The 116,279-nt window shown below is 42.9% G+C and overlaps 8 protein-coding genes and 2 long non-coding RNA genes across 13 annotated transcripts; 7 read left to right on the top strand and 3 right to left on the bottom strand.

The window, feature by feature from the left end:
- Positions 1 to 439: 439 nt before the first annotated feature.
- On the top strand, positions 440 to 7,371 carry fkbp8 (FKBP prolyl isomerase 8). 2 transcript variants are annotated; one of them, XM_076087700.1, is made up of 9 exons: positions 440 to 542; positions 1,127 to 1,398; positions 1,611 to 1,780; positions 1,938 to 2,026; positions 2,242 to 2,462; positions 2,611 to 2,783; positions 2,861 to 2,938; positions 5,396 to 5,535; positions 5,815 to 7,371. In XM_076087700.1, the coding sequence occupies exons 2-9, from the start codon at positions 1,137 to 1,139 to the stop codon at positions 5,852 to 5,854; spliced, it is 1,173 nt and encodes a 390-aa protein (XP_075943815.1). In that variant the 5' UTR covers positions 440 to 542; positions 1,127 to 1,136; the 3' UTR covers positions 5,855 to 7,371. The 2 variants fall into 2 exon arrangements, with proteins under 2 accessions (XP_075943815.1, XP_075943814.1); XM_076087699.1 differs by having other exon boundaries at positions 5,396 to 5,539.
- Positions 7,372 to 8,126: 755 nt separating this feature from the next.
- On the top strand, positions 8,127 to 38,814 carry ell (elongation factor RNA polymerase II). 2 transcript variants are annotated; one of them, XM_076087696.1, is made up of 12 exons: positions 8,127 to 8,309; positions 19,314 to 19,358; positions 26,747 to 26,868; positions 28,038 to 28,201; positions 29,355 to 29,605; positions 29,707 to 29,831; positions 32,264 to 32,345; positions 34,079 to 34,682; positions 34,962 to 35,028; positions 35,610 to 35,781; positions 35,896 to 35,940; positions 36,031 to 38,814. In XM_076087696.1, exons 1-12 carry the CDS (start codon positions 8,175 to 8,177, stop codon positions 36,133 to 36,135), a joined length of 1,917 nt encoding a protein of 638 aa, XP_075943811.1. In that variant the 5' UTR covers positions 8,127 to 8,174; the 3' UTR covers positions 36,136 to 38,814. The 2 variants fall into 2 exon arrangements, with proteins under 2 accessions (XP_075943811.1, XP_075943812.1); XM_076087697.1 differs by lacking the exons at positions 8,127 to 8,309; positions 19,314 to 19,358; positions 26,747 to 26,868 and adding an exon at positions 27,524 to 27,664.
- On the bottom strand, positions 37,814 to 45,428 carry LOC142946431 (uncharacterized). The gene is made up of 2 exons (XR_012953076.1): positions 42,924 to 45,428; positions 37,814 to 39,531 (listed from the first exon to the last, which is right to left on the bottom strand). It is a non-coding gene; the product is annotated as an uncharacterized LOC142946431 (long non-coding RNA).
- Positions 44,078 to 66,881, top strand: dot1l (DOT1-like histone H3K79 methyltransferase). Of its 2 annotated transcripts, none has more exons than XM_076087695.1 (28): positions 44,078 to 44,456; positions 48,623 to 48,666; positions 48,762 to 48,836; positions 49,038 to 49,101; positions 49,507 to 49,735; positions 50,299 to 50,393; positions 50,720 to 50,782; positions 50,878 to 50,933; positions 51,288 to 51,367; positions 51,819 to 51,887; positions 51,984 to 52,090; positions 53,930 to 53,971; positions 54,069 to 54,164; positions 54,479 to 54,698; positions 54,795 to 54,905; positions 55,166 to 55,257; positions 55,394 to 55,495; positions 56,122 to 56,259; positions 56,468 to 56,593; positions 56,811 to 57,250; positions 57,360 to 57,450; positions 57,572 to 57,721; positions 58,294 to 58,336; positions 58,468 to 59,078; positions 59,223 to 59,428; positions 59,623 to 59,696; positions 59,784 to 60,491; positions 62,753 to 66,881. In XM_076087695.1, exons 1-28 carry the CDS (start codon positions 44,376 to 44,378, stop codon positions 62,761 to 62,763), a joined length of 4,224 nt encoding a protein of 1,407 aa, XP_075943810.1. In that variant the 5' UTR covers positions 44,078 to 44,375; the 3' UTR covers positions 62,764 to 66,881. The 2 variants fall into 2 exon arrangements, with proteins under 2 accessions (XP_075943810.1, XP_075943808.1); XM_076087693.1 differs by having other exon boundaries at positions 44,079 to 44,456; positions 54,476 to 54,698.
- On the top strand, positions 60,618 to 62,492 carry LOC142946894 (uncharacterized). Its single transcript, XM_076088517.1, has 2 exons — positions 60,618 to 60,639; positions 61,850 to 62,492. The coding sequence occupies exons 1-2, from the start codon at positions 60,618 to 60,620 to the stop codon at positions 62,470 to 62,472; spliced, it is 645 nt and encodes a 214-aa protein (XP_075944632.1). The 3' UTR covers positions 62,473 to 62,492.
- Positions 66,882 to 67,021: 140 nt separating the features above from the next.
- amh (anti-Mullerian hormone) lies at positions 67,022 to 73,296 on the top strand. The gene is given in 8 exon segments (XM_076087698.1): positions 67,022 to 69,571; positions 69,775 to 70,026; positions 70,113 to 70,282; positions 70,393 to 70,504; positions 70,684 to 70,783; positions 70,874 to 71,264; positions 71,267 to 71,295; positions 72,267 to 73,296. Coding segments are annotated over 8 exon segments (1,587 nt in total). The 5' UTR covers positions 67,022 to 69,450; the 3' UTR covers positions 72,679 to 73,296.
- A 5-nt stretch (positions 73,297 to 73,301) lies between these two features.
- On the bottom strand, positions 73,302 to 75,374 carry LOC142946430 (uncharacterized). The gene is made up of 5 exons (XR_012953075.1): positions 75,267 to 75,374; positions 74,952 to 75,035; positions 74,743 to 74,877; positions 74,554 to 74,630; positions 73,302 to 73,488 (listed from the first exon to the last, which is right to left on the bottom strand). It is a non-coding gene; the product is annotated as an uncharacterized LOC142946430 (long non-coding RNA).
- Positions 75,375 to 76,051: 677 nt separating this feature from the next.
- On the top strand, positions 76,052 to 82,502 carry oaz1a (ornithine decarboxylase antizyme 1a). The gene is given in 6 exon segments (XM_076087692.1): positions 76,052 to 76,237; positions 80,575 to 80,641; positions 80,643 to 80,729; positions 80,968 to 81,143; positions 81,530 to 81,615; positions 81,863 to 82,502. Coding segments are annotated over 6 exon segments (672 nt in total). The 5' UTR covers positions 76,052 to 76,118; the 3' UTR covers positions 82,000 to 82,502.
- A 1,259-nt stretch (positions 82,503 to 83,761) lies between these two features.
- LOC142946424 (inactive tyrosine-protein kinase PEAK1) lies at positions 83,762 to 87,023 on the bottom strand. The gene is made up of 4 exons (XM_076087691.1): positions 86,623 to 87,023; positions 86,255 to 86,403; positions 85,272 to 85,816; positions 83,762 to 84,930 (listed from the first exon to the last, which is right to left on the bottom strand). The coding sequence occupies exons 1-4, from the start codon at positions 86,685 to 86,687 to the stop codon at positions 83,842 to 83,844; spliced, it is 1,848 nt and encodes a 615-aa protein (XP_075943806.1). The 5' UTR covers positions 86,688 to 87,023; the 3' UTR covers positions 83,762 to 83,841.
- A 4,776-nt stretch (positions 87,024 to 91,799) lies between these two features.
- Positions 91,800 to 97,817, top strand: org (oogenesis-related gene). Its single transcript, XM_076087420.1, has 7 exons — positions 91,800 to 91,880; positions 91,984 to 92,058; positions 92,161 to 92,380; positions 92,899 to 93,056; positions 93,338 to 93,457; positions 97,601 to 97,717; positions 97,803 to 97,817. Exons 1-7 carry the CDS (start codon positions 91,800 to 91,802, stop codon positions 97,815 to 97,817), a joined length of 786 nt encoding a protein of 261 aa, XP_075943535.1.
- The last annotated feature ends 18,462 nt before the right edge of the window (positions 97,818 to 116,279 follow it).

Below are 116,279 nucleotides of genomic sequence, written 5' to 3'. Positions count from 1 at the left end.
ATATCACGGCTCCAATTAAGCAAGAAACCAGAGAATTATAAAGTCCTGCTGAGTACATCCAGGAGCTACAATAATGCCATTGTTAGTGGGATAACAGCAATTGAATGCTTCTTAAAATAATTTGACTAATGGTTCTACTTACATACTTATTAGAAATATACACCTTGTGAAATATATGTTTGTACTATTTCTGAATTATAAATAGCACTCATGAATCGGCAGCGGATATAGTCACACTCAGTCAAATAAGCCTACATTTTCAATTGTGTGCTTTTGATATAAGATTAGTACAAAAGTGGACATATTTTCGTTTTTATGCATGAAAAGGCCCAATATAAGTACAGCAGCTCAAGGTTAACAGGAAGCAGTTTGTTGGGATGAGCTCGAGACTTCATCGAAGTCAGTTTCATGTTGTATTCAGCAGCACATAAGGGTGCCACGGGTCTCGGGTTACCCAACAGCAAACTGACTTCATCATTATAAAGTGGAGGAGAGATATTGACCAGGACCAAAACAAGGCTCTGCATAGACAGTGCTTGAAGGTAAGGTGTAGTTTACTATGTTAAAAAGGTTTATCGCATATGACGTAAGCAGTGGTTCCTTGCAAGACAAGATACAACCAGTCACTTAATGTCTACCAACATTAGCTAGCTATGCTACATAGCAATAGCAAACTAGCATTAGCTGTAATCTCGCTATGCTACATAGCTAGCGAGATTACAGCTAATGCTAGTTTGCTATTGTCAACTTCCTCGGCTACTGTAGGTTAGCATTAGCCTGCTAGCCGCTTGAAGAGATAGCTGAAGGATATAAATTATTTAGAAACTTCTGGAAGCGTGTGGCTAGCTTGGCTACTGCTAATCAAAATATAACGTTACTGTTGTAGCAAATCAGTAAACAGGTGAGTTTAAATTGTGACTTTGTTGAAAATGAGTTATTAATTGTTAGCTAGCGACTCATTACTGGATGATTTTGGCAGTCGTTTTATTTTAAACCTTAACCTTAAATGCTGCGGCTCACTGATGTAGCTAATATACCAGCAGTTGAATCTTTTACGGTTTTGGGGACAAACGGTTAAGAAGTCAATAAAGTTGTTTTTTTTAATTGTTAACCTCCTTCCTCATAGTATTCTACGAATGACTGAAAAAGAAGAGATCATGGACGCCTGTGACAGCCACGCCAGTGCGCCGTCAGTGAAGAAGAATGGACGAACCTCGTTGCTGGACAGCGGAGAGGACTTTGAAGTTTTAGATGAAGAAGACATTGACGACGACCCTCCTCCTCCTCTGGAAGATGCCGGCGGTGGGAAGGGGAAAACCACGGACGAGTCCGAAAAGAAAAATGCAGACTCAGATTCAGACCCTCCAGGTCCGGTGGAAGAATGGATGGATGTATTAGGTATGTAACAAAAAGCCCCATTGTAACATGTCAGATTGTAGCAGAATATAATCCCGTAGAAGGTGTTTTAGTAGGTTATAAATTAACATTGATGGCCAGCCCCATCCTCTGCAACACAGAGCCCAAGGTGTTGTGGTTGCTCCACAATGGCAGCGATACTGCCAATGAATACTGTAGCTGACCGGAATTAACGTGACTGTGTTTGTCTCCAGGTAATGACCAGCTGAAGAAAAAAGTCCTGGAGGCAGGGGAAGGGCGAGACAGTCGGCCACAGAAAGGACAAAATGTAAAGATCAATCTTAAAACGTACTTGAAGGACGGGACACTCATGGAGGAGCAGCCTGGCCTCTCTTTCACTCTCGGAGATGGAGATGTCATCCAGGTAATAACTGACAATTTGACATACTTTTCAAAAGGCAAAATAGAGTGATTTCACAGTCTCACAACAGGTTATGTATCATTTGCTTCATCCTACTGACAGCAGTTGGTGTTGCATTGTACATGTCATATCTCACTGGATGAGATTTTTTTCCTTTCAGGCTCTGGATCTAACAGTGCAACTCATGGAGATGGGAGAGAAGGCCCTCGTCCAGGTCGATGCAAAATATGCATATGGTGTCCGGGGGAGGTAGGGACATGCTTGAATCTAACTGCTAAAGGCTTTATAAACTTAATACAACCAAAGCTTCTGTATATTCACTTTCGTTTAATTTGACACAAAACAGCGCAACTTTACTTATTCTACAAGCTCTGTTCGTAGATGTTCTGAACCCTACTGTGACGCACACTTGCATTGGGACTCTTATTTCCTTAACTCCTGACTGTGTTTCTTCATAATTCCAGTCTTGAGCCTGAGGTTCCCCCCAACTCTGAACTATCCCTAGAAGTGGAACTGCTGAAAGCTACTGATGCTCCAGACGTGGAGCTGCTGCCCCCTCCAGAAAAGATCGCCCTGGCCAGCCATAAGAGAGAGAGGGGCAACGTTCATTATCAGCGTGGGGACTACGCGTTTGCAGTGAATTCGTACAGCATTGCCCTGCAGATAACAGAGTCGAGTTCTAAAGGTGAGATGCAGGCCAGTGAGTTGGGACTCTGTGGCCCGCCTTAGAGGATGATAGGGAATAAAGTTAACCAATGTTCAGTCATTTTAATGATGCACAGGATACTTTTTTACTATGTTTTAAGTCTTTTTTTATGTTTCTTTTGGTGCAGTTGACATTAGTCCTGAGGAGGAAAATGAGCTGATGGGTGTAAGAGTGAAGTGTTTAAACAACATGGCTGCTTCTCAGCTGAAACTGGACCACTATGACGCCGCACTCAAATCTTGTGTCTCAGCACTGGAACACCAGCCAGACAACATAAAGGCACTTTTCCGCATGGGCAAGGTACACACTCTTTTTCTTTACTTTCTCTGTTTGTCCGTGATGGATTGTTTACTGAAAGTTGTGTGTTTTCACTCAAGGTACTAGCCTTGCAAGGGGAATATACAGAAGCCATTCAAACTTTGAGGAAGGCGCTGAAGTTGGAACCAAGCAACAAGGTACTTTTGGCTTCTTCATTTTATCTTTTAGTACGAAGAAATTGCAGTTTCTTCTTATGACCAGTAGATGGCGTCATTGGGTAGCTTATCAAATCACTTAATTTGTAGTGCAAGGTCAGATAGACTGCTGATTCATCATTTCAGAGGATCTGTTTTCATGGTGATGCTGTAAATAGGGTTACCCTTCACCCGAGCCGTGTCTAATACCTAGCCACTGGTCCTGTTCTTCTGCTTGTACAGTCGGGTATATGTGGATCCTTGGCTACACAAGGCCATTGACAGAACTCTGCTCAGTGCGTGGGCTTCTTGGATTCGCTGTGAGATGCAGCAGCATGGTAGTCGTGCCCAGAATCCCCCACTTGAGTCCTACACCAATCTGTCAAACAGCACATGGCCTAGCCCCCACTAAAGCTTTTCCTCCGGCATGTGCAGTTTAAATGTAATGTACGATAACGTTTTGCTACAGTTCACCTTAGGTGGATCGCTCTTTTAATGGGCCTTTGTGTAGAAGGCAAGCTTTTTATATCTGAAATAATAATCATGCATGCTGTAGATTGGATGCACTTTCAGGCCCTTTTGCGTATGTGTCAATACATAGCTGTTGACAGCGTCTATGTTGACAATGATGTCTTTGTGTCAACACACACTTTTATACTGGTGAGAGATTAGCTGTTTGAATGTCAACATAGACTTCCCTCTTAGTGCTTTAATAATGAAAGACTCCCTAAATAGCCTCATGTTCTAACAGCAAGAACAGTGGGTGTGCTTCAGTGACAATACCAGAACGCTCCCATTATAATCAATGAGGCGGTCTTAAAGAGAAGCAGGCGTCATGGAGTGAGAGGATGACGCTCTTTCTCTCTCTTCTTCAAGCTTTGACCAACATGCTGTCTGCATTTTTACACTGGTTTCTTGCTGTTCACGCCCTCCTTCAACTCAAATTTGATGTGAAGAGATTTTTTTTTTTGTCGTTTACTTTTTGACGTGACAAACGGGCTCGGCAGTTCCAGTTGAGACAGCCTCAGATGCTGTTAGGACAGGATGTTACATGTTTGTTCAGCCTGTTTAATCCTTGCCCTGGGGACAAGTCGGTGTCATTGTTGTCATTTTGCTGCGTAGCTGATTGCACAATAGTGTTGCCAACTGCTCAAACAATGTTCTGTAAACGTTTACTGCTCACTCTTAGATAGGAACAGACACATTGACAGGACAGACACTCAGATCGACTGCACGCTCTCCACAATTGTCTGTCAGTGTATCCCCACACAATAATGGGGGGGTGGTTCTCTATTTTTGGTCATTTGTGAATACATACAGTAAAGCAGCAGCTAAAGTAGATGTACTGTACTGTACTAGACCAACGTTTCTTGGTAATAGAGGTGCACTTCTTACCTTTTAAAACAAGGAATGTGATTGGAATACAGCATTACTCAGGCTATGAATAATACTGAGGAGAGTTTATTTTTTATTACTCAGTCAATGATAGAACACTTCTTGATCAATAAGACCAAATGTTGTAGGATGACACTTCAAGTATAATGTTGGGTGTGTATGTGTTTTTGTTTTTTTTGCCCTCATTGTTCTCTGTGAAGTGAAGTTGCTGCAAGTAATGCAATGTTGCTCCAGTGCTCCAATTTCTGTAGACTGCGCATTGCACTGAACTCTGTTTAGAAAAATTTGCCTTTTGAAAGCTACACGGTCATATGGAGGCAGTTTGGCTCCTGTGCTTCCTCACCACTGTTTTGGAAGAAGGAAATAAAGGGAGTGATGGGCTAACTGGCCATAAAAGTGTAGCAGGTTGGCAGTTGTGTCTGATATCAGGCAAAAGTAATATCAGACAGCACAGCAACCCATAGCAGTCCACTGTGGGAAGACTGTCCTCAAATATTCCTATGAAGTGAGCAGTGCTATAAACTCAGATTGTGCTCCATCAGTTTCTCTGAAACGCATTTACAAAGCACAAACCTTTGAGTTGTTTCTGAAAAGCATTGATTTTCTGAGTCACTCGCCAGCTTTAAGAGCAGTGAAGTGACTCAGATCGGAGACAATGTTGGAACAATAATTGAACTCGTATCCTGGAATTGTGTGTACATGTGGGCTAAACGGCAGGCCACGTTTGTGACGCAAGCTGGTGATTTCTTGTAAGATGATAAAGAGCGGCACAAATACATTTTTTTTCCCAGCATTTATTTATGCCACTGATTTACAATACGTTTACATCAACAGACACAAAGGGGCTTCATCCATTCATCATGATCACTGATCAATGATCGACCCTTTGTGTCTGTTGATGTAAGCGTATTGTGATCCTGACGTATTCCCAAATCAGTCTTAGGTGGTTATACAGTACTTTGTCCCCCTCGTGTGAGGATAGCTGGGTTGGTAGTAGAGTAGAGGGGGGTTTGGGTGTTAAACTGGAGCCTGCAACGCCTTATTTGTTTTGTCACTTCTGTATAGACCATCCACGCAGAGCTCTCCAAGCTGGTGAAGAAGAACTCTGAGCAGAGAGGAGCGGAGCAGGCCATGTATAAGAAGATGCTGGGTAACCCCGGTGGTGGTAGCAGCAGCGGTTCTCAGAAACACCGGGCCAAGTCTACGTGGGTGAGAGTCACTCCCCGAGGAAACGGGTTTGGGGTTTGAATACAGCTTGAATTTCTGTTCATCATCACATGATGCTCATGCACTTACATTCTTTTTTTATTTTAAGTGATATGTATGTAATCATCAAGGGAGCCTTTGTGTGATAATGAACAAGGAGCATCAGTTATACATCAATATTTTAAGTCAGATGAATGTGTGTCGTAGAGCTTTTGACGTCGTGATATTCTGCAACCTACTTAACATCCCTTCTCCTCTTCTTCTTTTTATTTCCTCAGGGCCTCAGCTGGAAATGGCTGTTCGGTGCCACTGCGGTAGCCATTGGAGGTGTAGCATTATCCGTTGTCATAGCTGCTAGAAATTGAACCAAGCCTGATGAGCTTGACCAAACCTCTGTAATGTGAGCCTGAATACAGAAGCACATCTGGCAGTGCCTTTTGACTTTTGGTCGGGGGGGTGGGGGGGTTGGTCGGTCCTTTGCGTCGTCACTGTCATTCACCTTTCTCTGCTATGTTTGAGAACTATATTTGACAAATAATAAAACATTACTATTTGCATACGGGAGCTGTATCTCCAACATTTGTAAATGTGTAGCTTTATGCATATCCGTCATGTTGCCAGACACTGCTTTCCTTTGCTGCCATTGTTTTAGTCTTTGGTAGTTAAAGTTGAAATTTATTTGAAATGTAAAATAATTTAGCATAGATTCAGATAAGAGCTATTTACGTATATTTTTCCCATTTAAGAATAGCTATTGTGATATGGTCCTTTAGTTATGCTATCGTTTTAAAGCATCAGATTGTGCAGCTTAATTAATAATTCCTATCCAAGAGAGAATGTGTGATTTCACTTTTGTTTTAATTGTGGTACAATGCTTCATGTATGTTGAATGATGTAATGCAGATGCTTTATTATTTGAGGTCCACAGGTTGGCAAAGTATCTGGCTTGTGTGCTATAGCGCTCACACCATTTCTAAAGACTCTACTCATACACTAAGTGAACATAAAAATACAAGCCCCCTGTACAGTAATGCAGTACTTCTGTTTTAGAAGTTGTCAGTTCAATGGTGCGTAGTGAGGCTGGAGTTTGTTGTGATATTATTCAGAAAGGTGTTCCTAAAATTGTATCCAGCTCATTTTTATACGTATATAGAGGAGCAAACATAAAAATAAAAAAGTACCATGTTTGTAATTAACTCCTATCTGACACCGTCAACAGCAACACACAGAAGTAGTAACATGAATCAACATAAATGCTGGGGTTTCTATATTCACTGTTCAGACTCTGTATACATATATTTAAGCAGCAGCGGAAGTGGATGTACTTTCATTTCAATATGTGTTAAATTACAAATTTCTTGTTAATAGAGGTGCACTTATTACATTTAAAACAAGAACAGAGAATGGTACGTAGTTTCTCAGTGATGTCGCTACGAATAACGCTGAAGGAGAGTTTATTTTTATTATTCAAGTTCCAGTCAATTATACCTCACTTTTTGATGATTAAGACCAAATGTTGAAGGATGACACTTCAAGTACAATGTGTGTATATGGATTTCTTTTTTCTTTTTCTTTTTTGTTCCCTGTATGTTTTGCCTGTGAAGTATTTCTGGGAAATGATGTTGCTTTAAGTGTTTATTCCACTGTTCTGCCATTCCATTGTTTTCTTACCAACAGTTAAAGACTATGTGGCTTCTTCAGAGTAGATGGGAGTCCTACAGAGCCAAAAGCTGCATAAATCAAACAGTTGGTGACAAATGAAGTGGTCGAGAAAGTCCCCGGCATTCCCTGTATTTGTTAATTTTATAATAACAATAAAATGTGTCCGACATCAAGCCACAGTTTCCTTTTATCCTTTTTGTTTTCAGGTTAAGTATCGGTGACGAGGTATCCAGTGGTTTTTGACTGTTTCCAGTTGTGGACTGACTTCATGAAGTGTTACAGGGTGGTCTGTGGCATCTCTGCTGTATAAAACTGGCTTCAGAGGATTAAGAAATATAAATGCAGATAGGTAATGGCTGTACCAGACAGATACACCTTCCAGTAAAATTCATCCAGTCCTATTTGTACAGTAAATTAAAACAATCCACTTGTTCTTGTCTTTACATTTCTCCTTTTATATCTGTTTACAGCTGGACTTTCCCACATTTTCTGGATATTCCCAAAGCTGTTTTTTTATTTATTTATTTTTAGGCATTGACGTTTCTCTGACGCAATCAGATGACCTATCGTTTCCCACTTCCTACGCACAACTGATGTCAATGCCCAATCTTAAAATACTGTGAAAAGTTACATATTTTTGTCCCCCATTAAAACATATAATTACAAAATACAGTAGCATCTTAAAAATCAATAATTAAGGCATTGTATCCGATTTAGAAGTAAAAGTCGACGACTATTACTAGAATACTATTCCACAGTAGTTTACACCTATAATATTGTATTATGATATGTACGCTGCAGTGTAAATGTAGTTTAGTTAAACTACACATGTGACTATATAGGGCTTCGTTGCTGCTCAATGACTTCATCATCTGTGACCGCTCATTTGAATATTCATTTGAAAAAGCAACGGGAGTTCTCCGGTTTACGACAGAGTGCGTTCCGTGCGCGTGGTGGTGGGAACACGGTAGCAAAGATGGCGGCGCTGAAGGAGGAGCAGTGCTACGGACTGTCCTGTGGAAGAGTGAGCAACGGTAGCAATGTCTCCGTCTTTCACGTTAAACTCACTGACAGCGCATTGCGAGCGTTCGAAGGCTACCAAGGCAGCAAGGTAAATACATTTGCCGTTTTCGTTACCGTGACATTTTTCGGTTCACGTTTTTTTTAAGTCTGTGACAGACTCTGCTGAGGTCAGTCCTGTCTGTCTTCATGCTGCGATACACATACACAGCCACAGCAGGCTGGCTGAGGTTGGCTAGTTTGCCTCTTTAAGTGGCTGGTTAGCCATCAAACTGACTGGTATTGGATGTGAAGTAGCTGTAGCCAACAGTTAACACCCAAGACCGACTGTTGAGCACCGTGAACGTTACTCTGTATCACGTCTGAAGCTACTACTGGACACTGAGCCCCAGTAGTTGTTTCATTGTATTGTTTTGTAATTGTAAACAGTTGTTTTTTTTAACTTGGCGTTGTTGTGAACTTGCCTTTTTTTTTTACCAGGATGTCTTGACGAGAAATTCAACTGAAAACACCGAGCACTTCTGCGACGTGAACAGATGTTTCCAGAAAGTTTTGTTATAAGCTGTCAAAAAAGAATCTGGCAAAACCTTTTTTTGCTAAGCTAAACTAGCCAGCAGCTGGCCACACATAGCGTTAACAGCTAACGTCACCGTTTGATATATATATATATATATATATATATATATATATACATGTGTGTGTGTGTGTGTATATATATAAGCCCTATCTTCTTAAGTACTTATTTTATTATGTTGTTAACTCAAAGTAAGCGTTGCCTTGGTTGAGTATCTAATGACAAAATGGTGAGTAATTTGGAAAAGTACCCAGTATGCACGAGAAAGATGGCCCCCTCTGCCATTAAAGGCTCATGTTCACTTGACAGCTTTTAGAAGTGCGTCAAAGTTTTTTAACTGTGGATTCGACACACTTAGTAGTTAAAAAAAAAAATGAGGGGTTGAATTCAAAGTTTGGTCTCTGCTGCTTCTTCTTGCTTTGGCTTCTTGTGTGGAGAGGTATACGTCTGATGTGTTGGCCATCTAACGTTTCAGCTTCTATAAATATTTGACAGGGAAAACCTGGCAGGCCAGGAGGATATAGGGCCTTATCTCCAGCCTCGGTGGCTGTGTACAGCAGCTGATTTTATTAAAGTCTGAACAATAAAACTGTGACAGGTAATTGGGTGACCACTAGTTGTAGGAATTTGTGTGTGTTTGAATAATGTGTGACACACAGAAGATATTCGGGTGATCCGTCTACTCCTTAAGATATTTGTAAATGTAGCTACAGTAGTTACTCCGGCAAAGATTTCAATCTTTACAATTTCTAAGGAGCCTTTGTTCTTTTCCATTGCATGTTATTGCAGATTTATTTTGCAGTAAACGGCATTTGTTTAAGTTGTAGTTTTTGCTAAATCACTGAAAAGAGTAGATTTTCTTTGTGTCTGAAACATTAAGGGATATTTGGGCTGCTGCATCCAACTTGCGCTGCTGATTATTCAGGATGTAGTCCGTTCACTTTTTGGCTAGTACCCCAAACTTAGCCTTGATTAATGTATCCTTGCACTAACTGGATATTTCTTATGCAAAGTAGGTAAACTATCAGCTCGAGGCCTGTGTCAGGTACATTTGTCCCACTGCTTTCCATGTGAAGTGTTTGTGATTCAGAATGAGTTGTTGTTTTTTACGAGGAGGGATGACGGTACATGTGTGGATGTCTCCAGCATCTTGGGGCTCTATGTGGAGTTGATTATCGGCGCGGCATTCCTTCAGAAGTAGAATGCTGCCCCGATTTCTAGCACCATTGTTCCAAATCCACAAAGTCATGTTAAATGCACATTCTCTTTCATTTATTCAAAAATATGTTAGTAATACAAGTTCTGAAGATTCTGTCTGCCGGGCTTTTTATTGGTGCAGTTGGTTTAATACGTGGATGATGAAAGAGGCAAGTTGGAATCATGGTTTACAGTTAAGATGCACCTTTATTGACAATTGCGTCTTGTACAGACTTGCAACCCACTATTGCTCACCGTATGCACCACCAGTTAAAACCCTTACTCACAGTTTGACCAGATCTAGGCTATTGAGTAATCAAATGTGTGTGTTGTATTGCTGTGAACGCTTCGTTTGTGGTGAAGGTTCGGAGCCGTATTCTCGGGAGATGGGTTCTCAAATTTGGCACTTTGGACTTGGTTCTACTTTAGGTCGCTATATGACAATACTTTTGTCTTTTATCAGACACAAATGAGGACCATACGTGAGCGCTGGTCGTGTGACTGTTGACAGCTTTTGGTGCGGCCCAGTCACGGTATCTTCACACAATCACAGATGACGAGCATAAATCATACCATCCATCTGACACACGGTATTCATGCACAGCCGTGCAGGTGTGCCACATGTGTGTTACATCTTGTTGCAAAACAAACAGGAGTGTCCTCAGTCGGCCACACATGCGACTGCTCAGAGCGCTGCATATTTAAGAAGTAGCGTATTGAAATTCAAAGATAACAGTTTAAAGGCCTACATTACGGTGCATTGAGCCGCTCAGCTAACACGGACCACATGTGCACAAACTCGGAGTGAGAAAATATGCACAGAAAAAATGTGGCCAGCTGTCTATTAGGTTTGTGACGTGACGGATTATCATCAATGCAAGCTTTGGGCCTCTTATTGCCTTGTGTTAATGTGTCTGTTTTTTCACATCAGGTCAAGAAATATCTGCATGTCCCACAGCCAAATACAAAGAAAGAAATGTTCTGTTACTCTCCAGGTTCAGACCAACTTAGATGAGCAACTCCTGTGCTTTGTGGGAGAGTTTAGTTAGCTTGTTGCTCTTATATTAACCTCTCCAAACTTGAGCTTATGTTGGGCTCAGTGTGTCTCGGGTATGTTTTAGAGGAGCTGAGCCCCTTCGGCTTCCTCCTAATTCAAACACTGGCTGGCACCCAGCATTAGCGGTGAGCTGGGAACTCGGTAAAGGAAGAGGAAGAGAGCGACAGAATGACACACCTTTTCAATGTAAAAGTTGTGGCGTAGTCAATCATGTAATCAGACAACGCTGGTGATGTTTATGACCCCAGTTTTGCTATTGTTTGACTGGAAAATGTGTCAACTCTGGCAGGCACCTGCTTTAATAAGGAAGCTAAAATCCAGGCCAGTGTACGTCAAGATCACTTTGATACATCGTAGACACTACCGAGCAACAAACGCGCATACAGCTGGAACAGTTAAACTCTTAATTGTGTCATTGTAAAGTCACTACATTCTAGGATAACACGATGCTAGGCTAGCCAAATGCTAAATGTTGTCCCAGCTAAGCTAATTCAGTTAAACTGTCCAGTAGTCAATGTTATGCTACTAAGAATCTTGTGTAATTCTGTGAGTATTTGTCATTGTATTTCTGTTGGTACATTGAGCAACAGTTCAGTTCAGTTCAGTTTGACGGCTTCCTGCATGAGGCGTGACTGTCGGCTGGTTCCTCTGTCGGTGTGTCTGAGGACAGAGTCTGGCAGCACCAGAGACTCATCTCTTTACTGGCTGTGACATAAGCAAGGAAATGAGTAAAGCATACTTGAGCGTCATCAAGCCGAATGTTGGAGGTAAAAGTTTATAATTCTGGCTCTGGGTGACTGCTGTTACAGCACAGTATTGGAGAGCGCTGTGTTTTAAGAATTACAAGCCTAAGCATTGAACTCAAATATTCAACTCTAAAATGAACATCCATAGGCAGTCCAAGAAAGCTTGCATATGGCAATAAATCCTGTGTGTTGGCACTGCACTATTACTCTAATGAGAGATGAGTCGTCTCATTTGAATGGTTTAACCTTTTTCAGTCCTGTGTTGTGGTGACGGATCAGCGATTATAAACTGGGAGTGTGAACTTTACATTCTTCAGGACATGCATCACAGTAGTGACACCTATCCTGTGGTTGGCAATGTGAAATGTAATTGGTGGTGCATTTATGTTTTGAAACCTGGAATTAAAATAGTGACGAGTTCATTTTATTCAGTACTTTTAACAATCGGCTGTCAAAATAAGACCTGATGGCCGATCCCTGATGGCCGATCCCTGCTGTCGTCGTTAGACCAGGTAAACACGATTACCATGCCATGCTGCCTGTCAAATTATGACTGGAATTATTGATTTGCTGAACATGGATTACAGGAAACCCATTTGTTTTTATGAGATGTGGAATAGGTCGTTTAGCTTTGAACTGAGTCTCCACGTTGAGGACATTCTCTGTATTGTTAAATTACAGTTGTTGGGGGAGGTTTAAGTCGAATGCAAGAGTTTTTTGTTCAGAGGAAGGTCAATTCTCAGTTAAGTACTTGTGTTGACAGGCTATATGCTTCACCATGGAGGTCCGTTTACACCAAGTCACTTTTGTTCTTGCGCTTGGCTGCAATCTACCCCCCCTGTCTCGACACCTATGGGAATGGTATGGGAAGTAATGGAGACTGGGAGGGGATTCTGTTGCCTGACGCTGGTCAGCCTGTGCCAGTGCTATGGTTATTTAAGGAATGCTGACTCCCCAGTTTCAGCAGATCACGGGACACCGCAAGAGATGACCATTGCCACTAAGGCCAAATATGACTCTAAATGTCACGGTGTTCGTATGTCCCGTGGCAGGGTTGATACAAGTGACCATGTCAACCTGGTGTCACTGCGCTCAGAACAGACTCGCTGACCTGCTCGGTCTCTTCCAATAGATCATTCAGTGCAGTGTTTGGTTCGGTTCACAAACATGCTTTGTGCCTGTGGCTTTTTGACCAGTGTTGATGCACTATGAAAACAGGTTACATGTTGACTGGAACCAGAGGAACAAGTTTATTCACATGTTGTATGCAGATAGCCTTCATCCCTTTTTTAAGAATGTTACATCACTAACAATAATAAGCAAATGCCAAGACTTGGATGTTTGAAAGGTGGCTGCATCAATTCAGAAAACTCGAATTAGGCCAAACCTTAACGGAATCTCTGCGAAGTCGATGCAGGCTGCTCTGTAGTTGTGAAGAGCGATTATGAAAGGAGATTCCTCCTTTTCATTTTCTAAAAATGCAATCTCTCCTTGTGTGCCTCTCTCTGTCATGTTTATTTTTGCTGGTGTTGTCAGACACTTCATTATACATGATAATCGCAACAAGAAAACTAAATTTCTCATGTCAAGACTATACGAGGCATCATAACATATGCCTATAAATAACAGATATACAGTTTATAACCATCTGGAGTTGCATCATTTAGTAGGAAAGTGTGATAGAAGCAAGGCAAGCTGCAAATAAGTCAAAAGTCCCGCAGCACTGAAATATTCAGGCAGCAGTACTAGTAATGAGCCAGAGATACCGTCGACTCACCGGGGGCCTAATTGCCCGTCTTCACCTGAAGCCAGTGCTCGCACCAGCAATGACATGAAGTCCTATGTGCTCGGCTTTTACGCAGCTCTTTGCCATTAAAATCGATGTACTTGAAGCACAGATGCATTATTGTGATTTTTATTTTACAATAACAAAAAAAATGTTTTCACGGTCATTAAAATGTGAAGCAGGCTTTTAGATGATTTCTTTTATTACACACAACTTTATTGATTTTTATACCAAAACATTTATTTCTTGTAGTCACTGGGAGAGGAACAGAAAACGTACAATGGCACCTTTCTGTTAACGCAACGTATTCTATCAAAACTGCAATCATGTTATTGGCTGTTTTTGTGAGATTTGTCTTGCTCCCTTCTTATTTACTAGAACAGTCTGTAATTGGGATGCACTGATACCAGACAAGCCACTTTTTGTATTTTATTTTAGATTTCTTTGAACTAATTATACATTTGTTTTTCTTTTTTTCCAATCTTTTCCTATTACTACTGTAACTATGCTCTGTTTTTATCTGGAAAACACAATGTTAAAATGTCAGCATCATGTTGTATATTTACTTTGTCAGGAACATCTAATGAAAATAAAACATGTTTTCAAAGTTATTGTTAGAACTGTAATGGTATTATTAAGTACTCCTATAGGTGCTAGGAACCGACAAGTACTCAAATGATGGTACTTCTACTTGGCCTGAAAAACAGCGGTATCGTTGCATCCCTAGTCTGTAACATAAGACGGGGCACTTCCTGAATGCTCATTTCATTTCACACTGCATGCATTAGCCTCGCGGCTAGCGGACGTTTTCCTTACTCGCAGCTCTTCTACTCTAAGTCACTGCATCTCTTGACAGAACAACACCATGGTTGACTTTCAGCCCAGCATTGCTGAAACAGAGCAGCAAATATTGCTACAAGCCCTGATTATGTTCCGTCACTGCATCGATGCAGTCGTCCACCACAATCTATGCAATAGGGTTCGTAGCATACGCTTAAATCCAGGTACCAAATGGTGACAAGAGGCACTTTTTTTCTGACTGTTTCAATCAGAACATTGCCTTCTCAGTAATTCTGTCTTAATATCGGATACCTTCATCTAGATTGTTGAGATATATATATATATATGCAATTTGTGTAACCTTTAGCCCCATAAGGTTACATTGAGCGACTATTATACAATATAATAATACACCGGTGAGTTTAAGTCAAGTTTAAGATTGTAAGAAGTTTATAACAATTTTCTGGATTTTTTTTTTAAGATTAGTGAAATTGCCGTTTCCTCCCTTTGCTGTCGGCTTTGTGATTTCTATCCTTTCAAGTCTACTTTGAATGTCTGCCAAGTCATCACTTTCACCTACATTGTGTTGGGACCCAAATTACTAGAAGAAGACAGCTTTTCTAAGAATTGTTTGTGAGATCTGAAAGGAGTTTTTTTTTTTTTTTTTTTTTTTTTTTTTAGGTTTGGGGGAAGTGATGCTCGGTTCATCTTTCTGCTAAATGTCTGTAAATGACTCACTGAAGCTAGTGCTAAAAGAGAAGTTCAGCAGTGAAAATATAATGCTATGCTCACTCTAAGTTGAGCTCTGCAGGGTGGATCCATCTGAAAATAATGGGTCTCATGTTGCAGTTTGGACAGAACAATGACGTATGCCTTGAAAAGGCATGATCCGATGTTGTGCAGCACAAATGTGAACAAGCTAAACTTAACCGAACTGGATTCTTATGCCAATTCCAAAGTTCATGTTGTGTGTGTGTGTATATAGAGAGTGTGTCAGACTCTATATGTACTGTTCATATCCCTGCGACAAAGAAATGGTGCTCCCCAATAAGACATTTGCGCACCAGATCAAAGGTAGCCCAGCATTGTTGAGATGGAACACTAAAAGCTTCAAAGACATGAAACGCCAGTTACAGTAAATACACCAATAAGTAGGTCCAATTATGCCTATGTGTTGCTTCAAACAGCTTCATCTGCTGCTCCTCTGGCAAATATATTTTAGAGGAGTAGATTATGAAGTTTTCCCCACACAGGACATACTCAGCAGTGGTGCCTGGACACTGTGTATTTAGAGCAGGAACACCTCGTACCCTTTCAGCCGACAGAGTGCGTGGCACAAAGTGCTCTCTTCACATCTGAAATCCTAGACAGGTGGAGCGTCTCATCAGCGTGACCGTGTTGCAACTTAACACCTGACAATTTGGGTGCCACAGCCATACCCATAGGGATTTAGACGTGGCTATTCCTGTGTGCATCTACTACAAAACAAAGAAATCCTTTTGGCAGTGCAACCTGAGAGACAGAGTACACTGTGTGTGTGTGTGTGATGATTTTAGTGTTCGCTTGGTCTATATAAGTCTGTAATACGACGAGGCTGGTCATTTTGCATGAATTACACCCTGGTTCTTGTAATAAACATACTCCTAGCTTGTATATTTTCCATTTTAAAAAGTGAATTCATGCCACGCTTGCACACGTATCCTTGTGGCCTTGCAATGTTTTGTTAATGAGCCAGTTGAGAGCCTCAGACTTGGTTTCTGTAGGGTTTCAGGGAGATTATAGTGTGGCTGGCAAATCTTATACCCAATAAAACTTTATGCACTTGATTAACATAAGCCAGGTTTGGTAGTAAAATACTAACATCTGTTGGGTTTACTAGCGCAATACAGTCTTTACTTGCTTACTTTCAACTGTCTGAAGAATATATTGGAACACTTTTGGCAAAACAATCTGAGCAACAGACTTCTTGTGGAAAAAATAGATTCTGCTGAGGAAATGTGAGGAAGTTACCAACTACTGTTTTCAAGATCAAAAGTCAACTTTTCTACATAAAGGAGTTGTCTGGTCTCAGACCCTGACTGCATTATTGGTGTAATGTTAGATATTATTGTTGGGCCATGAAGTGTACAAAGGAGCTTTTCATGTGAAACTGTAACTACTAATACGTTGCAGTTCAAAAGGTGAAAGCCTGGCAGACAAAGATTTTGTTGAGGTCCTTGTTGCTGTAATTTGCTGCAGTGAAATGTAGTAGGAAACCGACTTGAGCAACATTGTCATCAGTTCTGTTTCACCGCGGGCTGCTTTGGCTGCGAGTCCACGCTGATCTCCGTTCTGTTGCCGCTTGGCATCGTATGGGAACAGCCACGGCCTTGTCATCGGCGCATGGACGGTACTCTGTCCCTAAGGTTATAGCTCTGTGGAACATTCTGGGCTCGGGTCCCAGAGAATAGTGACATGTCAGCAGCCCATTCAAATGAACAGGCTGAGGGTAGCACTACGTTAGCAGTGCTGGGATGGGGGATGGGGGAGGGTGGGAGTGCTAAAACTGGTGCTGTGTTAAAACACTGCAGGGGGAGACCAGGGAGTGTGGCTCCATGAAAGGTCTGGTGCTCCTGGATAGGCTCAGTGTTCAGCGCTCAGGATACAGTGAAACTATATTATAATGTTGGTAAAGAAGGGTTATATGAGGTGAATATCTATTTCACAATACACTGTCTTCAGTCATTATCACGCGTAACATCCTTGTCAATAATGTCTATAACCACTCTAGCAGCTCTGTGAGTCTTGACTTGGGGCAGAGTAGTGCTTTTAGCAAAAAGCTGCCGTTAGCATGGCAAAATGCTATCCTGCAGGTATAAAGCCTGCCATGTTCACCTTAGTTTAGAGTGTTAACATGCTAACATTTGCGACAGTAATTAGCACTAAACACAAAGTACAGCTGAGGCCGATGGGAATGCCATTTTACAGTTTAGTCATACATTGTTAGACAAATACGTTTTGATGGTACAAGAGGTGATGTAAAAGGATCACCAAAGTTGATTGGCGTCATCCTCTGGGGACCATGAATGTCTGTGTAAAATGACATGGCAAGTGCCATCTAAATAGTCCGTTGATCTCGGCAAGGACACTATAGTAGTTGTAGTAATATTAATAGCCGTAAAATACCAAGTGAAACTTTTCGCTACTTGTAAGTGAAGGGGAGTGGATGGTGATTAGTGATTTAGTGTGGTCGGAGAGAGGGGAGTGTGTTTTTAAAAAGGCTTTAAACATGCTACAACTTTGGCCTAATCATTGCTCAGAATCCAGTATTTCCAGCTAAGCCGTGAGGCCCTAAATGTGATTAATCTTGCAACAGCCTTTGTGATGGTTTGGGATCTATTTGCAAAGCCTCTCCACATCTGACACAAACCTTTGTCACCAAAGCAGCGGTACTTAAAAGGTGTGAAAATACGTTGTGCGTTAAAGAGTACACACGGCTCATACTTTAATGTGGACCACATGGCTTCTGTTGGTTGAGTCTAAATGACACCAAACACAGATTTTAGACTTTTAAAAGTGTTTGTGTAAGTGACGCAGCACAGAGGACAGAAGTTCAACAGTCTTTGTATGCATGGTCCATATATCTAGGTCAGGATCAGGAATACAAAGCACGTTATGTATTTAACAGGAGTGACCTCCCTTGAACTTTTAGCTCTGTCACTTGATCACATTTGATCCACTAAAGCAACACCAAAGAAGAAAGTTTAAAGTCACTCCCTTACTTAAAAAAGCACCTAAAACACCATTTTACCTCTGTCATTACTGCTTAATTGTCTACTTCTATGGCGTATGTTTTTAAATAGTTCTCTCTATTTCATCCCTTTTGAAAAGTGTCTGAGTTTTTTTTTAATTTTTTTTAATTTTTTTAATTTTTTAAGCACTTATTAGATCAAATGTATTAAAGTAACTTCTTCTTTTTGATATTCATGAATTCTCCCCACGGTCCTCTCATACGTAACAATTTGTCTCTTTGTTTGGTAGCAGTTCTTAGACTGTTTTTTCTGAAAACAAGTGATCAGCGCTTTGAGTTTGACTTCCTAAGAACAGCTTCTGGTGTCACAAACACGGTTAAATATACAGGTTAGGTTGACTTTGCAAAGACAGATTGTTTTGGCTCTGTGTGAGCAACAGCTCACTGTCTCTGCTTTGTCTCTGTAGCTTCAACACATTAGCATGGCAACTTTAACTTCTGTTTAACAATACATTCTGCTGTATCTGTAGGATCTATTTTAGGGGAATGAAAGTGATTGTCTTTGATTTGAAATTGAGAGACAAAAACTGAATGTGGAGTTAAAAGAAATCAAATGATAAACCGGTAGCCTGAAAGCGTAGTCTGGAAACTCTGCTCAGCCCTTCCTCTTTTCCTGCATCTGTCGTCATAACTTGCAGGAGGTCATTATTCTGCCAATTGTAATTTATTATATTGAGATGTTTTTACAGCTTTCAGTCACACTGGATTGACTCGAAGTTTTTTTTTTTTTTTTTGTACATTGAAATGGTCCAATTTATAGGTAGAGCGATAGCAATATTAAAACGTGCGATTGTAATATCATAGCTTTGATTAGAAAATGCTATTAAAATTTTAGTTTCTCTGTGGCTAAAATCTCCTTTCATGTAAATCTTTCCCAGTCAACTTGTGTTAAAACTGGTTTCGTGTCTCGTATCGTTGGCTCATAACCTTTTATGAATTAATATTGCAGCATTTGGTGCATGCTTAATGTAATGCTCCCAGCAGTTATTTGTAGCCCTGTTGTCCTTTTTTAAAATCTTATTAAATGTTCATACTTAAACACGTGCTATGTCAGCAGGTCATTATGGGAACCTATAATGTCTTTTCTGGATATTTGCCTGAATTACCTTTTTTGTTTTTTTTACGGTGAAAATGATTTAACAAAGCTGTTATTTGTCTTTTATAGGTCCCGTCATCACGACCGTTGATCAGATTTAATGGAAACCAAGGGGTAAGAACATATTTCTCTCTCTTTCAATCCAATACATAACATTTGGTCATAAAGATAATGAAAAGAGTGATATTTGTCATGATATATCAACACTGTTAGCTGCTAACTAATATATCTGAGTCCAGGTGTCCAGAGCCAAACATTTCAACAGAAATTCAAACTTTCAACAGAGCATTTTGTGGCTCAAACACCAACTGACACGCACGCTTTCTCAAACAAGACATGCGATTACGCCAACGCTGTTGTCAGCTGCAAGTTAGCCCCGACACGACACTTCAGTGCTATGTCTGGTTGTGTCGGCCTTAGAGAGTAACAAGAAAGATGCTGGCAAAGCTGCGCTGAAATGTAATGATTTACTTTTTGCCATACGTGTCATGAGCAACGTGGCTTGACCTTAATACGCTTCTGTTCTGACACTGAGACCTGATCAGGCGAGTGTTCCCCAGCCTCCTTGTGACTGACCACAAGATTTGGTTTATTTTACTTTGGCTCCTAAGTGCCAATTGTTAACATGTCTTGCATGGCAGGAAAAATACTCCTAAACCTCTTAAAATGTCACGTTCCCTGCCTTGTTGTTCATGACTTGTTCTGTGAGTATTTCTTCATTTGTGGTGTCCCGGATCTATTGAGAGGAAAAGGAAGGATGGTGTTTGTGTATTCTTTGTAGAATTTTTTGGGTTTTTTTTGTCAGTAATTTCTGTCCATAGTAGGAACTTTTGGCAGATGATGAAACTTGACCTCCATATGTTAGTCTCTCTGAAACCTCGCTGTAGGGTTTCAAAAGTCAGGGAATAGTCGAGGTGGAAACTTCCCCATTGGAATTAATGTATTTGTACAACTGTATTAACCAAGACATTTTCAGATCATTTTTCCATATCAGACATACATAGACTTAATCAATTTGTGGCGAGTGGTGGTGATATAGCTAGCAAGTTAACTAACCGGGAAAGACGACAGTGTGGACTGTGTGCATTCTTAGTGTTTGAAGTGAACAACTAATGTTTTGTGGTGTTTGTAGCTGCTAATATTCACCCCCGCAGCAAAGCTAAAGCTACCTCTGCCTGCCTTGCCTCTTTGCTGCTACAGGGGCAAGTCGGTAAATATACACAAAGTCGGGAACAGAACAAGTAGCGATGAAACGGATTGTGCATCAGTTTTATGTCCTAGAATGCAAGGAACTGTGCCTCCTTTCTGCAACTGGTACCTGGTTGTTTATGATAATGACAAAGCTCACACTAGGGTGCCGGTACCTCTCTATATGAGCAACTGTCCCCATGAAGACAATAAACATCCTCAAGCTCACAAGCATTCTCAGCACAAGCAATGGCTTCCTGCAGGGTTTGCATGTGTGAGCCTGCCTCGTCTGACATGCAGAGAGACGGTCTGTGAGCACTTCTGCGCTGGCAAGTTTAGTTCAGTTTGACATACAAAGGGCTGTTTCATTCAGCCCAGTGATTTTGCTATGTGTCCAAAGGTTTAATAGGCTATCCGGCTTCATCCAAAACATTGTCCTGATAGGCGTGCTGCGGGCTTTACTGTCAACATGCTCACAATGCCTCTTAATAGCAGGATGTCTAGCATCTCTGTCCTATTAAATGTCATAATATCTCTTAATCCTCCCTTCCTACAGGTTCACTTTCATCCCTACTGCCTGCTCTGCACAGGTCATCAGCACCATATTGACAAAAGCAGGTTGAATGTGTGTCCTTGTGGTAGACCTGTGATTAATTATTAACCAACCCCTGCCTACTACGCTAGTCAGCATCTAAACTTCTGCAAATGTATCCATTTGCTGAGGCGGATCAGTGTGTTGTTTACCCCAAAGTGCTTCCGCGTCAAGCTAGAGTTGCCACATCGCCCAGATCTCAGCGATGACATTGGGGAAAAAATGTTATCACTGAAAAATAACATGATGGCCAAAACTGCGAAAAGAAAGAAGTTTTCTTGTGAGACTAGGCTGAACATTAAGGAAATATCGTCTTTTTTTTAAAATAATGATGCAGCAAGAACATGGAGCAGGGCCCATAATATTGGCTCCCCCTCATTCATCACTGAATACAGTGTGCAAGCTCCCAGTTGGGAATGCAGGAGACGCTAACTAGAACAGTAGCTTGTTAACATTGTGACCTACAGGTACATAAGCAATTTACTCTCATGTCTAAGGCACAACCAAGCAACAAAAAAAAAAACTGCTCACATTATAGCACATCTGACAACATCTCATTCTGTCAACGGTGCAGTGCAATACTCACACAGCTTGTTGTTAAACTGTATTTCTAAAGCTTGGGGGGAGTTCACCGATGCTTTCCAAACTCATCGATAGACCTCAGGCAGCAGCAGCTTCAACATTCATTGTTTTGTGTGCATATTGTTTCCTTGAAGAATCTCACCGTAGGCGATTATATCGTCGATGGTGTAGCTGAGGTCTACATTTAGCATAGAAAGTCATTTAAGCATCCTCTAGGAGTCCTGATAGATTTGATACCGCCGTCCCGCCATCAATATTTCTGTTTAAAATTGGGAACGGCACAGTGCAGAACACTGCAATCCTGCATAGAGCTAGACTCTTTCCATTATTGATGCCTTATCACCAAGTAAAATCATTGTTTCTTCTCTTTAGCAGGCATTGAAATGTGTAAACATGCAGTACAGGCAGCATATGCGTCATGTTTGTCAACTGCACACATCAGATAGTAGACCCGATGTGTGTGTTTTAGGCTGAAAAAGTAAAGTAAGGCACGCATTATACCGATGCAGCAGGTTCGCTGTGGAGGAGAATCTGTTACTGTTGAGATCAGAATGCGCGTCAGAAGTGTGAAAATGGCCAAATTACAGAGCAGATGGCCCGGCTGTCACGATGTGCTCCGTTATTCATTCACTCATATTCATTCATCTGCTGCAGCTCTCTCTGAGCTCTGACAAAGTGTGCACATAACAAGTTTCTTTCATCTTTCAGAAAAGAATGAATTTGAAGACTAAAAACAGACATAAGATGAGAGGTGTGTGAGAGACAGGTTTGGGTTCAGATGTGGCCAAAGAGACGTGTGTGTGTGTATACGTGGGCTGCATAAAACACGTGTGATGATACAGAAAAGCCTCGACATGGTCGGTGAGGCTTTGATTCACTCCGGCGGTGTTTTCTCCTGCACTTTTCATTCTGGCAGTTGGATTGACTTCAAGCTTTCTGTCATTACGTGCGGTTTGCGTATATCTGAGTGTGCCGGCCGTTGTTGGATGCGTGTGGCAAAAATATCTATCATAGACTGTGTGATGTATTCAGCACCATTAACTCTTGTCGACCCTCATCCACTGCTGTTTGGCCATTTAGCATCTCGGGGAGAGAGAGAGAGGGGGAGCTCTCTGAATGGCTTTTCAGTGCAGCAGTGTTGCCCATTTAGTTTGGTTTTCATCTCGCTTTTCATCTCCTTCTTTTCGTCTTCACAAGCCAAAGACCACAGACTTAATTCATTCATATTCTTGGTTAAGGCTTAAAAGGAGTATTGAGTAAAATGAGTGCTGAGTGAAAGTAAATTATATCGTTGTCATGATGTAAAATTGTGTTTTTGGTGAGAAACTTAATAAACCTGTTTAACTTCTTAACACTATCTCTAAGCAGCTTATAATACATAATTAAATTAAAGCAAATATTTGATTTTATAAAATACTATCATTCATTCTCTAATTTTAATTGTGTGTTTTTATGCAAATAACCACTTTAATAACACGTTAAATGATTGGAGGTTCAGGGACGTTGATGAAAAAAGTTAAGCTGGAGCCTTAAAACACAGAATGTGAAATGGCACTAAATGGGTTTAGTTCTTAAAGTTAATATTATTTTATACAATTAACAAGTTGCTTTTTCTGAAAAAAACAACAACCAGTTAGTAGTTCATCAGTCTTGTTTTCTCTTTTGTATGTTTACTGTTGCTCCTTAATGAAGCAAAATAATTTAAATGATTAATCGACTAATTGGTAAAATGCTCGATTACTAAAATAATTGTTATCTGCAGCCCTGTTCAGACCATATGATGATATTGTGTAAACAGATCAACAGTGGTGTAAAAATAGTACGCTAGTTGGTTTTTCTCTCCAAAAGTACATTTGGGATTGGCTACTGCTGACTAGTTTGGTCATTCAGACGCAGATCACAAATGCGTGTCAGGAGTCAGCTGGTCGTTGCAGTGCGTTCTGCTTTTTAACGGAAAACAAACGGGCGACGTGAGGTGACAAGTGCAAAGCACTTGAACAGTCAGCCTTTGTCATCATCTTTGACGTCGTCTTTGTGTGTCGGGCCTCTGTCTCCGTCTGATTCGTTTTTTCCTGTCTCTCCGCTGCTCTTGGATGAGACGAAGTGCGTGGGGGTCGGCCCTCTCCATCTACCCCAACCGTAAAAGAGGCTTTGTTTGCTCGATGCCATACAGAATGAGAAAAGGAGGCTAGCCGCAGGCTGAACAAGGAGGGGGTGGTTGGAACACCTGTTTAAAATCCACTTCCACCATTTAGAAAGGCTATATAAAGGGGATTATTACTCGTGGAGGTGGTTTGTTTCGTTGTCAGTCCCTGCCGTTCATCCAGTGTTGGAAGTAATCTCTCGATGCTCTTTAAAGTGTGCTCTGCTGCTTTCTTTTTTCTCCGTTGCTCTGTTCTGTCTAGGTTTTGTGGCAACAGCAGGCTAAAGCTCTCTAAGCTTTGTTTAATTTGCAAGTTAAACTGATTCTAACGTCGGGGTTTTTAGCTTTTCCTAAGAGGAGAAAGCAGTTAGGTTTATGAAAGCATGTTAGCAGGAAGTAACCGTACCCACAGCCCTGTTATCCCCGTTGTTTCAATTCAAACCCCTCGACACAAAAACATGGACATCAAATGTCAAGCAAAATTGAGCACGTACATGTCATGCATCACATCAGAACATAGCTTATACAGACACACATGGCTTGGTCTCAAAGTGCACAGTGAGACTGTTGTGTGGTATACATGCACAATCAAGACGCGTGAGAGAAAAGCTCGTCACTAACGACAAACAAGGGAGTGTCAGCTTTCACCCGATGACCCGTTTTCTTTAGAAACTGTACTAAGTCCATGTATGCACGTCGTGGTTACAACACTCAAGCGTGAGCCATTTGGTGTGGAGGATCCTCTTCTCACTCCTTCATCCTCTACAATATGAGTCAGCTGAGTCACTCCCCTGTACTTTGCCTTCCTATCAGTTCCTCCGCCTATTAATCATCTCTGGATCTACACACTCAACCGATCTCCTCTGTGCTTCTGCAAGAACATGCTATGTTGTGGCTTCTGCAGCAGCATATACCATCGTTTCACAAGTTCACAGCCCGTGGTAGGTCTACCGTGGATGGTTACAACATTATGGCCAATACTCTAAATCCTTTATTCAGTATATAAATGGGATTTTCATCCAGAAACTCAGTGTTGAGCTCTATTTCAAGAGGCTTAATGGTCCTGGAGTAAGTAAGTTAAAGTAAATCTTCATTGTGTGTGTGTGTGACAGGAGTTGCTTCTCTGTTTGCTGTAATTCACATTTTTAAAGCAGAGATAAAAGTGAATATGTGGGTAAATGTGTCATCAGAACTATTTCCTCTTGCGAGCATGTTAGCACGGGCTGGTTGAATTCCATAGATTCAGACGTCATAACTTGGCGAAGGATGTGGTTTATTTACAAGAACATGCAGAACTTCTAATGGTTGTGGTTGCCTGAGGCAGGTCAGCTCCTCACAGGGGTTCAGACCATCCTTTGTGATTTGGGTTTACGTCTCTGCTCTGAGTGGCGCAGTGTTTTCGGGTCGGTCATCCGTCCGTGTGTGATATCTGAGGAATGCCTTAAGGAAGTTCCTCAAATTTGGCACAAACATCCACTTCAGAGTGAACTGATTAGATTTTGGTGGTTAAAGGTTACTGTGACTGCACAGAACACAATGTCACACATATATCTAACAGGATAAAATGATGTGGTGGCAACATTTTGGACAGACATTGGTGTAAACTGCAACTTGACTGGTTGGCAGAAGCATACATATTCTACATTATTCTTCTTCTGCTGCCAAAATAGTCTCCACCTCCATCTTCTGCCGCGGCAAATGTGTACTGACCAGCATTCTGTAGCGTCCAGTCAACAACCTTGTAGTGAAGTATCGTCTTTATCCTGTGTTAACTGTCATAATGATGATAATAAAAAGTCAATTAATACTATAACGGTTGTATTTTCAAATTGTATCTCTTATTGATTAATCTGTATGAGGTGAACTGCAGCAGTGTGTGTGTGTCATGTTCTACTGCAGTGGAGCACTATGTACCACTGAGAGCACAGGTTTTCCAGCAGGGCAAATAAAGGACATTGTATGTATTTATAGCAGGCCACCTGCAGCCTTTACACGTGTTGGGACCTCTGGTAAACAGGGCTGCCTACAGTCTGAACGCATGTCAGTCCCAGCTGCACTGAAGAAGAAGCCAGTGAGTCACAAGGCTGAGCCTCTGATCTGGGTTAGGTCAGTGGCGATGAGGTGCTCCAGAGGACCTGTACCGCCAATCCAAAACTATCTCCTGTCACCGTGGCTCAGTGCGGTGCACCGTCCGGGGCTCTGACACCGCTTATAATTCGTGTTCATGAAAACGGAGCTGAGCAGGGATTCATCCTGCCCGGCCCTCCTGGGAAGAAAAAAAAAAAAAACGGCATCTGCATCCCAGCTGTCTGATTAGAGGTTTCCAGAGATTACTTAACGGTGGTTAACTCCAGTTCTTCTGTCGTCTGCTAAACGCAACACCTGTAGTGTGGGAGGAACTGGGGCTGGAATAGGATGTGGCAAACTGCGGTGAAGGCCAGAGACTGCAGAAAGACACAGTTCATAGTTCCTCTGTTACTGTAACTTACCTGCGGTTCCTCCTATCACACGTTGGGAACATCATTAGGAACACTCTGCAGTGCGCAGGCTGTCCTAGCAGAAGTAAGCTGGAGGAATATAAGGCACCAGATTTTTAGCTGCATTTCGTGAGGTTTTCGGCTTCTTTGAAGCCAGCAAGAAAATGCCTGAGGCTTACTCGCAGCTTTGCCGAGTCAGAGCCAGGTTTTCAAGCAATAGAGAACTGGCATTTGTTTATAGTACTGAATACATCAAAAAGAAAAATGAGTTTAGGTCTACAAATAGGGTGTGGAGTGCAGTTGGTCACCCTCCCTTGGTATCTTACTGATGTTGATAATATACAGCTCCAAAAGAGATCGGAGAAAACGCATGCATGTATGGCAGCGCGGTCAATAATGGAACTATTATTGAACTATAGTTTTAGTTTGTTCAAATGTGATTTATTAAGAGTAGGTTGGAACTTTGAAGTGTTGTTCTGACACCAAATAATTAAGAACCGGTGTCTTTTGTCTTCAACAGAAAATTTCAATACCACGGTCGGAAAATTCCAGTGAACTGCAATCGTTTACTTTCTACCTGTCGAATGTGGGCAGAGATAACCCCCAGGGCAGCTTCGACTGCATCCAGCAGTACATCACCAGGTGAAGGCAAACACTTGACTCTTCTCTCACTTTCATCAAATGTGCAACAGATTCACCGTCTGTAATGTCAACATTTGTACACCGTGGCGATGGATTTGAATACTTCATTTTGGCTCTGTGTAAATAATCTGTGTAAAATCTTTGCAGTTGCAAAATGAGTGTTTCCAGGCAGGCAATCTGTTTGTTTGACATGGTTAACCTGAGGGGACTCACCGACCTCTGTTGAACACACTTATTAAACAATATGGTTTTGCAAATTCTGCACAGTTGCAAAATTTTAAAAAAGCAGTGTAAATTAAAGCGAGTGTGTTCTTTAATCTTTGTAGACAAGTGTTGTCTCTTTGTGTTTATAGCAGCTGCAATGACACACAACCTGCTGATGATGTGGGTCCATCCCCTTCTAAGCATCCAACCCATTAAACTTGTTCTGCAGACTTTCTCTGGCCAAACATAGTGTGTCGATTTTGTTGCCTGAGTCACGCAAATGGGACCAGATGTCTGCGTTGAAGAGGAAGGAAGTCGAAAAACATAATAGGGATCAACAAGAAGCCTCTGCCTCTCTGACCGTCCAAGTTTCTGACCCCATTATTCAGAAAATATTTCTGAACAAGCGGGTCAGGTGGAGGTCGTCCACGTCTCTGACTGGATCCGAATCAACCTCGAGTTCCAGTCTGAAGCCCAAATGACAGAGCTCCGCTTCCACCGACTGCGCCAGCACCGTCTCGTTTTCTGCCAAATCCTCATCAAAGTGGAGGAGAATCAAAGAGAGACGGAAAGAATGGGCTTTGATGCGGCAGTGAGTCGTACTGTGGGATCCCACAGTTGGATGGAAATTGAAAAAAATTATAGTTGTGCTCTCGGGGAGTTTCATGGATCTCATCTGAGCAGGAATGCACAGTGAAGGGATGGCTTATTGCAAATAGTGAGAGATTTAAGGTTAATACTGAGAACTTGTAGTGGTGGATGTATGGTCAGTGTTTTAAAGTAGCATGCCCTAAAATATAACGTGACATCTGTTTATTTCTTGACTATCTCATATAACTGTCCAAATATTCATGGAGCACCTTTTAAAATAAGTAGCGATTCCCCTCTAATCTTTTCCATTGTCTTTCTCTGGATGCTCAATCCCGGACTTCCTCTCTCAACATCTCCCTTTTTTGTTTTGGCAGTGAAGGGAGCATTCAGCTGGATTGTTTGGGTGGGATCCAGGACAAGATTACAGTGTGTGCCACAGACGACTCCTACCAGAAGGCCAGGGAAAATATGGCCCAGGTCGAGGAGGAGACTCGCAGTCGGAGTGCCATCGTCATCAAGCCCGGGGGGAGATACGTAGGTGAGGAGACATGATGGCACAGATGCATGCAGACCACCAAACATGCTCCCGTCAGCCAGACATGAGACCAATATTTGATAATAACTCAGCTTTTGGTTGATGGAAAAGAGGAAATTCCGTTTAAACAGCACAAAGGTGTTGTGACTTGACAGGCACGTAGTGGCTGGAAGAATTTCTGTGCATTGCAAACGGCCAAATGGCCCGTGTGTTTGTGTAGCCTTCCTCGGCTGGTGAATGGGTTCACATTGCACCAGACAGGTTGTTTGGGTCTGGGGCTGAATGGCAAAGGGCCAGCACACTGCCAGCATGCCTCATCTGTAACTGGGACTATATTGAATTTGATGGTGGTTGCTTCCTCAATGTTCGCACAGCCAATGTGCCACACGCACGCTGATCTTCCTTCTCGCTAACCCTTATGAATGTAATTCAAACGCGCCGGGGCCAAAACAACCCCGGGCGTAACATGTCAACTGTCTGACTTCTTGTTTTGGTCTCCGACCTGCACTATAAAGCACATCGTGCTACAGCTACTGTAGAAAGAAAAAAAAACACAGCAGTGCAGCCTCATTGCCTGCAAAGAAAGAAATCCAGTGTAAGCCTCTTCACTGCTCAGCAGTGGGTCAAAGAATGTCTAGTCCATGTGTCCCGTGGAGCCAAACAGTGTTTTGTTCTCAGTAGGAGGCAACACAAAATTCAGGCTGAATCACCTTTAAAAGAAGGTCTCAGTGGGAGAAGGTGGTGTTGGCTGATGTTTGTAATGCGAGGTGAGTTCTGGTGGACGTGGCGGCGGTAGAGATCAGTGCATGATACATCTTTTATGAGTCATCTGCAAGATCCCTCAGCCGTTATCAGTCACTGAGATGAAAGATGTTGACTATTTCTCGCTGAGATAATAGTTATTTTCTGTTGTTAAGAAAACAAGCGAGCATTGGCTGCCAGCCAAAAAGTCATAAGAGTCCTTTTCTACCAGCATTTGTTGCTTCAGTGCTAGATTTTAGTACGAAATTCTACCTGTGGTTGAAATTCTCAGCAATGGTAAAGTGTTTTCTTTTTTTGTGTTAAAATACAACTTGACCAATCCTTATTCAACTGTTCTAATGCGAAACCCCCCCCCCCCCCCCCCCCCCCCCCCCCGTCTGTAACTCCACCTCAGGTAAGAAGGTTCAGATCCGGAAACTGGCACCTGGCCTCTCGGACGTCGCCCCGTTACGGAGGACGTCTCGGCCCGTCATCATCTCTAGCAGTACGCTGAAGAAGGGCACGCCTCAGCACCGGCCGCTCCGAGAGCGCCTCACACACCTGCTGGCCCTCAAGCCTTACAAGAAGGCTGAGCTCATCCTGAGGTTGCAGAAAGATGGTCTCTTGCCACTAGACAAGGACTCCCTGGATAGCTACCTGCAACAGGTCACACACACACACACACACACACACACGTTTTGCCTTTGTTGCCTCTCAACAGCTGCAGAGGCGAGGAGACTTACCCATGCTTCTTTCTCATTCCCTAGGTGGCGAACCTGAACGGGAAGGACAACACCTTCACATTGAAGGACGTTTTGTATAAGGAGATCCAGAAGGACTGGCCAGGCTACACAGAAGGAGACCAGCAGCTTCTCAAGAGAATCATGTTTAAGTATGTCAAAGATGTGGCTCACTCTCACCTTAAAGCCACATGTCGCACTATTCTGACCATGATTCTCCTCAGCCATAAATCACTCGTGCTTATATCAGTCTACTCTCCTCTGAAGGGTCAGTTTTAGTGTTTTTTTTTTTACTGGTTACAAATAGCTGATACTCTTGCATTTCTATAATAACATATTTTGTGTGCGTGTGTAACTTTGCTAAATCTGACATACCGCCGTTGTATTTGCTTTAACTGGGTAGACGAGTAACATTCCTGGGTGTTGAGTACGAGTGTGTGACACTGCAGAGCACCTTGTGTTGTTGTTTGTGTGGCGAGGAGGAGGCCACAGGGTGGTGACTCTGGTATTTAAGAATTTTAGAGAAACGCCCTTCTGTAGAGGAATGACATGTATGCGTTCCCTTTTAAATATCTTGTTACATAACCAATTAAGATAAGGGGTTTTTGAGACATGATAAGGATTTATAAAGCTGTCATGAATTTCATTCTGTGCACTTCTGGATGTGTAAAACCCACCTTTTTTTTTTTTTAAATATTTGTTGGACTGGCACATCGTCTGTGTCCCCAGGAACTTTCCTGTGTGCTCCACAGAGTTTCCTCTTTTGTTGACAGCATGAGCTGCTGGCCTTCTTCCCAGTGGAAAAACTTGTTTTCTCGGGATCTGGGACACTAAGGAAAAGCCAGATCCCAGCCAGCTATGAATAGACCAGGAAGCAATGCTCCGACACTCAATTTGTGTTTATGTAATGGACTCAAGAATAGCTGCTATCCTCCGTAATTAGCTTACCTGTGGTACAACGCTAAAGGCAGCTAGACACTGGAGAATCGTCACACTTTAGTGCAACTACTTAACCTGAGATGTCCAGCTTTTGTTAAGACTGCTACTAACACAGCTGCATGTTTTGTGTTGTATTGGGATTTTAAAAGGGGCCTTTGGTGTTTTATTCTCCTCATTTACATATATAGAGACTCAAACGCTTCATAGTTCATTAGTATATTAACACAAACTACAGCCTTTCTGGCACAGTGCCATTAAAGGTTCTACAAAGTACTCATTACAGTATTGCTTTATTGCATTAGTGTTGGATTTTCTGAGTGCAAGGCATGCATATCCACACATACTTGCAGCCTATTTGTGCATCTCTCTTTAATCGACACTTTGAGCTCTTTTTTTTTTTTTTCTGTGAGTTTTATCAGCTGACTAACAACCTAATACCCCCCCCCCCCCCCCCCCCCCCGCTGCTCCTCCAGACTTTTGAGCTAATACAGTAATTCACGCAGGAGAAGCACAGCAACGCGATTGGTATGCACGTGATGCAACAGTGTTCCAGCACATGCTGATCCGTGTGTGAGGTGGCACCCGTCCAAGGTTCAGCCATATCGCTCGGCCTGCCTCTCTGACTGTCCCCACCGCAGACACAAACACACCAACAACCCCACACACACACACACACATTGAACCAGGGTGGGGCGTCGACAAAACTCTGCGTACCCAACTGCCCCCTTCTGATAATGTTGTCAGCTGTGACAGCAGCATCTCCACATCTCAGATTATAATGTCGTGTTTGGAGCAGTGGATTTTTTGTTCCCGTCGGTAAACATGCTGCGTGCTGAAATACATCTTTAATAATTCATTCTTAACTGCGTTTAATGTTTTAAAACAAGCCTGGATCAGTTGGTTAAACACTATTCATCATCGCTGGATAGCTGCTGTTTGGCACAGCTGTTTTGTTTTCGACACTTGCTGTGTGATAGATTCATCTTGAGTTTGGGGGGAATCCATTGGATCAGGGATGTTCTGCACCGTGTAGTCAACTTTTTGGTGTTTGTATTGTCTGATAAACCGACAACATGCGCACACAAAGTGAGCCGCGCTACCATATTCTGTCTCTCTCGCCATGTCGCCTTCTCACTCGCCTTGAACTCGCTGCCAGAACTGTTCAAGCATTAAATAAACATGCAGCGAGCTAACACGTGACCTGTTCTGTGGAAAAGAGAAGACGGCACAATTGGATTATTAAAACTGGTATAAAACTTGTGAACAGATTTTATAATGATTTAAGTTATTCCCTGTCATGAAGTGTGTGGTTATGGTGAAGTGCTGCTTTGTCAAGTAGGCCCTCATTTCCTCTGTTGTCATAGCTACCCACTTCACAAAGCCACTCTTGTGACTTGTTCTTTAATGCCCTCATACTTTGTCACTGGAGAAATGGCAGCTACGTAGCTTTTACTTTTTTGCTCTTCAGGGCACAAATCTGGCTTTAACCTTTGATGTTCCAGAAAGCAGCACTTGAGGGAGATGCTGCGTCACCTCAACAGGTAGTTGAATAGATCCCGGTGACGCTGGTATGCAGGTTACAGTAGAGAATCTGTAGAAATAATATCAAGATTGTGTTCTTATCCGCACGTGTTCCCTCTCTTAGGAAGCAGAACCAGACCCCGAACAGCTCCGCCCCTCCGCTGGAGAGCCCGCCCAAAGAGCTGGCCGGCAGCTCGCCATCTCAGGTGAGCTTCCTGTTCCCTCCTCTAACTTTCCCACTCACTTCCATATCACTTAGCTGCCCCTCACATTGGTACAGTAACTGTTCTGGAATTGGGGACAAAGATGTCCACCGGTTTACCTACAGCCTTGTTAACTGGGTTGTCCCTGCAGTCTGGAGGTTTCTGGTATTTCCCAGAAAAGGGGTTTTCTAAATCCTCTCTCGGCCTTTTCAGTGAATTCCCTTTTGCAGTAAATGTTTTCAGAAGTTTTTACAGTTGACCTGTATTACTTACTAATGGTTGTTATGAGCTTTTAACAAACATACATTGTTTGCATGAGCACTGAAGCCTTGTTATTAAACTAAATGGGCCCCCTTGGTACACTTTAGTTTATTAAAACTCTTTTTCTCTCTCCTCATTGCATGATAAAAATTAATATTTCTTGTCCGGCTGCTCTTTTTTTTTTTTTTTTTTAAGGTGAGACCAGACTCTGGAGTCTAACCATTGTTTACACTTCCATTAGGTAGACGGGGGAGGAGCTGCTCAGTTTACATTAATAGCTCCTTCCTCTCAGGTTGTTCTCACCTCAGACACCTACTGTATGGCTGCTCCTGTCCGCTCCCTCCCTCAGTAAACACCGTACACAAACAAACGGTTCTCCGGGCTCTCTTTTTAGATTCATCGGTGTACAAAGAGAGCACCACAGCAGGTAAAGGCTGTGTGTAAACCTCAGAAAAGGTGATGGATAAATCAGGGAGAGCTTCAGGGCAAACAGAGTGAGACCGTGTCCACACACACAGACGGATAAATGACAAAATAACTTCCATCCCTGCTAGCATTTCAAAAAACGTTTCCCGTTCACACTGGTTTACAGAAACAAAAGTAAGTGGCTAATAGCAAATAATAGAACAGCTATAACAGTCAGCATATTACATCACTGTAATGCAGCCTTTAAAACTAGGAAAAGACGACACTTATGCCATATTACAATATTTAGAGATCCATAATGTAAGACGATATCTTGTCTCATATCACAATGTCGATATAGTAACAATATATGGCCCGGCCTTAATTACAGACATTATCCACTGGACTGTGGATCTCAGCCCCACTTTGTTCTGTCTCGTCATGCTCTCCACCGTCCCATACATTTGGCCTCCTGAAAATACTGATGCACAGCACAGGACGACATCCATGCAAACATACATCAGCATTAGTAAAAGCCTTGTCTACTCTACAACATTACAGTGTTGTTTTTTTCCTACTCTGCAGTGTCTTCTACTAGTTTTTGGGTGTCGTAAGAAGAAGACCAACAGTGTGGAAGTAGTCTAAAAAGCTTTGCAGGCCCAAAAGGAGCTCCTCGCTGGTTTTCGTCATTGTTACAGAACCCAAAAGTAGTCCTGTTGGCACAGCCGCCACACAGTGATCGGGTCAGCCACTCCCAACGACATAAGTGTGGGCTGGGTCAAACGGGGCCCGTCTGTAATTTAATCCCTGGTATTGTGAAAAGACTGCACAGTCATCATATGCTCAGTGCTACTAAGAACACAGATCCTCTACTTCTCTTTCTTCTGTGTTGCTTTCTCCATCTGTCTACTTGTTCTAGATCCTGTCTTCTGAACATTCCCTTGTCCCCCACAGCTCGGACCATTTTTGTCTGTACTTTTCCTTTCACTCGCTCTGAGATGAATTGAATTCATGTTGAACCCTATTTTGGGTTCCGCTACTAAAACTGCTATTTTTTTTCTTTCCGCCAGAAACGACCTGCTGCTGATTTCATCGACCCTCTAGCCAACAAAAAGCCAAGGATATCGCATCTCGCCAGCAAGGCTGCAACAGCCCCGGTTAATGGCAAGCTCAGCTCCTCCAATGGGAGAGGGGAGGCAGGTGGCGCTCAGGCCGGAGTGGCGGTTTCAATGTCGGACGGCGGCACTACGTCCAGCTCCCAGCAGCTCCCTCTGCTAGACATCCCCCGTCCTTTCGAAGCACTGTCGGATGTCAGCAATGACTCCAGCCACAACGGGAGAGATTGTGACTCTCAGGAAACCGCCGTGTCCGAGAGGCTCAGCCAACAACCGACGCTGCTCTCGGGCCCGGCGCCCAGCATCGGCACATCGTCTCCTGGACACACGGGCCCGGTCGTTCCTCGGGACAAGAGTCCTCCGTCTTTCAACAACAAGTCCAGGAAGAAGTCAAAAAAGCATAAAGACAAGGAAAAGAGCAAAGACAAGGAGAGGGTGAGGGAAAGGGCTCAGGAGAAGGAGAGGAAGAGTCGTGGGGAACGTGTGCCTGAGCCGAACCAAGCCTGCGAGCTGAGCCCAGAAAACCACAAAAGCAACAGTATTCCACACAAAAGCACAGGTGAGAGCAACACACACACACACACACACACACAGCATCCCTTTTCTTCTGCACAAAATGTCCCATTTACTAACGTCGGTTACACAGCTCTTGCATCAGATAAGAGATTTCTGAATAAAAGTAGTTCTCTATGTGGATGGACACCAGTTAGTCATCACTGTGAGAGAGTGATGTGACCAGTTTGTGACTCACTGATTAAATGGAGACCCCTGCTGTTCAGTGTTTACGCCTTCAATAACCTCCAATACACACCTGTGAACCTGTGTGACTTTGTTTCAGATCTGAATGGGATGTGCAACAGTACCAGTATTCCTACGTCGTCACCTGAGGTGGCAGGCTATTTATTGTGAGTATTAAATGCAGATTTAGACTTTACAACCCCTGGATGGACCTGTGAGGATAATAACTTATCGTACGATATATGGACATGACCTCCATCATTTTTACGTTATCGACTTATTATATGACAAAGCCGAATGAACAGAAAATCTATGATGAGACACGTTTCGCTGTCACTTCTGGTCAAGTGCAATTTTTGTTAACGAGCGTCCATTTTATTTATTGTTTTGGTTGTGTGGTTTTTATTTGTTTAATTTAGTTACTTAGGATATTTTAAAAATATTTTCAATTATATTTAATTTCAGAATTAAAAGTGAATTGCTCTTTGGAAGTTTGTACTTGCATTATTAACATTATATCAGTGGCATAAAATAGTCTTAAAATGAGAATATTGTTGATTGTAATTATTTCTTGGACAATATATCGTCCTACAAAGGTTATCGTGGCAGGCCTTCGCCTGGGATAAATACATTTCATTGGTTTGTGTTAGTACTTCCTCATAAAGTCTCCCTCTAATAACCATTGTTCCTCTGACGAGACTTTGATGTATTCTTTGTGACTTTTTTCTTCCTCTTCTTGCCCTCCTAGGAAGTACACGGTGATCGTCTCTCCGGAGCAGCGTCAGAGGTATAAAAACGATTTCAACTCCGAGTACAGTGAGTACCGAGGTCTGCATGCTCGGATAGACGGCATCACCCGGCAGTTCACCGTGCTCGACAATGAGCTCAAACAGCTCCCTCAAGGCACAGACAAGTACAAGGTAGGTTAGCTAAAGCACAAATTGTTAGAAAACATTTTGAGTAACTTAAAAAGATGCTCAATCAGTTATATTCATAACCCGTATCCTTTTTTTTTATCCGTGTTCTCTACATAGACAATCCACAATCAGATACTTCAAGAGTATCATAAAATAAAAAAGGTAAGTTTAAGTCCTGCTATAATAGACATTGATGGCTTACGGTATGTCAGTACGTTATCAGATCCTGACTCTTTTTCATGTCCCTTGCAGACTAATCCAAACTATAGCCAAGAGAAGAACCGCTGTGAATATCTACACAACAAGCTGGCATATATAAAGAGACTTATTGCCGAGTACGATCAACAGCAACTTTAAAAGTAGTTCCGACATTGTTTCCCTGTTGTCTCTGGAAACCAAGCAGATAAAGGAAAACTCTGGATTCCGCCTGTGCTAAAAAACAACAACAAAATGTTCACACGGAAGATGCCATGAAAGGAGTATTCCCCCTCATTGGGGCCAAAGGCTCGAATGAAGACTTAAGCAGGACACACGATATTTTTCTCTTTCCTTTTTTTTTTTTTCCCGTTTCTTTTTTGGAGGACGGGGTTGTGCCTCGTGTGGCACCAGGTCCGTCTGTGTAGTAACGATGCATCCGGGAAAAAAACGGCTCCGCGTGGCTTTATTTTTCTCAACAGCCCAACCCTGCTATGTGAACAGAGGTCTAAAAGAGTCAAACATGGAAAACTTTCCCACTTTCTTTGGAGATAATCCAAATAATCTTTCCTGCTTTTGAAACTAGATATTTGAGACAGAGATGTAAACTGCGGACTCTACGCCAAATGCAACTAATTTATAATGATCACTTCCCCCCCCCCCCCCATGTACTGAAACGAATGGTTATGATGTTGAAGTTATTTTTCCGTTTTTTTCTTTTTATTTATTTTTGACACTTAATTCAGGGGGATGAGTCTGTTCTACACTCCTCGGTATCAGTACTTTAAAAGCTGTCTCTTCTCTTTCTGTCCTCGCACCATGAATGTCAGCCAGTATTTTATTCAGAAGCTGCCTTGCCCGTCGAATTGTCAATCTGTTGGCGTTAATTATATATTTCTCTCTTTTAAAGAGATGCAGATATTTAGCATTGAACGAATCAAGACAATGTGTCTAAATGCACACGGTCGGATGCAGGTTTGTGTGCTCGGCTTTTCTTTTCTGGAAAACAAAAAAGCAACCTGTGCAGATGTCTTAACATGTGAGAAGGTCTGCAGTCACTCTGGAGCCGTAGATCTTCTCTAAACACGGTCCTCCTCACTCGGCTGTGACGAGCCACAGTGCTTGTTCACCTGATGTTCATCATAATGTATCGATGAAGAACTACATTCAGCTCTTAATTGGTTGTCTTTCCAGTTTAGGTCCTGATGGCTTTTTGTAGCAATAGAATAATTCAAAGTTATCGGAAGAGTAAAAAACCGCCAGCGCTGCTCTTCTTCATGCTTCAGTAAAATCCTCTTAATTGTAAGATGATGCAGATGGGGGATGCGGATCTGTCTTTTTCTTTTCATCCTTAAAAAAAAAAAAAAAAAAAAAAAAACTAGTTCTCTTCCACAGATCTGCTAATTTACTATCATTTGCACAAGTTATGTTCAAATAGTGTTCACAGCGTCTTTAAGAAAAAAAAGATCACGCTGTTAGTTTCGTCTGCTCATCGACCCACGTGATAGTCCATCGAGACGACTGTTAAGATGAAGCCATCCTCCATCATGTTACCGGGTGGAGGCCTCTCTCACCTGCGACCAGTTTTTGCCTTTTTCAAATGTGATGTCAGATATTCACCGAGGTTGACCTGAAATCTATTTCCCGGATCAGCTCTCGCGACAGATCCACTCGCCGTGTCCGAAGACTACTTAGAACTGCTGTATCCTGACTTCACCCGATGAACGAGCGAGTTCAGTCAGCGACTGCGTTTCTTAATAACGATCTTTTTATGTGAAATATGAAAAATCAGCACTTTTTTTCCTCCTGATCTTGCTGTTAACTGGGGGGGGGGGGGGGGTTTTGTCCAAATGACACTTTTCTCTTTGTCCATCAGAGTGCATGCTTTATGAATGTGTTACAATGAACAGTCTTTGTATCTTTACTTGAAGAAAAAAAAAAAAAAAAAAACTGCCCAAGGATACCGAAAGCCAAGCAAAGGCCTAGTCCAACTGAATTTAGTATGTATCGATTCGACGTGGCTCTGACCAGCATGTATACCAAAGTGCTTAACCGAGTGGGATGAAACAAAACGCTCTACCAAATGACAAAGGAACATGTCACAGTATTCTCTTCTTCCTGTTATCATTTCATTCGTCATCATTTATCACCCAGTGGAAACTTTCCCCGTGTTTTCTTGTGAGAAGTCAGAGGCGACTCCTTTTGCTCCAGATGGGGATTTGCATGACTGGGCTCGAGTGTTTTTTAAGCTAATGTCAGATTTCAGATTATGTAACCCTCCTAATGCAAACACTACATTAAGGCCAATGCTCCAGGACTCGCCGGGTCTAGGCTGAGGCTGGATCTGGGTCTGGAGGGACACGACGTTTGTAACGGTGAATATCTTGTTACCAGAATCGGCATTGCCCAGTACTGCAACCTTTTCTTTTCTTTCTTTTTTTTTTTTTTTAACAAGAAAGACACTTTTCACTCACTGTATCTTGTTTTCTAGAAACATTCTGACATAATTCCTGTATAACAACTCTTATTACGGTCAGATATCCATTGTGAATGTGCTCATCAGTGAACACGCTTTGCTCCGACGGAGAGCAAACCGTTTGACAGTAACGATATGCCAGCACAGGAGTACCGTTGTATGAGTTGATTGTGCCAAAATGACCTGTTGTATAGGTTTTTCTTTTCTTTTCTCTTGAGTATATACATGCTGCTGTATAAGCAAAGAGGGCTTTGGAGAAGAGTCATGAAATGTTGGCGCTAAAACCCAAAGCACGCTTTTTGAAAACCATGAGGGACTGGGACTGAAATTGATCTTTGTTTCAATAAAATTCTTTAAAATCCTGATTTGTGGAAATTCTGAGCCAGTTGTTGCCGTCCGATATTGTAATGAAGTAGAATTTTAGTATTAGTTGGTGCATAGAAGATTTTGCTTTATTGGAGTTTTTGGTACTTTTAGTGGGGGTTGCGATCCAGTATTAAAGATAACTGTTATTAAAAAAATGAACTATTTATGTGTTAATAATACAAATTATAATGTTTAAATATTCCAGCGCCTCTTCAATCACCACCTGCCTACACTTGTATTTTGTGTATAATTAATTTGCCAAAAAACAAAACGCACACATTTAACTGTTCTATCGATATTGCGGTAATATCGTTTTTTTTACCTCACTAATCGTGTAGTGGAAGCCTGATATTGGGTCAGCCCCGACCTACATTAATATGGAAGATGGATCGTGATGATGCCGTGAATGCAACGTAAACAGTTAGAGTTTGATTTGTGTTTTACAATTTTTATAGGATCATATCTTCTTTCTGGCGAGTCAAAAGATGTAACGTTTCTCTTCAGGAAAGCCCATAGAGCAGCTATTTTTAAAACGGGTTTTTGGAAGCACCGAGACATCAGAGGAGTCTGGATACTGACATATATGATAAATGTGTATAGGACTAACATTTGTCTACAATTACTGAGTCCTGTGGTGAAGAGGGTGTCCTGCAGATGGCAGCAGTTTCACACGGTTAGTTTCCAAAGCCGCCACACGCTGCTGGCACACCTTGTCTCTGTTCAACAAAAAGCAACAAAATCAATAAGAGACATTCAGATCCCTCTGTTCTCCCCAGTTTGCATCGTTTCTCCTGAGAGGTGAAGTGTCTCATATGGTTAATGACACCCTCGGGAATCGGTGTAATGGCAAAGGTTAGTTCAACCGCTCCGGTCAGTATTTAGGGTGTTTGGCCCGTGTCTAATCTGCATCCTCTTATTATAACCCATGACTGTTATTTACAGCCAACTCTGTGCCTTACACTGAAATGTGGATCCAGGAAAAACAAAAGGCCCTGGCATAGCAGCGAAGATGCTCCAGCAATGCAACAGAGAGGACAGGGCTCGCTGTAATCTGACACACCGAAAGATCCCAGAAATCTACATAGCGACAGTGTTCCACTTGGCCGGGCTGAGCTGTGCCTGAGCCTCGCTATGCTGCTACTGGCTCCCATCCCGAAGTGGGCCTCAGCAGCGCTGTGCAGGGAGCTGGTGGGGGGGGGGGGGGGGTGGTTAGAGAGTTCACTGTGGCAGGCTGCCATCTCTCCCTCTGCTCAACATACAGCAGCATATACATGTTTACACGCATCGTAGAGGGACTTAAAGCCCTCCTCTCACCCCTCTGTGTTTTCAAGGTTTTACTAGTCAGCCTGGATTTAATTTCTTGTGGGATTTCTGCACTAAAATGCAGAGAGAGAGGGGGGGGGGGGGGATCTACCTCTGTTTAGATGATCTGCTAACAGAGCGGGTCAGCAATTCAATGGGGAAATGTAGGCCACGGTTGAACTAAAGGTCGGTCAGTTGTGCGAGGTAATTGGCATGTGTCGGACATGAGGGCATTTCAGAATAGATTCAAATACAATAGCTTCATTTGTATGTGTAAGCAGCATATCTCTACTTCCAAAGACGAGACTAATACTGGCGTCATACATGTAGGTTGAAGTGCAGAGAGAGAGAGAGGGAGAGGGAGAGAGAGAGAAGCGTTTCTGACTGCTGGCATCTGATCTGTGGGCAGCTTGGCAACCTGTTAGGAGCGCATATAAGACCAGACTAAGGGGTGGAAACAACAGTCTATATATGGTCACTATGAAAAACAAACACGATCGGTACAAAGACCGAATAGAGTGGGAATGTGCTTTCTCCAACATGTAGAATATAATCAATGTGAGAATTAATACACAATGGTGGAAAGTATACAGATTTAATTTACTCGAGTATAGAACAAATTTGAGGACTTTAGTATGTCTATTTTATGCCAATTTACATCTACTCCACTACATTTATCTGACAACTTTAGCTACTAGTTTACAAATTTAAATGCGTATAATAAATATTATCGGTTGCCATCAATGTTTTTTAGTTGTTCAGTCAAAGAGATCTTTCTCCTTTTAACTTCTCGCATGATTTCATTTGAATAATAGTTTGAGACGGAAAGGAGGAAAATGATTTAATCATTTAACAATAAAACTAAAATGAAGACAAGTCTGTAAACTGAAAACAAATTTGTGTATCAGAACTTAGTTTCTTCTTCTCTCCTCTCTCATCTCATGACCCCTCAGATGTGTTTGGTGACCCTTTTGGAGGGGCCCGGCCCCTATGTTGGGAACCGCAGGACTAAACTAGCTCACTGTATATAGTTCCAGCTACAACAGCAACATGCTGCTCTAATGTTGATGCATTAGTATTTAGAATAAGTAGAGGGCGCTAGGCCGCCGCCCCACCTTGAGCCACAACAAATAAAATAAAATAAATAATAAACGATACAAATTGTCAATATTTGTGTTTTTGAAATATGGAATCACCCAGTAATATGTGTAAAATATGATATCTGCGGTAAATATATGCTTTTCATGCAGGTCCTCTCCACGTGTGCACGTCTCAGCAGCAATGGGGCGCTGGAGAAACTGCCCAAAAGAGGCGGGTCTATGAAGCAGTTTAGCCAATTGCTGATTAAAGATATAAATGTGTGACATACAATTTAGCCAATCAGCTTCCTCAAATAGATTCAGCTTGGGGCAGAATCGATGTCCTGACGTGTTTGTCAAAGTGTTATTTACTGCTTTTTTCATGTTGGAATAAAGGTTAAATATTTAAATGCAAAGTAGTAATACGTGTTTGATACCTTCATGTTTTTGCATTAAATCATACTGGGATGTTTGCTGAAATTGATTGGATGTGGCACAGCCCTAGCTTGAACATTTTCCACCAGCCGCCACTGTTAAGAATCATGTCGCATAGAATCAGATATCACAGGAGACATTTTACTAAACATGTACTGTTACTACATGAAGCTGATAATACTTATGTACTTTTACTGCTGATACATTAACTACATGAACCTTATAATACTTTAGTTATTTTACTGCTGATACTTAAACTACATGAAGCTGATAGCACATGTAATCAAGTAGGATTTTGTATACCTTTACTTGTACTAAATGATGTATTTGTAAAGGATGTGTACTTCTTCCACCACTGCTGATGATAGAAAGTATTTGTGTTGTGTTTGTAACTCTGCTGTCTGTATTATCTCTAAATGTGATTTTTGTGCTCATGGTGCAATGAACAGTAAGCGTGTGTTGAAAACACACAGAGCAATAAGCAGGTCTGCTGATTAACAGCCAAAGAGCTGTACTCACTTCTTGGAGAAAATTAGATTTTAGTTTGTGTTATTTTGTCTATTTGGTCATTTCCATAAGTTCAGTCAGGCAAACAAACAACAAATCCATGTTTTAATGATACATAAACGTGTTTCTTTCACATACTACCTCACTAGTTTTAATGTTAACACATAAAACATTGTTCAGCCCACATTGTGGAACATTTATAGTTTCGGATTTGAAAATTGAGGCAATGGGACAAAATGTAAGACTTTTTAAGATCAATGTTTTTTAACTCAAGTGAGACAGTTGTCCTCATTTAGGACTTTGACCACCCCAGGTCCTTTGATTCAGGCCTGTGCGTGCGTGCGTGCGTGCGTGCGTGTGTTTATCTCAAAGGTCAGCTACTGTCTGTAACACAAGGTTAATTTGTTTCTAGATGCTGATTCAACAACATTCACACTATTGTTAACTTTTTTACTTTTCGGTTACTACTTCATCATACTTCAAGCCACAGACTTTATTTTAATTATTTACAATTTTTGAATTATCACAGTTTAAGTTGTTTTTTTTCTGTTTCCGTCATTAATCATTTCAATTATAAATGAGTGTTATTAATGTATTTCGTCTTTTCCTGTGTAATGCTGTTCAGCCTTTTCTTTCTTTTCATGCAATACGTTTCAGCTCTTCGGGGCAATGCATTCTGTTTATTAATGCAGTAAATCTGTCTGATATTAATAGAAACGATTCTTCTTTCAGCATTTTAACGGCAATCAGTTTGAACTTCCAGCTTTGGCATTATTTCAGTATACCTTCCAGCTTTTCGCATCTCAGCTCTCAGCTTCTTCAGGCGATGCAGTTCAGCTTCGGCGCTTCCAGTTTTACATTTCAGCCTCCAGGTTTTTCAGCAACACACAATTTATTTCCGCTGTCAGCATTCACACGCATTTTCTAAAGCCAATGCATTTTCTAGTTTAAGAAGAAGTGCTTCGATCTGAGTTCAGTATTTATTATAAATCTGTATTTCTCAAAAAGCAAGTTCAAGTTTTTTAGTATTTAAAGAATTTCATTAAAGTCCTAATTAATATCTGAAACTGGAGCAGCGGGAGTAAAAGTTAACTGATACATGGAGCTGTATCTCACATATAATACATCAATAAGCATGTGCATTTCATGTAGACCTGCTAGTTCTAGGACCCAGGTGTTGTGAGAGAGAGAGTGTGTGAGGCGTTTAGCCACAAGATGGTGATTCTGAACCTCACCGATAGGGGCGACCATAGCTCATCGGGTAGACAGGGTCGTCCGGCGTCCGCAAGGTTGGCGGTTCGATACTTGTTTACTACATGTTCTGTGCCGCAGTGTTCCTGAGCAAGATACTAAACCCCTGACTGCTCCCCGGGCGCCTGTCATTGGCAGCCCACTGCTCCCTAATAGGGATGGGTCAAATGCAGAGAACTTTTGGATTTTTTATTTATATAATTCTTTTACTGTTTTATTACTTATTTGTAATACTTGTTTTGATTTACTATGCTGATCCTGTAATTTTCCCCACTGCAGGACTAATAAATGAGTATCTTATTTTATTTTAATGTATAGTTAAAAAGCTTGTCTCATGATGAACAATTGTATCCCTAAATTTGTTATAAAAAGTTCATGCGGGTTCACCTAAATCCAATATTTACTTAAGCCAAGTTAGTCGAAGTATTTGCTTTGATTAAACAAAGTATTTGCTTTCTTTAGGAAAACAAGCCATTTCATCATGGAACTTATAAATATAAAGTTATATTGTCCAGCTCTTCATAATTTCTTCTGTATTGAGCTGGAAAAAGTCGTGACGTGAACTATGCTGTCACGCACCGTGGCGACGGTGTGCTCGCTCGTGCTTCTGTGTGTTGCTGCCCCACGCGCTGGATATCACGGTCCCTCGGTGACGTCTGTGTCCTCTCTGCTCCCAGTGGCCCCCTGCCATATTTATTCATGCCGGGGCAAGATGGCGGCGGCACAGACGATGTGTTATTGCCAGTGGACATAAACCACGCATTTTTATTCTAAAAACGAAACTTAGTCAGATTACATTCGGGCACGTGACCGTATCGTGTGGATATTTACCGCGCGAGCGTCTACGTTTTTTTTTATTTTACGCGTTTCCACGTATTTCTTTCTTTACCAAAATGTTCACGTTGTAGCTTGCTCGCTAACCTGACCAGCTGGCTAACAGAGAGCAGCAACTAGCTAGCTAGCTAGCTACCACCGTGAAGCGGAGAATGGGAGAAAAGCTGGAGCTGAAGCTCAAATCTCCGGTCGGAGCAGAACCCGCTGGCTATCCGTGGCCGTTACCGGTATACGTAAGTGTTAAAACCTTAAAATTCACCCGTCACGGATGTAGATTTTGTCTCTTGTTTTTTGTCTTTTGTTAGCTAACGTTAGCTCTCTTGCTAGCATTGGCTAGCTGAAGGAGCAATGGCACACGCTCGTCCGGGTGATCAGGTCATACTGGTCGGGACGGTGACAGACGTCGTGACATTTAGCTTGTATAACCACACAGACCACGGTTCATGTGATCAGAGTACCGAATAACGTAACTATGTAGTGTACAACCAAGCAATAACATTGTCACCCAGTAATACGATGTTTTGAAATAGGAGTGATTAAACTGACCACTCTTCACATCCTGCACGATGTCAGTCTCACACTAACTAGTTTTTTCGGTTATAACCTGTCATGTTTTTACTGACACACATGCGTTAGTAGGTCATACACGTGTGTCTCTGCTTAGATCTAATGTTGCCATTTGTTACAAAAAATAATAATTAACGTTAACAAAGTGAGATTATTTCCAAGATGCGTTTGTGTGAACTGTGCCGCAGGCACGTGACATGTGTCGTATGGCATTTCTATGATTGAGTCCAGCTGGTTGTTTGAGTTTTTCACATGCATGTAGCCTGAGACTTGTTTTTCCTCTTACATGTACTGTAGTTGTGTTTCCACTTATCATACTGTCTGCACGTCAGTGGCTGGTTGCAGTTGACTCATTGAAGACAAACGGAAGAGGAAGTTTTTGCAAGTTATGTGGTCGTTTCAGAGTTGTATAGTTAGCTTTAAGTTGTTTCTCCTTTATGGTAATTGCGGTGAGACAGTCGGTGCTGCATTTCTCAGAATGTGTGTGTGGGGGGTCTTTCTGTACTTCCGCCCACGCTGCACCTAGCCTGGCATTCTGGTTATTTCAGTTCCAGCTATCGGTTTGTTTGTTGTTAATCAAAAAATATGTAGTGAATGGGTTTCGAGTGCCTGAGTCAGAGTTACTTGCTGATGTAATCGGCCGCTCCTCTCTGCTTTGGCTGCCAAAGTGGACTCTCCCTTTTACACCAGGCCATAATCTGATAACACCAACAGTTCCTCCCTAGTGGATTCATTGCCTCACCCATTTCCTTATATTATGGTGTGTACGGGTAAACACAAGAGCAAACATGTCAGGAATGTATACTGTTGATATCTATTTATACTGGGACTAGCTGTCCTGCATTGAATTAGAAACAGCTGATAGTCCTGCATGTGGAGGAGCTCTGCAATATGGAGCCTATTCATGTGGTGGTGCACTCCTCCTGTTTTCAAAGGGGAACGACTTCCTCTCTCCTCTCATGTCCATATGGCCAACTCTACAGGGAGGAGGATAGCAGAGACTGCTTCTCTTCAGCAATGCTTTATTAATAGAATACAAAAACACATGTCAGTGTGTGTTTTTTTTCCCCCAGTCACGTTTAATTAAACTGCTTGCTGGTAACAACAGAGCCCACTGCATCTAGATTCATTCTTCACTCCCACAGAGCATTGCGATCGCTGATCTCACCCACAAAGCATGAAGACAGTGCTGTGTGTGTTGTGATACACACGACATGGCCGTTGTACATGCTGATGCAATATCAGGCGTGCTTTTACTCTAATCCATCCCCCCGGAATGAAGCCCATAAAAATACTTTAATTCCCTCTGTGTTCCTCCCTGTCTCTCTCTCCCCATCTCTCACTAAATCCCCACATCTGTGCATCTGTAAATGCTTCCATCTGAAGAGCACTGCTGGTGGCGTGCAGCACTTTGTCCATCTGGTTCTGGGCGTGGGTGCGAACCAGGCCCACAAAGCATTTAAAAAACGTACCGCTGAACATCTTTTGGTTTGGTTCTCACCTGTGAACACCTATTATTTACAAGGCTGCAATTACTTTCAATTACTTGTCGAGACAGCTTCTCTGGATAGCAGTATGCTGGTAGTCACCCGCTAGTGTACACACGTGTTTTTCACAATTCCTCTCTGTTTAAAAGACAGAAAGCCAGCACAGGTATCTTGTTTTAGTTTGAGAGAATTAGTATTCCGTGGCGAGTGAGAGTAGTACAAGGGTGTAAGCGGCACGCCTGCCTTAGTCATTTGTTCTCGTAGGCGTCTTGAGGTACACGTAGTGGCGCAGCGCGTAGTGTAAAACCCCGACACCCACCATGGGTCACACGGGTGTAAGGAGAGATTGACTGAAGAGATGGTGAGGAAAGGAGGAGTCGTACATGCTTCAGTATACCCACAGCGGGGGGGGGGGAGAGGAGGGTCTCCTCTTTTTTTGTCTCGCTTTCAGACGGTGTTTATTTTTAGCAGCAGCCCTTTGCTGGTGTTGCTGTGTGCCGTCTTTGTGTGAGCAGGTGACACCCCCCCCCGTTCACTCACAGTCTCTTTCATATCCTCACACACCGTGTACACCTTCCATATTTAAGTGGAACACAGTGTGTTGAATCTGCCGAAGAAGATTTGTAGGTCGGGCTGCTTTATGAGCAACACAGCTAGCGGTTAGCTTGACAATGCAACCGAAACGCTGTGCCTGACAGAAATAGCAGTAGATCTCCTGTGTTGCCATGCATATTTGAGTGCGTGCGCGTGCATGTTTGAGCTTTGGCGGGTGTTTGTGTCGTAGTGGCGGGCAGTATTGAGCGGGAAGCCAGGAGCTCCAGGCTGTGAGCTGTGGTTGCTGTGCCAGGCCTCAAACAGCTGACAAACACCAGGCTTTCCCACCTCTCTCTCTCTCTCTCTCTCTTTCTCTCTCTCGCTCTCGCTCTCTCGCTCTGCCCCCTCCCTCACTTTCCCCACTTTCTAGCTCTTCTCACTTTCACTTTCTTTCCTTTTTACCCTCTGATTTTCTCCCCCCTCTCTCACGCTCTCCTTCTTTTCGTTCCCTCCACCAGAGGCTCTTCTTGGCAGTGCGCTGGAGTCTGAGACAGAAAGTGGGTCAGTGGGTCAGCTCAGGCAACAGGCTCAGGCTGGCTGCGTTCTGGGTGTAACTTGAGTCCCGTTACTCCCACAGAGCTGCTGAGCACACTCCAGCTAAGATGGCTAACTATAGACTCCCTGCATGGGGTCAATATCATTACAATCTTATTTTATGAAGCTTTGTTCTAGACTCAAGTGCCTTTTTTTTGTATCAGATTAACTTAAATCTCAGACATGGTTTGGAATAGTCTGATGGAGACGCGTTTTTGAATGAACTAAACCAGTTTCTTGAAAGTTTCCAAATGAAATGAGACCTAAAGTTAAAACTAGGAGGCAGGTTTAACTTCAGATTACCTCTTCCACTCCCCCCTCCTATCATAAACCAATATGTGTCTGTTTTAAGGGGAGATAGCTTGTCAACAGTATATGCCCCATCAAAGTCAAATGCATCATCTGGAAGCTTGGAACATGAAGATTCATTTGAGATGCTCAGCTCTGTGTGTCAAGGTTTTCTGGTCTTAAATCCATAATAAACAGTGTTATGGTGGACACTTAATAAGATGTTGAAAGTGTATTAGGGCTAAGAACGTTATGATGGAAGTGTATATGATGACATTATGTCTCATAAGTTGTTGCAGCACCACATTGTGACCTGTGACTATCCTAGAGGTCTAAACGGGTCATTTTATTCTGTTAATACTGGTCTCACCACAATGAAATGTCTACTATGGGGACTAACATCGTCACACAAACATTTCAGAGAGCATGTGTTGTAAACATTGATTTCCTGAATAGCCTAAACGGTATTCAGTGACGTTTGTGCTCACCGTTGTGTCTGTGAGATGTTACTGCCACGAGAGGATGAATCAGTCGTAGTAGTGTTCATTGCAATGTGTGAACATGAAGCTGTAATTTAGTTGTGTCAGTGACTTTCAGTGAGTGTGCCTGTGTTTTTAATAAATGTATACTTTATATTCATATTATATGGAGTTTTCTATATTTTTGGGGCTTTCTAAACTCAGTTGCCAGTTTAATTAGGTGCACCGAGCTTAAACCAATGCAGTAACACAGTCCTACAGTAAACCATACAGTCCTGCAGTAAGGCTATAATGTTGGGTTTTTGTTAAGAGTTTTTGTTGTGGTTTTTGAGAGCTGATGATTAAACTTTATGGTCATTTTGGAAGCTGTAGTTTGTGGTGCTGTTGAATGTAATGGATCACATTGAGAGGTATTTTATATTTTATTTTGTAACCTCTTTCTGTTTTCAGGATAAAAACCATGACGCTGCTCATGAAATCATCGAGACCATTCGGTAAGTGACATCTACTCTGACTCTGAACTCCCACAAGTGACTGTAAGTGACGGGTGTGCGACCTAGTGATGACTTCATGTGTGTGCGTTCTCTAGGTGGGTGTGTGAGGAGATCCCAGACCTCAAACTGGCAATGGAAAACTACGTACTCATTGACTACGACACCAAGAGGTGAGCCGAGTGTCTACATCTGTTTGTATTTGTTTTCTAAGTTGTCTGAGGTTGGTTTTCTCTGAAAAAAAGAAACTAATCTTAAAGTGTGAGTCACAGTAAATATCTGTCACCATTAACACAGGTGGTGTTGGGCTGGGAGGTTGGGTTTCATCTTGTACTAAATGATTGTTTTCATTGTGTGTCTTGCTGTTCTCACAGCTTCGAGAGCATGCAGAGACTTTGTGACAAGTACAACAGGGCCATCGACAGCTTTCACCAGCTGGTGAGTCTGTGTGTGTGTGTGTGGAGGGTGTTTAGTGCTTGTAGGTGAAGTGAACGTGGAAACATTAATCACTAAAAGTGAACATCAGTGTCCTGTGAGTCTATCACAGGGTTCCTGAATCAATGCCACAATATATGTATTTACAGTTAATGATTTATTAATGATAATGTAGTTATTGACCAAGTTTCATAAGTGCTGTTGCTGTACAGTCCACAGTTGTGTCAGAAATTATGATTATGAATGGATTTCATTCAGATATTCTTATTAGTTTTCCAGAAAACATATCGTACAACAACATAATTATTGTGTTGTTTTGTCCTTCTCTTTGAAAGGCAAGCAGCGCTGGATAACATCTGCAGACTTTGAGAGTTTTTGTGTGAATAAATATATAATCCAACTCTCTAGTGGAAAGGCACCTCCCAGCCCATGAAGCTGAACAAGCGACCTTCTAACGGGCTGCTGAGACACGTCCTACAGCAGGTGTACAACCACTCGGTGACCGACCCGGAGAAGCTGAACAACTACGAGCCCTTCTCCCCCGAGGTGTACGGAGAGACCTCTTTCGACCTCGTAGCTCAGATCATCGGCGAGATGGAAATGATGGAAGACGACACCTTCGTTGACCTCGGCAGTGGTTAGTCCGCTGCTGTTTTGGGACATAGGAGTGAATCCCCAGACCTTTTATAATATGTTTGATAGTTTCCTTATCATGTGGTGGGAACAGTTTTTGATAAACAAATAATAATTTTGATATTTCTTATATTCTTAAAGAACAGTGAAGTTGTTTAGAGTTGTAGGAGGCGGTCAGGATGCCAGTGTGGGTGAAAGAAAGAATGGTTATCAACATTGTTGTTCAAGGTTAACTTTGTTTTTTTTAACCTGAACCCGACTTTCCAGTGTTTTCGTGTGTAAGTGACACATTTTTAAAATTGTTCGAGTATTTAGTGAGAACGCTGCCAATAATCGGGCCGCAATGTAATCGCTTGGGACAACTTCTTGCCGCCAATGTACCTCCATGTCCTTGTTTTTGCCACCGTTATCATAATGTTCTAGCAAAATGAAGGATTCTACAGAGAAATTAATAGTTTTTCTGTACCTTTTGTTGCCCTTAAAGTCATAAACAAGGTGGCTCTACGGCCTTAATGTCTTTTTGTCTGTGTGGTGTAGGACTTAATCCTCTTGTTTTCTAATTTGCAGGAGTGGGGCAGGTAGTGCTGCAGGTTGCAGCAGCAACCAACTGTAGACACTATTACGGTGTAGAGAAAGCAGACACTCCAGCTACCTATGCAGAGGTAACCACATAAATATCTCGCAGGACCGGAGGGGTATTCCACAAAGAGAGCAGAGAAAAGCGAGACCACAGCGCTGTGTCAAAAAACACAAATCTCAGCTTCCTCGGTCATTGTAGTGGAATGACGCAGAGTTGGCGCAGTGCAAATCACCGCTGGCAGATAAACCGAGAAGTCGGAAGTTTTTCCGCTGTGTGGCGTCTTTTGTGTCCAATCAATCGTCAAAGTGGATTTCTCCGGTTCACATTTCATCGGCTCATCATTACCCTGTTGCAACACACCACAGCAGCATTTTGTTTGGATATTAATCTTCACATTCTCTCTCTCAGAGCATGGATAAAGAGTTTAAAAAGTGGATGAAATGGTACGGGAAGAAACACGGGGAGTACTCAGTAAGTTATTATAATACTTACTTAAAAAAAAAACTAAATATTGATATGCAGAGCCGCGGTATTCCCTACCCCTTACTCTGCTTTGTGTCTTTCAGCTGGAGAGAGGTGACTTTCTGTCTGAAGAATGGAAGGAAAGGATCGCCAACACAAGGTGTTATACCAAGCCGGATCACCGTAACTCTCTGAAAGAAGCAATGTCCATTCCACTTTCCACCAACAAGTCCATTTATAAGCTGAATGTATACAGTGAGGCACGAGGAAAATAGAAAGCGTTGTAAATAAAAGGTTCAGTCCTGTAATAAAAGCTACCATTATGAAATGTATGTACCTAAAGATGACATGGTATCCAGGATAATAAATCACATGCAGGGCTCCTTTGTGAAAGGTTTAGAGGACAGCTAGCAACTCTTTAACAAATGTGTCTGCAGAACTTTGCCAAAATGAATATGTTGTATTTGCTTCCAACTGTAGATCTAAAATGTTTCTCTCTCCGTCTGTCTTGCAGTATTATTTTTGTGAATAACTTTGCCTTTGGTCCAGAGGTAGATCACCAGCTGAAGGAGCGCTTTGCTAACATGAAGGAAGGTTAGTATTTGTCAGCGAACCGTAAAATAGCTTTAGTGACAATGAGATAGAAATACGTGATTCTCATTCCGTTGATCGTTTAATCTCCACAGTGAGCTATGTGTTCATTTTAAATGTCACGGAATGAGTTGTATGGCGGAGCAGATGGTTGATGAGCTGCAACAAATTGAAACATTTAAAAGGCCTCAGGAGGCATCTGATCAAAGGATGACAAATAAGGCTTTTAGTAGCAGATGCTAACAGCCGTTTTTATGACGGCGCTTACTTCATTTAGAATATATCATGGATTATATGAATTACTGGCTCTAATTTGGGGATGTGATTGTATTTCATCTTATGTTGTTTGCCATAACAACTACTGTACGTGTCCACTACAGCCTCTAGAATGTATCTGAAGAAAAAAGTGTTTATCGATTTTGTTTCGTTTTGTTGTTTTTTTTTATTTCCACAGGTGGAAAAATTGTATCTTCCAAACCTTTTGCACCTTTAAATTTTAGAATAAACAGTAGAAACTTGAGTGGTGAGTAACCACGACTAGTGGAAAAGCACATTTAAACGTCTCATCTTCCTTTGACATGCATCTGACATGCCGTGTTTTTCCCTCTCTGTCCTGCAGATATTGGCACAATAATGCGTGTGGTGGAGCTTTCTCCACTCAGGGGCTCTGTGTCCTGGACTGGAAAGCCAGTTTCCTACTACCTGCATACCATAGACCGCACCATAGTAAGTACTGCAGATGTTTGAGCAGTGCAGAGACTATAATGTGTATTAGAGGAGACGGTGACAATCTAATAAAACAGGAAATGACTCCTGAAACGGAACAAACAAACTATACATTAGAGACAAAGAGTAACCTAAACTCCAGAGATCGACCGCCTTAATAACAGCTGGTATTGTCTTAATGAGTAGACAGTCCCAGAAGTAAGTAATCTGAAGATGGAACACAGAGGGTAAGACGGCTGCATGAGATAACACTGATGTGTGCGTCACTCTGGTAACTGGTTAAAGCGATCCCTTGTTATCAGTGGGAGCCCCAGTGAGAGAGCTGGCAGGCTGCCTAAAAAGTGTTACGTGCGATAAGTGGCTGCTCTCTCCTTGCTCTTGATATGTATATATTGTTTTGCATTATTGTACCCAACAGTGGGCTGGTTTAGCTTGAATGGCGCCACAGTAGATGGTGTACATGACCCAATGTATTCTTTGTACTGTATAATGTAGAGGATGGGTTTTTGGTGGTTAAGCAAATGTAGGTGAGTAACGATAAATCAACCTCAAAGAAGTGTCAAAGGGCGACTGGTCCAAAGCTTCTCTACAACCAGCAGCCAGCTGACCTCATGCGTGTAGGTTTTGTATCTGCATCAAAGTAAATGACTTGTCTGTAGTCTGCATTATAATATCATAATATCATAATCCAAAAACAAATAAAACATTATCAGTCTACAACTGATAATGTTTTCAAAACGCATCACAGGGTGTAAATATGAACCATAAAGTCTTGTTTGCTTTAATATGAGTAACTCGTGTCTGTTTAGATCAGTGGTTCTCAACTGGTCTGGCTGCAGGACCCACCATCACCCCTTAATGACAAGCGACGACCCAAATTATATATATATATATATATATATATATATATATATTCAAGAAGTCTAGTAGTAGTAATGTCTGTGTAGTAAACAACTGCCAAATAAAGAAAGTACACATCAATTATATTTTAACAATTATTATTCTCATTTTTCAAATTGAACTGGATGGATTATAAATAATACATAAATAAATGTTCTTCTCATTTCAAGTAAAATAACAGCTGGATTAAAAAATAAATTACGTAACAAAATTAATTTTAGAAAAATTCATTTCACTGAATTGCCCTGCAGCTTTAAATTCAGTTCATTCAGGGTGAAGTGAAAAAGCCAAAACATTATATTTTTCTCATCTTCTAAAAAGAGAAAGTAGTGTGGGAAGAATTCACCTATATGAGTCTGTCCAGTCAGAGTCTAATGACTCTGGTCTCTCTGGCCATTCTTCTCTTTTGGAAATCGTCCTATGATTTGACTTCCACACCTCAATGGTCCTGCTATGCTCTCTATGTCCTCGTCTCTCCCCCATGTGTCACGGTGTGTTTACAGCTCACTCAAGTCAGGAAACTTGTCAGAATGCCCATATTTGATTGACTGAGCTGCATCACGTGATGTGATTCACAACGCATTGGTCGGTGTTTTTCCTGCACCGCTGAACAAGTGCAGTAAATGCTGGAATAATTCCGCTGCATAAAAAGTGCCCTTCAAAATAAAATCACATTTTAAATGTATTTGTTGTCAGGCAAAGGCCCGCGACCCACTGAAAACAGGTCCGCGACCCACCAGTTGAGAATCACTGGTTTAGATGCAATGAGATATAACAGTACAGACTGTGCAGGGATTTAGAAATCTTCACAATGTTTTATTTCTGAAATCATTTTACAGCCAATGTTGATGTAAACACCATGGTTATTTGAACTTGGGGAGAATGTTGGCACTTTAAAATAATAATGAAAATAACATATTTACTTTATTCCTCTTTCAGCTTGAAAACTATTTTGCTACCCTCAAAAATCCTAAACTCAGGGTAAGTGATTTTCTTCTTCCTCAATGTGTTGACACGAGTCACTGAACTCGCTATGTTTTTCTGTATCAAACAATTAAACTGCTCCTTCTTATATCAGGAGGAGCAAGAGGTAGCTCGGCGACGTCTGCAGAAGGATACGAAGGACAGTAAAAGCAATAGCACCACGCCGACCAAACCTAAAGAACAAAACAAGGTAAGATATGAACACATTTTAGCCTTTACGTTGAGTTTCATTGTCAATGAGTGAGAGTTGGCCGCCCCAGCGCAACAGTTTCTGTACCGAGTTACATGCACCGGTGCGTTTAAAGCTCAGAATTGCGTCCACGTGTACGTGGCTTTTTTTCGACCCCTGAAGTGCATTTCCTTTTTCTATAATGTGTGCCATTTTGTCCCTGAAATGTTTCTTTCTTGGTTTATATAAACATTAATCAACTTAACACAGCGAGCTGTCTGTGCTCTTTGTATGAATATGTCCGTGTGTGTGTTTGTCCGTGTGTGTTACAGCAGGACTCCTGCGGTGAGGACGAGCGTCCTAGCTTAGTGACGGTGGTCAAGGCCTCTGCCAAACCCCGAAGAGCCCGACTTCTGCCCAAACCTCGCAAGCTGAACAACAAGAAGCGCGGTCGACCCAAGAAAGCCGCCCCGGCTGCCGAGAAGAAAAACAAGAAGAATCAGAGCGCATTGGATCTGCTGCATGCCAAGACCCTTTCTGCAGCCCCCCCCCAGGGTCAGAGGCCACACACACACACACACCTCATGTTACATCCACACTGTATGGCCTAGAAATCTCAGTTTAACGTGAATGTTCTTCTTGTGTGTACAGATGCATACCGACCGCCTCAGAGTCCCTTCTACCAGCTACCTCCCAAGGTCCACTATCCCTCCAGTCAGCTGCTTCTGAGCCAGACTCCTCCTGCTCTGCAGCAACTGCTCGGTGAGTCGATGAAGACTGGGATTCATTTTTTATCTGTCATGTTCAAAGTAGTCGTACGTGTTATACCAGACGTTTTGATCCCTATGAAAAGTTAATGCAACAGTGAGAGGAGCAGAATTTACAAATGAGAGGTCAGAAGGAGAGACTCAAAGCCTGGTCGGATGTAGTAGAAGCCATTCCCCCCAACAACCTAACTAATACATGTATATCCTGTGTTTCTGCTCTCCTGCTCCCTCGGTCTCCCCAACCCTCTTTTACAGATAACATCAAAGTTCAATACCTCCAGTTTATGACCCACATGAAGACTCCTCAGTACCGATCCAACCTGCAGCAGCTTTTAGAACAGGAGAAGGTAATGAGTAATGCCGTTGCAGACATTATTGATTTGCTACTGCGGCAATTTCCCTCCCAACAAAAACACAACTCTTCATGTTTTTGCAATTTCGCCCAAACTCTTACCTGTGATCTTCTTTCCTTTCTGTCTCTAGCAAAAGCACAGTGATCTGTCGGGGCAGGCGGAGCAGCTCCACTCTGTTTGTCAGTCTCACAAAGACAAGATCAAAGGTCTCTTTCAGACCAAACTAGACGAGGTGGGAACTGCTTCTTAACGGACAGAGGAACATTGTTGTATTGTTTTCCATCGTTATCTTTGACTCTCATCCATCCTTATAAAGTTATTTTATTTTGAGATAATTAATAATATTAAGGATACACATCCATCCAAAGCACAGCATGTGTATTAATATTAGTGCTTAAATACGGCTATTTGATGGACAACCTGAACAGCTTATACCCCATTTCTAGATGGACATGGTTCAAACAGTCCACTTGAATGTGAAAGATGGAGAACATATATTTTCTGCCAGTGTTTTGTTGTAGTTTGCATTAACTTGACCCAAAGCTTCTCTGGCTGAAACTTTGAAAATACTACAGTTTTTGCCCTTATTCCGAAAAAGACAATATTCCTGATATACTGTGACCGTTTGGCACGAATACATGCTAAAACCCTGCTGTGTTCACTTCTACGTCTCTGCTACAGGGTGAGAACTTCGACCATTGTAGGTCAGGTTTTTCACTGATGTTAAATTCTTGTTTAGGCGTTGTGTATTTGTAGCTGATGCATAGCGCTCTGTCTGTGTGTGTGTGTGTGTGTGTGTGTGTGTGTGTGTGTGTGTGTGTGTGTGTGTGTGTGTGTGTGTGTGTGTGTGGTGATCAGCTGGGAGTGAAAGCCTTGACTGTGGAGGACCTGCTGCAGGCCCAGAAGGAGATATCGGCCCACAATCGTCAGCTGAAAGAACAGACCAAGCAGCTTGAGAGAGACATGGCCTTGCTGAGAGACCACAGCCTGCTGCTGGTGAGACCTCCGGGCTTGCTGCTATGTTGTTGTAACCTCCAACCTGTTAATACAGCATCGTCCCCAGTGGTTCACACCTGTCCCCATTCCTGCTGCTCTCCCAACTCCCAGTTCAGCTGTAGTCAAGCCAATGTCGAATTATATTTCACGTTGCTTGAGCATCAAGCGATTGAATAACAGCAAGTGTGTTTGTTTGTGTGTTTTCCAGCTGAAGTCTCGATGTGAGGAGCTAAGGCTAGATTGGGGCTCTTTGTGTCTGGAGAGTTTGTTGAAGGAGAAGCAGGCGCTGCGCAGACAAATCTCTGAGAAACAGAGACACTGTTTGGAGCTGCAGGTACACAGTCCGCCTCCTCAATTTACTGGATTCAATACCAGATGCTTGTGTCTCTCTGTCTTCCACCTCTCGTATACTCCTCCGTCCTTGCTGTGTATAATGTTACTTTCAGGAAGAGTTGATGAATTGCTGTCACAAACATTTTCCTAGACATGTCAGCGGCGTTGTAGGATGCCTGTTTTTTAGCGTAATGGCTCCCCCTGGTGTGTGTTTGTAGATCAGCATTGTGGAGCTGGAGAAAAGTCAAAGGCAGCAGGAGCTGCTTCAGCTCAAATCCTACAGCCCCTGTGACGGCTCCCCGTACAGAAAGAGCCTGGAGTCCCGCTCTTCCACCGACATGGACTCCTCCAAGCTTGGCCTGTCCTCGGCCCCGACCCTCAACGGCGTCAGCCTGGATCTCTCCATCAATGGCACCAGCTCGCCCTGTTTTGACCGGGCCAACACCAAGGGGGAGCTTCTTTCTCGCTACCTGCCCATCTCCCCAGACCACGAGATCGTGCACGCCATCCCCGATGCACGGCAGAGGCAGCAAACTTCCTCCTACGCTCTTCCTGATTACACACGCTTCTCCCCCGCCAAGATTGCCTTGCGGAGGCACCTGAACCAGGACCCAAGTGCCTCTGCTCACTTGAGAGGTCCGGGGATGACCACACACAGGTTGGTTGATACTAAAACCTTTTTATTTCTCTCCCACGTTGCTCCCCGAGGCAACGGACGGCTAACTAGCTGAAGCTACATTTGACAGTTTCTGTTTTGTTTTTTTAAGGGAATTTGGAGGTGTTAACTCCCCGCTTGGAGCCAAACTGAACTGCCCCTCTCCTAACGCAGCCGATGTCCAGAATAAAGGTTTCGAGAGGGTAAATGTTTGTCTTTCTCGCTGTCTGTGCACTTGCACTATTGATGATATGTGTGCAAGTTTTCTATCTCCCTTGCAGCTCTCTCACTGTTAAGTCATTGTCCATTTGTTCTCTCATATAGGCCGGTAAGGAGAGGAGCCCATCTGTTCAGGGTGACAACAGCATTACAAGCCTTCCAATAAGTATTCCTCTGAGCACGGTCCACCCCAGTAAACTACCCATCAGCATCCCTCTAGCGAGCGTGGTGCTGCCCAGCCGTGTTGAGAGACTGGTGAGTACCTTCAGTGCAGGGCTGTGATGGAGGTACGGTCGTAAAGTGTTGGCAGTAAGATGAAGAGGTTAGAATTATGTTGGATCGAACTCTAGTCCTTCCACCCGGTAATCACAGATGTTTTTAGATAGTTTCTTTGGATTTCACATTGTGATAAAGTGTCTGCGTCAAGATTATATTAGTTTTAGCTAGTTTTCAGAGTGGGTTTGCTAGTTTTAGTTTTTAAGTTATATGTTTACAGTAGTTTTAGTTTAATGTCTCAGAAATATGATACGTATACATATAAAATACTGTGTAGAAATGACCGTAGTGTGAAACTATTGCAGCATTGCGCCATCTACTGGAATGTCGACGCTTTCAGTTTCTGTGGTTGAATGTCACAAGAGTTCGTGATGTTTCCTTCATTCGGTTTAATATATTATTGTTCTAAAACTGAAATGAATTTAAGTTCATTCTTATTTTTCTTAACCAGATAATATCCCTTTTATTTGGTTTCAGTTTATGACAAATTGTTCACTGCTTATAATAATAATTATAATATTAATAACTCTGGTCTGCATTCATAATTTCAGAGAAGTACTCCGAGTCCTGTGTCTCAGGCAGGTCAGACCAATGGTAAGGATTACCTTTGGTCACATATTATATTCACTATTATTATAAAACAAGATCTGATCAGTGCCTTCTATATTTGTGTGTTCTACTCTTCCTGTCCATCTCAATCCATTACCTTCTTGGTCTATGTTTAGGATATTCATCCAGCTCAGGGTTGATGAATGGAGGTCCCCATCCTGAGGACCATAATGGTGCTTCTTCATCCCCTCCACTGCACCCCAACACTCCTCTGACAGGACAAATGGGCAGAGGAGGTCCCACCCAGAGCCCACCACCCAGCACTGGAGGGGTGCTTCAGTACGCAGATGGACCCCCGAGGATCCTTCCAGAGGACGGGCAGGACCGCCACGGAGGCGAGTCCGACACGGAGCCCCAGGACAGTGAACTGCGAAGGAGGATCTTCTTCTCCTCCTCCTCCTCTTCCTCCTCATCTTCCTCTTCGTCAGGCAGCAGCGTGGCCGGAGGATCACGCCTCCACCATCACGCCGGCAACAAGCAGGGATACCACAGTAACCATGGAAACCACCACCACCACCATCACCATCAGTCCCCCGGCACGCAGCACACTCACACCCCCCCCACGCACACGACGTCATCGCACTCCTCTCACGGCCTCGGCTCGCAAGAGGGACGCAAGCGGGGGAGACGGAAACGCAGCTCCACCGCCGCGGTCGTAGCCAGCGGATCCCCAAAGAGGAGGTCCAACAACCCGTCCTCTGGGTCGCCACTCAACATCAACTCCATGGTGAGTCACCGAGGGCATGAAGAGAGAGGGCCGGGGATCGAACCGCCGATCCAATGATTGAAGGACGGCCCTGCTCTCCACTTAGCCACAGTCGCCCTGTGATTCGCTCATTGTCATTTGCCCGTCCTTCTTTTTCTCCAACAGGTGAACAACATCAACCAGCCTCTGGAGATCTCTGCCATCTCCTCCCCAGAACAATCGAGCCGCAGCCCCATCGGGGCGGACCTGGACCAGCCTCCCATCTTGAAGAGAGAGCGACCGCTGGACCTCAACGGCTCGGGCCGGTACTCCTCTGCCCCCAGCTCTGACGACGAGGACTCAGGATACCCTGCCGACAGCTCCAGTTCACGGTAACGTAGTCATTATTATAATAATACTGGAAGATAAGAGTAACAACAACGTACGTGCTGAGCTGCCTACTTACTTTTAATCTGAAGCTAGTGATAGAAGTATGACCTCTTGCCTTTTGACTGCCTCAGCTCTGTTGCAGATATTATGGGGCTCCATCTCATTTTGTTTTGAATGTTCTTTGTTTTTTCTCTAGAATTGAAAGAAAAATTGCCACTATATCCTTAGAGAGCAGAGATGGACCTGGTAGACATGGGGATGGTGAAAGAGGTAAGAAAAGAAAATGTCACTTTTATTAAAAACTTCATTTTGTACTTCTACTTGACGCTAACCCGTCTTTCTTCTTTCCTCCACTAGTCAGGAAGTCTGGTAGCAGCAGTGGTAACAGCACAGGCAGTGATGGCTCCTCTTCATCCTCCTTGTCCTCCAACAGCAAGTGGAAATCCACCTTCTCGCCCATTTCTGACCCCAAGCAACCCAACTCTGACCCGAGACAGGGGGGCTCTCCATTCGGCATGGGGGGGTCGTGCCGGGGCACCGACTCAGATTCTGACCACAAACAACAGCATCAGCAGGCGAGGAAAGGAAGTGACGGAGAGTCGTCCAGCTACATGAACCCCAACCCCTTCCTCAGTCAGGATGCAGGGCCCCGGGTCGGTGGGGGTGGTGGTGGTGGTGGTGGTGGTGGCGGCGCCGCCCAGGGAGGCAGTGGTTCAGACCAACGGCAGGCCCTCCAGAAACAGAAGGCCCCTCGCGACTGGGAAATGAAGACGAGCAGCAGCCTGGCCAGTCAGAACCTCTTCATCTCTGCTGCTGCCAGCAGTGGTGGGGGCATTCTCAGCGGGAAGGTGGGGGGCAGTCCTGTAGCAGTGTCCTCAACTACAGGGTCCTCTGTGGGGCAGTACCTGGGGTCGCAGTTCCCACTCGGAGGGACTTCAGTCTTGCAGTCCTTGTTCGGGGCCCAGACCGGAGGATCCACGGTGAGTGGGACCCCGAGGCTCGTCAACGGACACTCCGCCCTGGGAAGCTTCTGCAGTGCCGGGCTGGCAGGGGGAGCGGCTGGAGGTGAGCATCATTGTGACAAACGGATCATGTAGAGTTTTACCTCGGGGGTCGTTGAGCTGTCAGTGTCCAGGTCATGGTTTTAGTCTGGGGGTCCACTTTACAAAGAATAGTGTGAGTCCTGAGGGAATGGGTCTGCTAATAGAAACAGGTAAGTGGAGGTCCACTGCTGCTGTCTCTGTCTGCCTCACTCACTCACTGACTGACTGGTGGAGCTGCACAATCATGGCCAAAATGATAATCACGATTTTTATTTTACTGCACATTCACATTTAAATAAACAAAGCACTGCTTTCACTTTCATGTTATGCTACATTCCTGCTAATATTTAAATCTTTGCTTCAAAATTTGACGGGTTCGTATTCACAGTTCATCTCCTAGATTCTAGGAGATGAACTGTGAATACGAACCCGTCAAATTTTGCTTCTAGGACCTAGAAGCAAAATACAACTGTACCAAATATCTTTACCCAAAATGAATCAGCAGAGCACTGCTTTCCCTTCATGTTGTGCAAGGATACATTCCTGCTAATTAAAGAATCTCTACATCTAAATGAGACGTAAGATAAAGTTCTTCTTCACATGAATTCAGTGCATTTTTTTACAACAGAGAGCAGACGGGTGAATTACAGTATATTACTCTTCTACTCTGCACTGAAGCTGAACGTTTAGTTGCTCAGCGGCGTGTCGGCTCTCCACAAAAGGAAGCCAACACTCCTCGATCACCTCCTGGTGGCTCTCCGTTAGTCGAGCAGGCACTCGATTTGATGTGCAGCGGAGTTCTGAGTCGATCAATTGGGAGAAGCCAAACAAACAGTTGTGTTCGCTACGGAAATTTGATTAGTTGTGCAGCTCCACTGACTGACTGTGCCGCCCCGCTTTGACATGGACGTGCTGTTTGAGTGCTGCGGTTGGAAACACCCTTGGAAAATGTTTTTTAACAAAAATGTTGAAACTGGAGAAATCTGAACCAATGGAAACTGATTGACGATGAATTACTGACGTGTTTTACATGAACTATTACTATATTGTCATTTTCTGTGGGTGTATCTGTCGGAGTCGTATGTCAGAGTCATTTCACTTGTAAGCAAAAAAAATCCACCCAGAAATCATTTTATCTATAATAAGAACGGTTCTGTGCAATCCTAAATTGGCCAACCGGTTTGTTTTAGTGACGGTCACGGTGGACTGACTCTGTTTGCTTTCTGTGTGCTTGTCTGAGACTCGCTTGGCGCTCTGCACAACCTGGCTCAGTCCCTGCTTCTCTCTTTGTCCCCCCTCCCTCTCGCTCTCTCTGCCACTGCTCTCTCTCTCTGTCTCCACTCTCTCCACTTCCCTCCATTTCTGCTGTATGATTTGCAGGTATATTTCACCACGTGGTTCCCACAGTGTCCTCCCATCAGTTTGGGGTGGCACTGCCCACCTCTGGAGGCCTCGGCTCTCTGCTCAGTCTCTCCTCTTCCTCTACCTCCTCCCAAACCCAGCAGCACAGCACCCCCCAGCCAGCTTCCACGCGCCTGTCCTCGTCCTCACCGCTCCCCGTCTCCCAGGCCCAGCACAGCCGCACCCAGTCAGTCCTGCACAGCCCCTCTCCGCCCACGCTCACCCTGCCCCCCCCTCCACCCCTGCACAGCAGCTCCTCCTCGGCACCCACGCACTCTGACGCCCCGCCGTCCTCTCGATCCGACTCCCTCCACTCCTCCCGTCTGTCCCACTCCTCTCTCCACCACCAGAGAGCTCAGTCATCCCTCTCTCTCTCCATCTCCTCCTCTGCTTCTGTCTCTGCTGCCGCTACCGCTTCCCTCTCCTCCTCTCTGTCAACCTCCTCCTCTCGTCCTTACGCGGTGCACTACTCCCCTCGGCTGCCCCCTCCACCACAGGCCAGCAGCTCAGGTGGTGGTGGTGGTGGTGGGAGCATGTGGAGGACTCAGGGCATGCATGGCACCTACACGACCTCCCAGCTCCCTGGCCACCGACCTAGATAGGGTTTGGGGGGTGAGGGGAAGGGGGGAGGATGGAGAGGGGGAAGGGCAATCAGAAGGTGGAAAGAGGGCGAGAATGAGAGAGAGAGAGACTAGTAGGGAGTGAGAGAGACAGGATACCTGTGTGATACCTGTGCTCCAAACAAGCTGCTGTTGTGATTGAACAAGGTAAGTCAATTCTTGGGTTTTAGATTTAAAGTGTTGAAAAGCGTGCTGGGGGATAATTATGAAAGTGACCAAACACCATAGAGACACTCATCATCATCTTTCTTTCACGTTTCAGGTAATTGTTGAAAACTACCTCAAAAATGATATAAACTATGCAAATGTCCCGGTGTGGACTAAGGCACTCTCCTCACTCACTGGTGCTTCAAAACGTCTGCACTACCCAACCGCCTCCAAGACCGGCGTCTGTACTGGGATCTCTGAGACACACACACACACACACATGCACGCACACTAACGACCACTATAGTCGCCTTGAGCAGAAGGTACTGGTCATGTTTATGTGTAGGGTGTTAAAATGATGGTTTTACAATAAGGAAATCAGTACTTGCTGCTGCTCAGCACTGAATGAACGGATGTCTGCTTCAAATTCAAGGTGCTCAGTAGTGTGATGATGTCTTTCTTTTGTCTTAGTCACTAAAACAATCTGTTTGAATGATTTAATGGAACATTTGAAAGCAGATTGAAGCACATCGTCCGTCTTTTTGATCTGAATCTCATCACGTTTCTCTTCACGCGTGCATGTTGGACACAGACCAGTTCTCTGAACTCTGCTCACATGTCCTGCAGTTTGTTCTCTCTGCAAGCGATGCTCTCGAGTCTGTTTTCTTTCTTTTGGTGAAATTCAATATTTGTTGCGACACGTACGAGTCTGAAACAAGATGAGGAACTTTGGGTCTAACTTCACACTGGATAGTAAGACACAGTTACTCGTGTGGCCGAAGATGTGCACGGCTGGTTTGTTGACACACTTTAATCTCTGCTTAAGTTGGTGATTTACAATATTAAATATATTAACTAAATTAAAATATGTGGCTTACTTAATTTTAAGTGGTAAAACAAAATATGAATATGCCGTTCTGGCCCCATTTGGCACACAAATCTCACATTTCCTTTCTTTGCGACTAACTTGAGCAGAAACAACTCTTCAGGTGTAGTTCAGTGTTTCTCTGCTCGGATCAAATATTGAACATTAACTTTCTTAGTTTCCTCATAAAAGGATATTTTTTTGGTGTTTTCAGGCATGATTTCATTTTAATTCTCTAAATGAATGAACTTAACATGGAAGTTGGTGTATGTTTAAACAACGCTATGATGTCAGCCTTATTTGGAAAATATGGTGAATTAGCAACCGTTCAACAGCTGCCGCTGATGCTGAGCCGACCACGTTTCCATTTTAAAACAAACATGAAATTCATTGATGAGATGGTGCTATGTCGAGCTTATCAGCCACTTTCTGTATTTATTCACACGTTCCTCCTCAGTCAATCTGGTAAATCACACTACTATGTGGGAACGTAGCCGAAATACTCTTAAGCTAAACTTCTTCCTATTTATCTCTGCTGTCCAATGTTAAGTGTGTGTGTGTGTGTGTGTGTGTGTGTGTGTGTGTGTGTGTGTGTGTGTGTGTGTGTGTGTGTGTGTGTGTGTGTGTGTGTGTGTGTGTGTGTGTGTGTGTGTGTGTGTGTGTGTGTGTGTGTGTGTGTGTGTGTGTGTGTGTGTGTGTGTGTGTGTGTGTGTGTGTGTGGAGTCACGCCACGCACACGCATGCAAATCCTCGCACTGAGAAAACATCGAACCAGAACCACAACAAGCTACTGGACTCTCTTCACACCTATTTGTTTGCTCTTTTTTTTTTTTTATTGTGTAATTTCTATTTTGTAAACAATGTTTGTACTGTGAATGTGATTCATTCTCCGAACTGTATAGTTGTGTATAATTTAGATTATTATATTTATGCTGTCTGTCTCTCCATCTGCCTTGGTATTTCTGTTTTGTTTTCTTTCCTTTCTTTCTTTCAATTCTGAAATGTGTTGACATTGTAGAACGCAATAGTGTGTGTGTACTTGACTCACGGTCTGAAAACAATGGTGCTAAATTAGGACTTTTACCTGATCTTATTTATTCTAGAGTGAAAACATCAATAAGAAATGGAACACTTGGTGCTGTACACGGGGACGTTTGTAAAGCCGCTTTCTGGTATTTAATGTTGCTATCATCTGGTTCTTTGAATGCCGAGTGTACATCTGTAGACGCCACCTTTTGGATGAAATGTGCTCTGCAACAGCTTGGTCTGGGTATAAACATTTACGAGGAACTCTGTTCATGTTTCTCAGTTTCAAACACACGACATCCCGCTTTGATCTCAGAAGAGAGCTGCTTATCTTTTAGTGAACAAGACACACTGTTTTTGTACATAAGTTTTTGTTGTTCCTTGTATGTCTCTCCACCATAAACAGAAAGGTATATAAAATAAGTATCTATATACAGTCTATATATATAAATATATATATATATATATATGAAAGAATAGAGGTGTTCTGGCGCTGGCATTGTGACCTTAACCTCGGCCTGTTAAACAGGAGGCTTGAAGCCAAGGAGAGAGACGCTTTGCCAACACAGGACCTTAACAGATGGGGCCGAACAGCCGCACGTGACTCCTTGTGATAGAACTAGAACCTCCAAGTCTGTGCATCGAACGCATACAGACAACGGTGCTGTGGCTCGAACACAACGGGACTAGTAGAACTGTCATGACTTTTATCAGATGCTTCCACATCTTTTGTTTCTTTTGTTTTATTTTAATCAAACAAGATTCTGCAGGAAAAAAGAAAACTGGTGCTTCTGTTTCCAAACGATGGACATTCAGATCTTACAAACTAAGTCTTCACTGGTGCATAAACACAAACAGCTACACGTCAACCTCTTATACAGACACACTGTCTTCAGACGTCTTGCTGACCAGGTCCTACCTTGTGATGTGAGCGGACTGTGTCATCGCAAAGACGTGCTGGTGTAAATCCTCCCCCCCCACACTTACCGGTGCATATCTAAGGGAAGATTAGACTAATAGTTCAAAGCTTTATTGTAAACTCCTGTCCTGTGCACTCACACACGTGTGTTTCTCACCTGCGGGGAAGTGATTCTAGGACATGGCTAGAGACTGTAGTTTGTTACCAGCACTGAGAGGTCTTTTGTAATTATTGTTGATGCTGTTTTGATTTTTCTTATTCTCGGTGTTTGACACAATTGCAGTTACATGTTATGCTTTTCAACGGTGTCTTCAGATTCCCGTCCGTTTTTTGTAATACTACTAGTCAGACAGACAGCACGGTGCTCTCCTTCACTTAAAACAAGGAAATTGCAGCTATTGATAAATACTACTCTTCTTCTGTTGTGCTCCGGGGTTTTATGGTTTTGGTGATCTGCAACACGAGCTTGCCCGGCGGCTTTCTGACGGTCCAGTTTAACCTGCGGAAATGCCTCTAATCTGGAGGCGCGGTGTGGTGTATGTGCAAGTGAGAATAGTCGTTGGAAGTGTCATAAATTATCCTTACAGATTTCAACCTACTAGCTATATACATATATATATCTACGTCAAAGGGATGCGGTGCTGTTATTCAAGCCCTTTGGTATTAGAGCATGATTTGAATCAAAGCTTCGATGCACTTCTCTATATTCTCCTTCCTGGTGCATTATTGATAATCTGCGAGAGCTTTGCATTCGAGGCCGTTTACTCTGAATCCTGCCAAAGGTCTTAACTCAGGAACTTCCCAGCTGGCTTGAAACGATGTAAACAATTTTTCTTAAACTACTGCATGTCACAGACTTATTCGCCATCTTGTGGCAAAGATCAAGTCCCTTTGTAATCCAACTCAGGACCAGGACAACCCCTCAGTAAGTGAAATTCAGAAGTCAGGGTCTCCTCCGATTGATTCTCAGCTGTCGCATACATCCAGCGCCTCCAGTGAGATCCAGCTTTATGAAGCTTTACGAGTCTGTCTGACCTCCGGAAGCTGTGAAATGGCGACGACTTTCAGCATCTTCCTCATCTCACACATGCCTCTGTCTAGATTTGCATCACCAAGGAGGTGGTTCACTGTGCTTTTGTTGGGATTCTCCCCTTTATTTTGTAGGGGGGGGGGGGGGGGGGGGTTAAACACAGGCCACACGTGACGTACAGTATGTGTACAGTGATCTCTGATCGGTGAAGCCAGGGCAGGTTTGAGGTGCAATAATGGCAAACGTACTTTCCAAAAGGCCCTGGGGTTTTTCATGACTTGTTACTGTTCGGTGTTGGTGCATTTATCCTAAGATGTTATAATGAAACAAATGGAATTCCTGTTTTCTCCCTCCTCCCTGCATTTTATGACTATTAATAAAAAATGTTTCATATAATATTTGAATTTTCTTGTGTGTTGTGGCATTTATGTGTGATCCATTTATTTCCTCTCATAGAAGATTGGTGAAGTTTACACATAGTTTGTACTGCAAATTAGTTTTATTGTGAAATACATAAGCAAAAATACAGCACATCTCTGGTTATGATCATCAAATTGGATTTATTTTTAATGAGTACTGCTGCATTTTTGCTTCTCCAGAAATAGCCGGACCTCCGTGTAACGGAACTGTACGGTGAAGGTTTCCACTTGGACTCGTACATTAAAATATCCACAATAGTTTTCAATCGAAAGACTTTGATGGGGCCCCGACATCGTGGCCCACAGGATGTTGGACGAAACCTCCAAGAAAAAGCGTCGGGAGTTGCATCAGATTATGTGATGTTTTATTTAATTGAAATGCTCCTCAGTGCGAGCCCCGACTCCCACAGTTTAGACTTATAACCTCACATTGCTGTCAGGAGGATGTCGTACCTGCCAAGAAATGTTCCACAAGTACTGTGTTCACAACACGAGTGGTGAACAGTTCTTGTCATTCCTCACTGAAGTTGTGTGATGTACAAGAATGAGCCTTGGCTTTATCTCTTGGAAAACACTGCTACTAAACAGCACCGAGACCTTGACCCTCTGCAAAACAAGACCGCAGCTGTGAGGGTAGAGATGGGAGTGACGGCTCTTTGAAGGGAATCGGATGTCTGCGTTCCTGTCTCTGGGAGCAGGACTTTGTTCTCTGGTCCTCCCCTGAGAGCGAAATACATTGTACACATTCATTAGGATAACGTGTGCCTGAAGGATATCGTTTCATTCAGATCTGTCGTCACATTCACAAATGCTGGTATGGCCCACCGGGGTGAGGGAGTTCTGTTCAAGGACTAGAAAGCTGCAGGAATGACGTGTTTTTGTTGGCCGACCCGGAAGTTAGCATCGCACTCTTTGCCTCGATTAAAAAAAAAAAAAAAAAAGCCAATAGGAATTTTCCATTGGATTTTGGATTATTCCAGAAAATCAGCTCGGTGGCAAACATTATACTACGCGTTTTGTCCAAACAAGATTACAAATGAACACAACTTTTATGATCTTTAAAGCGCGAATCGGCAGAAGTAAAAAGCTAACGTTGGGCTATAAACGAGGACGCATGAGCGCGGGTTTACTCAACGAGGCCGTGAAGGTGGACCAGTCAGCGGGATGACTTTCTCATGTAGCTACTTGTTAGCAGCTGCCTTTTTTAGACACATTACCGCTTAAAAATTCACAAGAGGTGTATTTATTGACGTATTTTATATCGTTTCTTAAGTGTTTACCACAGAATTTATTTCAGGCATCTAACTGAAAACTCAATTCAAAAAAACTTCGAGACGAGTTCGATATTTAGGAAAATACGCATATTTGCTTTCTTTCCATTGATGCCACTTATATCTGTTAAGCTTAGCCAAACTAACAGGTTAGAAACAGCTAGCTTGGCTCTGTTCAAAAGTTTAAAAAAAAATCAACCTACCAGCACCTCTAAAGCTCACTAAATAACATGTTATTTAGTGTATTAGTTTGTTTAATACGACATACTGAATTGTAAGAATGTTGTTGTTTTACACGGGGTTGGTCATGAGCCGCACTATTTCTTGACAGGGCGCAGTTCAGAAAGTCACTGCTTCTGGCCGAGAAATAGTCCGGCTTATAACTTTATGTAAAACCACAACTTGTTGCGGTCGCCACTGCAGATTCTGTGCGGATTTGATAAACAATAACGTGTTGATTGTGCTGCATTCGCATGGAATCAGCCAGACGATGTCAGTAAGTCCAGTCCAAGTCGTCCTAAGTTAAAACATTTAAACTTTTTGCTGTCCACGACAGAATTTATAATCAGCATCGTGAGCTTTAGATGTGCTGGTAGATCAATGTTCCAGTCTTTATGCTAAGCTAAGCTAACTGTCAAATAAAGTACTTCATAATCTTCTCATAACTGGCAACAAAGCAGTCCTTAAACTAGATGCTTTCTAATATACAATCTTGTATAGTTTTAGTTTTGCACTAATTTCAGTTCAAGTACAATATATCATATTTTATTTTTTACTCTTCTTATACAGTCTGTTTGTTTTCTTTACTTAGGAGCATTGCTCTGCTCAGTCGTTCTTATAACTCATCTGCGTCCTTTCTACATTTCCCCATGAAGGGTTAAAAACACCTGGTATCTCTTTTGCTTGAGACAGAGAGCTGTTCATGAGAAAGTTACAAGAAGTGCACTCTAACCTCCCTTGATATGAGTCCTCATCACCTCCATTAGTCTACAGACAGGGAGGTTCGGTATCTGCCTTCTATTTGCTTTTCATTCTCTCGCGTTATCAGACTTCAACCTGCTTTCTTGAGGTGAAAAACAAGCACATTTCTGTGCAGCAAACAACTCGAATAGAATCCCATCTCATCAAGGACACCTGATATTCCTACTTTGGCAGCGTGTTCCCCAGTTAGTGAGAAGGGAAGGTGGGAGGATACAACTCCCTTCCTCGTGAGCTTGACCCATTCAAAACAAGCGACTGGGAAAGGTCTGACCACACAGACACACACGCACAGACGGTGAAGGATGTTGTGTTTGGATTTCTTCTGCTGTGGAGCGTTGATGCTCTGCTGCACCAGGCTCTGTGTGGCCCTGCCGGCCTCACCTGGACTGCAGCTGATCCCGGCCCACGACCCCCCAGTGACAGGTCAGACTCCGCACAATTCAAAACCTCTGAGAGTTTGTGCATTAATATTCATGCAATTCTGTGCAATGCCTTCATTTTATGTTAGGGTGCTCTTTGTTTATTCTTCTCTTTTAGTGTTTTTTGGATTGTTTGCATGTGGTTCCTGCTTCCTAGCTTTGATCTTGTTTTTCAGTGCATACTGTAATGTGTTCTTTTTAATGCAGAGCACACCTTCCCATCAACAGAGGCCTCATCAGCCTCCACGGTCTCCCACAATGCACCGTGCTTAGTGGACGACATTTTCGCGGAGTTGCGTGAAGCTGTCGGGAGTGACGGCGAACTCACAAACCGCAGTTTGACTCAGTTTGGAATCTGCACTGTGTCTGATAGCTCGTCAGGCTCGGTCTTGTTACAGCTTGCAAAGGAAATGAGCCGAAACCAGAGACACGGACTGGAGGTGCTGCATCCAACTGGAGGTGTGAGCGCTCTCTGATCACAATAAATTAACCGGTTGGATGTTTTTTTGTCTATATCTTACAGCATGTCTTGTTTTCTCCATCAGTGCTCTTGGCAGAGGAAGACGAGAGAGGGAAGCTCATGTTGACCTTTGACCTCCTACAGTCCCCTCTGCTCGGGCTGAGCCCTGCGCTGCTCTTGGCGTTTGAAAGCCCCCCCACTGGAGGAAACCTGGTCGTCACTTTCACGAGTCAGTCGCTGCATCCTGACGCACAGGTAAAGGAAGGCCTTGTGTTGATGACGCATGAACGGAAACCTGAAGTTCCTGAATGTGTTGCGTATGATTTTCGTCACAGACATCACTCTTGTTTTCCTGTCTTTTCCAGACTGTGTGCATCTCAGGAGAAACGTTGTACATAATGCTGACGGGGAAAGCATCAGACGGCAACGTTCCCCAGAAATGGAGCATTTCTGTTGAGACAAAATCCCCCGATATGAGTAAGACATGAGTAAGATATGACATGAATAAGACATGAGTAAGACATGAGTAAGACATGAGTAAGACATGACATGAGTAAGACATGAGTAAGACATGACATGAGTAAGACATGAGTAAGACATGAGTAAGATATGATTTGTTTCATTAGCACCCTCCTCACATGTTCCTCTCTTTGCAGACCAAAGCCTAAAAGACATCCTTACTGGTGGAAAATCAGGAAGTAACATCAGCATGGTTCCGCTTCTGCTTTTCTCTGGTGAAAGAGGAACTGATTCAAGGTTGTAATGGCTTTTATGTTCCCGATTGAAATGTTAGCAGACTATTACCACACTGCTCAGCAACTTTTTTTTTTTTACTCTCTTTCTCAGATATCATCATAGTTCATCCCTGGCCTCTTCACAGACCCCCTTCCTCTGTGAGCTGAAGCGGTTCCTAGGGGACGTCCTGCCTCAGGACCACCGTGAGTCCTCTCCGGTCCACCTGGACTCCTTACAGTCCCTGCCTCCCCTGACGCTGGGCTTATCCTCCAGCGACACCCTGCTGGCGGGACTGATCAACTCCTCTTCCATTACCATCTTCTCCTTCGGTAGCTGGGGCTCCGTGTTTCCGGTGCACCGTGGAGAACTGGCCTTTTCTCCTGCGCTGCTGGAGGAGCTCAAGCAGAGGTTGGAGCAGAGCGTGGTGAAGATAACGACGGTAATACGGGAGGAGCAAGTGGGTCAGAGAGCCACCGAGAGGCTGGGAAGGCTCAAGGACCTCAGTGCGTTTCCGATGAAGGAACCGGCAGCAGGTGATGTGTACAAGAAAACAGTCTCCTAAAGCAGTGTTCATTCAAACCCACAGCCCTGTCAGATTAATTCAAGTAATCCTTAATCCACATCCCCACGTCATGTTCCAACTGTGTTCATTTGAACTGATTTTAAAGTGGATTTTATTTAACTATATAAAATTGATATAAAAGTGGATGTCACAAAATGTTTCATATAATTCAGGGATGGGCAATTTTTTCACCTCTTTATAAAACGCAGTAATTTGTCTGGTTTTGATGAACTGTGAGTGGTAAGAGTAAACGTTATGATCAGTGGTGGAATATAACGAAGTATATTTGCTTATGTACTGTACTTAAGTACACATTCAAGGTACTTTACTTGAGTATTTCCATTTTATTCAAATTTGTACTTCCACTCCTGCATCTCAGAGGGAAATATTGTACTTGTTACTCCACTGCATTTGTCTGGCAGCTTTAGTTACTTTGCACATTACAATTTTTCAAACCGTTCCTAACTACCCAAACTGAACAACAGTGTATAAAGGAGTTAAAATGAGCTCCACCTAAAACATCTGCAGCAGGAATAATGATCCAAACAAATATACATGTAATATCCATCGCACACATTCACGAACATACGAAAGTATGTAAATTGAGAGAGAAAAAGTCGCCTTTAAAATAAAAGCAATGCAGCTGTTTTCTGTGCGTGGTGAACACTTATTTACGTCTTATTATTTTCATGCATTTTTAATTGCAATACATTATATTGAGGCGTCAGCGGACCCAATATGTGTCTATACTGTGTGTATTTAAATCAAATCAAATTTATATTCTTATTGAATTATTCTTTCCACACATACACCCTGCAGATGAAGCCCCTGCTTGGGAATCCCAGTATAATCACGTATTTGCATTATAAACCCATCTGACATAAATTTCTTTGGTATCAAGATCCTGCATTACTTTTTAACTGGTGCTTCTGTTACCTCTAGAACAGGAGACCGTCAGTACCGTGCTTTTCTTCTGCTGAAGGCCCTGCAGACGGTGGCCCGTGTCTACGAGGTGCAGAGAGGACTGCGGGCCACCAGAGCTGGTCCAAACAACCCAGTGAGGGCCAACATATGTGGTCTGAGGAGCCTCGCCGTGTCCCTCGAAAAGCGCCTCGGCCTTCCAGAGACCGTCAACATCAACAACTGCCACGGCTCTTGTGCTTTCCCCCTGACCAATGGCATCAACCACGCCGTCCTGCTCAAATTCCACATCGAGAGCGAGAACGTGGACGAGCGGGCGCCATGCTGCGTGCCCGTGGCCTACGGAGCCCTGGAGGTGGTGGAAGTCAACGAACAAGGGACTTACCTCTCCATGAAACAAGATGTGGTGGCCAAGGAGTGTGGATGCCGCTAAAACTAGAGTGTAGTTAAGTGATATTTTACATTTAACACTGAAACTTCTAAGTGTCATGCAATTGTTACTTGCATTTATTTATTCACACAGTATTAATACACTAGTAGTACAAACGCATGTTAATTCACAGAGGTCTCTTTAGGCCATATACTTATATATATGTAGACAATGTATTATTTGCAGTATTCCCACACTTAAAAATATTCAAGTTTATTTAAACCAAATAAGTCAAATGAGTATTATCACCCTTCTCTGTCATATTTTTATTTTAATTACTAATCTTATTTGTATAAAAAGCCATTATTTTATCAGGGCAAATTTCTTATCATTATCATAAGAATCTTAATTAAGATTCCATCATATAATTATTGTTCCAAATATGTTAATAACTTGGAGACATCTGATGACAACACAAGATTGTGTTACAATGTGGCGGTAAGTGACATTTCTAAATTGGTGATACTAAAAGTTAGATTTGATTAAATGATTGAAGATATAAATGTGATACAGATTTCAACTGCCTGACAAATTTAATGGCGTTCTCTATAAATTAACAAAAATGGATTAATAAATGTATCATTCTGGGTTTTTATATTATTAAATGAAACGTATATGAAAGGCTGTTTGTGCTCTTTATTCAGAAACCTGTTGTGTGACAGTTGATGACATGTATTTTTTATTTATTTATACAAATCATACTTTAGGTTTGGGTTTCAGGATTGCTCTGTTGCCAATCGGCTTTTTTCTTCTTCTTATCGCTCCGACTTCTTCGGATCCCCACCACCACATGAAATTGTCCCATATGGAAATCTGGAGACGGACAGCAGGAAACAACAAACAGCCTGGGTCAAAAAGTGATGCCTCAAACACACACATTATAATCAACTTCATGACAACAGGAAAGATTTAAATATCTTTTATTCTACAGTCACTTCAAGGATTAGATTTGATGATGTCTGCCAGTATTCTGTTGTATTTAAAGGGAAATCGACCCTTAAATAGAGTGATAATTCTTTATCATTTTATAGTTTTTAATTCTTGAATTTGTTCAAGTTTGCCAATCAACTGAATAGCAGATCGACAGATCCTGGAGCTACTTCACTGTCAGAAATATATTGCATAATCATAATCAGTTGTGACCTTGTTGTAGTTGTATGATGCAATGAAATGTAGTCATACTTGCAAAGCATTGTGGCTGTTCTCTTAACACTGTTTGATCTGTAATCAGAGATTCTGAGCCCTCTGAAAACAGCTCAACAACAGCTTCCACTGAGACAACAAACATCTGTAACACCTGTCATCTTTCAGCGCACCTGTCTAGTCACTGGTCCCCATTGATCATCCAGATGTAATACCCCCCCAAGTCCATAGGATCAAGTACCAGTTCTGCACAAATGTTGGTGTGTGTATTGCTAATTAGTCGAGCATTAATCTGGCATAACCAAACCTAAATGTTGTCTCGCTCATGAAGGTAAGTGGACTATTTGAAGCCCCAAAATGTAATTTTGAAAAATGTAAAATAACAAAGAAATGGAAGTGGAGCGCGGTATTGCTGCTCATCACTGCACTAAATTCTCAGCCAAACAAATGGATGTCGTTATTAGTTGTTATATTTTGAAATAAACCCCCTGTGAGCTTAATGAGAAAATGGCTTTGCGACACTAAACGTCAGCCTACTGCTGGTTAGTGACTACTCATTCTGTTCACTTGCTGCAATTAAAATGAAATAATCTCAGCATTCAGTGTAAAGTATCTTCAAACTGAACATAAACAAAGGCCTCCACTGATCTGTATCTGAGATAGAACAATAGAACTCCACAAAAACCTAAACAAATTCAATGAACCCTTTACCCGTGTTACAGAGACAGACATTACCTGATAGAATGAACCATCCTGCAGACTTCCAAGGAAAGACATGATACCTGTGTCCTCAACAAAAGAATCCATTGCATCTAGAAAACAAAAACATGTAAAAAAGACAGTGAAGGCCTGCTGGCTTTAACAGAGGAGAACAATAATCTCACAGCCAGTGTGGTATTGAAATGAATAGAATAATACACTCACCGTGCACTTCACTGACCCCCGAGCTCACGAGCAGAAGGACCAGTGCCAGCACTAAGCAGCGGTTCATGGTGAATCCTTTCCATGGATTTGGAACATCGCTCAAATCTTCGATGGACAGAATGCGCTCATAAGACACTATGGACGGACACAAACGAGTCAGACGCTAGTTGCCATAGAATTGACTCAGTGTTTTTGACATTATGTCTTACTTGTGATGGGTTCAGATGTTCCAACTCTCGCTTCTAGAATCCTGTGGGTGGAGGTTTAAGTTCAAAGCTGGATCCGGAATTAAGCTGTAAGTTAAGATGAGAAATTAAGTTTCTGTCGAGCACAAAACCAACTGAAAGTCTACGTTTTTTACAATGTTTGTGCCTGTGTTGCTACTCTTTCAGACGGTCCTGTGTGTCACAGTCCAACATTGGACAGCTTAAAATAGTCACCTGCAGCTAGTTGCAAAAGATAATCATGATTTTAAGAGTTTCGTTTTATATGAACATCTGAACAGGAGAAGAAAAGAAACATACCCGATTTGACCCGTCTGTTGTGTCTCACCATTGAAGTGAAAGTTAAGTGGTTGCTTTGATGGTGATTTCAGCAGAGACGGTGTTTTCCACAGCCTGCACCATGCTCCTTTGCTTCTTGATTGACAGGCACAGATGAGAGCAGTTGAAAAAAAGGAAAATGACACTCACAGTGTGGACTGAGACTGTTGATACTGACCAGCAGTTAGACTGTAAGTTGACAAGTATAACAAGCAGCTTTAGCCTGTATTCCACTGCTAACAAAACAAATGCGATGAAATAATGAAACTATAAATCTTGCCCTGTTGGGGAAGAACAGCACAGAGCGACTCTATTGCACCTTACCAGTGTGTTTAGTACCAGGAGGGTGAAATGAGAGGTGGCTGCCGCTCTGCACTGTGCTTACATGCTGGTTTCCGCTGATTTTGGCATGGTGATTGGTGCATGACAATAAACAGAGTGTATGTTGGTAGAATGACGATTAAAGCGTCAGTCGTAATAACAAGTAATACAATTTTACACATTTTTTGGCATTTGGTACTTTTTGGTTTGGATACTTTAACGTATTTTTTTTAAGAATGTATTTTTACATTGCTGTCTCGTCCTACAGGGATATAAAGTAGCCCATGCTCATCATTAAATTAAATATTCAGAGACAGATAGTTCCAATAACTTATATAGTTTAATTAAACGTCTCAGTAAAGAGGCTCGTGACGTGCGTCATATGTTCACATTGACACGTCATAGTGGACAGGACACGCCCCTCACAAATACTGCAGACTGCCAGCTCTCTGACTCCAGCACAAGGCGGCGAGGAGGGAGACGACAGAGCCGCTGGTGTTGGACGCTGGCCGGATGGTTAAATCTAACCTACAGACGATTTTGAATAGTCATTGTTTTGTTAGAGAAAAAGAGAGAAACTTATCCGAGATGCCTGTTATTGAGCAATCCAGTAATACACCTGAACGTGAAAGGTATGTTGTTGTAGGGATTGTTATTTAGCGAACTAGCTCACTGAGCTAAGCTACATTTAAAAACCGCGGCCTAGCTTAAGAGATGCTATTCCCCGTGTTTCTTGTTTACATAACATCTCAATCTATTGCTAGCGTTAAATGCTGACACGCTCGCTAGCTAATATTAAAGGTCCAGACTCAAGCCACTGGTGGTGTTTTATTTATTTCAACATAACATACGTTAGGTGATAAAATAACTATGTATTTTTTGGGTGATTAGGAGCTTGTCGCCTTAGCTTTAATATAATATATCAGCGTAGGGATATTGCTAGCTGCGTTAGCTTAATGGCTAACGTTACAGTTAATATATCACATGTTTTTTTCATATTTTTGGCGTTGCAGTGAAAGCAATCGATGACAATAATACATAAATATTGTGACCACATTTCACACTGAATTTGACCGTTGGTCTCGTAAGAACGCTCGGTGCATTGAAAGCGTTTATTTATGGTTATGTAAAAGCTAGCTTGTTGCTAATCAACGTCGCTGAATTGATCATTTGTGGCTTCATCAATTCAATCAATATTGCTCTCTAACGTAATATTATATCAACATACTGTGTGGGCTTTTGCAAGCCAATGAATTCCGGATGATTTAAAGTAATTTAATATAACTGTTTGTGATTTGACTGGAAATTAAAAACCTAGAAAAACAACCGTTGGGGATTTTGACGCCTGGAAAAAATCCTCGTCGAGGCTGTTTGTGAAGCTCTATAGTGTCGTGAAGGACTCGGAGGAAATTTCCACTGCACTGCGAAGAGGGGGGGGGGGGGAGGGGGGGTGTTATGGGTAATTGTAAGCCCAGTGATGACATATTGTACACAGAAGCTTTCTTATTCAATAGATATACTTGTTTTTTAGGCTGTGTACCTCGGGCATTTATGGCAACAACAGCATAGGTGCTGTTATTTAAAACCCCAATGATGGTGTAGAATATGTCCTGATAATTTAATACAGTTTTCTCTCTTTAAGCCATAGCTTACAGAGCAGGGGACCTATTTAATACATCCACTTACAGCTCCTGTTGTCTTCTTTGAGATGAGGGTGGTAAAACAGTTTGGCGTAATACTTAAGTAATGATGTTGGCGTTAAGTGAGGGGTTATTTACATGATATTCATGCATGACAAAGGTGCTCTTATGCAAGCAGAAGCTTGAGAGACTCACCGGTCATGTGACCAGAGCCGCTGTCTTTGCCAAGACAACCGGGGACGTGAGTGTGTGTTGCTTTCTAATGGAAGTATGGGGATTTTTTTTAAAGAATGCCGTTGCGTGAGAGCCTTCTGCTGCGTGTTGGTCTTCATGCACAGGCAGAGGGGGCATTGAAGGTGTTGTGTAAAGATGCTGATTTGCATAATCCGATAATGGGATTTGGGGGAGCATTTGTGTTACGTTGCCTCGCAAAATCTTGCAATAGGTTTGGGCATTGCACATTGACCTGGTTAGCCCGAGTTATGGGAGGGCCAATGGTTCTCGTTTGTTTTTTCACACATCTGCTCCGCATATAGCACAGCAGTGGTATTTGCGTAAGAGGGCATCTGAGAGTGTTTGTCACGCTGTTTCAGCGATGCTGCTGCTAAAGGGTTGTGTTCCGGATGTCGGCCCACAGTACCTGCAACGGTGTTAATGCAGCCACACACACACGGACACCTGCGCTTGTAAACCAAGCGAATGCTACAGAGCACTTTGACCCGGCCTCTGGGAAAAAAATAAAAAATGGCTGATCTCACTTGTCGTAAACTGGAACGGCATAGTTAGTGCATCAGCACTAAAGTAGGTTAATGGTTAGACAAACACAGGCTGATCCTCTGGCAGCCTTCCTCAGAGTCACGTGACGAGCTTAAAGTTACCCCACAGAAACCCAAGGCACTCAAATCGGTTTTTAGGAGGTCCGTCGTCACTGTTCTCACGTGAACGATGAATGTCTCCACGGGGTGATGTGATCGTTACATTATTGGTGTTGGGAACGTAGAGGAGCGTGTTTGGTTATCAGCATCTAAGAAACTAAATTCTTGACATCAATATAATTATTAATGTCAGTAACAATCATTAATGATTATTAATAATAACGGGGCACCACCCTGCGAACAGGGACCAATAACCAAACAATAAAACTAAGTCTCATAATTAGCGTTCACTCATAATGTCAATAGTCTGAGTACTATTACACTACATCCAGTTATTATTACACACATGCACAAGTAATCACAGACGACTGCTCTTTAAAATATAACAGAGTTTATTAAATAAAATAATAAATGATCAAATCAAGTAATATCAAAATAAACAAACACTATCATACAATTATATGTCTAATACCTAAAGTCAAATGAATAAAGTGGGGTAAGGATATGTATATAGATATATGTACATGTGTGAGTGTGTGTGTGTGGAAACAAAGGGGGGGGGCCTACTCAAACAGTGATGGTACGTAACCTAAAAAGGGGCGTGTGAGCCTACAAGCAAAGATGGCGGAGTCTATTGACCCGCGACAAGATAGCTGAGAGGTGGCTACGTGTAACCACGTGGGACGGCGCACAATGTGGGTTGGGACAATAGATTACGCGACCACGTGTCTGAGAGGTTCACCCAAAATCAGTGAATCTAACTATGTGTGTGCGGGTTAGTAGGAAGAGAGGGAGAGAGAGAGAGAGAGAGAGAGAGAGGAGCTCTGAGCGCGGTGCTCAGCGCTGCAGTGAGAATGTGAGGAACAGCTGATCACTCGTAAACTCTGCGGTCGGATTCTGAACCGACCGGTCACGCTTGTACGGTGATAGTTGCGGTTCTAGATCTCACTCACAGAGCCGATTTAAAGAGGAGAGAATAAAACCAAACAAAATAAAATAATCCCCAAAACAAAACACATCTTTATCACTGCGGTGAGATGCGAGTATTGCTCTCTTATCACCCCGAAACTCGGTCGGCGAGACGAGGCTTCGCCACCGTGGTTTTGGTCTTTGAAGTGATAAAATCACAACCTCCACATCCACTAGCAGCGACGGATCTAATGCAAACAGTTACGGCAGGAAATACACAATATAACGGGACTCCGTGGTCCGCGATGCTTGCGCAATAACGCGTTATAACACGACAGTAACTTAACGTAACAAGACACAGGAATAACAACGACATAACGAATAGGCTAAATTAAGCTAATGCTATGCTAAGCTAAGCTAGGCCCAGATACCAGTAACTCTTACTTGTAGAAGCTTCGTTCGGTAGGGTACGTTTCCCGTGGTGGGGATCACTCGGTCCTCGAGTAGCCGCTGGCTCTCGGTGGCACGGCCTCGGGGCTGGCTGGCGCAGACTCGGCCTCCTCGCTGCAGAGAGGGGCTTTTTAACTTCGGCTGAGGGACGAGGTTTGGGTCGTCCTTCCCGGAAATCTTCGGCGAGGAAAGATTGTTACCTTCTGCCGGCGGTGTGTACACAAAAAGGGTGGGAGAACGGGGCATAGGAGTTATCCGTTCTCGCACTACAGGATCCAAAACTCAAAATAAAACACAGTCTGTTCGACCAGCGAATGTTGCATGTGACCTGATAGGATTTGATGAGGCCGCGGTTCCTCGTGGATCTTCTTGTCCCCTGGACGAGTCCGGAGTGAAGAGGCCTTGTGGACCTCCTGACACCAGCGCGTGTCCGGGGTGAAGAGAGCCTTGTGGATCTCCTTACACCAGCGGTGTCTGGACGGAAGAGAGCGAATGGCGTTTCCTGCTCGCTTATAAACCAGGTCTCGAACAGTGGGGGGCCATTTCTTGGCCAATGAGGGGCCAGGATCAAGTTTTGGCTGTGCTGGGAGGTGTAGTCATTCATCTTGGAGTTTCCATCAGACGTTGTATGACAGGACGGAGCATGGGTGCTTCTAGACTAGGGCCAGATCCCAACATTGGCCTTAAAGGGGTTGTACTGAATATTTGCCTTATACGCTGACAAAGTCAAATGTTAATGTATCATCATCAGTGATGTTTATCATAAACCCTTCCTGTCTGTTCATTTAATGTGCACAAGTCAACACATCATACAAATGTCTGAGCCAGTGCTAGGTAGACCAAAAAAGTTAATTTTCACCACCACTCTGTGCCGAAGAAGAGGACAGTTATTGATTAAACGATTCCCACCAGCCTCGTATTGTTGTTTCTCAAGACTCACTAATATGTAGCAACTATCTAACGGTTATTTCAGAGATGACTCACCCAACGGTGTAATGTGTGCTGAGCTCTCTGTTTATATTGGGAGTTTGGTTTGTGTTAAGCAGCAGAACTTATGATGGCTCCTTCCGTGTGTGTGTTCCTTTCGCACTCCAGTATGTCCAGTCCCAGGAGGGGCTCCCGCTGTTGCAGTAACCCGTGTCTGGGGCCTCTGTGGTGCTCCTGATGCCCCTCACCCACCCCTGAAGATCCCAGGTGGGCGAGGGAATGACCAGCGGGATCGCAATCTTTCAGCTAAGCTATTCTATTCTGTAAGTGAAACCACTTTATAAAGGTTTTTTACAGCAGTATGACTTTTTTAAAATTCTGATTGTAAGAGTAGATACCTAATTTCCATCATAATGATCAGAATTGGCACAGTCTACTCGTCATACTCGACGATGCTGCTGATTTAAGACGTGTTTGATAATGAGATTACTTGGCGTTATTCAAGATGTCATCTGAAATGAATGCATTCCCCGTGTCCCCCTTCTCCTCTCTGTCCTCCAGGATACTCAGTTGCTGGTTCTTGAGGAGCCCCCCCCAGCCAACGGCAGAGTGCGCTTCTTGCTCTTCGAGCCCCGTCGCTCTGAGGGCAAGCACTGCGTCTGGAGGGCCGCGCTGAAAGGAGGGAACCTCTACGTCGAAATCCCTCCCGGAGCTTTGCCCGAGGGCAGCAAAGACAGGTCAGTCGGCAAAAAAAAAGAAGAAAAATCTCTCGGTCCAATATTTTTCATAAGATAAATATTTATTTGTATAATATTTCCTCAAACGAATGAATTCAAAGATTTTGTCAAAAGCCAAAGTAAAAACAGCCCCTTGTGTTTTCTTAATTTGTGCGTTAGATGAGCTGTTGTATCAAAAATAAAACCTGTATGTAAATATAAACATCACTAATAAGTGTTTACAGGTAATTGTATGAGCCTGATTGACCAAATAAGCAGCGTTTGTGTTGTGGTATGGTTTATCGACATGTGCTTAGACCATTACGAGTCCATATTTTTCCACTGAAATTCATTAACATCCCTCCTGTGATTCATTAACATGTTTTGTTTGCTGTGTTTCTCTCCAGTTTTGCTCTTCTGCTGGAGTTTGCAGAAGAGCAGCTGCAGGTCGGTCACGTGTTCATCTGTTTTCACAAGAACCGCGACGACAGAGGTGAGACATTTATGGTCTGGGTTTTTAAACTGTGACTCGTGCTATTTGAGTGTAATTTAGTGTCATCAGTTTTCTAATACAGGCTTAGAAAATTGTTCCTTTGGAATTATTTCATTATGACCTGAGCATAAACATAAAGTGGCAGCTTAAGAACAGATACGACTGAAATGTACATTGAACAGTCAAAGAAAAGGCATTTAAATAAAACAAAAAGACTGACCCCGGTTTCCATCTTGTCTCTCCTCAGCCTCCCTGCTGCGCACATTCAGTTTCCTGGGCTTTGAGATTGTGAGACCGGGTCATCCCCTCGTCCCCTCCCGCCCCGACGCTTTCTTCATGGCTTACAGCATCGAGCGAGACTCCTCCGACGACGACGACGATTAAATGACGCTGAGCAGTTACAGAAGTTGCTCTCATTTCAATCCACACCCACCCTGCTTTATGATTTTTCTGTTTTGAGAAATGAATATATTATCCAAGTTCAGTTCAAGTCGAGGTTTCCCCCGTTTTGTTTGTTTTTCCCTTTAGCTACCATGTGCTGTGTTTCTATGGTATTTGCACTAGGGTAAAATGTTAATCTACCAGGAATATAGCGCAAGCGCCCACATAATATCCGGGCATCGTGTCCTCGCCACTGTATTACTCTTCATGATGTGTAGTGCTGACCTCCCATGAACACCCCACGACGATCATCTCCACACTGTAATATTTATGATAAATTCTAATTCATCTTACTCGTGTAAGTCGATCTATTTTCATAGTATCAGTTGATCCTCCTGTTAATCTTTTTTTATTTTTCAATGTGTGCATGATTTTCATTTGTTGTTTGATTCACTTGATAGAAATCTGCATGTGGTAACTACTAAATAAAAGTGCACCTAAGTGAATGCTGTCTGTGGTGTTGTGTAATCAGTAACGAGGTAAGTTCTTAATGTGCTTTGAAGGAACTAGGCCATTCGATGTGTTGTCTGGTCGCGTATAAATGGAAGAGTCCACGCGTGAAGTAGCCTGCTGTCACATTGTGTTCCTCAGACTGCAGTCATGGTGTTCAGACTCATCTGTACAGAAGAGTAGTTGTGTTTACCAGAGGGTATAAACAACTCTGTACAATACGGTGTGTGAGGGTGCTCTGATAATATTCACAATGAAAAACAGAAAAGCTCGTTATATAATAAATAGTCCTGCATGGAAAGGGATGTTGAGGCCTCTTCCTCTGTGATGATGATGCTGTATCCTCCATTACAAAGAGACGTGTGAATGAGTTTAATTGGTGCAGCTGCAAGGTGAAAGATATGAGAAGGTGAGTAATGGCCTTTGGTGAATTCATGGGAGCCCTGCAGTGGGCTGTGTGTCATTTCAACGTTTCCTTGTGTAATAGCGCCTCCGTGTGAGTGAAACTAATGCCGCGTGAACCTGTTTTTTTATTTCATAACCAGACTCTGTGTGACTTCCGTGTTTTACATAATGACCTATCGGGAGCATCCTAAACTATAGGAGGAGCTGTGCATGAGAGGTTCAAGAAGATGAAACTGTAGGTCAATATCTGCATTCTGAAGCCACGCCCATCGTCTTATTATATCTGCGAATCCGAAGAATATAACACTTTATACTTGATGGAGCTTGGAGAGCTTAGTTTGGTTCCTACGGATCTATTAGCGGTTACTTATTTAAAGTTAAAAAAGACGAAAATCACAACAGCGCCTTACTTCCCCACCGCTGCACACCTGTCCCATCTTCTGTGTGAAGTGGGCATAATTGTCTATTTAGTTGGAGAAATGGAATGGCTCGATTCTTATGTTGGAAAAGAGGTTTCCAGATGCTGCTGATTGGTCTGAAAAGCTCTTCATTTAGTGCATACTGAGACCTGTATGCTGTATTCATCTTCATGATTTATTCGGTAAAATTGTCCAATGGAATCGCTGAGAACAAGCAAGACAACTTTTGCACAATTATTTAAATGGTAGAGAGGAACAGAAATACAAGAATAGTTTGTTCATGTACAATTCAATCACTTATTGTAAAAAGCTGATTGAGAAAATACCTTTTTCGGGACCATAATGATTATGCAGCATTTTGTTGGATCAGTATTTAATTGAGCAGTGTATGAAAGTCCTAATTGTTGAAAAGAAATGATAGTCCCATCAAATTCACATTCTTTGTGTATATTTTGTGCATAATACAGTATGACAGTTTACAACTTGCTATGTTGGACTGCAACTTTTAATTTCAACATGGACTGTCCATATTCAGAGTCCGCCATAGCTGACTAGTCATGCTCAAAACTGTCTCAGGGTCTGTAAACGACAGGTATTGCAGGCACATGCAGTCCTCCCAATCCAGAGCAGACTGATCCTGGATCAGCCCCCTCTCTGCCAACTTCATCACCAGCAGGGCTCGCTTGACCGTCAGCCAGTTGTGCACCGTGGTGGCCATAGAGCCTCTGTGATTGAAGAGGGGGACACGGGGCCCCCAGAGGAGCACCTGAAGCATGGCTGCCATGTCGGCCATCTGTGGCCCGCTGCGCTCACTCTGCAGCCGAGAGGCCAGATAAAGAAGCCCCCTTCGGTGTGAGGACATGGACAGGTTTGGTCCTGGGTCCAGAGGTGTCGGGCTGTCTTGTGAGTTGAGGCAGTATTGAATTAAGGCTCCTATCTGGGATTTGATGTAGGTGAGGCGGTTAGGTACAGACGGAGCAGACGATAGCGGGGTTAACACCACACGAGGGGAACCGTGTGTCCTCCATAACGTCTGGATCTTTCCCCACTCTATTTCCTCTTTCCTTCTGCTGGTCTTGTGCCCTCTTTTTGTTTCCGGGGTGTCATGTTCTAGCTTGTTTTCTCCCTCTTCACTCTCCCCGCCAGGCCACACTAAAAAGATCCCCCGAGGCCTGAGCTCAGCTGCAGTGGCGCTGATGTTGTACAGATGTTGTGAGCCCTTTATTATCTGCAGCAACAGGGCACAAACGCGTCTGTCGTAATCGAAACAATCTGTGCTCTCCTGAACAAAGTCCTCTAGAGTGGCACGAGGCAGGTCTCTCTCAACGCTCACCGAGAGCCCTTTCTGGAGGAAAGACTGAACTGAGGTCAGATTAATGCTCACATGAGCTGCGGCACACTCAGTACTGCCTCCTCCTTTGGGTTTAGCAGCAGTGCAGTCTGACTGAAAATGACGAGAGGGACCTTGAGCTTGTGAAATGCTGGAATCGTTCCTCAGGGTGCTGCTTCCTTGGAAATGAGCGATAACATCTTGCACGTTGACATGCGGTGGCTTGTGTTTGGTGTGAGCTGAGGAAGCTCCATCATTCTGTTTGTGTACCTGCACAGAAACACATTAATTAAGAAACACATGCACTGCAGCAGTGCTTAGTGTTGAATGTGGGGGGAAAAAACAAGATATCTACTTCCTGTTGCAGTTGTGACACCTGATGGCAGTTTAGAGGAAGTGTTTCTGGTACCGCAAGTCAGTCTGACAGTTGCCAGTCCTGATAAAGATCTAGTTTGCATTGTGCGCAATGTGCATAGCGGACCACTTTTTATTGCCCGCAAGGGCTGCAAGTGACTATAGTGCACAACAACAGAACATCTTAACATCAATGCATTATCACACAGAACACACTGTATACCAGGTGGAGTGATTAAAAGAGCTCTAAACATTACCCGTAAACCAAGCATCCTCCCTGGGAGCTTGGGGCTGTGCAGGCTGTCGTAAACCGTGTCTCCGATCTGCTTTGGCTCGCTGCCCTCACACAGCAGGAAATCCTGAGGCAGGCATGAGGTGATGTCCCTCTCCGCGGCCTCTCCCTGCAGCAGGATCCCAGCCTCCACGCTCTGTGCCGTGCTCCTCAGAAAGAGTAGATGTCGATGCTGAATCCCCTGAGAGACGACTCTCTGGTCGTCAAATCCGCTGAAGAGGTAGGGCAGGTGTTCGTCCGGGGTGTCAAAGGACAGCTGGGAGAAGGACAGTAAGGGGACAGGACTCCCACTGACTGCTTTAAACTCTTCCGTCTCCCAGAGGAAATATGTATCGGGTATGGGTGCCAGCATGTACAGGGGGTTGTCAAAGTTTTGAGGGCGTCTTTGCAGTGGAGACAGAGGGGAAAATTGAGGCGCATTGTTGCCGGGGAGGGAGAGGGTGCGAGCTAACCTCTTCTTTGGAACGGGCGGCGGGGTGCCATCGGAGAAAAATCTCACCTGGTGCCGATCTGAGCAACACAGTGAGAGAGATTTAGGTCAGACTTGAAGAAGGAGCAAGAGCAGAGACCATGCAACAGTTTGGGGAGTCTGCATCCACAACGGAGTTACACCTCAGAAGGCAGTTTTGTCCGGATGAACACTCTGAAAATCATTGTAATCTGCCTGAATATCACATACATGTTCCAGAAAGTAAGAGTTTCAGATGGTCACTTCCTATCTTTCAGTTCTCATGAGAAAGACGAACTGAAAAGACTGAACTACGCATTATAGTAAGACGTGTCTTTTTCCCTCACACTACGTTTGTCACCTCTCCAGAATTGGGGAAGTACACAACAGTAAATGATGCAGTACATGACATTTGATCGTATTTGTTTTTACAGTGACATTTAGAGCTTGCGAGCAGTTTACCCTTTGCATAACCTCACTTCGTTGTTCTGTAATCCTACCGTAGCGCTGGTGTATGGGGCACTGGGCCGCATGACAATCCATGGCTTCGGGGAAGACGTCGTCGCATGCGTAGGTTTGATGCTGGAGTCCAACAGGGCTGAGCATCACACAGTCAGACTCCACGCTGGAGCGTCCGGAGGAAAGACGCCTGTGTACAAAGATGCACAAAATAACAAAAAACATCTTAAGTGCATGCACTGCAGGATTCTTGACATTACCAAATAGATTATATTTACATGAAATCTACTTTCATAATTATGTAGGATCTTTTTAATATGTGATTATGGATTAATATCCCAATCAGAGAAATTGCAGAATAATCACAAACTTCTAATCAGATCTATATGAGACAGTTTGTTGGTCTTACCTGTGCTGTTTGACCGGCAGCACTGGTGGCTGTTCCTCCGCTCTGCTGCCAGGACCAGACGCCATCAGGAATCTACAAAGTTACAGCACCTAACCTGCTCCTGCACCTCTCTCACAGTTCACTGCTGTCACACTGTGTGTGGAGCTCACAGGTGGCTAACTCAGTGCCTCTCTGAAATACTTCCCGTTTGTCTCAGTTACTCCCTCGGTCGCTTTTTCTCTCTCTCTGCGTCTCTCTCTCTTACGTCTGTGTGTAGTTGCATGTTTCAAAGTTGTTTTCTCTGCTCTCGTTATCTTTTGCATTAATCTTTTTCAGTCTGAGCTTGAGGTTGGTACCGGAAAAGGGGTGTCTGTTCTGAGGGAAATAAACTGCTCTCTGAGCTAACCTCAACTTGACAAAGCCCCTTCTATTTGCACTCTAGTTTCCTTCTTTTTCTCAGTTGATCTACATTCGCAATGTGCAGCCACAGCATGAACTTCTCTCTTTTGGATGATGCAGTTTGAGCCCTTACACATGTAATGCCCTCTTCGGGGCTTGGTGCTGGCACGGAGGAGTGTTTGCTTTCACTGACTTTAAAAGAAAGGTTAAATACTTACGCAGATAAAGACCGAGATGATTTAACATGTCAATACCTTGTTCAACTGGGGGATTGTGGACACATTTATAATAACTTGCTTTAAAATAATAAAAAATGAAGAATTGCTATAATAATCCATGACTTAGGTGATTGCTTACCACCTAAGTAATTGAATGATTCGACTCCAAATGTAATTAAGAAGACATTATCATCAACATTATGATATTTAAAATTTTGCAGCACGGCGATCACAAATAAACAACAATATCATATGTGTGTAAATACAGCCTCTGAAGCATCTTGAATTCATAATCAACAAAGAAATCTCATAACATGATGCGACAGTGAGAGAAAACCCACATGAGAAAACAACTGATAATGGACCAGTTTTGGATATACTGATAGGTTTAATGACAACAAATGTGTCTATAATATAATATTCTTATTTCTATGTGCAGTACTTATTTGTGCTGTCGTGCTACCTAGAGTCTACTCTTGAGGGGAAGTGTAAGCTGCTGAAGTACATCCTAGAATGACTCAGTCACGTTGTAAAACATGATGACAATGTGTTATCATGTTGTGAGTGGCAGTGGTGGGAACCCAAGGGCATTACCACATCAAAAACAGCCTTATAAGGTTAAACAATAAGAACAATCTGCATGTGGTTATGAATCAGAGCTTCAGTGTCAGATGCATCTTGTGCTATGAATACAAATGTCTGCTGCAGCAAAGGTCCATGAATCTGATTCATTTAAAATGGATGTTAAACACTAGATGTATATATATTTTACAGGGGAGGACATACAGACATTTACTACACTATATTGCTTTCAATATAACAGGACAGAGAGACTTTATTTTCCTAAAAGGTGGCGTGACAGAAAAGGTTAGGGAGCCACTGGCAGAGGAGGTAATTATATACAGTGCTTCAATTAGTCATCATAAATATACACTCAGTTGCCAGTCCTTTCTGTAATAAATCCTACCATCATGAAAGTTATCATTTTCAGTCATTTGTATTTTGTTCACTCCATTTATATCTTTGCCTAAGAGTCCCTGAAGGTGAATTGCATTGAGAAACACTTCTCAGAGTAACACTAAACAATAAAATAAAGTATGGTATGTTAGAGAGAAGCTACTTGCTTTATTTTAATGGCTTTAAACTGGCACCGCATGTTGCTGTGTGTTCCAAAATGGCAAACATTATGTTTTCTAACATCAACTGTAGTTATTGCGTTGACTATTTGAGTTAAAGGAGCAATGTGAAGGATTTGGTGGCCTCTAATGGTGAAGTTGCAGATTGCATTAAACTGAAAACCCCTCCGCTCACCCTTCCCTTTACAAATTAACTAAGAATAATGTAAAAAAAGTGTGTGGTTTGTCCATTCTGGGCTACTGTAGAAACATGGCGGTGCAACACGGCGGACTCTGTGAAGATATAAATGGCTCATTCTGAGGTAACGAAAACACAACGATTCTTAGTTTCAGGCCTATTTACGCTCGTGAAAATATATTTCTGCCAATAAATCCCCATAAATCGTACACACTGTAATTGTAGTTTATCAGTTGTTCTGCTCTGTTATTGTTCTGCATTGAATATAACATGAAATATCCAGAAGAAGATGTCGCTTGGTCAGGGGTCGTCAGTTGATTTAATGATAGAAAAGAGGTCCCTTAAAGAAAAAGGTTGGGAACCACTGTGTCAGTGAATAAAATGACAGCGGAAAGCCTTATTTGGCTTGAAGCATGAATGTAAAATGTCATGCACATAAACAAACAACACGGCGAGAGATTATAATTTCAGATCGCCTTATACCATCTATTCTTGTGTTCAGGGACTCATTCTTGTGTTTTCATCGCCCGCCACTTCGAGCAGAAGCACTCTGCATCACAATGATATTTACATGCTACATTGCCGTGTGTGGGAGTGTTGAAGACGCGGGAATATGAGGATGCATCACTCGACCATCATTAAGGGCCTCTCCACCGAAGCTCTTCATATGCTAAGGAGAAAGAACGCCTCGGTTTCTCGGCCTGAGGGACGAAATTGGCACACATTCATGCGAGTCCGCAATTCTGGCTTACTGTGGAAGCTATACAGACGTTTTCGACCAGGGGGCTGAATACAGCTTGAAAGTGAGTGACATTTAAAATCCTGAAAGCGTTGGAGGAATTCATTAACCTTAAACACTATAAATATTCACTCTCTGACCGTTATCTTAAAGGTGACCTTCCATGCTCCTTAACAGTTTGAGTTCTTTGCCAAAAAAATGAACGGCTTGAGGAGAAACGGGAACTTTGAAGTAAAATAAGAACAAGAAAAACTCAAAATATAATACACACAATATTGCAGTGGTCTGTTTATGTTGGTTTATTATTTTTTTTTCAAGTGACAACTGGTACATGAGTTTTCATAGCTACTGACAAGACAAAAACTGTGTATTTCATAAGGAAATTATTTGCAATTTGCATGTTTTTGCATGAATAGATACTCTGGATTTCAATCCTATCGGCGGGAGGTGAAGTGTTTCTTTATAGCCTCGTAGAAGCGACGTTTGTGCTTGCCATCTGGGTTTCTCGGCATAGAAGCGGATGAAACTGTAGCGCCGATGGGGGAGGTAGGAGAAGCTTTAATCTCTCCTTTTACTGATGTTTCTTTATTCTGTGAATCAGTTAAGTCTTTAGCCACCCTCCTCTTCTCTTTCAGACAGCATGCAGTCTCCTCGTCCTTGATCGAGCGCCGCAGCCCAGCTTGGCAGAGAAGTGCCTCCTCGCTCGCCATCTGTGGGCTCTGGCTCAAGGTGATGAAGCCGTACGGGGTGGTGACTTTGGTCAGGTGTGGCAGGGAGAGGGCGGCTCTGCTGCCAGGGTCCAGGCAGTGCTGGGCCTCGGCGTCGGAGCAGGGATAGGACAGCTCCCTCTGACGGAGAGACCTCCTCTTGGTGAAGGGGTCTGAGACACTCCGCTCAGCCCTGCGGTCTGACACAACCACAAAGAGGCCCGGGGATGAGGTGGATGAAGGAGATGACTCCGGCTCAGTCCCAGAACTCCCTAAGCCTTCTTCTGAATCTGCATCCTCCTCCTCTGTGTCCTTGTCCAGTGATCTTGAGCTGGTCTGCACAGACAGACTTGGTATGGTGAACTGTGGGATGCTTTCCGGTGTCAAGATATTTGGATAAATGCTCTCTCGGCACGTCTGGAAGTCCGAACCTAGAGAGCACCCGATGGACCTCGCGCTGCTGGTAGCCCACAAGAGTGCACGGACTCCCGCACTGCTGTTTCTCCTTGCTGTGGAGAAACCATCTGAAGCTTCGGTTCCACTGCAAATAGGTCCAATGCTGAACGTCCGTGTGACTGCTTCCTTGGCCATCACTGAATGTCTTCCCCACTGTCTTTGCACACGGGCCTGGTTGTAGATTAGCAGGATGACGGACGACGGGCAGCTTTTATACAGCTCTGCTTCCCCCATTTTTGTCCACTTGCATCAACAAATGCGTAAATGTGACGAAGGGTGGTTACCAATTATGGATTTTCAAGTATGGAAGCCCAATGATGGGCCTCTCTCTTAAACCTCTTCATATGCTAAGCAGACGGAGACGCAGCATCTCCCGGCCTCTCAAAACATCAGCCATGTTGCTAATTTTATTTCCATTAGCGATGAATCTGCTGGTTATTTTTTTTAATTAATCAATTAATTGTTTGGTCTACAAAATGTCAGATAACTGTGAATAAAGCCTATCACACTTTTTTTGTTTTTTGTTTTGTCTGTCTAACAGTCTGAAGATTATTTTACCTTCACAAAGAGAAAAACAGCAAATCTGCTCAATTGAGAGGCTGGAACTAGGAAATATTTGGCATTTTTGTTAAAATAATTGGTTAAACCTAAATTTAGAATAGTTATAATTGTTCTGACACTCATCACTATGTATAAATCTGCAGTAAATATAGAGCTTTAGCCTGCAACCAAATGCTATTTAGGCTATACCAAATATAGGCTATTGTTGTCTGCTCACTGACCTGCTGATTATGTACACTACTAGAGCCAATTCCATATTATATTCTTCAATTTCTTTATATATATATATATATATATATATGTGTGTGTGTGCTATATCTTTTAAAATGTTCCATCAAGTTGTTTTAACATACATGTTTATTCTCAAGTTTCAAAGATTCAGCTTCACTAATTTTTAAATCATCAATATATATTTAAGTTAAATAGATTTGTGTGGCCTGTTACATGTTACGGGTTAGTAATGTTACAACACCTAGATTGAATGTAATGCAGTCAAACTGCGTTGTGCATTTATTGATGTGGTAGGAGTTCTGTTTGTTGTATTTGACCTTCTGACAAACCAGTCACGTGACCACCATCTCGCGGCCTTCGGCAGGTTAATTGGCGGGATTTGTTCATTGGTCCGCTCTGATTGCACCAGGTGAGTCTGTCCCTCTTGGTTGGCTAAACCGTGGCAACGTCAGGGTACATATCAGCCTCTAAAACCCCGCACACGCACACACCCTCGCGCACACTGAAGCCCCCTTTAGCCTCGCTTCCTCACCCACAGGCCGGACGGTTCACGAGGCTTTGACCCGCAGCACGATGACTTCTGAGACCCACCAAGAGACCGTGGAGATGGAGCTGGAGCAGCCAGAAAACACCGAGGCAACGTCGATTGTGGTGGTAGGTGGTCTGCAGCGATTTGTTAACTGCAGTACTTCCGTCAACACAAAGGCACGTGAATAGTAGTTCTGGTAGTTTTTACCTGTTGTCTCCTCCTCTGTAGGAAGTCGTCGTTGTGGGGAGAGATGGGTTGTTTCGCTCCATGCTGCGCGGCCTCTTCTGGCCCTTCGGCCTCGTGGTACGAGCAGCAGCACGCTAGCGTAATGCAGTTTGTGTGTGTGTGTGTGTGCATTTAACCTGTTAGATTTACATGCAGCTTGACGTGGCTCTCACTCAACAGCTGCGCACATACCGCGGGTTTTGGTGGATGCTGGGCTACCGGCAGCCCCAGGAGAGCGTCCTCCTCAGCCCCGCGGTCCGCAGTCCCGCACGCCAGAGCCTCTCCGGCCGCAAGCGCCTGCACAGGGTCACCCGCATGCTGCTGTCCGTCCTGCCCCGCTGGGTGCAGAGCGCCCTGGGCTACCCGGTGTCCAGCAGCATTGGACGCTCCCTCTCACCAGGTATGGTAGTTTGTGGGGCTTTTTGTCCAGCTAACACTTTTAAATTCTTTAGAAATGAGTTCATCAGTGGCTTACTTTTTTCAGATAGATGAGTCTAAAATCTGAGGAGTGGCTTTGATTTATATTCTGTTTACCTGCAGATCTACTTAGACTAGTCTAGGTGAGGATGATCTGTGTTCTCGGGTGTAGGGAAAGCTGAACTTTGACTCAACTGCTTGGAATTTATACCTACACTAAGGGGTGACGGTCCCCAATTTATATCTAGTACTAAACTTTTAGCAGCTGCATACACAACATGCAAAAGGCGGTAAAAGAATCTGGGGAACCAGTGCAAGATTAGTGTATCCTGCTAAGTTCAGCAGCTTCTGACTAGGAAAAACTTGTTTCTTGGCAAATCTGTCAACTAGGTATCTGTTGTCAATCAGGGCCAAAATAAACATATTATAGTTATGATTTACTGCATGGAAGCCTATGATTGATTGTACTGATTTACTAAAAATGAGCTTGTTCCCCAACAGAAATCAGAGTCTCTCCTACTAAACCTTGTGGAAAGGGCAGCAAGAGAAAGCAGGATGAGTTGGACGAGGATGATGAGGAAGACGAGAATCAGACCTGGGTGGAGGTACTCAATCAGCAGCTTGCTGACGACGACGACGAGGAAGATCCCGACTATGAGGTAAGTGCTCAGGTTCAACCAGATCCGTATGCGGTTTGCTCTGTTGAAATGTCCAAGCACGCTCTTCTTCTTCCCATGTCTGTAATCTGAAGGGGAAATGAGACAAGGGTTTCTCTTCTGCACATTACCACATGTTCAGTTTCTAGCGCTGTACGTGTACACACTTCAAAATACTGACTCTCAATACTACAACACGACTAAAACTACTTTAATCCAAAAACCTTTAATACAACCTGATAATGGCTGCCGACGTCGTTCTCCTAATGCTGACCATCTCTCAGCCCAGTACCATCGACGTTGATAGTGAAGAGTACAACTCGCACAACGACACAGAAAGCGACTTGGAGCTTCAGGGGCAAAGCGTCATCATTGAAGATTTGAACACGGTAAGATCCATGGAGGCACGGAGTGAAAAAACAAACTGTTTGAATAATGGAGACGAGTTATGCAATGCACTGACTTGCCTTTTTGTTTTTTTTAGGGTCTTTAGATGTCTGCTCCATCTGAAGACTCTTGCCCTGCTGTTTAATGTGTCCTATTGACAAAGTTGTAGTTCAGTGTTTTTGTATGTTTACATAATAATTCAATAAAATGTGTCCTTTGCCTTGACATTGCTGTGGCCTCCCACTAGGTGGCAGTAACGTTTTTTCTGTTCCACAACTGAGCTGACACGAGTGAGGAATGTTAATATAATCAGTATTTCTTATACGATTTGTCAAAATGCAGTTGGTGAGTGACTCATTACATTTTAAAACGTGTTTATTTGCAAATACTGTAATTTTCAAATTGCTCAACTTGATGCCTGTTTTTAGGTTGCTCTAAAATGTTGTTGGGTTTCTGCAGCTTGAAACTAACCTGATGTGATTAAAAATAAAATTTATACTTAAATTTATAAATGCACTCGAGTGTGATTTGTGTTAAACTTCAGCCTTTGTTTGGTGTTCACTAGTGCGATATGCTTCCTGTGTTCGGCAGATTACAACTGTGCTCGTGATCACTGCCAAAGTACTTAAACATGAACCTGATCATGTATCATGTAGAGCAAACATTGCCAATTTAAACTAAATCTCTAATAGTCAAACTTAAGGTTTTTGGTAAGCCGCAGACTTGACTTCCAGCCTTGTATATTTGACTAATGAAACCAAACAGCTGAAGTTATTGGAGCATGTAGTCGTCACACTGAAGGGTTCGCTTCTCAAACAATTTCCTTTACTTAACTAAGCAGATGGCCTCTGAACTGTCTGTACATTAAGTGACACCGGCTGAGTTATCTTAAGAGAATTACTTTTCAATTACACAAATCCTTAAAACCTCCAATGACTCGGACCTCGTTGGTCACATTTCGTAGTTTGACATGCCAACAAAACTCCATGTCCTAATTAATGTGTATATTAGACTCTGCGCAACATTGCCTTCAAATCTGTATGGTTTAACATCTTTCACGTTTCCGTCCCTAATGCAGATATCTCTTGGGGATTGATTATGGAAATGAATAGCCAAAGACATAAGGACTGTTTCCTTTAAACGGTGGACGAACCAGTGCTATTTTTGACTTTTCAGCATGTGACTTCCAGTTTGTTTGACCCAGAGTTCAGCCAACCAGAAAACGAGCGTCACAGAGCTCACTGTGCTGCAGGTGAGGGCCGAGCCGCTGCCATGTGGCTCTCTTATGACTGGCAGGAGGATGTGGAGTGTATTTTTGTGCTGCCAACTGAGTCGTACCTCTTCTGTTAGCACACGTGCAGTGTCTCTGCTCTCTGCCGAGTGTGAGCTGTGTTTATGGGAGTAGGTGGCAGATAACCGTGAAGAGCCCCGCGAACCTCTTGAACATGATTGAACCAGTAATCTCGTCCTCGTTCCAGCAATCTGCGCCCGCTCTCCCCACACTGGACGGAGCAGAACAGATTATGGTTAGAGAGCTAATGTTGGTCTTTTATTTCCTCTTGTATAAATCTGTTCCTGTTATTGCGCCGTTTAGATGCAAATTGTACACTTGAGGATGAATGCGAGAGAGGAAGCATCGCACTAACATTGTTGAGCTGTTAGTCAAGGAAGTTAGAACTCCACTGATTTATCAGGAGTAAAACATTGGTATAACAATCGCTGTGGCTCTGGAGGAGCTTCGTCACGTCTCTGATACCCCCGATGACATCACCGGGGGTTATCTCGGTTTGGAGACAGGAGACCTGCATTACAAATTAGGTTTGATGAAAATGAAGGTTTTTACTGAGGCATTTGTTGCTATATCATTCATAGCCTGATTTATATAACGTGTTATGTCTTAAAACATGGCAAAAATTGATTTTCCTTTATGGCTGTTGACTATTTTCTGATTTATGGAGTGAGGAAAAGAGATATCCAAAATGAGGATCCATCTGTAAAAAGCTTTGACTCTATGTCAACAAAATGAGAGGATTTCTGAACCTGGCTTCATGCAGTGTTCTGTTCTGGTAACGTATGCACATTAATACATATTTAATAAGATAATTCTTCATTTACATATTTAAACGTCCCACTGAGATTAAGATCTAATTATCAAGGACTCGACTACTTGTGGAGTGATGCAACATACTGGAGAGTAATAAACATTATACGAACATGATGCACAACAGGCCATGAAATATGAATTATACACAAAACAATGTGTGTAATACTGTGGCTTTTTAAAATGAGCTGTAGAAAAGCCTTTTGATGATCCCTCTGAACCGTAAGCGTTTTGTTTGGACTTCAGAGATGTGTTTGAATTGCAACCACAGCTAAGTTATATGATGCGGCAAAGGGAAAAGTGTTAACAATGAGGGTAAACTTTGCCGAAAACAGGAAAGTCAACACCTCTGACTATCTCAACAAACATTTGACATTATACGCCTCATCAAACTGCGCTGCTGTGTATGGTGTCGGAGTTAATTTGTCTGCTCTGCGTGCTTGTGTTCAGAGTTCAAAAGACTAGATCCAGCATAAATGGGGAAGTGGTTCAGTTGACACCGAGATCCAGCTGCCTTTCTTCCATTCAATTAATTCCTGAAAACACTTGAAGTTGTTTTGACGGTGAGCTTTGAGTCTTCCTTTTTTCTTTTCCCCTCAGATGTTTTTCACCTCCTGATGCTCAGGTGCAAAGGCAGCCGCCACCTTGCTGAAGCAGCAGAGCGCACTTTGGTATGAATTGAATGTGTGTGCGTGTTTGTGTGTTTGTGGTAAGGGCAGCAGCAGTGGGAGCTGGATACAGAACAGGAACTGATGGTCTCTGGAGGCTCTCATGGCTGTCTGAACGTTTGAAGGGTAGGCTGCTCAGCGGAGGCAGCGACAGAGAGCATCGACCTCTATCTCTGGTGTTTGTAGCCAGCTGGAGACCGCTTTTAAACCCAGAAATCTCTATCTTTGCCTTTTTTTTTTTTTTCTTCTTTTTTTTCAACAAGCAAGGTGAAACACGGTGTCTGGAAAGAGGTGGTAAATTTCATGCACAGTCCCAAGTGTGCTGCAGAACAAAGGCCTGCCTGCCTTCGTGCGGTGAATGTAGCGGAGGGTCTTGTTGTTGTGCAACAGATGGCTGCATGCAGAGTGATTTGTTGAGGTGATCAGTTCAGATGCTGGGTGGTTATGTTGCAGGCAGCAGGGGCTTTCATATTATGTCACCAGCTTTTTTTTTTTGTAAATCACATTTTACCTGATCCATGTGAGCAACTCTATGCAGCACAGATTATTATAAAACCCTCTCTGACACACACACACACACACACACACACACACACACACACGCTGCAGAACCTGAACTAGGACTTGCTTATTGTCACCTTGAATGAATGGCAGCAGGTGTCAGCTGCTCCCCAGGCACCCATCTGACCTGCAGGCTACTATCTGCTGCATTACAATGCGACTCTGTAATGTCGGCTAACAAAAGCGCTCACCCCCCCCCTTCACCCTTTCCGCCTCTCACTTTGTTTTTTCCGCCGCAACATTTCTTTACCGCCCCTCTGCAGCTCCCTCAATGCAGCGGGTTTCACTTTACCTCCAGACTAATGACCAGCTGTCCCCGTAGATGTCAAGAGCATCCATCATCTTCAGAGAAGTAGAGCAGGAGAAAAGTGGCGTGAAAAGCGAAGCGGACAGATGGGAGCCCCTCAGTTAGTCATTGATGCAGAGGACGGCGAGGGCTCTCGGAAAAAAGTAAAGGAAACGTGGAAGTCAGATCTTGTGTAATCGATGTTGATTTTTTTTTGCACTGTTGGTGGATGAGCAACTGCTATAAGGGCGCTGTCTCTCAAAAAGCGTGGCACGTTTTCAGAACAAGACAGAATCGAGATCTTTTTTTCATATTTTTTTTTCATTTCCTTAATGTTGGTTTTAGCCCTTCAAATAGTTTTGTATGATAATCTGATGCCCTGAACGATCACAGGGCAGCTTATCCTCAACGTCCCCTCTGAGCCACCCGGCAGCGTCACCTCAGCGCCTCATCTGGATGAGTGTATTTTACGTCTTGATCAATCCAGCCGGATTTAAAGGCTTTGCTGCTTTCTGTGATTGTGTTTGTCCTTGTCTGCGCGAAGGTTGCCAACTCACGGAAGACCGCGCAGCGCTCTCAACGTGCGGGAAGTCGCCTCCCGCTGATGCCGCGGAGCAAATCCATTTTACGCGTCTATGATGCTGATTCTGAGACACAGCTGGTAAATCTTTATTCACACTCAGGAGCTGCAGTGAGTCTGATTCCTCTGACCTTAGTCGGTCTCTTGTTCAATTTGTTCACACCAGCTGGAGGAATTCTGACACTCTGAATGTGACAGACGTGGAGCTCTTCTCCTTTGTACGGCCTCCTTCGATTCCTTTCCTCGTCTCCTCTCCTGGCGTCTTTGCCTCCCACCTGATATGCAAGCGGAGGAGGCCAGGAAGAGACACGAGGAGAGAGGATGCAACAACAAAATTAGACTTTTGTGCTTTTGTAGCCGCCGTTTTAAAGCGACGCCAATTAAATATGACGTGCTGCATCATCTGTCCTCAGAAGAGCATAACGGTGTTCATGACAACATGTATATTTACTTTTAATTCAATTCACTACTGACTGATTGGAAACCAGTTTGATTGATCACGCGGCACTCGGAAGTACAAATTGGAAGTACCTGAACTTGTACTTTCCTTTTATTTTCATGTCACTTCATACTTGTACTACACAACATTACAGAGGGAAATGTAGTTTTTACTTCATTACAATTATTTGCAGCTCTAGTTACTTTACAAAAAAATGTTTGCATACAAAACATACAAAGAGCTTATAATGTATTATGTTTTGTATTAAATAAAATACAGTTCATACCAGTACAGCTGAAGCAATAAGTTGATAGACGATTGACAGAAAATTAATTTGCAACTATCTTTTGATTAATTTTCATGGCCTACACCACTGTGAGGCTTTGCTGTTTTTTTTCTCATAAATATTTTAATAATTGTAATTTATCGTTAGTAATTTTGAGATATTGGAATATTAGTATTTACGTTTACATAAAGGATCTGAATACTCATTCCTCCACTGGAACTCAGTGGATGTTTAGTCTGATTATCAGGATAATTCTTCTGGGCTTTTAAATTGTAATGTTTGCAAATGCAGACGTGGTGTGAAACATGTACTTCCAGTTATGTGGGTTAGTTTGGACAGACTATATCGGACAGGAGCTATGCGACAAACGATCAATACTTCTTAATAGCAGAGTGTGGAGAATTGTTCCTCTATGGATGAGAATTAAACATTTTGGTACCAGATTTAAGCCTGTGATGTGGAAAATAAAAGGAATAAAGAGGACATTTAAATGGAATTGTGTTTTACGAGAGCATGACTTGAAGCTTATTAGTCCAGCACACAAGTTTAACTTCTGAAGTAGCTCCTTCACTAAAATCAAACTAGAAATATGACTCATGGTCACTTGATCTGTTGGTGTCTTAATCGTGAATACTGAGCAGCACTGTAAGCCGCTTTGGATGAGGCCGTCTGCCACATCCTGCAAAGTGAAATACTTAATATCTGAATTTATTGAACAATTTCAGATAGCAGAAGCTTTGTTTCATAAAGTTGCATTTTTACCATCTTTCTCTATAGAAACTGATTTTTTTATGTTATGAAGTGTTTCTTGATAAAAAAAACTTTATTTAATAAAATATAAATTGGTTTTATAGATGTAGTTGCTCCATGTGTGGATAGGAGTAAGAAGTAGTACAGAAGTATTAAAATATGTTTGGATTAAGTATTGCTCAATATATTGCTCAACTTTTAGGCCGTTTAATATAAGTAGTTTAAATATGCCTTAAACTTTACCATGAAGCACTTAAAAGTATAAAAATGCATAACATGTCACAAGTGAAAGTGACATAAAGTCTCAAAGTCAAAGCTTGAGAAGTATAAAATCTTTTAACCTGGAAAAAAACCCAACCTGTCAGCATCTCAGAACTGTGCTGACAGTAGGTGCAGCTCTTGAATAAAGACAGTTTGGCACTTTCCACCTCGTGTTATCTTCAACTGCTGCAGAGGTCGTGCCGGCATACGTGCTCATCGCCAAACAATCACTCCACCAACTCGTTTCACTGAGTAACACGCAATGCTTTCAAGAAGAGGGAAGACACTGGAATTCAGTTGAATCGAGTGGACGCTCTTGGGCCACGTGTGCAATAGCTACATGCTACATGCTACATGGTGTCTACAGTGGGACTGGGATCCCTCTCTGTCAACCATATTGGCGGCTTTATGTTCCTCAAGTGACCATGGGACGGCAGCTGCTCCCTCTGACCCCGCCAACAGGGCACCCACCTGTTCACATAGTTTCATTTATGAGGCAGCTCACGCCGATCATTCAACAACGTAACACAAATGGCAAGATTTGTGTATCTATTGTCATGAGGAGTTAGCTGCCATTCAAAGGTACAAATGCAGTAAATTCTTGAAAACATTGTGCCAGATTTAAATACCTTTTTATTTTTAATTTACTAGCACGGCAGATTATGTTGTGATGTGAACTGGGAATGGAAAGCCATGAAGTAATAGCAACAGGTGACTCAATAAATCTTTTTCAGTTTATGAAAAATCATGGACTGTACAAAACACATTAGAATATAATAATAATAATAATAATAATATAAGAAGTGTAAAAATGCTACATCCAGCATTGCAATGTTGCAGCTGGTCGAGTTGAATACATAACATCATATTCTATAAAGTTTATATGTAAAAGTACACCATCCATTGCACATCCACACAGGTGTTTTTCACTTGGTTTGCCTAATTCTACCTCTTCTCAGGACGGTGTGGGCATCTACACATCGTGCGTCTCCCCTCATGCATCTGTTGACTTCGCTGTACTTGTTGGGGCCAGAAACTCTTATAATTGTTCTAATCAGTACAGAGTTTGGTGAAGTAGCTTCACCCACTTTACAGCAGACAAGAGGACTAATCAGTCTGAGTAATTGAAAACACCTGCGTGGCTGTGCAGGGCCTTTCATTTGTGAAGTAGCTAGCTACTAATTACAAGTGTTTGGCAGTAATTATTTGTATAGTAACAAGTAGTTTAAGGGATTATAAGGAACAATATACAGTAACACTGACTTACACAAGTTGACCGTCGTCTTTTCCATGTTTTTAACGGGAGTTTTGATGGACTGTTGGTAGATACGTGAGAGAATGTTAGCGTCTCTGCTAAAATGTGACTCCAGGTATGTAAGCTAACGCCTATGTTGGTTAATGTATATTTTCTTGTGTGTACTTAGCTGGTTTGTTACCCATTAGTGATACTATAAGGAGGTATCCGCTGGTTTTGTTCAGAGTTGTGAGAGTGTGAGCCCCGCTGCTGCTTCACTGCTCGTTAAAGTACTATCGTCTGTCTGGCTCTTCGTGCTCTGGTCAATTGTTATATTTTTGCTTCCATAACATCCAAAATACACATCTAAGTGTTTTTTTATACACTTTGTTTATTTATGTCTGTAGATTTCAGCTAAATTCACTGAAATTCAGCATTAGATAATGCCTCATTTGCATATTTAAGCATAACATTTCAGAAAACTTGTAATACAGAAAAAAAATATTCTTGATGTAAATAACGTTCATCAACCGGGGAAGTTTTATGGGGATATCTATTAGTTCAAATGTATTACCATGTTCACCTGTAGTGTCTGTAGTGTCTGTATGGATTTTTACAATGCATACAGTATTTACTCAAAATGAGTTTTTCCTCATACTCTGAGCCAGAGATCTCCACTTCAGTAGCACTGAAATACACAAAACGTTCCAGTTTAATTCCCATCTATATTCCGAAGGTGATTGCAGAGGGGTTTGTTAATATATAATTCATATCCTGATTTATTATTTAACATTTTATATCTAAAAACATGGCAGAAATTGTTTTTTTAATGGCTGTTGACAGTATGTATGGAGTGATGAAAACATATCTAAAATTTCCTCTGTAAAAAAACCTTTGACTATAATATGTCGACAAAATGAAACGCGTCTTTTGAATCTGGCTTCATCCAATGTTCAGATTGCTGTTCTGGAAGGAAATTTGCACAAAAACAATTTAAATATGATATTGAGGGCCAATAAAGCCGCGTAAATACTCTCAACTTAATCAACATAAATTACGGGATCCTGGGACGACAGTGGACGAGCGTACTTCATTCAGAGGTGGGACAAATAGTGTTTATCCCTGTCGTCTGATGTTGAAATCAGTTTGACGCTGAAAGTCTTGTGCGTGGACCAGTTGGTTCTTTGATGTGCATTTTTTTGCACTTCTTACATACTTTACATCACACCAGTGTTTTTAGGCCATTGAGATTCTCCCCAATCCCTCACTCTCCTGTTCCCACTGATGACTGTTTGTGGCTACAAAGAGACTAAAGTGCTCCAAATACCAGCTGTCCAATTAACCCGTGTCTTTTTGTTATTTCTTGTTGTTGTGGTGAAACATTTCTCTGACACGAGTAGAGTTTGTGTTAGTGATGCCGGTTGCAGAATATAGGACAGATGAATAAAAGGATGGAGGGATGAGATGGGGAAGACTTCCGTTGGGGGGGGGGGGGCGAGGCTGAACATCCACTGCAGAGGATTTTACTGAAGCTACAGATTTTCTGGCTTATGAAAACAGTATTTATTTTGCAGAAATTACACATTTTTATTGTAGCTCTGCGTCTCACAGACGCCGAGGTTTCGGTGCGTTGTTCTCTGTGGTTCAATGTCTGCTGTTGTTTTGTTTGTCATTACGTTGTTTGAGAGTGTGCCAGGCACAGCTGAGTGACAGTAGTGATGACATGCAGAGAATGTTAAGCTTCCTCTTAGTCACAGGGAGACACACACACACACACAGCGAGGAAGTCAAATCCTAAACCTGCATCTTTGATGTGCCCACTGGCACTAATGGGATTTGTCATCTTCTCTGACAGAAGAACTGCAGTCCTTGTTCAGTGTCTGCACGTATCCACACACACACACACACACACACACACACACACACACACACACACACACACACACACACACACACACACACACACACACAGGTAAAGGTAGGCTCCCAGTGACTAACTTGTTTGATGACTTCTTATCAGTGATTCTCTCATTTCAATTATGAATGTCCCTCGTGGCTGCAGAGCAAACAATAGCCCATCTGCCTGTTTTCATGCACATTATTTATTTGTGCGTAAAAGTTTTTTACGCCTGGCTGAGGTGGAAAAGTTGGTGCACGGAAAAAAAGCAAAATGCAACGCAGTGCAATGGAAACAGATTTTGCGAATAAATTATGACCTACATGAAGCGCATGGCTTCAACGTCCACTCAAGCTTCTGCTCCGATGAAGAGAAGACAAATAGGTGAAAACAGCCTCTGCATCGCTCCACACAGACCTGATGTAACCTTCCTCACATCAATACATCCTGCACGATTTCTTCATTGTCTGTGTGTTCTAATACCCACACTACCATACTATATAGTATGCCAGAAAAATATTAAGTATGTCAAATGCAGAAACACCAGGATGCTCTACTACATCCTGTTGCTATTCTGACCCACAATGCTTGTCGGCAGCAGATATACGAGCAAGAGGGTCATAGTTCAAGGTGCGATGCTATGAGGAAGAAGTGGTACGCAGCTTGATTTTCACTGTTTGAGGTGAGACTGAAGCCCGTTTCGTTACGTCACCTTGTTGCGTCTTCTACTGCAATTGTATAACGGTTTTCGGACTGGAGAATTGGCGCCACCTAATGCTTATCTCGATGAACCAATTCCTAATATTCGCATAAATGTAGTGGATGGAAAGAAGCATTCATTTGCATTTTCTTATGCAGATTTTCTTGAAATAAGATTGAAAAATTTGGATCAGGTATCGGGACAAAGAAAGGACATTCTTGATTTTGAGTGGAATGGATGGATGGTGATGTGGACAGAAAGGTACCGGTGCAGCACACTGTGTGTTATCGATTTAAAAGGTATATTAATGTTTCCCTCAGACCTCCTCGGGCTCGTGTCAGTGTTGATGATATCGGTGATTGTTGAGCCAACAGGAAATCAAATCATGGAGGTAACACCTCCTGGACTCAACAGCACTCCAAGGTTGAGACGACTCAAAGGGCCCTAGGCCACAGAAAATAACATTTCCACACCAATGGTTTTTTCGGTGACCTATTTCTTTGGAAACTATACTGTCTGGAGACCCCATCGTTTAATAGGCTTTCATTTCTCCTCACCTTGGCTGTTTGCCGACTGGTTATTGGCAAGCTGAGTTTATACCTCCGCTCCTTCAAAAGGTTTTTCAGCTGTGTGAATGATGACTGTGAAAGGCCACGAAGGGCAAGAGCCTGTTTGGCCTCTTCATTGCCTGTGCACCCACACTGACGGAGCTTTAGAAAAGCGCCTCAGCGGTTGAATTTGAAATGAGGACAGAAGTGAGGCACGACACACAAAAAGACTAAAAGACTAAAGCATCCAGAGTGAGCAGAGACTTGTCAGGGGTGCGAGTGCGCTTTGAAGAACTGGCTCTTAGAGGGAGAGCGATGGAGAGTGGCATCAGAGTAGCTTTGTACCATTAGTAGCAGGAACAGAACCTGGCAACTAGATGTGCTACTCGGCTCCAGCCTCCTTACGTAACACAAAACAACAGGAGGAGAGTACAGCCAGGGGCATGTGAGCAGGACTAATGAACTGCCGGGCATGGAGCACTCCTCTGATACCTGGAGGCACCAAAGCAGAGGCCACTTGATACGTCTAAAAATAAGCAGGAGATGAGGACAATGTGGTGACGAGGACAGTGAGGGGGAGTACAATAGGAACACATTTTTCTTTTGTCTTTATTCTCACCTCTGTGAAATGTACTCAGGGTGCCGAGAGTAGTCTTTTTGGGGGGCTTTGATAGTAGCTGGAAACAATCTCCAGTTGACTCATCAAGCTGAGTTTAATATATCGCAGCGCCCTGCTGTGATGCCGTCTATCGCACCCTTCAGTGATTGCATAAGTTTTGATTTATAGGGGTGGACTTCCCATATTTCTTCCTCTCTGTAATCTCCGAACGCTCTCCCCCGCGCTTCCTGACATTTGCAGCGATGTTTGTGTGTGCATTGCAGTGCTCAGCTTAACTCTACTGGCCACCCATCCTAATCTGTTCTCCTGGCCTGAGCGCTAACAAGCTTAACGCCAAACAGAGCAGTGGTCAGCAAGAAAAATCAGCCCGTCACAGATACTTTCACCCTGCAGTTACTGCAACATGCAAATGAGAAAGCACATGTACGCCATTGTGTGTTTATTAATACTTATCCTATTGCGCAAGACATGCTGCATATAAATATAGCTATATATACATATCAGCTGCAACAGCACATTGTGTAAGCTATGAGCAGAACATCAGAGGCCAAAGGGAGAACATGATCTCTCCGCTCTCTTGAAGTAATTTAAAAAAATCCAATTTCTGAACTGTATACGTACTGATAACATTTTTAATTCACTTCGGCAAAGCCAGAGCATATAAAATATCTCCTTTTGAGTTCATCTAATTGGTTTTTATTGTGTCCTTCATGGTTCATCCGCTTGTATCATGTGCAGCGATTTGGATTCTTCTTGTCTGAGCTGTTAAAACGGGCTGGAAACCGCAGCAAAGAGAAACATAACCCCAGAGTTTTCTAATCCACCCACTGTCCCCTGCTCCGCCTCCATCTGCATACGATGTGGGAGGCTATTGTGTGAACTCACTGATCTGATGCCACATTAAATATGAGCAACGCACACACACACACGTAACCACTTATCATTTAATAAAGGTAGAAGTGTAGTCAAGGCCCCAGATGAAGTGGATCAGGGAGATATTTCTGCTGTAATACGTGTTTTTGCACAACCTACGTTATGTTTTTACGGCCTGCAGTTCATTGTTCTCTGGGTAGATCTCAGTTAAATGTTTCCAAACTAACGGGAAGTAAAAAGCTTTTCTTGTTATTGCGCATGTGGAGCAAATATGGCCCGAGGCTGAAGATAGCACTCTGGGGATGTCTGTGTACGGTAATATAATTTGGGGACAACATTTCTGCTAGCTTTTATTTTGATGCAGCATCCTGTTCTCAATAAGCTGAAATAGATGTGATGGCAAGCTCAAGGGAGTCTTTATGAGCAATTGTTGCCTCCAGCTGTGTGCAAACTCTGCGTTAATGTCTGATTTTTGTATGTGCATTTATACATCACGCTTGACCTCACTGTGAGCCACACAAATGCTGAGAGGAAAGACCAAAGTTGTGACAAAAATTCTTCTTTTCTCTCCAACTTTCCCGGTTTTTCTCCCTCACTATAAGCACTCTGATGAACTCTAACTTACTGCTCAATATCACCACGACCAAGCTCCCACAATCCCCTCTGACACGTTCCACAGGCTACATATTTTACATCCGAGTTGAAGTTATTTTTGTCTTGGCTAAGAGGTTGCAGCGAGTGACATCACATCTGCAGCTGATTCTCTGAAAGAGGAAACACGGATTCACGAGCAGTGAAAGGATGCATAGTAATCCACGTTTAGCTCACGAGTTTTCACCGTGATGCATTAAGAATTTCATACAGCGGAGCCATATATTTCCTGTTGGCTTATCCTTCCTCCTGCTGGCATTAAGCAGTTTAAAGTCCCTCACTCTTTGGGTGTCTTTGTAGTAAAGGTGGAAATGAGTTGCAGCAGAGCGAGGCTCAGTAATCCTGCCCTCTGTGCCTTCCAGCCACATACTCTTTATTTACTCCTGACAGCTTCAAATTGAAACTGTGATCACATTTTCCACACTGTTCCTCAGCCACGCTCACTTCTAGAGTCGACCAGCCTTTCACGGTGAAGTGAGTCCCCCCCCCCCTTGTTTCTCTCCCTGTCTCTCCCTCCTGATGTCTCTTTTCCTCCCGATCTCGCTGCAGTCCAGGCTCGCTTGCTTCCTTCAGGGATTCATCAATAGCTGACCCTGACATTGTTTTCTGTGAGTCCTCCAGCCTCTCTTTCTCTGTATTGGACAGTCCATTTGTTAAAACTGAAGAATGAAGAAAAAAAAGACAGATTGGATTAGGAGAACAGAGAAGAGGAAGAGGTGGATTAATCAAGGCCTGTGTGTTTCTCTGGGTGACAGCTACAGACAGTTCTGTCATTACCGTCTGATAAAATGGGAGCAACGGCTCCTGCCTGGGGAGTAAATCTCGGCTGTTTGTCTGAACTCTCCCTCTTCTTGTTTGTACTTCAGCGATGTTAATTCATCAGAGGATTGCCTGCAGGAAGAGGCACATACAGATGTTTAAGAGTCATTGTAAAAGAGTTGGCTAAACTCTCTCAGTTCAACCTTTTTACATTTTATTCAGTTACTTCTACTGGCATGGTTGCACATAATTCAACTTGTAGACTCCAGTGCTGACAGTAAGAGTGGATAATACATTAAATCTATAGACTGGAACAGATGGCTCTGTCTGAACACACACACACACACACACACACACACACACACACACACACCTTAAAGGGCACCAACATCAAATCCCGAAATGAGCTAAAAAGTAATCAATATCTCCCTCCCTCTTGTTTACTCGCTACACTCCAGCTTAAACTCACAAACAAATGTCACTCGTGTCTATTCACATCCTCCCTTTTTTTCAATGGACGACAGAGATCCCACCTATAGCCTGCAGCCACAGCGTACACACACACACACACACACACACACACAAACACAGGGTGGCCGTGACAGCCAGGCACTTTGAGTCCTGGCTCCGTGCCCGGACTTGCTCTACCATGATGTTGTGGGCAGCAGATCGAGCGCTTGGCTGGACTTCACATCGCTCATTAGCCGCCCCAGTGCCACACGGGCCAGCAAGCAGGGAGGAGCATGGGATGTTCCGAAATGGACTGCCGGACTCCTCGTCTGCATGTATGTGCTTGCATATAGTTATTGCTCACAATAATCAATAGATCCATAGAATACTAATAGAAATAGAAAAATAAATGTGTCCAGAAGATTGGATTGAGGAATGCAATGTGTTAAGGTTGCTTTGAAATATATCTAATTGGAATTATTTTGGCTGGTATTGCAATCACAATATGATTTACAATATTGGAGGGAATGATGTTTTTTTATTTTGTTTATTCTCATTTTCATTGAAAGCATTTGCGGGGAGTATGTTCTCTTTCAGTTGTTTCTCGTGTGTCAAGTAAGATGTTACGAACACGTCAGAAATCAGGGTTAGTAAACAGTGAAAATGTTACGGTGGCTCTTTTTACAAAGAATATGTGTTACTTATTCAGTCTCTCTTTCAAACTCTTAAACCAGAGTTGGTGATTATTGGAACAGTGGAAAGACTCACAAAGACGGTTTTTGATGAGTTTTATTTGGTTTCTGTCGAGTTTGAATGGGTTTTATGATGATCGGCGAGTCCGAAAAGGGACTTTGAGGCGAGCATAGAAATTGTATGTTTTGTATGTTGATAAATTAAGATGACTGTCCAGACTTCCAGTTTGCTGATGGAATAGTCTAGACGCACAGTGAAACCACGCTCACAGAATTGGCGCAATTTTCCCACCGAATAACTCCACCGAGGGGACGCACCGAGCAAATATCATCAGGGACTTAAACTACACGATCCAGTATGACTGTTGAAACTCTGAGGATTTTGGCCTTGTATCGATCACTATGTGCCTGGGAGAGGCGGTTTCTTTTTTTCTATGTGGGATACGTTGGACTCATAGGATGGTAGATTTACTGCTCTTTGGCTCGTCAGCCATCCTTAACTCTGGGCCCTCTCCTGAGGAGAGGCTTCACCTTCGACCAACCACAGTTGAGGAGGAGCAAGAGCCTCAAGAGTACTTCATGTACATTTCTATTTCTGTCATTCATGATGTTCTGCTGTGGATTTTGTTCCGTGTAAAATAAACTGAAAAATAAATAAATAAAGTAAAATAACAAATATCTAAAGAATAACTGTCCAAATCCCTGTTGAGCTGAAGCCAATAAATACCCGTGACTACTACAGAGTCATTTGTTTGCAATGAATGCCGATTGTAACCTTTCCCACTAAAGACCAAAGCCAGATTTGAGTGGGTGTTAGTGTGTTTGTGCAGTGGGGAAGCGGCTTTAGTGTGCATTTAACTGTAGAGGTGGCGTGTAAATCTCAGTGGAAGGCTTGAACGTCTTGCATATCAGTGAGAGCAGATGGTGCCGATAGTGCTGTGATGAATATGCGTTGGCCAAGCATCTGAATTTCACTTCATTTAAAAAAAAAAAAAGAAAAAAAGAAGTGAGTTCATCAAACCAGATGTGCGTGCAAAAAAGATGAATTTTGTAACTAACACTTGGTTTGCCGTTAATGTTAAAGGTTGATTTATTTTGCTAACTCCAAATTTTAAAATGCAATCACTGTCGGCGGTGAGAAACAGCGACTGCACTGCTGAAGTCCCATGAAGCAGAATGTCAAGCTTGTTGCTCTGATAATGACACAGGCTTGTGTTGCCACGGGCAAAATAACCATTGTGTCATACTGACGATGCAAACGTGCATGTCAAATAAAGAAAGGAGCAATTATAGGCAACTCCCTGGGACTATTCATCATTGAAACCTAATAAATGTTTGTTGTCATTTCCCCTGGGAATAAACATGCCATCCTCTCTCCAAGAGCTCAAAACCGCTGAGATTAAAAATAAATGCGCCGCCCTTTTTTGATTTGACGTGATCCACGATTTCATGTAGTCTGGAAATAAACATCCAGCTGTGCATTGTCAGTAGGGGTGTTTCTAAAGCCATTCCTCTGCAGATAAAGTATCTTATTTGTTGAGTCTTTGCTGAGCCATTTTTAAAACTCATAAATGCCACAGCAGTCTGCTCAGACTTGTTTATAGAGAGAGAGAGAGAGAGAGAGAGAGAGATGACCTGGAGCTGTCAGTCAAAGCACTGGACAAATAGTTTTTGACGTGACATTGGGTAATTAAATATAAATTGCTTTCCTCTTTACTGAGGCTGTTTATTCTGTTGCTTCCATCATCTTAACATTCCTGCAGCTCGCTATATGTTGCTTCCTCCTTCGACTCGCTCACTTCATTTCTGCCGACCTCGGCGTCATTCAGGCACAAATCCGTGACTGATTTCTAACCTGCACCTCCGCTTGCTGCCTCAGCTCGTTGGGGGCTAAAAGCTTCATGTGACAGATCATCTCAGCTGTTGTGTATTATTCTTGGGTTGCGGCCATGTTTTGTGTCCCATTTAATTTCTGTTTTTGTTCTTTCCTCAGTGTGATAACAAATGTTCAGCTCCGTGTCTCCCTCTTTTCTCTAACACTACACAGTATAGCTTTCTCTCGCCCTCTCTGGCATACATACACCCACCCCTACATTTAGTTTAAAATTAAACATTCATTTAACTAAGTCTGTCTTATGAATAATTGCTGTGATTTAATTAGCTAACCGCGCAGGGGACTTTACTCTCATCTACAGGGTTTGTTTAAGTCCCGAAGCCTTGACTTAAGTAATGAATTCCTAGCCGGTCATATACTATGAACAGCATTCACACCTGCTGCTTTCTTATTGCCAGGCAACAATCAATTATTTAACATTTCATTGAAGCTGCCTGCATGACTCTGGAGCTCAGCTTGTCAGCTATACACAGACTTGTCCACTATATGCGGGGGGAAAATGAAATACTATTTGTACGTCTGTGTCTAATCAGAGATCTGTCACAAACGTGTCCTTGTGTCGCTCTTGATTCCTCGCCACGCTGTCGCTGTGGCTGTTTCTATGCCCCTTGACAGTGGCAGGAAGCTGCTGGGGTTATTCATGTGACGCAGTGATGTGTGCAGAGCTGCAGAGATATTCCACATCCCTTTTGGGAGGCATTGACCCTCAACGCTAAAGGCTAGGGGCCGTCTCTCAAGTGCAGCGCCAACCTCTCACTGTAACACGACTGATATTGACCCAGAAACATGCAGCTTGCAGTCAGTTTTTATTCCACTATTGTGTGTGTGTGTGTGTGTGTGTGTGTGTGTGTGTTGTAAAAAGAAAAATGTGGGCAGTTCAGATTTCATTCTTGAGGAATTGGAACATTTTTATTTTCCATCCCTGCAGGCTTGACTGTAGCAGTGGCAAGTGTGTAAGACGGGTCTCTGCTCACTCAGTGTGTTACTAAATCTATTCCTAAAATAGATTTATTACTAATTTATTGCTAATTACTAAGGTTTTGGTTATTCATGGTTGACCAACTTCAGCAACAGAGAAGCTCACTCTGGGACTGAAGGTTCACATAAGGATATAATGCTGTTTTACATGGTTTTCCAGCACTACATTGCTTTCAAATGTGTGGCAGAGGTGAAAAGAAATCAACTTGATGATTAAATTACATATATATATATACTGTATATATATATATTTTTTTTTTTATAAGTGCCGTCTATAATCTGTTATTTAATAAAGTAATGTATTGAACTGCTTTTGGAAGAAACGTAATTAGAGAGTAGCCCTACAGTTAAATTCTACTACTACATCAGTTATTGATGTTCCTTTCAAATTTGCATTGATTGTCTTTTACATCATAAGTCAAACTTTAAGTTTTCTTAAATAAAGAAGGGTTTTGATAGGTATTGAAATCCTAACAGCCTTGAAGCCTAATTGGTCCATTCACATTAACGACGTATAAAGTGCTAACTGTTCCTCAGAAGTGTAGTTTGTATTCATAGACAACTGTTATTTTTTCAACCCTAATAATCCTAAATCTACTCACTACTATTTAAACATGCTAAATTCAGAGCATTAATATTGCAGCAACAAGCAATTTGCTCTGATCAGAGAATGAGGTCACACTCTCTCACACCCTGTGTGTGTGTGTGTGTGTGTGTGTGTGTGTGTGTGTGTGTGTGTGTGTGTGTGTGTGTGTGTGTGTGTGTGTGTGTGTGTGTGTGTGTGTGTGTGTGTGTGTGTGTGTGTGTGTGTGTGTGTGTGTGTGTGTAAGTAATGTGCCCCGCTGGCTGGCTAATCCGCGCCACTCAGTGGCTGTAAACAGACTTCATTCAAACTCAAAAACAAGCGGCGATGTAACATTAGACAAGCAATGGACTCCGAAGTTGTCGTACAGTACACTTTATACAATGGTGCCTAAACACAAAGGTGAACTCACCGAGCTGTCTGGCAGCGGCTGAGTGGCGGCGAAGTACAGCAGTGTGTGTATGGTAGTTCTGTTATCTATTAGCCAAACACGCCGTCCAAAACAACAGAAGTGTTTACATTCCATCATGATTTACTTATGAAACATTTGAAAAAAATGTTTTTATGTGTTTTCATTTTTTACCTTGACCTCAGATCTTCCTTCTCCTCCTCGTATATTACAACCACCAACTGTTTATTTGCTACTTTGCATGTAAAGCCCCACTAGAGGCCTAAACGCCACAGGGTGCCTTCAGGATGATGTTCAGAAAGTAAGAAGTCCGTTTAATCAACATCATGGTTCTTCCCAGTGGAAACAGCTAAGCTGCGTATACCTTTCTAGTTCTGGCTGTGCTGATTTGCAAAGCAGCCTGACACAATGTAAGAGGTCAGGAGCTGCTCGAGGCCCACAGCCACTGCAGTCTCTGGTTCCTGTTTATGTAAACACTGCTGTAAGAAAAGAAAGTGTGTAATTGTGCGCTCACACACACAGTCTCTGTATTTACTCGAGCAAATATGCTCTCCTGCTCACATCCCAAATAAATTCTGTGTGTCTTTAGTCTCCAGAGTTCCTCCAAGCCGTCTCCTCTCCTCCTCCTTGCTGCTTTCCACAGAGTCCCAGTGGGTGCTGCTAGCCTCCCCTTTTGGTCTCTTCCTCTCTTCATTCACTTCATCCTTCCGTCACTTCCCACAGATCTGCCGTCCTCAGGCGGGAAGCAGACGTCCCGTCTTTGCCTCGTCCTCCAACTCTCTGCTCACACATTTGTCCTCTCCCTTTGGGTCTCTGGGCTCCCCGTAGACTTCCACCCCTCCATCCTTTCCTCTCCTCTAAGAGTCGCCACTAATCCAGTCCCTTGCCTTCTCTATATCACTTTGTTTTTCTTCCTGCTTCGGTGGAGCTCCGGTGAGTCACCAACCTTTTGTCCAAGCTGGCAGGTGTGGGACTGTCCAGCCCACACACACACACACACACACACACACACACACACACACACACACACACACACACACACACACACACACTAATATGTCACGCAAACACTAGAGCACCAGCATATTACTCATCCTGCCTCTGCCTGGCTACGGCATGAAGGTCCTTACTTCAAGTCAACACATCATTTTAATAAAAAAGGTTAAATCCTGTTCACACACACACATCCTACAAAGAGAGACATGTAATTGAGGAGACATTGCGATGATCAGGACATTGAGTCACTATCTGGAACTACATGACATAAAAATGACATTTAGCAGAGACCTTAATGAAACATTTGTTTGTAGCCACCATATTTGATTGCCTCATGTCTCCAGCTTGTACGTAAAATTTCTTTCCATGTCTCATTTGGTTTGGTATTCAGATGAATCCTGTGTAATGCGTTTCACATGCGGCATTGTCACTAAATATCTGTCCTCATGGCGCATGTCCTCATAATCCCACCGCAGACAGCAGCTCACCACACCTGGCAGAGACGGACGCTTTTTGTGTCTACTTTGTGTGTGTTTGTGCACTTGTTCATGCTTGTGGTGTGATGAATGTACTTGCTGCCTGAATCTCTGTGCACTGTTGGGGAAGTACATGTGCCACCTCTGAGCTCGCCTCAGCCGCAGGGAGGCCGAAGCAGGGAAACGAGCTGAGCAGCGATGATTACTCACGCAGCCTTTTTCACGGCTGCTGTGAAGATGTAACACTGTGCTTGCATGACACACACACACACACTCATACACACTTCTGAAAAGTGTGTGATTGCTCTTCTCGTCAGTGGTTCACAGCGGAAGCGGTCTGGCCAGTCCAGCAGCAGCTAAAGGCCAGATGGGCTCAGCACGGCACTCCGCGTAAGGCTGCAGGACACACTCCTGAACACACACTGGTGTGCATGCAAAGCAGGTATGGCACACATGGATGCTCAAAAATGAGATGCCTCATGCACAACCGTTTACCGTCTTATATATTAAAATATAGAGATTTATTCCTGTTTGTTGTGTTCTAGCACTTTGACGAGTGCAAATAGACGCTATTGTTGTTTCATTATAATGTGCTGCAGCCCAACTACTATCCATGATATCCAGAGTATGGTGTGACATTGTTAGTGAGAACATGACTCCTGAGACCAGAGGGATAGCCGGTGATCCTGGAGGCTTCAGGTGCTTTGAAGCTAGAGGGAAGATACTGGTGTCACATGAAACCAGACGACCTGATGAATCCTTGTCATGCTTGCTTGCCGGGAAGGCTGGATAACGTTCCAAAGTTAGGCAATGGAAAGCTGGCATGGCAATTTTTGGAGAGGTACCTTGATCTCTCACCTCCAAGATAACCGAATGAAAATGGGTTTTATGGGCACCCATGACCCTCCCCTTTACCGACACTTCATGATAATCCCATGCAGTCTTTTCCGTGCAATCTAAATGTTATTTTCACCGATTCTTAAATGGTGTATTTGAATATTTCTGCATACTGGGGTTCCGAATCAGTCTTGAAATTGCATTGGGTCTGATTGGAAGGCTGAGACTCTTATATTTAACACAAGCAACTTCATCAAGCACCTCCAGTCCCCTCATACGGAAGATCCACTGTCATTGTACAACCTTACAGAGACGCTAGCAAGGCTGTAGTCTTGGTTTTGTTTATTGTGAAATAAACAAGACATTTTTAGACTTGTAAAAGCTGCTCCAATGAAACAATTTGAGAAGGGAGCAGCACTCTTTGCACCTCATAAGTATATGAAAACTGTGACAATTTGTTGTGAGTAGACATCGCTTTACTTTAAAAGGTCACAAGCCAAACAGGTGTGGAGCCACCACACTGAACACTCGCATATCTTGACGTTTTCTACGATTCACAAAAAGAAACATAAAGCCCAAAATCCGTAGGATCACAATTACTCTACAGGAGTTTGGCATTTCATATATTCATATGCTGCTGTTCATCCCCCAAATACTCTCAAACTCTCCCACTCACCCACTCGCTCTCCAAATTCTGTCAGAATAACTTTTCAGGAAATATAAAGTGGGCGTGTGCCACATCCCACTGCTGTGCATCTCTTTGTCCTCCATTCACTGAAATCTGCGCCTCTCCGCATTGTTTTGTGTTTTGTTTTGAGTGAGTGGGCGTGCATTAATGGTCAAAACTGCTTTACGTTGCCCAAGGCCATTAGCTTGTTGTTTTGTCTGTATGAGTGGGCGAGTCTTCGAGATATAAAACAGGCAGAGGGTTTGGTAAGTCTTTGCTCATGGCCTTTGGTCAGAGTGTGCTGTGGTTAGATGCTTTAAGCTCAGAGCAGTAATGCTTTAGTAAATAACAGTTTTATTGAGCTCACAATGTTTGTTTTTCTCTTTAGATCGTGTCGGTAATGTTGAAGTGTTGATGGTCATTTTTGAGGCTGCGGCGTTAAATGTCTTTCAGTTGGTGTTGATAAGGGTCTGCTGACACACACTGCACTGCTGATTAGTATTCAACTTAATATGACTCACTGTTGTAGCTGCCTTTGTGATTGTGATTTACTGTGGTCGCTGCTTGAAGTGCTGGCGCCCACGTTGCAAACACTGCAGGATTAATGTTGGTAAGGGAAGATGTTTTACAAGCACAACAAACTGCCCCTGGACTCGTACTCAATAACCATATTACCATCAGTTCATGTGTCTTATCAACACCAAATCAGAAGAATATAACTAACCGAGTAGTTTTGACGATTTGAATTTTACCGGATGAGAACTGAAACATTGATCAAATTAGTACAAGAGATCAACAGTGATTTTTTTGGGTCTTTCACAATATTTCCCTCTGAAATACTGTGAACTAAACGTAGTGAATCTCACAAAGTACGTACCATTACTACATAACTGTACTTAAAGACTGTACTTGCATAATTCTACTAGATCTCTGCCTGAGTACCACAGTAGTGAGTGTTTTTTTTGTGTTCGCTCAGCCTCTCACAGCCACACAGAGAACGCGATGGTAAGCAATACTTTCAATTTGACAAATGACTATGGAGCCCTCGAGTTGATATACAGCCTTTTCAACCTGCACAGTAGGCAGGTGCATTGCCCTCATGTTTTATGTAGAACGTATTTATCAAAACCCACTCCAATACTGCGGAAATCCTTGAAAATATTAAGCCAGAAAAAAACCCTGGAACCCAGAGTGGACTTGGTTTCACTGCTTCCCTCCAGTATGAAGCATGGAGGTGATTACTGCGCTGTGGTATTATTGTAAAGCTGCTGCAGAGCTACTCAGCCAAGTAACATAGTATCCTCCACCTCACAGCAAAGCCTTAACCTGGAAATGATTAGGGGGGGGGGGGGGGTGACATTCATGAAGGTTATTGTACAACGGGCTATTGCAGCACGGCCGTTTGGGTTTAAAAATGCAATAACCAGTAGCAACATTCAGATCCTGTAATATAAAAAATCAACCGTTTTTTTATTATTCCCTTGGAGAGTGCCACTGTAGCGTTCAGAGACCACATATGCACAGAGACTGCAGCACAGGAAAGCTCCATTGTGTCTTTTGAGGATGGAAACGCAGGCTGCCGATAGGATGAAGCATGGCACAGCCTCCATTTTCACCTGGATATGACAGTCCTGCACCGCCTCG

Source organism: Anarhichas minor, unplaced genomic scaffold (assembly GCF_050575085.1).
Source record: "Anarhichas minor isolate MPS153535 unplaced genomic scaffold, ASM5057508v1 ptg000010l, whole genome shotgun sequence".
NCBI lineage: Eukaryota > Metazoa > Chordata > Actinopteri > Perciformes > Anarhichadidae > Anarhichas > Anarhichas minor.
Note: the sequence above shows the minus strand (reverse complement) of the source record. Positions and strands in the feature narration are given on the sequence as shown.

Bases quoted from the DNA above. Each gene is read 5' to 3' on its own strand.
- LOC142946894 (XM_076088517.1), top strand. From the start codon at position 60,618: ATGGGTCTGCTAATAGAAACAG. The intron at 60,640-61,849 runs GTAAGTGGAGGT...TATGATTTGCAG, and splicing joins GGGTCTGCTAATAGAAACAG to GTATATTTCACCACGTGGTT.
- fkbp8 (XM_076087699.1), top strand. From the start codon at position 1,137: ATGACTGAAAAAGAAGAGATCATGGACGCCTGTGACAGCCACGCCAGT. The intron at 1,781-1,937 runs GTAATAACTGAC...TTTTCCTTTCAG, and splicing joins GAGATGGAGATGTCATCCAG to GCTCTGGATCTAACAGTGCA. The intron at 2,027-2,241 runs GTAGGGACATGC...TCATAATTCCAG, and splicing joins GCATATGGTGTCCGGGGGAG to TCTTGAGCCTGAGGTTCCCC.
- LOC142946424 (XM_076087691.1), bottom strand. From the start codon at position 86,687: ATGGCGTCTGGTCCTGGCAGCAGAGCGGAGGAACAGCCACCAGTGCTG. The intron at 85,817-86,254 runs GTAGGATTACAG...TGTGTTGCTCAG, and splicing joins CCCCATACACCAGCGCTACG to ATCGGCACCAGGTGAGATTT. The intron at 84,931-85,271 runs GTAATGTTTAGA...GTTTCTGTGCAG, and splicing joins GGAGGATGCTTGGTTTACGG to GTACACAAACAGAATGATGG.
- org (XM_076087420.1), top strand. From the start codon at position 91,800: ATGACTTCTGAGACCCACCAAGAGACCGTGGAGATGGAGCTGGAGCAG. The intron at 92,059-92,160 runs GTACGAGCAGCA...CTCACTCAACAG, and splicing joins TCTGGCCCTTCGGCCTCGTG to CTGCGCACATACCGCGGGTT. The intron at 93,057-93,337 runs GTAAGTGCTCAG...ACCATCTCTCAG, and splicing joins AGGAAGATCCCGACTATGAG to CCCAGTACCATCGACGTTGA.
- dot1l (XM_076087693.1), top strand. From the start codon at position 44,376: ATGGGAGAAAAGCTGGAGCTGAAGCTCAAATCTCCGGTCGGAGCAGAA. The intron at 44,457-48,622 runs GTAAGTGTTAAA...TTCTGTTTTCAG, and splicing joins CGTGGCCGTTACCGGTATAC to GATAAAAACCATGACGCTGC. The intron at 59,697-59,783 runs GTAAGAAAAGAA...TTCCTCCACTAG, and splicing joins ACATGGGGATGGTGAAAGAG to TCAGGAAGTCTGGTAGCAGC.
- ell (XM_076087696.1), top strand. From the start codon at position 8,175: ATGGCGGCGCTGAAGGAGGAGCAGTGCTACGGACTGTCCTGTGGAAGA. The intron at 26,869-28,037 runs GTGAAGGCAAAC...TTGTTTTGGCAG, and splicing joins ATCCAGCAGTACATCACCAG to TGAAGGGAGCATTCAGCTGG. The intron at 28,202-29,354 runs GTGAGGAGACAT...ACTCCACCTCAG, and splicing joins GCCCGGGGGGAGATACGTAG to GTAAGAAGGTTCAGATCCGG.